General features: G+C 41.5%; 5 protein-coding genes across 5 annotated transcripts; 1 reads left to right on the top strand and 4 right to left on the bottom strand.

Annotated features, from left to right (window-relative positions):
• Positions 1-25,766: 25,766 nt before the first annotated feature.
• Positions 25,767-77,625, bottom strand: slc49a4 (solute carrier family 49 member 4). Its single transcript, XM_083996673.1, has 9 exons — positions 77,183-77,625; positions 73,492-73,585; positions 62,986-63,254; positions 62,078-62,207; positions 56,619-56,727; positions 49,495-49,562; positions 41,867-41,994; positions 37,482-37,664; positions 25,767-27,216 (listed from the first exon to the last, which is right to left on the bottom strand). Exons 1-9 carry the CDS (start codon positions 77,484-77,486, stop codon positions 27,101-27,103), a joined length of 1,401 nt encoding a protein of 466 aa, XP_083852799.1. The 5' UTR covers positions 77,487-77,625; the 3' UTR covers positions 25,767-27,100.
• Positions 77,626-77,875: 250 nt separating this feature from the next.
• hspbap1 (hspb associated protein 1) lies at positions 77,876-91,203 on the top strand. The gene is made up of 8 exons (XM_083997336.1): positions 77,876-77,902; positions 78,725-78,922; positions 80,387-80,571; positions 82,376-82,512; positions 84,317-84,488; positions 86,838-86,921; positions 87,380-87,490; positions 89,969-91,203. The coding sequence occupies exons 2-8, from the start codon at positions 78,730-78,732 to the stop codon at positions 90,584-90,586; spliced, it is 1,500 nt and encodes a 499-aa protein (XP_083853462.1). The 5' UTR covers positions 77,876-77,902; positions 78,725-78,729; the 3' UTR covers positions 90,587-91,203.
• Positions 91,204-91,311: 108 nt separating this feature from the next.
• On the bottom strand, positions 91,312-111,131 carry slc15a2 (solute carrier family 15 member 2). The gene is made up of 23 exons (XM_083997335.1): positions 111,037-111,131; positions 110,836-110,938; positions 108,274-108,361; positions 106,274-106,415; positions 105,802-105,894; positions 105,437-105,536; positions 104,377-104,467; positions 104,212-104,289; positions 102,509-102,591; positions 102,271-102,354; positions 102,078-102,167; positions 100,822-100,866; positions 100,542-100,577; positions 98,955-99,043; positions 98,303-98,384; positions 97,290-97,415; positions 96,325-96,489; positions 96,027-96,073; positions 95,807-95,914; positions 94,994-95,093; positions 94,752-94,895; positions 93,962-94,066; positions 91,312-92,988 (listed from the first exon to the last, which is right to left on the bottom strand). Exons 2-23 carry the CDS (start codon positions 110,842-110,844, stop codon positions 92,782-92,784), a joined length of 2,112 nt encoding a protein of 703 aa, XP_083853461.1. The 5' UTR covers positions 110,845-110,938; positions 111,037-111,131; the 3' UTR covers positions 91,312-92,781.
• Positions 111,132-114,835: 3,704 nt separating this feature from the next.
• On the bottom strand, positions 114,836-128,868 carry cyp27a3 (cytochrome P450 family 27 subfamily A member 3). Its single transcript, XM_083997020.1, has 9 exons — positions 128,400-128,868; positions 125,043-125,233; positions 123,541-123,740; positions 120,543-120,740; positions 119,345-119,508; positions 119,006-119,172; positions 118,376-118,457; positions 117,495-117,698; positions 114,836-116,643 (listed from the first exon to the last, which is right to left on the bottom strand). Exons 1-9 carry the CDS (start codon positions 128,679-128,681, stop codon positions 116,524-116,526), a joined length of 1,608 nt encoding a protein of 535 aa, XP_083853146.1. The 5' UTR covers positions 128,682-128,868; the 3' UTR covers positions 114,836-116,523.
• Positions 128,869-129,474: 606 nt separating this feature from the next.
• eaf2 (ELL associated factor 2) lies at positions 129,475-135,927 on the bottom strand. Its single transcript, XM_083996462.1, has 6 exons — positions 135,745-135,927; positions 135,197-135,291; positions 134,388-134,524; positions 133,474-133,661; positions 133,091-133,348; positions 129,475-131,359 (listed from the first exon to the last, which is right to left on the bottom strand). Exons 1-6 carry the CDS (start codon positions 135,845-135,847, stop codon positions 131,316-131,318), a joined length of 825 nt encoding a protein of 274 aa, XP_083852588.1. The 5' UTR covers positions 135,848-135,927; the 3' UTR covers positions 129,475-131,315.
• Between the last annotated feature and the right edge of the window lie 8,252 nt (positions 135,928-144,179).

The following is a 144,179-nucleotide window of genomic DNA, read 5'->3' as shown; positions in this document are numbered from 1 at the left end:
TCAGCTTTGCAGGAGTGAATAATAACAGTTTTAAGTCAATAGAGAGACACAGCTTCTCCCAACTCTCCTCTTTTAGTCATTACTCTATCTAAACTCTGCTCCCCTCTAATTAAAATTCAGAAGCTTTAAAAAAAAAAAAAAAAAAAGGTTCACTCCCTCCAGTCAGTGGGGCTATAACTCCACTCTTTTAAACACACAGGAGCCAATTACCTGCCTCAGTGTTTGGCTGTCAACCAGCTCCAGGCTCGTACTTTGGAAAGCGAAGGTCTAACAGTCGTGGACGGTGTCTCTGCTAATAACAGTATGTTGGAAGCTATTTGCAGAAGTAGCACTTTGGAAATTAATGATAAGGTTGTGTATTAACACTCCCCCCCTCCCCTGAAGAGACCAACACAGACATTTGGTTTTGTATCTGTGAGGTAGCTGCTGTAAGTATAGCTTCTGCCTTGGAGCCATGAACACAGCACAAAGGTATAAAGTAAACTTGGCTTCACAGTGATTCTACCTGCAGCTTGGTTGTGTTTTATAATGCAGTGCAGGCGGACATGTTTCTGTGTAGGAAACCTGTGTACCAGCTTGTCTTTGCTGCTTGAACAGCAAACAACAAGGTTTACTGGTTAGTCTGAGGCATGCAGATTTTATAAGAATTATTCCCACCTGTCTGGTTCAGCCAGCGAACCAATCATACTTTAGATTGATGTTCAGACCGCCTACCTAATTACCATACAGACACAGGAATAAATGAAAGCAGGAACATATATATAAATGGATAAATCAGTGTTTTTCAACCTTGGGGTCGGGACCCCACGTGGGGTCGCCTGGAATTCAAATGGGGTCGCCTGAAATGTCTAGTAATTGATAAAGAAAAATTACTGATTAAAATGTTTTTTTAACTGATTATTATTATTTATAAAATTATGATTAAAAACACCACACACAATCTTATTAAACAACAGTTTTTTATACTTTCACTTTAAAATGCAGCATATAAAAATATCAGAGCTGGTGCATCTTGACTGATGGTCACGATCACGTGCACTCACATGATCGTGGGGTCGCCAGAAATGCATTATGTCAAAATGGGGTCACAAGCCACAAAAGGTTGGGAACCACTGGGATAATTACATAAATACAGGGGGAAAAAGGTGTAAATAAATAATTTTGCATTTGTTTAGACCAAGTGGCGATCAACTGTGATTTTACTTTGTGAATGGGCTTTATGCACAGCTCCACTACTTCCTGAAACAAGCTCATTTATTTCCTTTATAGCTCCTTTATTTACTTCAGGAAGTAGTGGTGCTGTGCAGAAGTTTGAAATTAGGCCGTGTCGCCATCTTGATTTTTTGAAACCATTACCATATTTGGAGGAGGGGGTGGAGCTGATGACCTGAGCTAACAGCTACCTGTCACTGCACACTGTTGCAACCCGTCATGTAATGTTCTATTATTCATTTTTTTGTCCTTCAAACAAAAAGTACACAGTAAAAACAAGAGACTGAACCTTATTTGTAAGAAGCTACTTTGTCTATCGTGTGTTCGGTGTGGACACATTAGAGATGTGCCTCTACTAGTTCAGACACGTGTCTCTGAAGTGCATCTTCTCCCTTCATCCCCACAACAAATGATTGCGGCGCTGGAATCCTTCACTGTACGAGAAGAGGGGAGATGGATGGCACAAACGAGCCAAGTAGTCAGGGTGTGTCCAGCAGAGTGCCTGTGGATCACTGCTGGTGCCAGTGGCCGAGACACCGGCACTTTATCATGACACCACAATGATTCTGCTGCTGTGCAGAAAAACCAGGTTCAAAGCTGGAGAACAGCTACTCCCACACAGGACAGGAAAAGACACTCAATAAAATCATAAAACATTCTGTGTGCAGCCTCACATAAATAACTGAGAGTGGTTTGTATTTTACACTGGAGCAACTGTATCATTGGGCTGTCAGACGTGAGGGAGGCACACTCTTCATCCCACCAACAACACGCACACACACACACTCACATCACGTGCACGGACGCTCACAGATGATGCTCACGCACGCACGAGTTCACATGTTCCTCCCGTGTATGTCCTTCTCATTCAGCCCGAGCTGCACCTCTCAATTAGGGAGAGCAGCCTCTGTGCAGTTTTATTAATGGTCACAGTGAAAGCATTAATCAGTTGGTATTCTGCTGACAGACAGATGCAGTGATTGGCACCGTGGCAGGCAGCCAGGAGGAGGAGGAGGAGGAGGAGGAGGAGGAGGCTGTAGGGCCGGGGAGGAGGAGGCCGCTCAGATAAAACGGCAGAGGAGTCCGGGGCGGCAAAAGGACGCCACGCTCGATTTTTTAAATATAATTCACCCTCTGTGTGACAGTGAGGAATGAGAACAACGCCGAGAGAGGAGCAGAGGAAAACACCAGCTTTGGCTTTGTGATGTTCGCTGATATTAATGAGGAGATTTGTTAAAACAGAGATAGCAGTCATGTGAAAAATGAGTCGGCGTCCTCCACAAACAAGAGCACGGCGCCAAGAGTCGCAGTCATCATGAATTATCTTGGAAATTAATGGCTACCTGAAAAGCGCTGTTTACTAATTCGTTAACATTTAATGAAAGAAATAATCCCTTATCAAATTTAACTTCTAATATTTATCATGGCTCAGGAGCAAAAATGGTGGTAGCATTTTCCCCTAAGCAGTAATTACTAGAAATTGAATTGTTAATCATTATTTATGCTGATTAAATTAGTATTACTTTCTTTTATTTCCGCAGTTATGGAGAATGACTTTGGCATTTTCCACTAAAACATTGTTTTCATTTTTTCTAGTTCATTTAACTCTGTAAAAAAACAAACAAACAAAACATCAGCATGAACAATTTGTTTGCTTATATTTATGCAGATTTCTCAATTAGTTCATCATCCAGCAACACAAGCATCAACTTGACCAGGTTTGGTCTTCACCAACTTCTGAGACAAACATCTGACTCTTGAGCTGCTAGATGTCAAGTGCTGGCTTTGTCTGTCTGCTATTTGGTAACAAACTATTAAATAACTGATAAACAGCTGTTTACTGCCACTGCTGCTGGAATAAGGGGTAGATGTAAAGCTAAAGGTGTATGAAAAAGTATCAATAAAGGTTTAAACTACAGATATAACACCATTCTATATGTAGGCCCATGTAAGAACTTATTATAGAAAGACCGGCTAAAAGCACAGCTCTGCATTAAGAAATTATAATATAGTCCATGGTTGACAGCCACGCAGCAGCCCAGTGTTGGTTTGAGAAAACTCCAGCAAGCAGCACAGATCACAGTTGCATAATGCGACCATCTGATGTTTATTTCGCGTTGTCGTGTTTACAGAGCGAGCAGCCGGTTGTTTCTGATGTGTGTTGTGCGGCGTTCCCAGGAGGTGGCCGGCAGACAGACGTGTCTGTGTTCCTGTACAACCAGACAGGATGGGCAGATCACACGGCGTATGAAGTTGCAGCCAGGAAATGCTTCTCATCGTCTGCGGGGATTGAGAGTGTGTCGCCTCCTCCATCGCTGCTCTCCAACGACCTCCTCCACGGGAAAACTGGGTAATCGTTTGATATGATTCATCATCTTAGCATTAATCCACTGGACGGTTCTTCTGAGTGGGAGTTTAAGTGTGATCTGGGCAGAGCCGGCGCTGGAGAACTCCTCGGGAATTGGTTTTATTGGAAATGTGATCAAAGAAGTCGAGAAGCAAGAACCAAATGGCAATCTGGAGTAGAGCAACATCACAGACTCTATTCAGGTCTGTCCCTCTAACCTGACACTGCTGCATTCGCTGACCAACAAAACAATCACACACTCCAGCTCAGGTGCTACTCTAATGACACCCTTCAAGCCTTGGGGATGGTTTTACAAAGGAATGTGAGAAGACAGTCACAACTTAGCCAATACTGTGAGAGAAAATAGGACCAGAAGAAGAAGAAACTCAATAAACTCCATTCAATCCAGCAAAGTGTTTCCTGGAAGATCTGAGGAGTTAAAAGGATTTTTATCCAGTCATGAGTTTCTCAAAGGATTTCTGCAAAAGACTGTCGATGGTTCAATATCTTTAGCAAAGTACAACTTCTTAGGTGGCAACAGCTGCTTCTCAGGCGTTAAAGCCTTTATCTGAGTACAAATGTTGCATTGTTGTGTTTTCAATGTAAAGCAGTAGAGGTGTAGAAGGTCACTGAGGAGACACTGGAGGACACAAACAGACGAGGAGACAAACTGAAAGTGTTTCAGTTTGAGTCTGAGGGTTGTTTGTTTTGTCCACCAGTAGATGCCATAAGTCCAGTCGCTTTTCTGCTGTTTTGCTAACCCTCGTCCTGGCCATGTGCATTTGTTTACAACGAAGGCAACGAGAGAGCAATCAATAGAGCTGTAGATAACGTTATTTATCATATACGATGTTACAACGTTTATATTTGTGTAGTTTAATCTGTCATAAACAAGAGATTACGGGTTATGGGGCACGTTTGTGATGTGGTGCCGCAGAGACGAGAGCTGGGACACCAGGGCAGCGGCCACGATCTTGCAAAGTTGGTTTTCAGCCAAGAGACACAATAAGTGTCACGCACGTGGAAGGCAGAGAGCCTCCATTCTTCCCCGTAACAAGTTAAGCTATTTAATAAATCATCACAATTACTCCAAAGCTGTTTAATTAAGGTAAAAATATAGCATAGTTAAGATACAAATCCTGCATAGTTTATCTTTAATAATACAGCCATGATGTAATTGAATTGGCTGCAAAAAGAAAAAGCTGCAGCTCACATTTGCATTCAAAAATTCTAAACATTCAGCCTGATCTAAGAGCGAAGCTAACATTGTCTCAACCGTGTCCCAACTCAGCAGACTGATCTTGGTGATATCAGCCCACAGAGGTCACATGCAGGGTCATGTAGTTGAAGGAGAAGCTGGGGACGCTCTCCCTGTGTTTCCTTGTAAGGGGGGAAAAGGACGGGTTAATGGTGTCACAAGTTAACCTGGGCCGACAGAGAGAGATGAGCAGGAGAGACGGAGTCGGCAGTGATGGAGGGTCCTCTCCTCCTCCTAATAAAGCAGAGAGGGGAGACCAAACGATGTTAAATTACCTCCGACGCCTCCCTCTCCCACGGAGCCAAGCCACCACATCCAGTTGTTAAAGTAGCCGCTGCAAAAATGGGGTGAGAACGTTTCCAAGAAGCTCATTTGATGCACGTTGAGGTTTATGGAAGCTGTGCAGAGCATGAGCGAGCCATTTGCTTTTTATTCAATCTACTTAACCAGCTGACGGAGGCTGTAAAGGTTGGCAGCGGAGGCAATCCTGACGGCAGAGTCGTAAATAAAGCTGCTGATGCCACGGACATATTGATGGGGACACGGGTGTGAAGCAAGGTAACGTCACCTCGCTGCTCCTGCTGCAGGGAGGTGACAGACGCTGGCAGACTCATGGAAAGGAGCAGACCGCCCTTTTTACAGCTCCACACTGATACATCTAGTTGTTTTGTGTTTGTGCATATACAGTACACACACACACACACACACACACACAGATCAGCCACAACATTAAAAGCAATACGTGGCCTTAATATTGTGGCTGATTAGTGTACACACTATACATTTATGTACACATCACACATTAGAAGGTGAGTGTGTGTGTGTATGTGGCAGTGGTTTCTCATTGGGTAAGTGGTCTTTTGGACCCTGCTGCACTGTATGAGCTACAACACTGAACCCCCCCCCCCCCCCCCACACACACACACACACACACACACACACACACTGCACTGGTCATGGCATGTCCAGCTTGGAAGCCTTGTACAGGAAGATGCTACACATACTAAACCTCTGACACTACTACTACTACTGTATGCATTTTAGCCGAGTCAGACGTAACCTCTAATTTAGCAGAATATTAGGATTCTGGGACTGATATATGGTACAAGGAAGTCAGTGAATAAGTCCATGGGTCCAAATTTGGATTCTACATAGTGAAAAACGTATGATTTGACACCAATATCATTCAAATAGGACAAGTCTATGCTATTTTATTGCGAAATGCAATACTGTATATTCAATGGCGGCCATCTTGAATTTTTAGGTGGCTAACGGGTTTTATCAAAAGAGCAGTCCACAAGGAGTATGTGTGTGTTCCAGAAATGAACAATTCTCCTGTAATTTGCAGTTATCCACCCAACTACACCAGAATATCTCGCCCGAGGGATGGTCGTTTTCCTTACTCGTGTAAACTCGTGCGGAAACTCGTGACCTTGTTTTAAGGAAAATTACCCTGATAGCCCAGATTATTACAGTACTGTCAGATATCGCCCCCCCTCCTGGTTCAGGTACCATCTCATCGTAATCCAGGAGAAACCCTGGGTGGTAACAAGTTGTCCAACATGAATCATTTAGTAGCCCCAGCTTCATTTTTGTTTTTGTTCTAAGTTTGAGCTAATGTCTGTGTATAGGCCTGCATCAGAGACACAGGAATTTAAAAGTGCTTAAATAAACCCCCCAAAAAGGGGGAACATGGGTATTAAAGTTTCAAAAAATGAGAAAAGTGACAAAGTAATTGCAAATCGGTTTCAGGCCAAGCATTCGCCACACGCTCAGACAGGCTTTTAAGCAATTTCCCTGTCCTTGTGCTTGTTTGATGCTTTTTCCTGCAATGTCACCGAAACACAAGCACACATACATGGGCATCAAAGCCACTGTGTTCCATTAACTGACAATTTGTCTCAAAGAAAAGCAGCTATAAGAAGGTTGGAAAAGTTTTCTCTCCTCTCTGCCATCAGCAAACTCACAGACAACACGGCAGCAGACAACACATTTGAAACATACCGACTCTATACAAGGACAAAAACATATTAGTGTTTCATTCAGTGATGGGTGTTTACATAGAGAGCTGCACTGGCACTGACCCTCGATGGCTTACAGTATATATGAAGGTACACACCACTGCAGAGATAGACGGGGTAATGAATGAACCAGGAGGTAATTTTTTCCAACATCTCTTTCCTCCCAGCTTGGGGGCATTATTACTTCCAGTACTAATTTAGCTTTGCTCCCCCACCACCTCCCTCCACCAATAACTCAAATGTTAGGTGCAGTAATCAGTGGAAATGTGTCAGCGTGCATCTTGCACCTGCTGCAGAGCGCATAAGAGTGCATAAACCTACTTTTTTTTTCTTCTTCTTCATCTCGTTCATGAGTGCTCCTGTGAGATCAGCGCTGCGTGTGGGCATTGAAGCCAGGAATGCGAGGAATTACAGTCTGGCTGTGCACAGTTTTGCTCTGCATCCCAGTTGTGAAATCAGTCAATCCGGAAAATAGCTGCAAGCTTTTTGGGAGGAGGAGGAGGAGGATTGAGGAGGGTGGTTTGGGCATCACATGAAGATTTGCCAACAACTTTCATCTCTGCCCCCCCCCCCCCCAAACTTCCATCCCAGGTAAAGCCGTCCCTGAGCCCGTGCTGCTCGCGGCACAGACGAACCAGAGCTGCAGTTTGTTTACTCCAAACACTCATTGTTACAAGGTCTCTCGTCATGTTTCTGCTCTGCTCTTGTTGCCCGTTGCTGAGGGGATCAGGAGGTTTACGGCACCTTCAAACACCGCGGAGAAGACGCTGCACGGGCCGTGAAAACGAAAAGCTACATGACGGAAATGAATTCAGCTGGGAGTGCATCGTCTGCTCTGTGTGTGTTTGTGTGTGTGTTCTTGTGTTATCTCTTTCTGAGGACTGAATTCAAGTTATAGACTGAGCACACGTACATTTTTGAATCTTCAAAGTGTCCTTTTGAGGATTAAAAAAAAATCCGGTTAAGGACACACTTTTGTAATGATCATGTTAAGTATTGATTAATGCGCTGATTACTTTCTTATTTTCTGTTCTTCTCTTTCATAGACATGTCTTTGAGGTTCTGCACCAACTGTTGAAATAATTGCATCAGATCTTTGATGCAGTTTTGTCAGCTGCACGTTCACCAGGCCTCCAACTACGGTGGCCCTAAAGGGTCACACTACACTACAAATCAGGAAAAAACATGTCACAGGTCACAAATATGCTATAAATTAAATAAATATCTTCATTAATTTGACATTACATGCACTGCAAAACTCACAACACAGCGAAAGTGTCAAAAAGTTACGCACCCAGCTACAGACTGAAGCTAAGCTAACAGTATATATTTGCAAAATCATGTGATATCGATGTTATACAGTAGCCTAATAAACCAAAACAAAGACAGTTTATTTTCAAATACCACTAACAGATAGCCATCTTCATAACATGAGCAATAAACAAAAGTGTGTCCTGGGAACACTTCTGTTGTGTTGTGAGTTTTTGCAGTTTTTCTCATTTTCTGAATTTGTAGAGCATTTGCGTCTCTGCATGTGCTCTCTGAAATTGCAGTGTATTCTCTCTACTAGTGTCTACTGTATTCTAGTCTCAGGGCCACCGTATCCATCTTTTGTTCCCGTCTGGACGCTGGAGTTTCTGAAACCAGTCGGAGGCGACTCTTTGTTGTATTATGCTGCAGTCAGTGGCCATTAGAAGATGGTAAATTGTGACCAAAGGGAGGCACATGGTCAGTAACAACACTCAGACAGGCTGTGGCATTCAAATGATGATTGAGCGGCGTGATGGGAGCAGAGCGAGCCAAGAAAACATCCCCCCTCACCATTACATCAGCCTCAGCAGCCTGGGCTGTTGACACAAGGCAGGTTGGGTCCATGGATTCATGCTGCTGATGCCAAGCTCTGACTGGACCATCTGCTGCCTCAGCAGAAACCCAGATTCATCAGACCAGGCTGTGTTTTCCCAGGCTGCAACCGTGCAGTTGTGGTACGAGTTATGATACGATTTATTGTCCCGATGGGGGAAATCCGTCCTAGACTCTAGTCCTGCACACATACATGGTAATATAAAAGAAATAACAAAGGGGAAAACAAACCTCCACACTAATCAGCTCATACTGTAACAAATCACAGCCACATTACACATATATTACACATATATATTACACACGTTACACAAGAGGTTACCACACAACCCCTGCAGCATTAGGCTTCATTAAACTTTGAACAGAGGTACAACGCATCGATGAGGGTTGAAAACGTTAAGGTTGAGTTTACATAAGGTCTCTATATCGTCTGCCGAAGGGAAAAGCTCAAACTCGGCTCAGAGAACATGACACGGGTCGGATGAAATCCTCTGTGCTTATGGGGAGGAATCGACACCAGCCCCCTCGAGTCAATGTGGAGTCTGTTCTTACTGTACGTTCACACCAACAGCTTCAAAAGAGACAAAATATTTTTAGCCGTTTTGGTCGCTCTTCACCTGACTGACGTCGAAGTTTGATCGCGCTGGTCATTTGAAGGAGCAGGACACATGGAAGGACTTTTTTTTATTAGAAATGTCTCATTTACATTACTACCAATCCAATGTCACATTAAGAAAATTAACTGAATTTAAACAAGTATCTGTGCATTTACCTTTATTTTGGCGCTTTTTAGCCTATATGGTTCCAACATAATCTTTTTTGGAAAGTGACGGTATTTAGGAATCATGACGATTAATTAATTGTGGCGCTTAATACCGCGATTAATTGTGAAAACAAGTAATCATGACATCCCTAATTACCATAAAGGTAACCGAGACTCAACTTCTCGTCTGGTGACACTTTGGACGCTTTGGAAGCGCAGCTGACGCTTTGGTTGCTCAGGTCACCGGGCTCTTATTGAAAATGAATGACTTATTGTGTTTTTGAAACTTTGGAAGCTTTTGTTGTTAACGCACAGTAACCGATGTGGCATCATGTACCAGACGAGCAGGTTCAGATTCTCTCTCTGTATACAGTGGGGCTGCCACACCGTGCTGCTGACATCCCATACCTGACCCTGCTCTCTGATACGGCCTCCCTGGAATAAAAAAATCATAATCCCCTGGTCCACCACCACACACACCCTGAGCCGACCCAGGAATATAATCTCCGTTGTAAATGAGAACACAAACTTTCTACGCAGTCCTCTGAGCAAAGAGCCGTTGTCAAAGTGAGACCTGTGCTCTCGTAGGAGCAGATCTGATTGATCGGTTCATCGTGTATAACCAGTGGACTAAGAACCCCCAGTGACACAGGGTCCCAGAGTCGTGTCCTGAGTTTTTCCTCAGTTAAAATGAGATGTGCAGCATCACACCGCTGCACAAAACTCTGTTTCAGTGGAATAGGCTGAGGGATTTGTCATCTTGTGCAGCATCTGGAGTGAAAAAAACCTTTGATTCTGTTTTAAATCTTCATTTACAGAACCTAATATTGATTCATAAACTCTCTCTCTAATCTATGATCTTTTCAAATACAAAATATCATTAAAACACGTGGGAGGACTTATTGTTGAGGCTGATTGGTGTATGTGGCTTGTTTTAAGAGTTCATGCTGAATCATTGGAAATTTCATTTTGAAACTTAATTTTGCAGTGTTGATTGTTTTCCATGGTTCATGGCTCAAACTCAATCAAAGAGAAATACACAGATCTGTCACAATATTAAAACCAGTGGACTCCATTCATCTCATGCAACCAGATCTGTTAACGTGAGAGACAAAAACATGGTAGATGAGTCTCTGCACTGAACCTGCAGGTCTAAATGCAGATGTGCAGTTGCATTTCACATCCATTCATAATATTTTTAATAAAGCACCAGGTTGTGGTGCAATTTACATGATTAATTCCCTGAGAATATCACCCATAGCAAAATTGCCATTATATCTGAAAGTCAAAATTGGAGTTCATTCAGGAAATCAGTCACAATACGCAGCCCATACATTAATTTCTGTATTAATGTAGGAAGAAGTGATGAGATGAAACAACCCTGAGGGCATCTACAATGATTGATCTGAGCTCTGACAGGACGTCATTGACCCCCAGCATGTAGGTTTCAATTTGTCAAAAAGGAAAAATACCTCCTTCATTATAAAACAATCACCTGAAACATCTGTTTTAGATTGAGGACCAGCATGTGGAGGTGAAGCTTACAAAAAAGTAGAGCAAGATCCAACAAATACTGTAGCAGGCAGGCATGCAGTGCATTGGCCTCGGAGTCGTCTAAGTGCTAAATCTCCAAATGGGAGATACTGCTAATGGCGCGATCGGCCCATCATGCCTGTAGGCAAACTGGAACGGCTCCAGTGCTGAATCGAGTGCAGACACCATGTATTTTTCATGGCGTTTCATCACAATTAGAGTCCGAGCCACAGGTCTATAATCACTTGGTTTCTTTGCAGCTGGATCAATGATGGATTTTCTCCAGAGGGCAGGGACAAAGAGTCCAGAGTGGGTGAGCTCTTCTTCACCGGTCTCTGAGGGAGGAGCAGAGAAGGGATGCCTCCTGGGCCTGTGGATCTCTTTCTGCAGCCCTTTCTTTCTTATTCTGTTTTTTTTTTTTTTTTGCCTGTGGTTGAATTGTTCTCCAGCGCCGAACCGAATATAGAAACCATGAAGTTCATTTTTCTGCAAATCATCTTTAGCGATGTTCATATTGGTTATAGCTGTCATGGATTATCGAGCCTCTTAGAGTCTATATTGATATAAAATTCTGCTCTATAATCCTTATGTGTCGCTTCCCTGCACCGTCTGCCTATGATTAAGTTCTTCTGGCACCATTTTCAAACCCACTCCGTCTTAATGGGTTCAATCAATCAAACTTTATTTGTATAGGACTTTCCATATAGGTTAGTGCAGACCAGAGTGCCGCACGGATGACGGATGAGCTAAAAAGAGAAGGACATCTCAAGTAAGAAACCCGTCAATGACATACAATAAAGTAGATTTAAAAAGCTATAATCAGAGTTAAATTGACGGCCTCTTACTTCGCGCCAACAAAACCTACACACAGCAGTGAGGAAGAGCGACTTGTCAGAATAAAAGCTGCCAATTTCCAACACGACGTGAGGAGAACATTACTGCCTCCACAAAAGATAACGTGTGTCATCATGGTACATGTGTTTCCATTATATGATCCACCACCACCCTATGGATCTAATCCTTTAGCTTTACATTTCTAGAAGCACGGTGCTCGAATGGAAATGGGTTTTCATTCAGCGCTGGCACCAGAGGAAACAATTGAGAAATGAAAGGTAATTTCGTGCAGCCATTTCCTTCTTTCCAACAGAGGATTTAAGACCCAGTGGAGTTTGTTTTTTTTAAAGGGGGGGGTCTTGTCTGTAAATTGAACTTTAATTTTCCTTTTTTACCCACACACGTTTTAACACGTTTCTCACAAAAAGGCCTCACACATGTCTCTGCCGTCTCTCAGGTGGCTGGTCGGCATCTCTCTGATGCCACCACCTGGCAGCTGACATGATCAAACTCGGGCGCTGTTGGTGCTGCACCTCGGGAACAGGGACAGGTTGATGAAACTGCCAGCCCACAGCCCAGCCTGGACATCCATTGACAGTTTGTTGCACTTCCAATTTTCTGCCCAGCGGGGTCACACAACTCACAAGCCTCACGACAACCACAGAGAAGCCAAGATCACCTTTTATTGTTTTGTTTTGTTTTGTTTTGTTTTGTTTAATTTTCCTTTTAGCACAGAGACAGAGAATTATAACTCAGTCAGCCAACTCACATAGTGTGGACCATTATTACATTGACGGACTATTATTTGGTCTCCAGACACTGACTGCACACTTTTCACAACCGAGCTCATAACAGTGGAGATTGGGGAGTGACACTAATACCTCCCAATAACCATTTCAGATATAGAGCACAACAAAGGCCATTATGTAGAATCAACTATGTGTGGGCAGCAGCCTCAGCACCTGCCAAGTGGACACTTGCCCTGCAGGGAACAGGGACCACATCCCATCAGAGCCCCCCGCCTGCAGCCCAGCAGTCAGAAAACAATGGCTGCATCACAACACTACTACACACATACTTCTGTTGTAGCTACATAGAGTGAGCCAGAGAGAAAGTCTGTGAGCGCTCAGAGGCAGGACTGTATCTGTTTAGGCCCCAGGTTTGTGTAGCTCACTTCACTTTGTACCAGTTTGCACATTTAAAAAATAATAATTGCTATAATCCACAATCAAGTCAAGTCAGTTTTGTTTAAATAGCCCAAATATCACAAATTTGCCTGAGGGGGGCTTTACAATCTGTTCACCATACAACACCCACTGCCAAGCTGGATAAGGTGGATAAGCAATAACTCACAAAAAACAAAAAAACTTTAACAGGGGAAAAGTGGCTGACATCATTTATTTAGAGAGGATTATTTAGTTATAGCCCCATTGCATGTGCTTTAAAATAATGAAAGCAAAATACAAAAAAGCCAAAAAGGACTGAATAAATAGAGGGAACCTCTTTTCTCAATAGGTAATCCAACACCTAATGCTCATCTTCTGTACGTCTCTTTAGGCGATGCAGCTTATGTTGAATGTTACTACATAACTGCAATGGTGACAAATGAAATATGCATATACAGAAATATGTGTGTTGTTAATTTGATGATGGAGAATTGATTATACTTGATGTCTGTCATTTAAAAAAAAGAGCCACTGTGAGCTTAACTGCAGGCAGGACCTAGGAGCCACATCTCATTTCTTTATTTGAGAATGTGAGTAGAAAGAAACATGTTGGAGATTAAGCCTTTAAACACACTATTTTTAGGTTCTAATGTATTTTTGCACTCAGCTACTAAAAGTTTGTCGGACATGTGTTCATCATTTCAATGTTGGTTCACATACCACAAAAAGTTCAATTTTAACTGAGGTGCAGGGAAACAAACATCCCAAACCAAAACAAGAGCATCAAGCAAAACTAAATGTAACACAATACGCATTATAATGTCTTCAAACCTTCACTCTTTTGGTTTAAGATTGAATAACTCCTACCTCTGCAAAAGCTGCTCCCACTTCTGGTGGACGTCTGATATGGAGGCAGTAGTGTGTTGGTTTAAACATAAGCACAAGGCCATTTCCAAACTGTCTGCTCCACTGGAATCATCAAGTTTCCGACTGTCAGCGGAGAAACTCCCCCTACAACAAACAAAATGTCACATTTAAAGTTTGTGATTGCACCACATTTTGGCTTCATGTGAACACAGCAACAAGAAAATATCAATATTTTAGTTTTACCTTCACTTAATTAAGAGACATAAACATTTATATTCTGAACAAGACACTATTCAACACAAAATGTCAAATGCCATATGATATTTTGACATTTTATCTGCAAAAGGTCAAAAAGTCAGTGAGTGAAAAGATGATTCAAAGCCAACTCAGGAACGGGGAGTTTCTGACTGGTAGACAGATGGAGACAACCACCAAGGCCTTCACAGCTACTGTACAATTCCATCATGTGGTTAATTCTTTATAAACTGCTGATTTTTCACTGCATAGAAATTTCAATATCTCCAATACTTTTTCTTTCTTGCAACCAAGTTTTGACTCAGAAGAACTATATTACTACTACTGCTGCACTATCAGATCGAGAACCTATTTGGTCCTGCATAAACAAACCAGAGCGCCACAGATCTATTTTAAGATATTTTCACAATACATTTTCCCATGAAGGATTATTTCAATTTATTGAAACTCTTGTTGTTTGACTCAGTTTTTTTTAAGATTGGTATTTTTATATTTCTCACTGGCTGTTATATTACATTTGGTGGTTTTATTTCAGATATTTGTACTGTGTTGACTTCAAGGTTTTCTATCTCAGTGAGAGACCTACATTATAGAGCCAGCTTTTCATTGATTTCAGAGACAGCCTTTGTTGCACACTGCACACAATGGTATCTTTCTCTGTGTATCTGGGCAAAAAATATTAATCTTAGATCTTTTTGTAAAATACAACTACTTATTTACTTACTTTTTAATTTCAAGCTTTTATGAACTAATGATGATCAACTTGCTCATTGCTCTCAGGCGGCCAGGTGCGGAGGTAAAAGCTAGTAGCTGGTTTTACTGGCTCTGGGTAGGTTGTGACATAAAACATTTAATAGGATGGTCACAGCATTGCAGTGGTAGTAAATTTAGAGCATTAGCAATTTTGATTTATTACAGCAGTTATTGTCAAATTCATGGGGTTTTTGGTTTACAGAGGGGTTGAGACTTTAATTTGGCACCAGATGAGTGGTTAGAGAGATATCAATCTATTCATAATTGTCACCAGTATAACACTGTACTGAAGGAATTCATAAATGTCAACTCTTTTATTGAAATTTAGAGAGAAAAATAATTTAGGAGACGAATTTCTTGGATAAAACCCAATAGGAGTGAAAGATCCAGAACAGATATGTGGCGGTTGACAAGTTTCAACATCAGATCATCTCTTAAAAGACAATTGAAATTAGAATGAAACCAAAAAAATAATCCTGAATGATGAGAAGATTATGTTAAGGAAGTAAAACACCAACTTTTTACTCAAGAAATTAGTATTTTAAATTTAAGATCCACAAAATCTAATAAAACCAGATGTCACCTAAAAGAAAATGAAAAAGAAAACTAGTCACATGAATTAATGACTGCTGCAGATGTAGCCGATGTCGATCTGGCCCTCTGCGTTGTGTTTCTCACGGCCTGCCCTAGGTGGGGTTCGATCCCACGACCTCCCGCACCGGAGGCGACGATGCTAACCTCTTCGCCAAGAGGTTGACAACCACTTGGCGGGTTGGTTAGCACGTCTTTTATGGGTGGAGTGAGTGCACATCCGTTACACTCACCCCCACTGAACTCACTCCACCCAGGGCATCCGGGTCACGGCACCACTGTAGCCGATGTCGATCTGGCCCTCTGCGTTGTGTTTCTCACGGCCTGCCCTAGGTGGGGTTCGATCCCACGACCTCCCGCACCGGAGGCGACGATGCTAACCTCTTCGCCAAGAGGTTGACAACCACTTGGCGGGTTGGTTAGCACGTCTTTTATGGGTGGAGTGAGTGCACATCCGTTACACAGAGTTATCAGATGAAGACAATGCAAAGTTGTGTCTACAAAGTCTACAATCCAGATTAGATCATTTATCTCCAAAGGGCAAAAAGATCCAAATGGTAGATCCATAACTACAGGCATAAGAAAACATACATTTTTATTTTTATTTTTTATATTTCATTTAATTCCAACAGGCCACCAGAATAAAATACAAACCAACATCTGTCTGCCTTACCTGGGCTACCTGGCTGCTGATTTCTCCATACAGGTGGGATGATAATGACCAGGGCCAAGGTTCCTGCTTGTTTCCTTGTAGAGGTCTGAGTTTGTTCACAGTCCAGCGTGATGAGGAGAAAATCCAAGTTACAGCAGACTAGCCTTACAGAGCTAGAGACTATAGTGACCATCGACATATCGTGTACCTATGTCTACGAGCCTACTGACTACTGTCAAGTTCTTTGCTACTGTGACAAACCGCCGCCATTGTTGTTTTCTTCTTCTTCTTCTTCTTCTTCTTCTTCTTCTTCTTCTTCTTCTTCAGATTTGTGGCAGTTGATGTCGCATTACTGCCACCTACAGATTACTTTCATATTCGTCTTTTAAGTCCATTATTTCTTTTCCTGAACACTGTCTCCACATTTCATATAAGACTCAATGCCAAATGACTGTGTATGATACACACTAAAGATTTTGGACTTTGTTTGAAAAGTTTATACATGTCCTTTTATTTCCGTCAAGTATCTCAGTCTCATCTGTCAACAAGGCAGGTAGCCTACTGTAGTCATGTGACATGTCCCACTGCATTTCTCAGGGCTTTGTCTTACAAATCCAGTTTGATCACTACAGGGGTTTCTGATTATTAACCCATACACACATTATCAATACTCGATGTGATCAATGACTCTCTCAGTCTGTCATTTATAATATTAAACCCATTTTATGTGTAGCCTATTTTCAGTGACAGCAGTAGGGGTGGCCACTGCACTGATAAGTGAATATCACAATAACAGGATAAAGTAGTGCATCTCTTAGGGACTATCTACAGTCACAAATCAATACACATTTGATGGGTCATGACAGGTTTTAGACTATGGTAGAGAAAAATACACTTTTCCAAACATTTCTCTCCATAGATGAAAAGAAAAAACACATTATATTCCTAAATCTACACTTTAAAGCATGATGGCAGCATTGTAACTCACAATATACAGTGATATGATTTTTCAATGTGTGCATAGTGTTTAAGACCAACTAAAAATGCCTTCAAGTGTATTAACAATGAGCTTTGCAGCATGTCATGTCAGATTAGTCTTTATTTATAAAGTGAATGTGCGAAAGTACTTGATAACTTCACTTAGCCTAAACGTCTGCAGCTAATGTGGGCACAACGTCAGTGCCTTTTACCGCCACCTGACAAACTTGTGAGCCAGTTAATTAATTTGTCCTCTCAATGTGACACTTTGATGTCTGGAGACTTGGGTCACATTGCCATCACTCCTTTTCTGTTAAAAACTTTTTTTTGTGTTGCCTCATCTAGCTACTACGGTCGGGACAGTCGAGATCCATTTACAAAGACTGGGCTTGTGCTCTGATAGAAAGTTAATTGAGCTAACTCGGAGCTGTCGCAAAGCTTGAATGTGCCTCCGCTGGGCCCTGCTACTGAGACACACAGCGTCTAAATGGCCTTGAAAGGAAACATCACTCACCAGTCTGTCCCAAAACAAAAGCACCTTCACTCACCTCTGATGCGGAGGAGGTTCGGGTGGGGGGAGGAAATGATGTTTTAAGGAGTGAAGCTGCTGCATATCATGACAGAGGGGCCCACAGGAGCCTGCAGAGGAGCCTCACACTCCTTTTTAAGAGCCCATCTACATTAGCCAAGGATGGCGTCTGTAGTGGAGGTGAGCTGTGATTTAAATAGGCAGCCTGCTGCATCAAAGCCTGTCTCGCTGTTCTTCTGGCTACAGCCTTTCCGCTTGCATGGTTATCATAATTGCTCTTGCTCAGCGGACATGCTGCTTCCGTCAGGGCCACGTCCTCCTGCATTAGAGCTGAGGAGCCTCAGCCAAGCAGAACCCGGCTTTGCAGGTAGACATGTTTTTTTTTTTCATTCCTCCTCACCCTCCTCAGAACATCTCGGGAAGTTTGACACAGCTAGTTTTAGGAATAACAAGAAGCTACCTCCTCCTCTGTGACAGCATCATGGATAATCAGCTTCAGTGAGCTGACCTCTGACCTGACCTGACCTGTTTCCACTGGTCTTTGATAATACACTTAACTCTCACTACTTAAAGGGAAACTCAACTCAAGTCAATGTAATTAATATCAAACTCAGAACCCCGGAGACTTAAGTTTCCAAATCAATGGAGAGCAGAGGCTGAGGCCAGCTCGAGTCCTGCCAGTGGTCATTACACAGTGAAATGTGCCAAAAGTTGGACGAGTGTTACAGTGAAAGTCCAGTCCTGATGTTAAAGCAGAAGTAAGCGATCCGGTCGTTTTGGCTGACTATTTGTCAGCCGATGGAGTTAGCAGCCACCGCCCTCGTCATGGATCTATTGGTCCTCGTCCCTACGTCACCACATTCACGCGCATCCCTTGGCTGCACACACAGCCCTTCATGCCGTTCTCTCTCCTCATTGGATAAAGGTTGTAGGATACAAGGAAGTATACAGGAAGTTTTCTCCTCGGCTTACAGCAGAGCGGAGTGACTGACAGACCCGTGTTTCGGACCAAACACTCTATGTAAGTCATTGCTGATGATATAACTATTTAAGACTTATATTAACACAAACATTCCGCTTACTTCTGCTTTAAATGATGTGTATTGACCCATTATTACATCCTGCAGAGCGAGTCCATATAGCAACGTTTGAAACCTTGCCTCCTCCACCACAAACCACCCCTCTGCTGTCTGTCAATATATCTCAGTATATTCAAACCTGTCAGCTTCACAACATCATGGCTTAAATACGTTGCTTGTATTTGCCCTGTCGCTTCCCTTTAAGTGCTAAAGCTCCACTTGCAGCAGTCTGTTTAGCCATATGTTGTAGTGGTGAAACATCTGTATGCAGAAGTGGTTGGAGCAGTTTGTGTGGAAGCTTTTGATAAAAGATTTTTTCTGCTAGCCTATATGAAAAACTTCACCAGTGAAATCCATCTGGTTTTTCATTCTCTTATGTGAAAGCAGACTCTCTGCAGACACCTTTCAAGGCTTGATGTATGAATAGTTTTTTTTTTTTTTTTTAGTCTCTCTAAATAGACGGGCTCTTTGGTATAAAATTACATTTTTGTGTTTCCCTGGACAGTGTTTCATTGTTGAACTGAAGAGAACAGAGAGCAACAAAGGCAGGCTGTAACTTTGGAGGAGATCCACTTGGTTTGTCTGACTCAGATTCTCTGAAGCCTCATTCAGACAAAGTTTGGGACACTTTTTTGTTGTTGTTGCACAGAACAAGAACTGTGCATTTTTATCACAAGTCCTCCAGCCTGAAGAACCATAAAGGTTGTTCTTTTCAACCCTGGCCAGAGTGCCACTATAGCAGCAGTCCTTTGGTTGTCCTAGTTAGGCTACAATAATAAAAACACAGACTGTACAGACGACAGCATCCCTAACTTCATCACTACGTCATGGCTTGGCTCAGTTTAGGCTCTCAAACTGAGGAGAAGATCATGATTTGGGTTAAATACTGACAACATTACAAAAGTAACCATTGAAAGTCAAGGACAATAGAAGTGCTAATGTCATAAAGCATTGCTGTCACATGTTAAATCAGGCAAACACCATCTTTACTGTGTCTTATAGAAGTATTTTGTCTGTTGATCGATTCCTTCACTCTTTCCTCTGTCCAGACGCCGGCTTCAGGGGACACAACCATCCATCCACCCATCCATCCAAGGCTGCATTTGAAAACCGGCACTGAGAAGGAGCCATCTTGAAGGGTCCTTTGAATACGGCGGGGGATTGCAGGGTTTTCTTCTTCGCCAGCAAAGTATCTAACAGGTAAATCCACTGTGGCCCAGCCTGTCCCAAGATGCATTGTGCTGTGCACCAGTAATGAAAACAAACAATGGAGACAGAGAGCCTGAGGGTCACCCTTTAAAATGGAAGTACTGGGTTTCAGCTCAGGTCTACAGCTAACGGATCGACTGTTTTAGTTTTAGTTTTTTGGTAGATGACAGCCACAGTTTACAAATGTATTTTTTTAATGAGTATTGGAGCTGTGTTTTGTGGAATTTGAATGTGAGAATTATGGAGCTTGTTGTCGTGCAACATCTTATCTTACAAAGAGCCACATCTTCGTCATCCATGTCCTCCAAAGGATGTGGCTCCTGAATCATGATACAGCGATGTACTACAACACTAAACGCTAACTACTATGGTCACTAGGTGTCGCCTAACAACATAATGTAACTTCAGGAAAATAATTACCTGTTGCACACGATTTTTTACAGTCTATACTTTGTGTACATGCATGTGATGCTCACAAGCTGCAGGGAGTTTGATTTGTTGCTTGTGAGCCATGACTGACAGACGATCACTGTCACAGCCCATAAACCCATGACCTGAACCATCTGTTAGCACTCAATCAGCAGTGTGTTTGTTTGTGTGTGTGTGTGTGTTTGTCCCTTTCATCCTCTATAAGTCTGCCTTTTGGTTTTTGGAAACACTGGTGTTGCATTTATATCTTAATATAAGTTGTGTTTTTCCCACAGGAGCGGCCGAACACCACACATTCGCAGTGATGAATTGGCAAATTAGCGGCCAGCTGTCAAATGCCGGTAGCTTGGGCATTTGCAGCCCATCGCTCCTAATCAAGAGCACCTAGCCCTTTTTAATATGTTGAAGATAAAGTAACAGCCACTGTGATAGCGGTTCTGCTAAATGAGCCATTTGAAAGCACGGCTCATTTTTCATAATCCTGGAGAAGTCAATTAAGGGACTTGTGGAGCTGAGGGAGGCCCAAGGAGACACTGAGGTGCAGCAGTAGAAAAAAAAAGACACTTGGGTGAGTTTGAGTCACCAGAGGAAGAAAAACAAGCAGCGTCTCGGTGGGAACACCACAGGGAAATGTAAGGAACAGTATCTGACGGGAGGGAAAACAAAAGATGGGGTATAAAAATGTCAGACACGATGACAGCGACACCGGTTTTCACCAGCCAAACGCTTTCATTGCTGTGACTGGCCAATGCGACGAGAAACAAAATACCCAAACTGCTTGTCTGTAAAATGAAACGATAGTTTCCCTTTGTGCTCTCATGAGACCCTAAACAGCTACAACACCACACACCCTGCGCTGACAGCGAGCCAGACAAAGAAATTGGAGTTATACCCCTGTTGATAGGCTGTTAATAAACAGTTAGTGGTGTGTCCGTGAACAGTAGGAAATGTATGCATCATTACTTTATTGCCCTACGCCAAGAAACACACACTGTTTTGTCCGATGCTAGTCCAGCAAAGTGGAGTGTATTTGCATATACATAGGCTTCAATGTAAAAAGACAAGTGTTTTCTCCTTAATAAAACTTTTTTGTAGTAATTTTCACATCAGATATCTGGATTTAATCCAATTGTGCTGCTTCCCTTTTGTCTGACATGAAAAAAACATTAAAACCTCAACAGCTGAAAACTTGCTTTGGTCCTTTTGTAGCTCAGATACATTTCTAATGCAAAATGCAGTGTATTGTATTCAATTGTATATGATAAATGTATACAAGTGAATCATATTTGAATATGTTTGTGTTTCTACATGTCATGATTTTCTGTGGTCGGGACAGAACAAATCAACCGTGGTGAATTTTGTTGCGGAATATCGCGGTTGATTTATGAGGTTTTTTCTTTTTTTCTTTGTATTTATGACTCTAAATCCAGCCGGAGGGCTTTAAAATAATACCACAGCCATGGATATTTGGTCAATGCAGCCATTCCAAATTCATTATAAAGCTTCATTTAAACAACAATATATGTTTGTTTTTTTGTTTGTTTTTTACATAAACAACAAGTGCTTGGCTGACAGGCATTTGAAGCAACTTAAAATCCTTTCCCTGCCTTTTCCACTTCTGAGATTATATCTGCATAAACACACAAACACACCCACAATAAAATGTACCAGTTAATAAATAGGCGTACTCTGTTTACTCATACATTGTTTGCATTGTTCATTTCTGTGCAGCATTAGACTTGCTGGCGTCGTCATGGTGCACACACACACAGAGAGAGAGGTCTCTGTGGACGGAGGCAAACATTGAAACTGTGTCAACAAACTGAAGAGTCAAACCAAAGGATGCGTCGGTTCTCTGCAGGATTTGTGGCGGACGTGTGTGACAGCTCCTCCAGAACCAAACAGATGACCGTAAACCAACAGTGGATGAATCTGACATCCCTACAGGCCTGTTTGGTAAATTCCAGTGCAATCATTGGAGGCACACCCAACGTTAAATGCGTCCACTCTGGGCTTATGCAAGAGTCTAATTCATCTCCAGCAGCAATTCTCCACGTCATCTGTGAATTTCATTCCAGGAAAAAGAAGAGGAAGAAAAAAAAAGTCACAGGTCAGGAGTTTCCTGTCAGCTTGAGTGGTACCAGTTCAAAGGATCATGAACAGAATAATTTTACAGATGAGGTTAAATTAATCTTTTCATTCTCACACACACGCACACACACACACACAACCACCGATGCTAATTGGAACCAGACTGAAGTCTTCAGCCGTCTCCTGCATGAGGCCTCGCCCCAGAGGCCTTCGTTCTCACCACCAGCAGCAGCAGAGCATGAGCTCATCCCCATCTGCGCCACCAGGGGGAGGTGGGGATAGGGGGAGAGGGGGAGAGGGGGGGGGGGGGGGGGGGGGACTGAACATGCAGGCTCTTAAAAGGAAGGGTTTTTGAAAAACAGTGAGGTCATGTCCACAGGTCATATGTGCAGATGCTGATTTGTATTCAAAGGTGGGAGTACAAGAGGTAAAGGAAGGAGAATTTCCTAGAATGCAACAACGGTCCTCCGAGAGCTTCCTCTCCTCCTGCCTCGGGACGTGGTGCGAGAACATTTCTGTGCCGGCAAAATAACACAACAAATGAGTTCAAGCCCCACCAGAGCGTGATGTAATGTGCTCCTTAAAGGCACCGGGTGTGATCCAAATGTAAACAAAACAAAAAAACAAAACCCATGAGTGAAAAACTGGAAGGATCTGTCAGTCCTAATACACCAGCAGGTGTTTAATCATATTAAATTCATTCTTCAGCTATATACACTCAACAGCTATTTTATTAGGTTCACCCCTGGGGTTTAAAGAGAGAAAGTTCACAAAAGAATTAAATATCCATTGAGTGACATTTGGATGCTTGGGGAAACAAGATGAAAACACAGATCCATCCAGCCCTGTTGTACCAATTAAGCATTAATTTACCAGGATTGTTGTTGACCAATGTCCATCACTTTATGACCACAGAGTAGCGCCTTCTGACGGCTACATCCAGCAGGATAACACGTCATGTTATGAAGCTCAAATCATCTGGAACATGACAATCACCAGATCTGAGGCCAGTAGAGCTTTGACCTTTGGGATGTGGTGAAGCAGGAGATTTACATCACGGATGTGCATCCAACAGATCTGCAGCAGCTGTGTGATGCTATCAAGTCAAGAATTAAGCCAGTTCTTTAACGATAATACATAGATAGACATCTATAGAGACATCTGGGGCCCATTTCTGAAACAAATCAGGGATCTATAATCCAGGTCTAAAACTAATAACTTAATTTTTTAGTGAAAAATGACTTCTCAGTGCATTTTGTATGACTGACGGCTGAGGACAGGGTTTGGGGTGGGAGAAAAATAACACACAAAAAAATGTTGGGTTATTTCTGTAACCCAATTTCTGAGTTATTGGGTTGAGCAAGCGCTTTATATACGACCCATTAGTTGGGTTAAAAGTAACCCAACATTGTAGTTAGAATAACCCAACTCTTGGGGTGAATATTCAACCCAAAAGTTGGGTCAAAAAGAATAACCCAACCTGTTGGGTTAAAATTAACCCAAAAAAAGGGGTTCGTCCTTATCTGAACCAGCAGTTGGGTTAAAATTAGGTTATTTTTTAACCCAACTGTTTTTAGTGTGAAGGTTCCTTCTCAATCTTGATCATTTACTATCACATTTTCTTTTTCTACAGTTTACAGATGTGTGAAGACATGGGAGTATGTCTGTGTTTGTATAAATGTCTGGTGTCCATTTGTTTTCAATTCAAGGAATCAATAAAAAGCATGATGTCAAAAAAGCATGATGTGGCCAGTTAGTGTATCCGATGTGAAATAAATCTTTTAAATTGCAGCTTTTAAGAGTAATTCTGTTGAGTATTGCCACGGTTAGACCTAGTCAGATCTATGATGTCATCTGTAATTGGCTTTAAAAAGCTTTTGAAAAATCACCCAGCTGATATTATCAGGCTTATTCAAAGTGTTTCTGAAGTTTCCCCCATACAAGGAATTAAAAGTCAGGATCTCGGCTTCTGGCACCCTGAGCGTGACGATCCTTCTTTTAAATAAAAAAAACTGTCTTTCTTAAAGTTCAACAACTTGATGGGAGGTTGATGGAGGTCTCATAATCATACTTTGATGTATTAAACTGGTAATATTCTTCTATAAGGATGCAACTTTTCCGTGAACCTGAGCACAAGAGGTTGTAGCACGCACATTTCCAAAATGTCAGCGATACGTCGTGCGAGGGGACCTGCGTGTCAGGCAAGTTGATTGGTTGATTCATCTCTGGTTAGTAGGCAGGTCTCAGACGGAGATTTAAAAAAAGGAGGAAATGTTATACAAGTCGAACGCAACAGAACGACAGAGAAAAAAAAGCTTCTTTCTAGACCCTTGAACTTGTTCAACTGTCGTTGTGAAAAGACTCTGTCTTCAGTGAAGCATGGATGAAATTCTCAGCCACTGTGGCCTCTATAGAGAGCAAATAATGGCCCAAAATGAACTGCAGCTACAAGAAAGGCTGAGTTCTGAATAAGGAGCTCAGCTGTGATAATGGAAGCAAAATAATTAACTACCTCGCAGTCTGGTCGTATTTGGACTGTGAGCCATTTTCTGTCGTCTTGGCTCTGTACTCAAGCGCACCAGATGTGAAAAGAAAAAAAAAAGTGAGTGTTTGAGAGAGATGTGAAAATCCACACACACGCACACACACACACCGGGTGAATGATGTCGTCTACACCCACAGCTGAGCAAAGGCAACAAGTTAATGTCCCATATCGATCAGTCACTAACAGACCTGTGATGGAAACGTAGGAGATCATTAGTCCCCGAGAACAATCACGACAGGAGAAGACAGCAACTGTATTAATCTTAAAATGTTCATTTTAATAAGGTGCTGAAAATATTCAACAGTCACAATTTGCTCTTTTTCCTTTTCACAGAACAAGGACATTTATAACCCAAAGCCCAGAGAACCGCAGAGTGTAAGCTGCAGAGCATAGGAACATGACCTTTAAGTATATATACAGACAAAAAACAGTCACAGTGTGGAAGAGAGGGAGACTGAACACAATGCACTGGGCAATTAAGGCAACACGTCAGAAGGTAAAAGACAACCCTTTCTGTACAAGGAGAGTAAAAAAAAGACACACACACGTTGCAATAAAACACATTACAGAACCTCCCAAAATCCCACAGGAAGTCACATTAAAACACGTCTTATAGCTGCTGTGCAGGACAAAGACACGAGAAGAAGTCACACACAAGTTAGAGAAAAACTTTGTCTATCAGTGACAGATGTTGCATTTTGCTTTGATGTGGTTAAATCCCTCAAGAGTTCCAGTTGAAAAGTTTAGAAACCCATGAAAATGGCAACATCCTTTTCGCTTTTGCCTAAAGGTTGTTGTTTTTTTTCTTTTTTGGTCAAGTAGGCTCTCAGTAAGTTGGCGCAGAGACACCTGCTGGTGCTTTGGAGGAGGAGCAGCTTGGCAATTACAATGCAACGTAATCCTCATATGTGTGTGTGTGTGGGTGTGTGTGTGTAATAAAATAATCTCCCTCAGTGTGCCTCAGCTGCGGTCGAAATCATGACCAAACATCCTGTTTCTGTGAAACTGAGTGTTAACGGTGTTAGTGTTGAGACATTTCCAATAAATACTGGCAGGCTGCTGAGGACAACAAATGATTAAAAACTGTAAAAAAAAAACAAAAAAAAAACAAATAAGTCAGTTAGATTAAAATATAAATCTCCCAGAATTTGACACAGTTCTTCACAAGTTGGCTGAACGACTTCTGAAATGTGATGGTGATACAGTTCAGATCACTGAGCTTCTTTCTTCCACATGAACAGTTCACTAGTGTGCAGAGAAAACAAAAAACAAAAACAAAAAAGTGCAGGCTTATCCAATCCCAGGCCGCGACTCCCGCCGACATCAACCCTTCGCTCCACGTCATTTTTGCATAATATTTGTCTTGAGAGGGTCATAAAGCCTGATCGGTACCTGCCCCTCATCGACAGGCGATTATCACAGGTCCCTTCACAGTTGGGCCACTCGTACGGAGGTCGCTCGCCTGCTCATTCATTCGTTCGTTAGTCCGTCCCAGATTCAGCCCAGCCAGGCCTGCTGATTGGCTGACAAAAACTGTCCCTTTATCATCCTTCATTTTCTTGCGACGCCGATCTGGAGCCAGTGACGTCCCAGCTTGTGTTCAGTTCAGTTAAAATCTATACAGACTATCAGTATCAGAGAAGGTGAACAGAGCAGCCACAAGGGGGCGACACTGAGAAACAACTTTAAATATCATTATTATTATCATCATCATTTGTAAACAACGAGAACTAACAGTCCGTCATGCCGTGCCTGGTTAAAAAACAAAGATTTTACCGTTCACAAAACGTGTGTTTACATACAAACATAGACATAGACATATAAAAACAGGTAGTGATGTGTGAGACAGTCATATGGCATTGAGTCGATCACGTAGAAAGGGGTAAACCATGGGTGTAGAACTGCACTGTGGCTCCTCTCAGCAGCCATACAACAGTGATCCATCACCACCGTTAACAGTTTATATACACGTACATCCTTAAAATCTTACATCTTTAAAAAGAGTGTGGGGGCTTTTCCACTTTTTCCCTTCGTCTCCCTTTTCTCCTCTGCTTAATGTGCAAGAATAAATCGCGTTTAAGTCCCTTGTTACGAAGTGGTCTCATCTCTTCTGTCCTCCGCGGGGTCACACGGAGACGAAGACGTCCAGGTAGAGGCGGTCGTAAGACTCCCTGAAGAAGAGGATGAGGACGAGGCTGAAGAGACAGGAGCCTGTTAGACACCAGTTGAGCCACGACAGCTCTGGATGAAGAAGAGAGAGAGGGAGAGAGAGAGAGAGAGAAAGAGACAATGTTCGGGGTTAGTCTTAAAGCGATCTGTCTCAGCTTGTATCCAAACTGTGAGTCAGTGGCTGGGAAGGCAGATGACTGCTCAAAGTCACTGACTGTCACCATCCTGCACTTTGGTTTTAATTTTATTATTATTTATTATACACTTGTTTCTTCTCCTTTCAACCTTTTTTATTCCTATTTTTTCTTTTTCTTTGCTTCCAAATATAATGGTCTGGAGCTGTTCGAACTAAACCCCCTGGTTCCAATTAGGGCTCATCTTATCACTGACTATACTGCGCCTCCGATTTTGTGCTTGTGCCCTTTCTTGTTCCAGCCTGACCGCGATACTGAGCACAGAGTGCAGGCTCACTGAGTCGGGTCTTCCTTTTAGATGTGGACCCTCATCACCCCTTGCCCCTCCTGCAGGCCAGGTCTTACTGCCCCACATCAGTGTTGCCCCTCAGTGATGCTGCTTGGTTGAACGGCAGAAACCAGAGGAGCAGTGGCTGTGATTAATGCCCATACTGTATGAAATATCACATGTTCAATAACCACATGCAAAGGTGAACAAGATATAAGAAAATATATATGTATTCTATTTAATTTACAGGCCGCTAATTACGTGATAATGCCAAGAAATAGCCAAAAAATAACAAGTAACTGGGTCATAACGTCTAGAAATAGCCTAGAAATAATGGTCAATTTCACAGTAATGTCATAGTTTTCATAGTAAAGCCAAGAAATAACGAGTGATTGCGTATAAATAGCCCAGAAATAACGGTCAATTGCAAAGACTTGGTGGAGAAAAATTCTGGCCTTTCCCAAAAAATTCTGTGTAATCTTTTACCTTTATGAAAAAAATGACATTACTATGAAATTGACCGTTATTTCTGGGCTATTTCTTGACATTAACATGCAATTATCAAGTAATTAATGGCCTGTAAATTAAAGGGTTACCCAAGTCTTCTTCCTAGTACTTTCCATTCATGGAATGCGTGAATAATAATTTATTATTATGTTTATCACTAATGTATGAATTGAAAGTGAACTGTAGCTGCTAATTGCAAGTCTGTCTAAATCTCTCTGCCAGTGGTCATCGGCTCTTGGACGACTCTTCTTAGTTTTATTTTGACTCAGAAATCTTGTGAGGACCTGGTCGTGGCCAGTTTATGTTGAAATCATGTTCTTTTCAGTTCCGGAAAATGGCACTAACAGATAAAACGGTGCATTCAGACTCGTCTGTAACCGACGCCATCAGGATGTTCTGCAACATAAGTTTCTGAAGGTCTGGAGAAGCTCTTTGCTTTTCCCCATCATGAGATGCCTCTGGTGGTGTGACACCTTGGTGATGAGAAACCTTTTCATAGGCGTCAATTTGGACTAAAGCTGATATTACTTTGCACTGATAGGGGACAGGATTAAATACTGACAGACTCCAGCTGCTTTCTTGGCTTTCCATTCCTTTTTACACCTCCTTTTCTTCATGTGTTCAATACTTATTCCACATTACTTCATTTATAGACATAAATGATTGGATTTCTTTAAGTGTGTGCATTACTTGGGTTGTTGCCGACATCTGGTGAGAATTTCATGTCAATAGCTCTATTAGTTCAATACTTATTTTCCCCGCTGTAACTAAGAAAATAATTCAGCATATGAAATCTTGATTGTTAAATGTTAATGCATGCACATATAAACCATCATTTGGAAAAAAACAACAAAACAAAAAAGACTGGGTCTAAACCCGGAGAGAAAACGATCAGCAGCCTCAACTCTGCCTCAGCACCAAGCAACAGGCCACAACATGTGACCGTGTGCTCCTTCATAATGAAATATGACTCATCATCATACGTCCAGAAACCTAATGGGAGTTGGTATGAAGTGACATTGAATTATTTATAATCATATAGGACTAATGGCTAATCAATAGGAATTCCAGACATGGCGTAAAAGGAAATAAGGGCGGCCTCCAGAGCTGTCTTTCATGATGATTTTGAATAATTCAATGATACTGGCAGTGTTCCCCATTATCATTGACCTACACTTGAACCTAGACATGGTGCAGAATGAGGTGTTCTATTTTCTCAGCTCAGTTCAAGCTCCATTAACCACAGGAGAGGAGCTCTGGCTGTCTGCAATAATGCAGAGTGTGGAGGGGCAGACGGGAAGCTCGCAACCGCACCGAGCCGCTGGCATCTTGACTCATTAGCACACAGACAAGCTCTTCTTCTTCTTTTCAGCCCCTGTGATGCACACGCTCGAGACTCCCACAATCTAGCCTGCACACACACACACACACACACACACACACACACACACACACACACACACAAACACACATCTGCCCAACGCAATCCCACCTGAGTCTTGTTGATGCCCCCCATAAAAATCAATAAATCTCAGGTCTTTCAAATGCATGGAGCCGTCCCAGCGGTGAAGCCGGCCCTCTCTACAGCAAACAGGTGTTGGAGGTGTTTTATCGTGACAGAGACGTTAAGGAGAATCTATTTTGCGTGGTGAGGACCGACTACGTCTCGAGCGGGGACGGACGGACAGCGTGTTGGCAGCAGGCGACCGCTCGGCTCCTGATAACAAGCCTGAACCAAAATATAGAAGAGAAATCAGGTGGTATACGCGGCCGCGGCAGAGCCCCTGAGGGCCCGCCGGCGGCACAGTGTGTTTCAACTCTGTTTCAACTCCAAGTCTGCTGGGTTTTCATATCACCAATCATCTGCCCCGGCCCAAGGAGAGCACCAGATCAACGCACGAAGTCACCGTTGCTTTTTGGACAACACAACGGTAAATTATGACTTTTGGCTGTAAGGCACAAAACCTTTGTGTGCGTGATGCTTCACCTGCTCTATGAGGAGAAAGAACGTGGGGTGAAGAAGATGAAAGTCGTGGATAAATTGAGGTAAAAGAGGGGTAGATGAGGGGGCTGGAGAGCGAGGGGGGAGATGAGGGATTGGGTGAGGCTGTTTGCAGCGAGGTGTCGAGACTCCCGAAGCAGCCTCATTAATCAGCGGCGTGCGAGCCGGACAGGGGGAGACCCGGCGTGGAGGCGGGTTAATGGAGTTGTGTTTATCTGACCTAAAGTCTTCTCCGTCAAACTCTCTCATTTTCTCACATGTACGCAACAGACAAAGACTCGTCCACTTTAAATTGGATACACACAGTCTGTTTAGGTTTGTGTGTGTGTGTGCGTGTGTGTGTGTTTGGTTGTGCAGACTTCAAAGAATGCTAATGTGGCGCTGGGTAATTCAATCAGGTGATGTGGTGGGGGAAAAAAATGGACAGGCGGCTCAATCGCTCCCCTCTGATCTCTGAGGACACACAGGAAAGTTTGGAGGAAATACAGTTAAAGTTTGGCTGAATGGTAAACAGACAGGAGGGAGGAGGAGGGAGGAGGAGGAGGAGGAGGGGGTGGTGGGTGAAGGGAGAAGATTAGAGCAAATAAGATAAAAGAAAGAAGAAGAGAAGAGTGAAGTCACTTTGTTCTGTTCCTGGAGGCTCCTCAGCTCACCGGCTTGCTTTAAAGTTGATTATTAGATTTTAATGATCACAGCTTAGAGGACAGATATATCTGAGTCGAGCTGTGTCGCAGCTCCTTTAAACTTTCCAATAATAAAGCGAGCAGCCTCAGATTCCTGGGCTGAGCTCTGAAGGTGACTGCACTGGCTTTGAAACATGTGAGTAGATTACGGTAATAGAAGTCACTGGTATCTGTTAAGTCCCTCCTCACAATTGTCCCGCACTTTAATTCTTTAATTCGGATTCTTTCATCTCGTTTTTAATTCATTTGAGGATCAGTCTACACAATAGTGGCCGGTGGTTGTTGGAGCTATTTATGGGCTACTGGTTATTGAATTGGTTTTTCTATTCGATCGGATGGTGCCATGTTGTCGCTGTACATCATCTTCACCGTGACGAGTCCAACCCACCGGAGGCTGACTGTGCAACGCTTCATCGCCGCTGCTGATGCCGCTGCCGCCTCACACTCACTGACTCACTGTGGCTGCGTCGACGTTCACACCTTACTGAGCAGCTTGCTCATTAGAAAACACTGTAAATAAGCAGCAGGCAACACTGTCCAACACGGTGCTGAGTAACATTTCAGTTTTGTTTGTATCAGTGATGTTGAAAGTGAGGAACATGCATAAGTAATAGAGGTCAGGGGAACTTTAACAACAATCTCCACAGACTTCCAGCTGCAGAAGGTGAAAACTAAATAAACTTCCCGTCACACCACAGCATCATCTTTTCTCACTTTGTCAGGTTTTTGGCAAAATAGCTTATTACAAAGCCCAAAGTTAAAATTATTCAACTTTTAAATTCACTCACTTCTTTCAGCCCTGTGTCACCTGGAATCTCACAAGGCCTAAACTCGGACGACAAAGCAAACCTCACCTTGTGCTGCTACATGTTCAACGTTGTAGTCTCAGAATTTTGTTTTGTAAAAAATACTTTTTAAAAGTCAAAAGTCAAAAAACATACTAAGAAATTTGTCTATCAAGGTTTGCAGTTTTTTTTCTTGAGATAAATACACAGTTGCCCATAAAGTTGGAATAATTTAGTTTCAGACACATTTCTCTTCTTTTTAAAAAACATTTTTTTATTCCTATTATAAAGGTTAATTGTGGTTTAATTTTCACACTGATACGTTTGGAAGAGAAGAACATTGTCACAATCATTTCATGAGAGGAGGTAAAAAGACATTTTATTCCAACTTTATGGGCAACCATATACGTAGGTAAGATAAGTATGTTCAGGAAACAAACTACAAACACTCTCAAACTTGTATGTACAAGAGATGATGATTTAAAGGACACATATTATGCCCCCTTTCCACAAATTAAAATAGTTCCCAGGTGTCTTAAAGACATACTGTATCTGTGACATGCTTTGGTCAAAATACCCCAAGGATCAAACATCACAGCTCTTTTCATCCTCTCAAAACAGCGCTGCTTTGAATGGCTGGTTTCAGTGCCTGTCCCTTTAAATGCAAATGAACCACTGCTTGCCTTGCTTCCCTTCTACCGGTCCCAGGTAGGGGTGGGATTATGCAAATTTGAATCCTAGTTACATCACTGGAGACAACTGAGGGAACATCTCGTAAAATCACGTGGATTTCAACCTAGGGAGCCTGAACATTACAGATTTCTTTGTCAATTCTCACATTTTGGGGGCTGGAAGGCAAGACAAACACCCAAATATCTGTTAAAGAGCCTTCAAAAAGTGATATTTCCATAATATCACCTTTAAAAATCTCAACTGGCTTCTATATATTTTCACTTAACGTTATTAACAGTGTAATGCAGAAACCAACAACTGGCCTGATCTCTGCTGCTGCTGCTGTGAACTACAGAGCGAGATCACGATCAGAGGACATCAGCACCAACATCGGACAGTTCATCATATTAACAGTTTATTGCTGCATCAGTCAGTGTCAGCAGAGCGCTGCCACAGACGGGGGCAGAGCTGCTGGGGGGGGGGGGGGGGGGGGGGGGGTTGACGGGCGTCTTACGGCTTTAATCTGTCTTAATTGAGGTCAATCTAGTGTCATAATTAATGTGGCTCATTTCTCTTTTACCACCGCGCACGGCCTTTTGTTGGAGGAGATGTTGGAGCTCACACCTGAAGACACGTAGACGGAGCGCCGTGTTCAGAACAACACGATCCATCACAGTATGATGACTTCCTCATTATGATCCGTATGGAAATATTTACTGTAGACTTGCAAGTTAGTGCGTATAGCTGTAATAGACTGATTATTGGTAATGGCTGCCATGTGTGGATTTTTGTAAGAGAGTAATTACTGTTCATTCATTGTGTCAGTGTTGCGTCTCATCTCGTGATTCAAAAGCTGGAGACGGCTTTTATTCTCCAAGGACTGAATGACTATACGAAGACATGTTGTTAGTTTTGTTTTTACACACCTCCACAATCACTGCGAGGGTGGTGGTGGTGGTGGTGGTGGTGGGGGGTCCAAAAAGTTTGTCTCCAAAGTATTTTTTTTTTCACCTCAGATGAGAACACAAAGTTTAACGGAAAAGTTCCTGTGACTAAAGAGCTGCACCAATTATTTCTCTGTGCTGTATAATCTCAGCTTCCTCCAATGCATGAGAGACTAACAACTCACAGCTGAGCGGAAACTCAACGCTGCTGCCTCCGCCACCACCAACCCTCCTCCTCCTCCTCCTCTTCATCCTCCACAAAACCTTTGAGGCTCCTCTGCTCCACAATACCTATCTGCTGCTTTGCATTGCAGCCGATGCTCCACGCTAAATGACACAAACACACAGCGGGCGAAATTGAAAAAGAGCGACAAGCGTAGATATATGGGCCCGGAGGCTCCATTCATGCTTCTGAGTCACGTGGTTTCGGAGACAGCGGAGATTTTTAAAACATGAAAACAGAGTCAAGAGGCCAGACAGGGCTCACTGAACCAAGACCGGGCTCTCATGGATATTAAAACGGACAAGCAGTTTAATTCATGAATGTCTCTCCGCTCACAGGGAAAAGGAGCCATAATTCAGCATGCATAACAAGGCAATAGGCAGCCAAAAGGAAAAACCCTAAAATGAACTATAAACTGGAAATAGATGGGAATCTTTTTAAAAAGGCCAGAGTCGCCAATTTTCAATATCAAGACTTGAAAGGGTTTTGAAAAGACTGGTGGCTCATGCAGAATTTATCAGTTCTGAAGTCTGCATATTATTTGCCACATCCATTATGGGACAACAGAGAGGAAATTAGAGTAATGAAACAGCCCACTAGAATACCTCCGAGGGGAATTTACATAATAATCTAATTAATCTTCTCAGGAGCGATCTCTTCAGGAGAACAATACAGCAGATTCCCCAAACACGACAGGAAACATGCACTTCTTCAGTTCCCCTTGCTGCAGAGACTGGACCACATCAGTGTTTGAACATGTATCTTTGGCATATCTGCGATGTGCTTTTTCAAAAATCAAGTGGCACAAAGTATGCACCAGTGATGATCATTACTGGTATGTAAAAAAAAAACACACACACACACACACACACAGTTTGGTGTTGTATGAGTCAGTCAAAGGGGCTACAGCTAAGTTTTCTCCTCTGGGCAGCGCTCACACTTCAGAGCAGATTGGAGGCTGAAGTGAGTCACTGCTGCTAACGGGTTAGCATGCTAACTTCAGTAAAGGAAAAGACTTGATAGAAACAAAAGTTAACAGTGTTGCTTTAAAATAGTTCAAGTCTGTGCTGCACTTTCCTCTCCACTGGTGATTTGGCGATACTAACATTGGATACATAGCAAAAACAACTTTAAGTCCGTATAATTATATCACTTAACTATAACACAACACTGAAGAGATAGAAAAAAATAAATTGGTGATATTCATTAATTTTAATGTAAGCAAATCTGATGGCCAAAACCAACAATAAAGTGATCACAGTAACAAGTGTTGTCTGTGTGTAAACATCTTGACCCTTGGTGCCACTGAGCTCCATCGTTGTTCAATGAGCCACTTGGTGACCTGTTCCTTCATTACCATTAACACTCACACACTCCACAGGCTCTTGGGGCAGTGAATAATTACATCAAATATGTATTCATCCTCATCACCAAATAGCCTCAAACTTATCCAGTTTCCAGTTTTAGTGACACTGTTTTAAAACCTAAAGCAAAATAGAAAAAAAACAACAACTATACACTTGTCAACTGTTGTCCAGATCTTCATTAGGAATGAATGCACTTTGAAATTGAGTGCAGTCACAGGCAGTGTAGAGATCTTCTCACAACAATAAAGAAGATGAAGAATAATAATGCCAACCTTATTCATTAATATATGCAATTGTTACCATAATCAAATCCCTGAGGATACTGGATCTTACAGTACATCATAGTTTATCACCTGCTCTGCCAGCTCTGACCTGCAAACACTGGTTAAAGCTAAAGTGGAGCAGTAAAGTTCAACAACTTGTTACCTATAGATTAGAAACTTTATGCTCCTATATACTGTTGGAGAAGTACACTATGTGGCCAATCTAGCGCTTAGGTAGTTATCTGCGAGCTCACATGTACAATGTCTGCCTGGCCGCCTGGAGCGGTGTGAACTTTCTGACGAGAGCTTCGATCCATCACCGTCTATTAGACGACTTCAGGGTGGGAAGTGAAGAAAGGAGCAGCGAAAGCCTCCATCGCCTCAGCTTGATTCTCTCCAGCTGTCACAGGGAAGCTGTCAGGATCCATCTCAGAATATCAGATGCCTTCGGCTCACCCAAACACGTACAGCACACACACACACACACACACACACGCATGTCTGCGTCTCCGAAACAAGGACGTATTTATGTGCTCACAGAGGAGCAATAGCACACTGCAACAGCCATTATTCAGCATCAGAGAGAGAAGCGTCGAGCAGAGGATACCACATGTATTTTTTATGAGTGATACTCTTGTGATTGTGTGTGTGTAAGTGTGTGTAAGTGTGTATTCAGGTCCTGCAGCTGCTCTATCAACCCACAGCTCCATCTATCCACACCTGATACACTGCTGTCTAATCTGTGATTTATCGCCGTACCGACAAACTACTGATGCTGATCATTTAAATCCAAACACGTCACTTGTCATGTGGATCCCACTGTTTCACCCGTGTTCATGTTATCACTCAGCTGCTGTTGTTTTCACTCTGAATATCACTAAACTCAACTCCTCAGCAGGAGCGGCGGCATCCACCCAGGTTTATTCTAACAACCCGTCAGACTGTACCACATACTGAGCCATGACCTACTACAGTACACACAGGATGTTCTCTTCAGCTTCACTCTCACTCTAACTGTATGCAGAAATAAATGAACAATGAAATTAACTACAAGAAGTAACTAATCAATTTGTTAGTCAACAAATTTACAACATTTTGTTGTTATTCTCCAACCCCCCCGCCAGAAAAAGCAATTCAGGTGGGCCTTTTCATTATTTTCTGACATTTTGCAGGTCAAACTATTAATCATTTTATCATAAACGTGATCAACAGATTAGTCCAACCATGAAAATAATCATTAGTTGCCGCCTTGAAATCTTCCCGTGCTGCATGGGCTACAGGAAGTGCGGTGAATATTAGAGGCCTGATGTTCTTGACGAGGTAAGCTGCTTTCCAGCCCTGGCTGTCGGACTTGTTAGTTAGTGGGACCGCCGGGGACCCACGGCTGCTCAGGTCAAACAAGAATTATACCTAGAAGGCCGGATTGAGACGCAGTTGTCAGGCAGCAGCTGTCAGTAGCCTTGTAGCAATAGGAAGGATTTGGCAGAGGAGGATGGAGCTCATGAATATTGATGAGGTTCTGAAAATATTTTTCTTATTCACTCAAACAAACAGGGTAAAAGGAGAGAGAGTGTGTGTGTGTGTGTGTGTGTGTGTGTGTGTGTGTGTGTGTGTGTGTGTGTGTGTGTGTGTGTGTGTGTGTGTGTGTCTGTCTGTCAGAGATGGATCTGTCATTTCCAGCTGATTGGTGCCGTGATGTAGCCAGAGTTACAGGGGAGGGATAATGAAACTGACGACAGGTGAGCAAGGATCAGAGTGAAGCCGCACTCATGAAACATAACATGGTCCTGAGTACACACTAACACACACACACACACAAAGATGTACTCTCTCTCACACACACACACACACACACACACACACACACACACACGGCTGCTTAGATGGATGACTGAGCTCGGTTTACTTATGAATCCACTCTCTCACGAAAAAAGCCACAGAGGCAGAGGAGAGAAGCAGATGACACGCTGTCCTCTCCGCTGCAGCCGTAAATTATTATATCAAACTCTGTCGGACGGGCAGCCGCCTCAAAAAGATAAATCTGAGGCTAAATTACAATAGGAGGTTTTTTCTCTTTGTGCCGGATGTGTCAATTGCATTGGAACTCTAATTTTCCCACTGTCCGCCTTTTTTTATCGGCAGCATCTGATTCTGCAGGGCTTCGAATGGATCTTTGGAAACAATGGAGCCTGTGGCTTTTGGGAGGTGAGAGAAAACCTGCGGGGCACAGTCAGCTTCTGAATGGAGCTCATACTGACATTGACAAAAAATAAGAAATACAAGGGAAGCGTTAAAAGTGGTATTATTCTAAACCACATGACACTAATGGCTGCCGAAGATGACTGAAGGAACGAATGCGATATTAACAAGAATTTCACATCAATTCAATTGTTCCCCACATTTGCTGTCACTCACTCCCTGTGTCTTACCTGTACAGTAAAAGGTGAGAAAGAAGAGGAGCAGGCCGGTGACCAGGTTCCCCAGGAAGGTGACCACTCCGCAGGTGATGCCTTCAGGGACGGGGTACACCGTCTCGATGAAGAGCTCGAAGAATATCGGCACGCTGCTGTTGATAAAAATGCCCACCAGGATGCAGGACGTGTACAGGATGGCTGTGAGGCAGAAAGCAGCAGAGCAACAAGTTACAGTTAAACTCTGATGTAACTGAGCATCAAATCCCATCAGAGCAACTAAAGAAAAAAAAAAAAAAAGATGTCAGGCCAGTCAAGTTTATGGAGCAGCTGTGGTGATTTATGTGGAGCGGTACGGCTTCCCTGCTGCGCCATTTGTTCTCACCAGCGCAGAGATTTATGAAGAAAGCGGTATCCTAAAGCATTTCATTTACAATGCCATCCCTTAAGGCGGCAATTTACTGGAAACAAACCCAAAACACTGCAGGCGCTCTGATGGAAAATGGCCGGTTTGCAACCCAAACAATAACAACACATCTCCCCCATGTCCGCCATCGCCTTCACCTGGTCTGCAGTATCACATAATGAATCTAATTGGTGTGTTTGTTGTTTAGTTGTTTATATCACCCTCTTGTCTCGAGTGCTCAATTTTAGGAAAGATCGGTTTAAGGCTGCGAAACACTCTGACAGACTGAAGCATTTCTTTTCATAAAGGCTGTTTTTAATGTACCAAAAGAGGCCACACTTCCCAAATGTTACATCTTGTCTGAAAACAACCTGCTGTAAGAACATAACCGAGTCTGAAATTCAGAAAAGTCTATAATATTTGACTCAATATAATGTGTGAGATGTTTGACATCCAGTGTGGCATGAAGTGTCAGGAGAGTTTTGATGGCTCTGTGACAGCTATTCAATTTGAATTTCACTTTCTTTTGTAATGTATCGCTGCTATTAATTTTCTTGCACACTCAGCAGTAAGAGGCAACTCATTTCACGGATTCTACAATATATTAAAATGAAATTTCTTTTTCTTTTTTCCCCAAAAATGTGCAGCAGTCCACACAGTAAACATCTCGTCTCATTTGCTCCTGAGGCATGACAGGAATGTTGCTGCTTTAATTTATCTATATAGGCGTATTGCTACAGCGTACAGCATTTTAATGTCAGCTACATGCGTGTGTGTGTGTGTGTTTGCAGAGCAGTCAGAGAGCGCTGGGTGTGTTTGGCCATCTCAGGGTCTGGTCTCAGATGCAGTCCTCTGGCCGGGATCGAAAGTAAAACGTGTGAATGTGTATTAGAGTGGATGTGCGGTGAGATTAAGCCGTCACCTCTTGAGCATCACGGCACCCTCCGTCTCCCTTATCACGGCAGATTGGTCCAAATGAGTTCCCCATTAGCCGGCACGTCCCTTTAATCACAGCGCCTCCGAGGGCCCTCGCGTGCCCGACTGCCTGTGACAGGGAATCCAGGCGGCACTCATGCAGCCATCAAACGCAGCCTTCTCCCCTCTGCTTGTCTTTATTCAACCCTAATGAAGCACTGATATCAAACCCTTAGGAGCCCTTCAACCGCTGCACTTTCCCCTTCACGTTATTGAATTAGACTATCTGCCGCCAGCTCCCGCGTGGTAGCCGGAGATCTTGGAGGACGAAGACATGAGACAAGCGCGGCAGGAGAGGAACACAGGACGAACCTCACCGCCCTGAGGAGGACATATGTTTTGTTTTTTTTCCCCTGGAGATTATAGTGCGGGTCCTATTATGATCAACGATCATATTTATGCATTTCAATTTTAAAGGGATAGTTCAACATTTTGGCAAATTGGCCCATTGCCATAATCCCTATAGTCTTAGCTGTAGGTTCGTTACCTTTAATTGTCGGTGCAAGCTATTTTTAGAACAGCGGAACAGAGCCGCGAGCTGCACAGAGCTATGCTACGGAGGTTAATGGGATTTCTTGGTTTCCCTCATCAAACTCATCAAATACACAATCCAACAACTCGAGAGATAATAGCGGAACGGAACGAGACAGAGTTGTTTTAGAGGTAAATTCATGCAAAACCGCTGATGCGCGTTCCCGTCGGGGGCAGTTTTTCAGCAAGCAGTCTCTGTATTTGCCTCGAAAACAACTTTGCCAATATGTTGAACTATCCCTTTAAGGCTCTGACTGACATTAACGATAGTAAGATAAATCATCAGCATATTTACTACTAGTTATTATAATCTTATTGCTCAATTGTGGAAAAGTACCAATAAATAACTGCAACCGCCCCATCTACAGAGCTTTATTACATGTGATCCCCCCATCATCCTCATTTTATATCATCTCTCATTCTCTCTAAGGTCAGTTTTATAACAAAGACAAGAATAATGTGTGTTAACTTTATTAGTAGCTGCACTTGAAAAACAAGCTGGGTACATGAGAGTGATTATGCTGAATGGAAAGTGGCAGCAGAATCAATAATGTTCATTTATGTGACAAATGCCACAATAAAAATACCTCTAATATATCTGCCTCTTTTACATGGGCCAATATGTATTTGGTGTAAAACTTGTGTCAGCATTTGTTTGTTTTAAGGATGTAACGGATTGTAGATATGACACAGAACAGAAACACAGTCATGACTTCTATGCAAATAAATTACTCTTTCCCCCTAAAGACTGGTCAGTTGGTCACAGGGACCGCAGATTACACTGATCTGACTGTGGGCCACTGACCATCCCACACTGGGATAATAAGGGGTTTTGGCAGATTTAGTTGCAGTATCAGGCCACCCCCCGTGTATAACGTGCCAGGTGGATGAACAAGGTTGGAGCCTGGCTGCTGCAGATTGCCAGTGTCTCAGATAAGAGGACATGAGATAGAAAGAGAGCAATGCCAGGGCCTGGAGAATGATGATGGATGATGATGGGCTGGAATCAGTGGCTTTGAACGACATGCTGGTATGCTTATTGGTTTGGCTTAGGGAAGGGCAGTGAAGTCCACTAATGTCCCTAATGGCTTTATCGCTGACATCTGCTAATGGACTGGTTCTGCTGAATATGTACCAAATGTACAGTGCCATCTGTTAACATTTGGAAAGTGAGACTCGCTATTTTATTGTTTTGGCTCTGTGTTTTTTTTTTTTCTTTTACTACATGGTGGCGACTTCAAGCTCGAGTGTTTACATCCATATTGTGGGCGAGCGTATGAATCCTTCTACATGGTTACCCAGTTCTAGGACAATGCAGCGGGACAATGATCCAAACAGACGAGGCAGCAAATGAGTTTTTAAGGGCCAAACTGTGAAATGCTCTTGTGTGTCCAAGTTAGTCACATGACCTAGATCCATGCATTCTGTTCACCGAGGACCACACTGAGGGCCGCGAGGCTCCAAAACAAACAAACAAAACAAGCAAACAAACAAACAAACAAACAAACAAGTACAGCTGGCTGCACTACATCCAGTAGATATCGCCTTAGAAAGACAGAGGCCCCTTACATACAACATGATGACTGACTTTCTAGGAGGATAACGACTGAATCAGGTGCAATAATGCCACATATCTATTTATTTACCTGTTGTTGGTGGCTGTAGCTGTTCTATTTCAAGCATTAATTGATTTCTTTATATTCTGGAAAATTACAATAAATACTTTCTATTCGGCGAGCTGCTCAGAGCAGAGGTTTCCCTCATCAAACTCATCAAATACACAATCCAACAACTCCAAAACGCTCTCATGGACAAGTTGTGACCTGCACATTCACCACGCTATGAGATAATAACAGAACGTTACGAGACAGAGTTGTTTTAGAGGTAAATTCATGCAAAACAGCTGATGCATGTTGCCTTCAGGGACAGTTTTTCATCAAGCAGTCTCTGCATTTGCCTCTAAAACAACTCTGTCTCGTAACGTTCTGTTATTATCTCATAGCGTGGTGAATGTGCAGGTCACAACTTGTCCACTTGTGTTTTGGAGTTGTTGGATTGTGTATTTGATGAGTTTGATGAGGGAAACCAAGAAATCCCATGAGCCTCCGTAGCGTAGCTCTGAGCAGCTCACGGCTCTGCTCCGCCGTTCTAAAAAATGGCTTGCACCGACAAATAAAGGTAACAAACCTACTGTTATGACTATAGGGATTATGGCAATGGGCCAATTTGCCAAAAATGTTGAACTATTCCTTTAAATACTATTCAAGTCCAGAGACAACACAAACAAACTGTTTTGTCTGTATGTGCTGAGCTGGAATAGAGAGGACACACACCTGTGGTCTGGTTCACTGCAAATCCACATAATGATTCAGCGTGTGGATTGTCTCTGCCTTTGGCTAAATCTGTCTGAGCGCGAGCACTGAACCGACCACTGAATTCATTTTGGCTCTGGGCTGCATCAGAGAGCCGCCCAGTGTCACCTTGGACCCACCTGCAGTGGAGGGGAGGTGCGTGACCCTGCTCAGACAGGTGAGTGTGAACCAGGTGGAGGCGAGCGAGGCCCCTGCCAGCATCAGCACCAGGATCAGCTTCAGCATCCCGCGGATAGAGTCTGCAAACCTGAGGGCGGGTGAGAGAGGAGGAACGTCAATATAGTTTTAAAAAGAAAACATCCAGGCAAAGTGTTTCATATATATATTCAAGTAATGATCTGGGGGAAAAAACAGCATACACAAAAAGGCAGACATGATTACTGAAGTGAGTAAAGACAGCTGCTTCCAAGGCAAGAAGCGTCCTTCATAAACACAATGAGCAGCTATGCAATTTCTCAATGTCTGCTTCTTCTGTGACTTGTGTCATAATCTATTACTGGAGACAAGCATTGTTGCAGAGAGGAGCTAGATCATTTCCTTCTCCCACTTATTTCTGAGTACGTCAGTTGCACTTGTCATTACAAAAGCAGACACTATTCCAAGGGGTTGATTCAATTTGTCTCACCAGCTAAACAGACCGACTAGAGATGTGCGCCGTATTATACTGAGGAAGACGAGCCACATTTGGCCATTCGCAAACTCTCTTGAGCATTGTGGTTTTCTCTTTGTAGCCCTTTCTAAACCCCTCATAGTTCATTAACTCCTTCCCTGCTCCTCTGGGTATGCATATGTATGGCTGTGAGAAGATTAGATGGAGCTACAGAAGCCCGTAGCGAAGACAGGCGCTAATTACTTTTGTTTTGTTGCTTGCTGACGAGATGCTTGAGAAGAGAGAACCTGAACCTGACGATGATCTTGGCAATGCAGGAATAAAAAAAGAAAGTGTTGGTAATGGCTGATTAGTTCAGCTAGGTTGTGAAGTTCTGTCAGTGTGTTGAGGGGCTGCTGGGGGGATATGGGAAATCATCCTTTGGGCAGATAATGAGAACATCTCCGCTCACAACATTCCTGGATGGCATTTTCAGATGGCATTAATATCTCCTGGGATTTCGCGAGCTGTCATTCACAGCCTCGAGACGTTACCTCCATGTTCAGAGGACATCCTCTACTACACTCTGTATCCCTAACTCCGGACTTCAAAATCACTGGGAGAAAAAAAAAATTAGAGCAGGCTAAGGGGCATAACATGATTAATTCTGCCTCCTCTGATAAACAGATCTAAAGCTGTCATATTTCTGTTTTCAAGAAAGAGCCCATTGCGCTGCGAGAGGGAGTCTAGTGCGAGTGCCAAGCGCTCGCTACTACACAGAGATGTCTAGTTCCTCTGCCCACAGCTACACCCCTCAAATCTGCATCACCCATCTGCCACTGACTGGCTCGCATCCACAACCCTTCAACCTCCCCCCGGTGCCAGAGAGGGACGAAATCCTTAGCCCGGCGCACACCCAGCCAAACCCTCATCTCTTTGCATAGAGGATCACAGGCTACTCCGCTGTATCAATTCCAATCAATCCTCGAGGCAGAAACCACCATAAGAAGCTTATTTTGCGTACTCAACCTCCGATGGTCCCTGAGTCGAGTTGATAAAGAGCTCGGCCGCTGATTGCCAAGATAAGTCAGGTGTGAGACAGTCTGAATGAAACTGAGTGGAGTTTGGGTTTCAACGCCAGTGGCTTAAACTTGACCAGCAGCAAAGCTAAATATCCTACCATCAGAACAACTCCGTTTTTAAAGGGTAAGGTCACCAATATCCGTTCTTTAGAATAACCGACATTCAACGCAACTGTGTAGTCACACTCTGACACACAGTACTTTGTCCCTTGGTGTCTACTTTAGCCTAAAACTAATTCAAATGAGCTGCCCTGCTTCGTTGAGTAAAATGGTTTGTTAATTACCATCAACATGGCCAGTGTAGTTTATATTTGAGTCAATCACACATACACTTAAATTCCCAGTATGTAGGTTCTGCCTCTCAGGAGGCTCTCAATCCATACAACAGAAGACGGTGTTGAGTGACGTCATGACAACTGGCAAAGACGCAATCTGTCCCACAAACCTTTGTCTCAACTGTTTCTCTGATAACAAACCAGATGTTCAGGGTGTTTTTACCTCATCTTAATCAGAGTTGTCCTCCTTTCTATAACAAATGGACCGGGTAAAAAGTCTAAATAAAGAAGCTGCACTTTAAAAATCTGTGAGTCACCGCTGCTCTTTGTCTCAGAGCTCTGCCAGCTCTTGCATGCCTTTATTCTATGATAACTTGCGATTGTAGACATCCGATGACTAAAACCCTTATCTTTAGGCCTGGGACGATAATAAATTTTGCTGGACGATATATTGTCCCACAAATTATTGACGATAAACGATATTATTGACACATTTTTTTGAGAACAAATTAACCACTAATATAATAATAATATTTCATAATTATGCAAGTAGACCCTTTTAAATGCGATAAACTTTTATTTCTCATTAGTATTTTTTTTTTAACCATTGTAATTGGAATGACAAGAACATATAGCTACTATCCTAAATAAATAAAATAAACAGTGCAGTGCAGCTCTTCTGTCCAATAACATTATACCTGAAGCTCCACTTTTCATTCAAACAAACTAATGTGACTTCCACAGATGTAAGATTTCATCAATGAGACTAGCATTTATCTCCTATAAAGTATTAAACCAGCCGGCGGTAAACCTCTAAAAACCTGCTGATACGTTTACTTAGATCGTTTTCTCCCCCAATGACGGAGGTTGACCGGCCCGTGAGCTGCTGCAGACGGCTGCAGACTGTGGGAAGCCCCGCTCCTCCTGCTCGCTGCTACCACAGTAGCTCCAAAAACGTCGGAGGAAATCTCCTAACAGGCGATATGTGGATAAACTGACCACAGACTGGGATCTAAACTGTGACTTTCTGGCATGAAAAAATATTAAAACTTTAAAAAGTGACGTGTTAACAGCGCTGCAGCGAGAACAGCTGTTAGCTGCGTAGCTTTAGCTTTACAGCTAGCGCTGCCGGTTGCCACGACATGCATTCTGGGAAACAAAGATCCTGTATGACTGAAAGGGGGGTTCACTCCTTTCATTCTGCAAAACAAACGGCCCAGGTGCTGAGACCGATGCACAGAGTGAAGCCTCTTGTCATCCAGCCTGGTTGGAGGAAAACAAATGTGCGCATGTACATGGCGATTTATCGAGGCCGGAAAAACTATCGAATTCATTTTCATTTATCGTGCGATTAATTGATTTATTGATTATCGTCCCAGGCCTACTTATCTTGTTAAAAATGTTCTCTATACTTCATAGACCGAGGTCTAAAACATTTTAAAATGCGGCTGAGAACTGGATTAAAAGTAAAATGTAAGCTCCAGGAGGATAACCGCAACACTGACACATGCACACAGAGGATATGACGACATCGATGTGCAACCAAACCACAACGGATCATTACCATGATTGATATTACACATTTCTCGAGATTTGACAATCGTTAGAAACATCTGGGACAACAAGGTAAATACACAACTCATTTTAATGTGGAAAAGCTGCATCCTCTAACTTCCTCTAAGATGTATTGAGCTTAGTAGAAATACTGTAGAAGGCTTTGTTGCCACAAAACATGGTGTAGAAATGGGAAAGCACCAGAATATTTTATTGGTCTTGATTAGGGATGCATGATAACTATCAGTACAGATAATTATCGGCCCAATATTGGCTGATAATTATCGTCCAAAATACACAGATTAATGGCATGGTTTTTGTTATGATTACAGTCAGTTATATTATTTGGTTAAGTCAAAGGCAGAGCTATAATGTTAAACTTTACTCACCACATCTTAGCCTTTCTTAACCTCAGGTGTGTAAATATAAACCATTAAAAATGTTATTGGTATCGGCATTGGTTATGAGAAGCAGATAGTTATCATATCGGTGGGAAAAAAAAAGTTATCGTGCATCCCTATAGTCTTGATATTTTTGTGTTTTCTTGTTGTCAACATGACTAACAACACTTCTGCCCAGTCATGTAATTCAGACCTCCGTTACACTGCTCAGTGAGTAAAGAGGGTCATGTCATCTCATGAGGCAATGTCGGAATTAAAAGCCTATCTTTTACACTCCTCTAACAGGATTTATTGGCCATAAAGATAGCATCATTTAAGTCATGTAGAATCAGATTCCATTTTCTGCTCTCCTAGTGCCTGCGGGGGTATGATGAATATCATCAGTTTGGTATTATCATTTGGGCCTGTCGATGTTTTCAGTGAGGGACAGGCCATAAATAACCAAATAGCTGGAGACGGACTAAGATGACCCGCATGCAATCAGGGATTTGCAGGTAAAACAAATTAGGCAGTAGCTGATGAGTCATTTGTGTTTGCTCTATCTCAGCTCATTAACCTGGAGTATTGTCTGGCTCAGCCCTTTGTGATGTGAACGTGAATAACCCACTTCTGTTTTCCACCGCCTCCTCTCCCCCCCCCCCCCCCTCTCCCTTTGCCGATCTTTAACTGGGGCTACTAATGGGAAGATAATGAGGGACCCTTGTTAGTTATTCTTTCCCTCCTCGATCTGTGAGGAAAGTGTACAGCCAGCGAGCCACTGTTATCCAATCAGCTTCTGTCTGGGCCACGCAATTAAACTGTTGCCAAATTGTCTGTCAAATGTTTCCGTGACGGGTGCCACACCTTGGAGCGTCAGCCACCGCTAATTGAACCTGCTGCATTAAGCTCCCTGCCATTCAACTATCCAAAGGCGAGCCACAGGCAGGGAACTGTTTGCAAGCAGCCAGTGCTTCTTTTTTTTTTTTTTTTTTCTTTTGGCAAAGGGGCGATCACTGATCCCCTGAGAAATTTAGCTTTGCGAGGGTATAAGCCACTTAAAATGTGAAATTGCAACACAAAAAGCATTTTAAAAGGGGGGCCCCATTTTCTGCCCCCCCTGTGGCAAACTGTGCTCAGCATTGGCTTGGTACTGTGCTAGCTGGAGGGACGGGGACAGCTAGGGGTGTATAATAACTCGCATTTTGACATTAACATCTTCAGGGCAGCTAGGGGGGGGTGAGACGAGGGACAAAGATTGCTCTCTGCTCAGTTCATTACCACAGGCTTTACTGGGAATATATCTAATGATGCCACGTTCCAGCAGGATGGGAAAGAAGGAAGGAGCAGAGGAGGAGAGAGAGAGAGGGGGGGGGGGGGCACCATTTCGTTTTATAGGAGTAGAGAGAGAAAGAAGAAAGTAAAGATACAGTTTATTCTTTCTGTTTGTGCTATTTTAAAACATTGCTCTAATCAAAAGGAGCCCAGTCAGATTGCATCTAGGGGCTCGTTTCCCAACGGACATCATAATCATAGAGGAGATGCGTGGGGGAAAAAAAGCCATCAGCCTTTTGAATGATGATACTAAATGAGAGAATGTCTGCTTCCTGTTTTCCATTACCCAGGAGCTGCAGCCACACATCTCAAGATGATAATGTCTCAATTATGATATAGCTTAGCATGACGCATTATTACCCAGAGATGGGGGTAAAATATGCAGATGTATATTTGAAACAAATTATTGGACTTCTGAACTAGCAAAGATGAAACAATAAAGTTGTGTAACAAAAACAAAGCTTTTAAGTCAATAAATCTGAAAAGGTGTTTACACGTTTTTAGAGTGGGTTAGCAAATAATACCAATGTCAGGGAGCTCTGTGGCAGTCGTAATGTGAAAATAACAACTTTTTTGTAATGACAAAGAAAAGGAATTTGCTTTATTAAATATTAGTCGGATCAATATCTCAGTGCAACGGTGCAGGAAATACAGTTTTCCTAATGAACAGGTGGCGTTTCAGAGCGGCAATCCAGTCACTACACTGATGCTTGCTACAGGTTCACACCTGACCTCCACCAGGCCACGTTTCCTCAGCCGAACCACGGAGCAAATGACACGCGGCCAATTGTTGAAGCCGAATTTCATTTAACTATCAACAGTAGCAGCAAAAGAGAGAGTCTAATCAATCCACGTCCGTAGCCTCAGACTCCATGTAATCAACACCAATAACTCAACAGCTCTGTTTACATACACTCATCTCTTGCTGCAAACAACTTCATTGATTAACAGTGGGAGTTATGGGCTCATTTACGTGATTACAACTTAAAGAAAACAGTGGGCCTGCCTGGAAGTGCTGATTGGGCCTCAGCCCACGATAAACATATATCCGTCAGAGGCGGAATGAGTCCCCTTGCTTTTGCAGACTCCACACTTTGTCTTCACCGTGTGGCTCCCTATTCATCAGAGGAGGTGAAGTGGCAAATGCATTAGCATCTGCCCCCCCCCCCCCCCCCTCCTCCCCTCTATCACGCTGTCGCAGGATTCAGATCATATATTAAAAGAGAGTAGATTAGATGAGGAGAGCAAAAGAGAGACCCTCCTTTTTTAACTCAAGTCAACCCTCCACAAAAGAGTTAGTTATTAACGAGGTTATGAATAGCGCAGCCTCAATAGTGTCAGGGCAACAGACCGAACACAATATATATGTGTATACCAAGTGACAAGAGTCATCCCACTGTGAGCGAGATTCAAAAGGTACTATTTCCTAATCTACTTCTTCACACAAGGCTATCACACAGAGCTAGAGTTGAATAGTTGCAACAATTACAGGTTGTTCCATCTTTTTTGTTATGATATATACATCTGAGCTGGAACAGGTGGTTCTGACAGTGTGTCAACCATCCTGTTTGTATTGAAGTCACAGATGTGTTAGGATTGTGTTTTTACCATCTCTAATCATGATTTTCTCCCCATTTACCTGAATGGACTTTTTTTTAAAGGGGAATTGTCTGTTTGCAGCGAATGACAGGTTGCATGTATCTATGAATTAAAGTGCCTCTTTTATCCTCTCTGAATTTTCCATCAAGAGGCAAAAACTAGAACTACAATGGATGGAGCCGTATGTCATAGTTGGGCTGTCTTAAAACAACAAGACAAATATCTTTATTTGCATATATATAGAGCAGGGGAGTGATATCCAATCACAAGTGGCCACTTGAGACATCTGTGAGGAGGCAGCTGTGAACTGAATAGTATTTAGTGCTGTCCAATTGTGATAGGATCACAGGTCTGAACAGGACCTCTTAGTCCGACCACAAGTAAACACAGAAAGTATCCACACAGACCGGTCATTATGCCAGCTACATTGTAATCTACATCTGAGACGACTTGCTCAAATGTGTGATTTGCTCACCATCTTTGAGACAACTCTACATGGAGGGCTACGTGGGTTACACGGAGAAGGCCTGCAAATGTAAATGAGCAGTTACAGTAAAAGCCTGTTTTCTAATTTGATGCCTCGCTGGGTCCATCAAGTTTTCACTGAGCTGGGTGGCCAGATAATCAGACTGAATTACCATTTTCAGGGTTGGAGGGGTCCAAGGGTCTGGAACCAGGCAAGGTTGGCACTATGTTCTCCTTTGAAAGTTACATAATAACATGGATGAGAAGTCTGGATATAGGCTACTCAGGTCCATGGGAGTTTGTTTGTGGGAGATGTTAATTAGCAAGCCCATTCAAGGGAAGCTCCAGATACATATACACAGGTCTTAGTGAGCTAAACTTGCTTGTACAGTCTTTGTGTTCACCTTAAAACCAAACTCAGCGGTCACAAAGTGAACCAGTTACATCATAGACGGGGGATTTTGAGCTCACCTGGCCATTGCTACTCCGAACACACAGCCTCCAACAGTCGACCAGAAACCGATCCAACCTGCATCCACCTGTGTAGAAAATAAAGAAAACAGGATGGTGGGTTAAAATAAAGAAAAAGAAAAAAAGTAAGAGCGAGAGAGGAAAAAGGAGAAGAGAAGGGGAGAGAGTGGTGAAGCAAAGGGAAGGTTATTCAGTGTTCAACATGCAATCCATGACTGTGGGGACAGAGCTAAACGGAGAGCAAGAGCTAAATGTCTGAAGTCTGCTGAGGCCCGTCAGTCAGTGTGTCTGGTAAATTGCCAGGCAGCATTGCTATAGAAACAGCAGTGTGTGTATTTGTTTGTGGGATTGTGTGTGTGTGTGTGTGTGTCTGTGTGAGTGAGAGAGATGGTTGTCCTTTCTTATTTACCCTGACGAAGGCCAAACGCGTACGCTCGGCCATGAAGTCAGGAGAAACAACGGCACACTATGGCCAAGAGACTGCAGCAAGAATCAATATGAGGTAAAGTCTGACACATGCACACACGCTCGCACACACACACACAAAACCAATCAGCGCGTGGCACCCAGGCGAGAACGTCTCCGAGTGCCAATGAAGGTGTTTGGTTCCCATCCATCTCCCCGAGGCAATAACTCACATTCAACCAAATTCAACCAGATGGAAGATGAGATAGCAGGGGAGCAGAATCTAAAGTAGAATCTGATGCTTTTTGCTTAATCACAGTCTGCAACGACCTGTCAGGAAAGTCTATAATGAAGAAAAGTGGACTATCAAAGTTATTAAATGTAAAATGTATTCTGGCTGAGTAAGTGATGAATGCCAAAATGTTATTATATTTGATCTAAATTACACTCCTCAGAGTGTTGTGTGTGTGGGCCAGCCGTCTGTAATATGCTAAAACTCATCGGGCAGGCATGCATGGCTTGAGGTGAGGTGAAAATTCACCTCTCCAGTAAATGGCGCAGATTGAAATATTTGATTTACAAACATTTTAAAAACACCCACTACCCCCATTGGCCCCCTCTTTACTGCTGCTTATTATGTATGTAGGCTATGCAGCAGTGATGCAAGGGCTTCTAAGGCGTGTAATGCCACATTGGTTTGTGCAGCAATTTAGGGAGCTAAACACAAATTGCTTGCCAAGCCATTTCAATTCGGAGATGCAAATGACTATGTTTCATGTGCGGGTGGAGAGGTAATTAACCGCAGTATTCTTAGTAACTTGGAACCCTAAAAAAAGGGACAGATTTGAAGCTTAATCACGTCTGCTATATTGCGATTGTGTCAATAAGCTGGAGATGACTAGTGTTGGGGAAGGGGAAGCCAGGTCTTGAGGCTCTTGACACGTTAACGTGTTTGTGTTGCTTAATGTTTTTCCCTCCAAATCTCTTGTTATAAGCTACTTTAAGCCAATAATCAAAGACCTTATCCTTCGCTTTAGTTCAACATGGGATCCCTCCTTCAAGTCACTTCATGTAATCCCAGAAAATCCACAAAACAGGCTTCAGTGGAAAAAGCAAGTGTTCCGTCTGAAGGCAGAACATCCATTCTGCTAAAGTTAAATAGTGGTCTCCAACTTTGCAAGAGGGTTTAGAGAAAGAGGAAGAAAAACAGCAATAACACTAAAAAAGAAGCAGAACACGTCCGATCAGCCTTTGAGTTCTGTGCTTTCTAAATGGCTCGTCTCCATTAAGGGAACAATTACACATGACTGATGATCACAGTACAGTACCTGTTTCCTGACTCAGACTCATTATGGCGATGCTAATCTCCATGCTCAATGGTGCAGTGCGGTGTTTTTACTTGAGCCTTTACTACCCCCATTTCCTCATCAGACCCAAACCAATAATTATGCACATTGGCATTGTCAAACCAGCGAACCGCCCTTCTGTGATTCACTGGTTCTTGTCCTGGCCTCACCCTCATTTATACTTCCTCCTGCTTATATACAATTATAATCCTCCTACAATCTTGTTTCATTGACTGGATTCTCGGTTTGTTAACTCCAAACTCCAATTAGCATTTTGGGATTGCAAAAACAATACAACTACTTGTGTGTTATTAGTTAGAATATATTGTGTGTGATTATTGTTCTAACTCAAACTAAGTTGTGATCATAGGTTGCGCTCATAGATTCATACTGTTGATGCCAAATTCTGACCCTACCATCAGCTGCATCAGCAGAAATCCAGATTCATGAGACCAAAGTGCAATTCTACAGTCTATAACTGTCGCCCAGTGCAGCCGCAGATTACTGTTCTTGGCTGAAAGGAATAAAACATAATGTGGTTCAACGTGTTATGCATTATGAGCTGTTTTTCCTGCTCATCACAGTCATGAAGAGTGGTCATCTGCATAACTGCAGCTTTTCTATCAGGTCCAACCAGTCTGGCCATTCTCCTCCCATCTGCCATCAAAAACACATTTACATCCACAGAACTGCCACTCACCGGATGTTTTTATTTTTATTTTTGTGCCATTATGAAAACCATTGATCAGCAGTTTCAGCAATACTCCAACCAGCTCACCTGGCACCAACTATCATAGTTTGGTCAAAGTCACTGAGATCACAGTTTGGTGTAAACATTCATTCTAACTCATGACCTGTGTGTGCATGATTTAATGCATTGCACTGCTGCGCCATGATTGGCTGAGCAGATTATGAAACATTTGGCTTTAAAGGGATACTTCACCCAAAATCAATAATTCACCAATCATCTACTCACCGTCATGTCAAGGAAGGGTTTGGAGAACTTTCAGAGTCATCAAAACGCTTTTGGAGTTCCAGGGGGGGGGGATTTTCATATAATAGCGGCGGATAGAGTTCACTTTTGAATCGTCCAAAACACACAAGAAACATCCAAATACCTCCATACTGCTCATCCGTACTGACCCAAGTGTCCTGAAGCCGTGACATGAAAAAGTTGTTCAGAGAAAAAAAAATTGATCTCTGTTTTTAGCCTTGTTGTAGCAGTAGCTCCCAGTGGCTCTGTTGATGTTTGTGCGCATGCGTGAGATTGGCTGTGAGATGTTTTTCCGTGTTTACATCATAAATCCAATGGTTTACAACGACCAAAGATATTCAATAAATGGAAAGATACTCCATGAGAGGCTGCTCCAATGATAGAAATGGTATACACTTCCTGTCTCTCTAAATGGGCGTGGCCAACCGTCACCCCACCTCGTCTGTGAACGTGTGTGTGGATTTATACAATTTGTAGGTAGATGAAAGTGAGATATTTATATTTTCTTATGATAACATTAAATATTTACACTACTAACAGTAATATTTAGCATGACAAAAATAATTTAAATCATTTTCACGGGAGTTCGCAGCCGTTTGTTTGACGTTGCCTAGGAGATCTGTGCCAAATCTCGCGAGAGTGTGTCGTAGAGACAGAGACAGGTCGTGAACAAAGTGGATTTTCTCCTGATGTGTCCGTCTGAAAATTGCCATTTTCGTGTCAAAATGTTCAGAAGAGATGGGGCTTTTGAAAAATGAGTCTAAAATTTACTTCAGTGACTGTGGGGAGAAAGACTCGACCATAATCGGTGTTCCCGTTAAATTGTCCCATTGGAGTCAATACACTCCAGGCTGCCTGTGGTCTCCCTAAAGGGGCGTGGCCGTGCAGAAGCCCACGTGACATGCATACAGGAAGCTGACTCGTCATGGAAGGTTTTGGTTTATAAACCGTCTTTGCAACGACTAACGAACAGCTCGCAGCAAATCTTGCGATGTTTCATAGTGTGTGTTTTGGACGATTCAAAGTGAGCTCTATCCGCTGCTATTATATGTAAATCCGTTGCCAGCTGGACCCCCCCTGGAACTCCAAAAGAGTTGATGACTCCAAAAGTTCACCAAACCATTCCTTGGCATGACGGTAAGTAGAGAATTGGTGAATTATTGATTTTGGGTGAAGTATCCCTTTAAATACATGAAGTTACAAGCATGAAAACTTTGAAATCCATGTATCTTAAAGAAGCCAAACACAGTGTGCCCTCACCCTCTAGCTACTGCAATTTTAGCATCACTCAAAGTTAATTTTCCACAGCTAGTTTCAGTCGGATCACCACGTCCTGCTGAGCCATTTGCCAGCCGGCCCCATCCCTGCCCATCTCTGTCCCTCTGCCCTCCAGTTATTTAATCAATCTTTGGAAGTTGCTCTTCTGTCATATTTAGTCAATTTCTCTCCCCTGGTCACAGCTGAACATCTTTGACTAGAGACATGACTTGGAGCTGGATCAGTTTTTGTCATTTGTACTTTGTGTTTTTTTTTTTTTATTATCCTTTTTTTTATGGCTATGATAGTTTTAAAACCCTCTGCTGTGCAAGTTTGTTTTTCCAAATCGGTTTTAGAAAGTAGACAGCAGTATTTGTCTCATCCTGTGACAACTATTCCTGCTGCCTCACAGCAGCCCTGGCCACCTCTCAATCAGACTACATGGCTTGCCGAAAAGAAAAGAAAAAAAAAACAGATGACAGACACGTCTTTATCTGTGAGGAGGAACCCTGAAGAACGGCTCAAAGAAAAATGCTGTAAAGGGATGGAAGGGGAGGGCAGAGGAGAGGAGGGGGAAGATGAAGCGAGATCTGGAAACAGACTAAAGATAAATGACTACATGACGCAGAGGTGGTGCAAGGTTGTCAAATGTGTACACTTCAGAACAGTAAAAACTGCATTCTGTATTTGCAGCACAGCAGCCATTATTTGAAATGAGAGTGACAGCATGTAGCAGAGAGGAGAGGAGAAGAGATGGACGAGGAGGGAAGTGAAAGGAAAGAGAATCCAACACAGAGGACAGAGAGTGGAAATAAACCAAGATAGCTGGATGCTGGCATGTAGGTGGAGTGTGTTGCATCGGATCCATCCCAGTGTGGTCTGTGAGCATAAATGAGGGGGAGCACAACTGGATTTAAGTGAGAAACGAGCATCCCACCCATTTGGAGGAGCAGGGATCTGGTGTGTATAGATAGTGCTAAGTGGACGTGCACTGTCTCATAACAGACGGACACTGGCTTCACAATCAGAATGACCCCTGCTCCGATACAATGGAGCAATTACCGACAAAAGGAAAGGTGCACCGGGGGATATCTATTTGTGAGTGCACCTTCATGTAACCACCCACCTGCACCAAAAATGAGCAAATTATAGGAAAGCACGAGGAAATTAATAGAAAGTATGAAATTGCCCTCTTGCTATCATTTTTTCGTGCCTCGGCCCGAGGCTCTTACTGCATATTTTAAATTACCAGACAAACAGTCAGAGTCGGAAGCATTTTTCTGAGGATGAGAAGAAGCAGATAACGAAAAGGGAACAGAGCAAAGCAAAAATGTTTGTTCCGGTGCACATGCACAGGAGCTTAGGGATGGATACAGGTAAAAGGTCTACACACACATATCACATCTTTGGCAGAATCTCTCCGTACTCTTTCTGGATCCGACAAGAGTCAACAAAGCTTAGAGCAGATAGGAAGATAAAACCTGTGATTTGGATCTGCGGAGGCATGGTGATCTTTAAAAAGGGAGATGCAGTGTTTGCCTTTTCCTCTGTTTAATTTGACTTAAAGAGCAAACATCTACCACATTTGAAGAACAAAGACCATGTTCAGAACTCTTCTGATGCATTAACGCTCCTTTTAAACATCTCACCATGTTTAGATGCTTCACTGTACCATTGCATTTTCTTAAGCTCAGAGTTCTATACCCATGGGACATCCTGTAACGGAACTCACCTCGCTGCAACAGGCTTTTATTCGTAACACACTTTTATCTCCATAACTAGCATGGATAAAAGAAATGCGGAGGAGAGGAAGAAAAAAAATCTTTTGAGAACAAATGAAATCTGAGAACAATTTGGTATGCGCCCTGCTACCTCTTGACAGGGGTAGAAAGATAGAGGTGTGATGAGAAGTGTCTCTTCCTTGGCTCTCCTGTGTGTGATCTCCTGTCAAGCAGCACCTGTCTGATGATAACCTTGAAAAGATCCTCCCTTTGTCTTTTGACACACGATGCAAATGACACAGACCTTCTTCTTCTCAAACCTGCACCGCGCAACCTACTCAACGTGCCCTCCTCTTTTTTTGTGTGTGTTTCAAGCTGAAGATGGAAAGCTGGGATGCAAATGGAGAATCACAGTTGATTGGACCCCTTCACTAAAGACGGACAGAAGTGTTGAGCGTGATTAACAATCATTCGCCTCTTCTTTTTCCACCATTTTATACCTCTTTTATTTTTAGATTCCTGTAAATGCGGTTGAATCTGATTTTTTGGGGACGGTGAAGGACATCGTCTTTGAACTTTAAAGTGTATTCAGAGGAGAGTAAGAGCGAGTTAATAAAGCACTGCGGAAAAGTTCAGCTGTCAGGAGGCCTTCTACAGAAATACACTTGTCATTTTACAAGAGGAGCCTTGGGGTAAATTATCCCCCAGCATCCCTGCAGTATTTCACATCTGCTTTAAAATGCAACGCGTGCTTTCTGTGCGTCGACTTGAAGGAGAATCGACCGGACAAATAACAGGCATCACTCTAAGAAGGCATGACGACTTTCTTAAAGATGCAACCGCCAAGAGAAGCCTCGCCGCCTTATTATCCCATTGTTGTCCCATCTGAGTGGGCTGCGCTCAGATGAAAAGATCTGCAAACAGCTGGCGCAGTCGAGGTTTTTCAAAAATGGGAAAATCAAACCTGGCAAATGAAACGCCGAGCTACTCAGTGCGCTTCGTTTTCATGCAGAAATAAGCGATGGGTGTCTTTTCATTCTATTCTTGGTTGCAACTTATCCAAATAAAGGGTAAAAGTAGATCGAAATCTAAGTGTTGAGTCGAGTAAGTTCTGACCCAGTCTGCACGTTTTAACAAGAGGCAGCCAAAATAGCAGTATTGACTACGGATTGTACTTTTTTTTTTTTGTTGGAGTGCTGTTTGCAAAGCCTTCCCACACAAATGTTTCTTGGCATAGTGTGTACTGAGAAAAAAAAAAGAAAAAAGGCCCACTCATAGCTACTATATTCAGTGCTGTTAGTGACCTTGCTTTACTGATGTTCTTTTTATCCAAACCTAATACATTACCAAGATTAAAGGTGATATGTCATTCCGTTGAGAGTATGTGTGGTTGCTGCCTACCTGACTGACTTTGGCGGGTGTAAGGACCATGTCAAGGACTCCTGACCAGCCGGCAATCACTCCTGTGGGGACTGCGTAGGCCAGTGCTATCATCAGGAACCGCACGTTGCTAAAAAAAGAGGATAAAACCGCATTAGAGATTCAAGATTGCACTTGCAACAAAGTCCTGCAGCCCAGTTGTTTGTGCACTGGTAGGCCCATCATAGAAGTATGTGTTATCAAGCCGGAATAATTAGATTGGTATAATATGCATAACGTGTCATTAAATCTTCTTTATCCTCTGTAATCTTATACAGTATGCCGGACAACTTAACATCCAGTAAGAGGATAGTGGGTTACTATGCTAGCCTCTAGGTTGGTTTATTTTATTTTTATCAACTTCAGCCACTCACTTTTGTTCTGTAAAAACAGACTGTTAACATCAGGTACAGTCTACATCCTAACAGCTCTGGCCTGAGATGAAAGAGTGAAAGCAACATAATGAAATTCCTCATTCCCCTCCTGTTCACTGATGTTTGGAGGCCTGCCATCAGCCCCAGGTCTTTTTTTTTTTTTTTTTTACTAGTCTTCACAATAGTGTACATGCACACGAACACACACACACTAGCATACTCTGTCATGGCAAAAGATCTATCCTTATGCAGAGAGTAGTGACAGGCAGATAAGCAGCTACCTGCACAGAGTGGGCTGAGCTGCCAGCACAAAGCTGAAGTGTCACACAGGGCAACATCATGTAACCAAAAAGCTGAACAATACAATGCAGTGCTTTTCTTCTAGCTCCATGGCATGGTCCTGTGTTGTTCAACAGATGGAGAGAGACGTCTTCTGATTCATTTGCATTTGATTTCATTTGCGATGGAACTGATTATAAATTAGATATTATAAAAGAAATAACAGATTCAATTCACTCTGGTTTCAGCAGTGACCAATTAAACACTGAATCAAAACCTCCTGCTTCTACAAAGACTGAGAAGCTGAAAGTGGTGCCTTCAAAACCCCCTTTCAAATCACTACAACTACTGCAGCCAGCTGTCAGTGTGGATTCAGATTGGAGTTTTAAAAAGCCAAATTCTAGTTTGATAGCACTGTTTAATGTGATTTCATTTCATACAGTGAAAACAGGAGAGGGGGATTAAAGGTTTTCATCTTAATGAAGTGAAAATCCTTTACTATCATCTCTTGGATTGTTTATATTAGAGATACTATCTATCAATCATTTTTCCTATTAACTGATTAGACATTTAGTCTATAAAGCATTTGAGAAATACCCGCTCTAGACCCCAGATGACCTTCAAATGATCAACAATTTAAAACCCAAACATTCAATACACATCCAATATTCAAGTGCTCATGTTTGAGAAGCTAAAACCAGAGTTTACTTTGCATTTTGCTTGATAAATCACTTCATTATTGATCACCAACTAGTTTTTGATATCAGTTTACGGAGCTAAGCTTTGCCATAGGGTGGTCGCTAATCAAGTTATCAGCTGAAACCAAACTACTGCACAATAAGAGATGAAAACAAAGCCATTTCCCAGCTGTGATGAATGGCTTTAGGCTACAGATATTGTGCTGCAGGGTTCGTTACCAACTGTCTGCTAATATCTCATCAGCTTAGGGCAAACTGTGTACCACAGAGCAAGAGAGAGAGAGAGAGAGAGAGAGAGAGAGAGAAGAAAAAAGACACCTCCTTATACCTAATTGTGTATGCACATCATCCAGTGTACAAACAGAGAGCTCACCTCTTTAGGGTATATGGCCTCCCTCCAATCACATGCAACCCAATTACAATCACTTGGAACACCCACGCTAATCACCTTCGCCCAATGAGGTGGCTTGCTGATTTAAATCAGGAGCCACCTCCTCAACCCTAACAATGTGATTAGAATCACTGGGCGTCTGACAAATGAGGCCGAGCTGGCAGAGCAGGCAGCAGATTCATAGATTGTTTTGTTTTCCTGCTCTCTTCTATTTGGTTTATGGACACTGTTTAACATTTATTCTCCTCCTGCTTTTTGTTCATTATAATGCAGGCGGCGGCAGCAGCATCCTGAGCACTATCGCACAGGGACATCTGTAGAACACTTTTGGCCTCCCGCATCCCTTACTATGGCATCAAACGCTCAAACAACACAGACTGTTTAAAGTTCACACACACACACTTTCAAGTTAGTGTGTGTGTGTGTGTGTGGGGGGGGGGGGTTCTGTCCCATGATACAAAAGCTGTACAGCAAAAACACTGTTGCTGTAAACACATGCACACCCTTCCACTTCCCTGACACCGGCGCATTTCAGACAATGAATCACTTCTCTGTGCAGAGTGCTTCGACTCCATAGGAAAACAAACACAGCCTGCCTCTCCACTGCAGGCCTGTCTTGTCTTAAGCGGTATGAAGCCGCACGGCCTTGGAGGGAGTATGGAGGGACGATCATAAAAGCCCCATGATGGAGCACCCTCTCCGCTTTTCTCCCAGCACCCCCTTTCATTAACCTTGCCCACAACAGCAGGAAATCAATATCCATGCACCTTTTTTTCCCCCTCCGTCTGAGAGCTTATTTAGATAACCCAAACGTAAGCAAACAAGACGCTTTAGCTACTGGGTAAGAGACGGGGACATTTCTTCCCTTTCCTTTTTTCCCTGCTTGGTGATGAAATATTTCCTGAAGAAGTCTCAAAGCTGGCGGCGTCATCAGCTAAGTGCCATTTGTCCTTGGCAGACCCGGCTGGAGATCAATGCATCAAGATGACAACTTTCAAAGCCAAAATGAGTATGACCGGGGAGGGAGGGATCATCAATACTCCGGCTTCGGGGCTGTTTAGCATTCCCTCAGACTGTGATCAGAATACAATGATAACTTTACACCATGTGTGGAGAGAGAGTCGGGCTTCTAATTAGGCCGCTGCTGTGGAGGCAGATGTGAACAGCTGGAAGCTCTCATCAAGCCGAAGATCATTAAACAGTGCTCACTCCCTGACAGGCTAAATGGATGAACAGATACATCAATGGATAGGTATCGGGCGGGCTAACTGGCTGGGTGGCTGACACCTGCTGTCATTGTGGAGGGCACTAATTTTTGCCGTTTTGTCACTTTCTACAGAGGCAAACTTTGCCGAGAACACACTAATCAACAGTGATACGACTTTACTGAGCAGATTGTGTGTGATATATGCAAATAATCCACTTTAAACACAGTTCTTCCCCAGCGTCGTTATAAAATTACCTAATCGCATTAATTAGGTCACGTTCAACTTAGATTTTCATCTCATTGCCATCTCCAGCCTTATGTTACCCTCCATAAAAATGCTTCACATCCGCCAAACAGACACTTGGGAGGAGGCAGAGCTAGTTACATGCTCAGATGCTCTCAACTCATGGAGAGAGTTTAAGAGGAAACACTATAACTAGGTTTTTACAGAACACCACATATAACAGCTAGAATAAACCCCCTCTGCTTCAGGCGACTGGAGGAACCGTAGTGCACAGGTGGGCGACCATAGGCATACAAACTGGTCATGCCTACAACTGAAAAATTATTGCAAGCTATTAAGGAAACAATGGGTATTTACAACCCATTACTCATTACACCTAAGAGTCTCTCTTGGGAATCTCACCCAAAGGGATGGAGAGAAGGAGTTAAAAGTAATTACTCTAAGTTGTGTTTACAGTGCTGTTGAGTCGTATTACACTGAATTGGTCAAAGCCCAACCTCCCACCTACAGTTAATAGACACTAAAATTGCGAGACAGATATAAAATGTAACAAATTACTCATCATTGAGGCTTCAAAAACAGAAAATTTATGAAGAGATGGAGCCCAGCCATGACATTACTAATGCAATAAAATAAGCTTTCATCTTTATCACTTCACTTTTCCCACCAAGCTAATCATCTACTCTGATGTTTGGACTGGGCAAGTACAGGAAAGTGGGTTTATGAGGACATTTCACTTGAATACTGCTTCCTGTTAGCGCTGGAAACGCAGCCAATGAGAACGCACTGAGAATTAAACAGAGTGTGGATGTGCTGTAAAACCAAAAAAACGACGAGCTAAACTGGGCTAAAGAGCTTCAAAGAACTGCAGAGTTTTTACATTTGAATTTGTTTCCATTATTATGTTTACCTCCTGTTTGAGTACACATGTCACATGGACACAGAAACTTAAAAGTCACTTTTCCTGCTCCATGTCCAGTCCCTGCAGAGGAATTCTGAGGCTCCACACTGCTGGACCGAGATACTACACTCTGCCCAAACAGGTCGTTGGACGGCTGCCTATCAGAAGTGGAACAGAAACCCTCTTAGCTGGATGGCCTAGTTAAGTTGGCTACTCTGTATGTATGTGTATGTGTGTGTGTGCATCTGTCCAAAATTATGCATTAGGTTGATATCTGCTTGGTCCCTGTCATCTATCTGAGGGAGCCAGTTAAGCCTATATCAGACGCCTATATATGAACATCCTGGTGCAGTAGTGAGGCTGATTCTTACTAAAGGGGGGACCAAGTGTAGCCAACAAAGCTAAGGCCAACTCCCCGGCTGCTGTCGTCCAGCTCCCCTCTCCCGCTTTTCTACAGCCCTTTAATCCCTGGCCACTGCCATGGGCTTCATTCCTCCACAAGACCAACAAAAGTCAAGACAGTCGCTCCTCAGGCGAAGCTGCTTCCTTATGGCCCAGAGGATAAATATTTCCACAGTGGCAAGAGAGAGAGAAGGGGAGGGAGGGGGTAGTGTTGCAGGGTTGTAGTTAAGTGTGATTCAATCACTGTCTCCAGATTGCCTTTCCCATGGACAGAAAAAGATAAAGATGATTTAACATCAATAACTGCATTCCACAAAAACGTGTCATAATGCATCATCTCCCCATTTCTAGCAGCACATGGGAGCATCAGCGGTTGTTTTGAGCATCTATCAATAAGTGAACCTGATGGTATAGATGTAGAGGATGACGCTGTGACCAATATTTTATAGCTTAGTAATTAATCTGGAGGGAAGGCCGGGGTTTCTTTGATAGCGACCCAAGCAGATGGTGAGTGGCGGACCCCTTCATTAAGATTCCATATCCCTCTCCAGCACAAGACTCTGTCACTTTAACTTTCTAAGACAAGAAGCGTGCATCGCATCAGTAAACAAGAAGCCATACTAGACCTAATGCATTTGTGGACACAGCAGTTAGACAGCGGCGAAGTTGCCGCAGAAATCTGCTCCTGACTGCTGTCTCGGAGAGTGTGGCGCCGTAAAAAACATGACAGCACCTGAAACTAATTTAAAAATGCAGCGCTGAAGTTTCACTTGTTTTACACGTCTACAGCCAAATTGAATCAAGGACACATCAATTTAGGCATGCTGAATAATGTACCGGCCGCAAACCAACCGTGTCAGATGGCATTGGTCTTTCAGGTGACTTTGCCTTGTGTGTGTGTGTGTGTGTGTGTTGACATGTGTGTGCATGTGTGTTTGCTTTTACCTAAGAAGTCTGCAGATGCTGCTCCTGTAGCTGAGTCTCTGGCTGGCGGCGGCCACACTGGGAGGCATCGGTGGGCGTGATGGGAAATAGAGCAGGACTGCCGCGAAAAGCACAGCGATTGCAGTCAGCTCTGCCGGAGCCCAGCGCAGCGCAGGCACAGATAAAAAGAAGACAAACGTGTTATCTTCGCCGATAACAAAGTCAGAGCAATTTTGACATTTTTAAAAAAGGTCAGCGTGACATCTAAAAAGTCCTCGGAAAAAAAAAACAGCGCGAGACCAAACACAAAAGGCCTGCAAGACACAGCTGTAGACCGAATACATGTCCACGTCACGCAGCACTGGTTGAACACTCAGCTTGTTTCTCTTGACGAACCAGCGCATTTTACTGCTTTGTATCATTTATGTATGTATTTATGTGGTCAAGCAGCAGCTGGTTATTATTCCCTGATAAGAGTTAAGCTCCCTATCACAATAATCTATCAAATGGAGAGGAGCCTGGTTTCCTACTGTGCAGATTTTAACATGTTTCATGTGTCTGTCCTTTCATGACCTCCAAAACTTGTGGCTCACAAAGGGTGCCTGCTTTGTCCTTTAAAAATAAATAACAATGCTACCTTAGGTTAAACAAAAAGCCGCAGCCTCAATCTATTACAGCATGCTTGTTTCTCTTTTCAGCGTGCTTTTAATTTTCTGAATCAGTTAAGCATAACAGTCCCAGCAATCTATTTTTCAGAGGGGCGGTTATGAAGATTATAATTGGACTTTTTTTGGTGTTCCTGCAAATATCTTGGATCCCCTCCGCCTGATTGTGTTTGTGTCCCTTGACGGGGCTGACATGATGTTGGAAATTATGTGCTATCGATCCTCCCGTGCCCTCGGAGGGGTCTTGCTCGCTGCTTGGTATACCTGCATACATAACCAGCTGGATCCTGTCTCGGATGGAGCTGTCGGAAACCGCTGCCGCCGTGGTCGCCGCCAGGGTGTCGTTGGGGGCCGGCACCACCAGAGGTCCGACGATGAAGGAAGCTGCGCCACCCAGGTAGGAGAAGAGCGAGGCCACAGCTGTAGCGGTGGCTCTCTGGTCAGGAGCGAACCATGTAGTGGAGAGATAGGGGCCGGCGCTCATGATGGTTGGGCCGGCTAAACCGTTCAGAAACTGACCTCCGTGTATCAACCTGTAACAGAGAGAAGAATTTCAATTTTCCAAAGTACTACTACTTATTTAAATTTCATGTATTAGAATAATAATTGGGCTTTTAGATTCTAAGACTGACGCCAGCCTAAATTTATCTGGCTAATCTTCAGTTTGAACTTCAGCACTGTATGTATCTATAATCAGTAAAGTCATGACAATATGATCCCATGGTATGTTTAACTTTAAAGGGATAGTTCAACATTTTGGCAAATTGGCCTATTGCCATAATCACAATAGTTTTAGGAGTAGGTTTGTTACCTTTAATTGTCGGTGCAAGCTGTTTTTAGAACAGCAGAGCAGAGCCGTGAGCTGCTCAGAGCTACGCTACGGAGGCTAATGGGATTTCTTGGTTTCCCTCATCAAACTCATTAAATTAAATACACAATCCAACAACTAGAAAACGCTCTCGTGGACAAGCAGTGACCTGCACACTCACCACGTTATGAGATAAGAACGTTACGAGACGGAGTTGTTTTCGAGGTAAATGCAGAGACTGCTTGCTGAAAAACTGCCCCCAATGGGAACGTGCATCAGCAGTTTTGCATGAATTTCCCTCTAAAACAACTCTGTCTCGTAACGTTCTGTTATTATCTCATAGCGTGGTGAATGTGCAGGTCACAACTTGTCCACCAGAGCGTTTTGGAGTTGTTGGATTGTGTATTTAAAGAGTTTGATGAGGGAAACCAAGAAATCCCATGAGCCTCCGTAGCGTAGCTCTGAGCAGCTCGCGGCTCTGCTCCGCCGTTCTAAAAATAGCTTGCACCGACATTTAAAAGGTAGAACCTAGTCCTAAAACTATAGGGATTATGGAAATGGGCCAATTTGCCAAAATGTTGAACTATCCCTTCAAATTGTCCCTGACCAGATATGAGATTTCAGCTTCCAGCTGTAGCAGAGACATTGCAAAAAAAAAAAAAAAATCACAAAGTAGACTTTTAAATTCTCAGTAGGAAAACTGTACCGCAAACTTTAAAGTCTTCCAGGGTGTGTGTTTAACCTGTGAACCCTTTTTCGTGTGTGCAGCCTATTAATAATACACTGTATTGAATCTACCGCTGTTAAACAAAGATAACCAAAAATGACTGCAGCAGTGAGCCTCTCATCAGTGTATTCATTAAGTTAAAAATAAACATAGAGACATCAAGTAATTATGAAGCATTTCTTGTTAAAAAAAAAAAAATCTGATGGAGCAATGACAGGCGAAGGATGAAAACTCAGTGTAATATCTCCAGGGAGGTGAGTTAACAACCTGCTCCTGGGAGAGACCCAGTCATAGTCTCACTTTCAGACTTTGCCGTGTGAGACAGGTATACGCTGAGATGTCCCCTGGTGGTACCAGACCCCCACCACCACCACCACCTCCACCACCCGGCCCCCTCCCGCAGTGTCTAACCGAGACAGCCAGCCGCCAGAGACAGGGCATGGCTGATTGATTGTCTGTGAGCTCAGTAAAGACACCTTTCATTCAGAGCTGCTTGAGACAGCTCAGCGGGGGGAGGAGGAGAAACAGGAAGTGAGGAAGGAGGGAGGGAAAAGGCAGAGAGAGACAGAGAGAGAAAAGGACAAGGAGGACAGAGGACAAAGACAGATGGGCTAATTCTCAGTTTATGGTGTTGAAATTCATTCTGCGTATTTGTCTTCAGATTTTAAGATCTGCAATGTAGAGTTCCTGCTCATCCTTATACTCAGTATCTTTGTGTGCAGTCTGGTTGGAGGAAACTGGATGTCTACAAGTTTCATATTTTAAGATTTAAAACATTATTCGAGACCTTGGATTAAATAAGATGATTGATAGGACTGTTTCAGGATTCTCTGAGACCCTGAGAGACAAATAGCTGTCATGCTTTTGGCATCCATCACTGTCACTCGAAAATCATCAATATCACAATTTTTTTTCTTTTAGATTCACCTGTGTGGGAATGACAACTGCATTTAAACGCAACACAACACTACTGCTTATATGACACTAAGGTTTTTGCACTGATACCATAACTATACATTTTTTTGACACATACAAACATGTTTTTCTGCAAAGACCATTTAAGAGATCAGATGCAAACACAACCAGTCACACATGAGCTCATATTCATACAGTTTGACATCAGCAAAATAATGCTTTTTGAATCAGGAACTATCTGTTTAAAGAAAATGTCAACCAGATTAAAACACATGCATGCATCCAGTGCGATGGACGCGTTCTGCTGGCTCGCCCAAAACCTACATTTAGAAAAGCAAGTTTCTTCAGGCACATATTCGCTTGTTCACTCCTCAGTGTGCTTACACTTCTCTGCCCTCTAACTGTTTCTAACACTGCTGTCCACTGGGCTCCAGGGTTGACAGATAAATGTGTCATGGCAGAATACAAAGTACCGCGGTGGCTGACAGACTGATTGGAGGAATAGCTTGTTCACCCTATATCTCTCTTCCCACATCTCAGACCTGCTCGCATCCCTGCCTACACACCACCGGCACCCTCTGAAAATATTCCCTGACACTTACTTTTTATTCATCCCACTCCTTATTTTCTTTGTAGAGTTCTTTGAAAAGTTCTTCAAATTAACTGTTTCCAACTGGGTTACGCAGTATATGATAGATTGTCGTGGTCTTTTAATCTTGTTTGGGGAAACATAATTTGCACAGAACACAAAGATCGTCTGCTTATTCATTCAAACATAATTCTGCCATTATCAAAGTTTCCATCCGGTCACCTGTGTTGATGCTGTCGATGTCACTTGTCTTCTCGACCTGCAGCCTCTCTGTCATTTCTATATCAACTTGCAACCTGCATTCACCGCTATGCTATTTTCTTCTCCATCTCATTACAAGTGATGGAAGACAAGAGTGACAAGTGAGAAGATGTATCCTCCACATTATCGGTGCCACACTGTTATTTTCACTACAGCAAGTTATCATCATTACATCATTTGTCAGTATATATATACCACTTTGTCTCTCGCTTGAAGTTAGCTGAGATAGGCTCCAGCTCACCCATGACCCTAGTGCAGGATAAGCAGTCTAGAAAATGAATGAATGAATGAATGAATATAGCACTTTGTGATTTAGGTCAAAGATGCATCTGCTCACATGGGGGGAAAAAAACCATCAAACCTAACACATGCAACAATACCCCTGTCTCAATCAAGTTAGTGCTCTGTGGCATCTTCAATGTGCAAAGAACCTGCAGGTTTACAACAGGGTACATTAGTGTTTGACGCACCAAGAAAAACACATTGTGATTATTTTTGGTAGGGATTACAACTGTGATATAAGCGATTTCAGTCGGAGCAGTCATTTTTGTTTCATTTTCATAAAAAATATATGGAGGTAGGTTATATAAAATGATAATGAGATAATTGCTGGAGTGTCTCTTACAGTCCTTCACAATGCTTTGTTTATGGTATGTTATGACACATTTCTACCTTCATCTAAAAAAAAAAGAAAAACTATAGGAATATTTCATCACACTAATTAGGCTGCAAAGAAAGAAGCTGCTGTATTTTTGCTGCATGCTAAAATGTGTCCTGCAGATATAAGTGGATAAAATGAATGCATGGCTGAATAAATGTCTTTCATAGGGTTGTTGTTTATCGCATGACACATCCAGGTCATCTAAAAGCATCTTTCAACATCCAGTAACTGACAGGCCATGTGTTTGTTCCTGTAATCAATGGGTGATTGATTCCACAGCCGCACAGTTCCCATCAGATTCATTAGCTCTCCACCGGCCAAATGCACCTGATCCGGCTAATGAGCTGTAGGTGGAGAAAGGAAAATACAGAAATTAAGCAGTGTGGGGGAGCTCTGTCGTACCTAGAGTAAGCACCGCTGCTCTAACTGCTCGGCTGATTAAGAAGTTTTTTTTCTGTGGTCTGTCACACTGTGTTAAGTACAACACTTGGTATATCACTGTGGCTGCGCTCCATTTGGCTGGGCCACCGCCGTCGCCGCCGTGCCTCTTGTTTCGTAATGGGGAAGAGCGGAGGCATCGTGGAGCAGCAGGTAGGATACTGAATCTATCAGCTGATAATCAAACAGCAGCAGCAGGTGGTGGAGACGCCGTGGTGAAGCAATTTAATCTTTCCACAGCTTTTAACTGTTGGAGGAGCCGGTACAATACCTTTTCTATTTGGATTCAGCCACCCATCTGATATATGTGGATGTGTTTTTTTTACTCTGAAAAGCTGACGATACTGTTGATATACATGGTATCTTGTTAACCTGCAGCACACAGCCGCTGATTCAAGACGGCGTAGGCATCGTGTGCTGTTTTGTGCGCCGCACTCACTGTGTATAGGAGTGTGGACACACCACCACGCCCCAACCAGCACAGACCGGCTCTGTGCCAGTCAGGTGCTGGACTGCAATCACGCCTCTTGTGATTACAGTCTCATTTGGGGCCTGGGAAGCGTCCAGATATTAGACTGGTCCACCTGTTGTACTTCATCATGTCATTAGGCACAAATATTACTCTGCACCCAGGCCCCAGCACTCAAATCCAGTTTGTCCAAACACTGATTATCAAGGCAACTAAAACAATCTGTCTAATTTCAAACAATAACTCAACCAGAGCAAAAAACAAAACACTTATACTCATAATACCAACAAAACCATCTAAACATCAAAATCACATCAGTGTTTAACGCTGTCCCAATTATACTTAAAGCAGATATAACCAATAATATCTGACCCATTTTGGTGACAGCTTTCATTATTACACTTTTTTGAAACTTTGTGCTACAGTACATTTTAAAGTATTGAAGTTCATTATCCTGTCTGAGTGTCTATAGGATCTCATGATGGATGTGAGAAAGAGGAAAATTGCCTTTAATGTGACAGGATATGAGGACAGATGGTGACTAACATGAGGATGAGTGGTCACACGCAGCAGCCGCACTGTGGCGGGAGGAGGAGAGAGAGTGAAGGGGGGGGTGGAGTGGGGGGGCAGCTTCTATTTTTTTCAACAAGAGATTATTAAGTTAATCAGTATTGATGAACCCTGTCAGAGGGAATCTGATAGTGAATGAGACAAAGAAGGCAGCACTGTGCTGAAATGGACTTGACTGCTGCTGCTGGTCCGCCAGGAGCTGACAGACCCAATTCTGCCATCACAGAAAAGGCCAGACCAATTCAGTCTGGAAAATGGCACCACAGCAATTGTCACAGGAAGATGACAGCCTGCCGCAGCATCCTCAGCACGTTCTGATGGCCAGTAAGAACTAAGAAGACAGTGTGAGTGAGTCTGAGATGTCATGTCACTGGTAGACACTTACTAATCACATAGCTGGTATGTAGAGGGGGCAGACAGAGAAAGAGATTAAAGGGGCAAGAGAAAAGAATGAACGCTTGAAAACAAACGAGATTGAGTGAGGTAAAAAAAAAGTTGATGTGTTTGATTTGAGAGCGGCCTTTTGCACAGCGAGGTCTAATCAGTGATCATCACTGATGCAACAGTGCTTTTTTCTGTCCCCGTCTGAAACTCACAAAAACAAAACACGGTTCTTTCTCAAAAACACAACGACAGCAGCAGCTACACAGAAGATCCTGGTTGTAAAGGAGAGGAAGTTCCACTGCTCACATGTTGTTGTTTTTTCTTACGACTGCCTTTGATTCCTTTAAAAAAAACAACCTCAAAACTCAGGCTGTTTTACTTCCGTGAGAGGATAGCATGAAAAAAAAAAGAAACAAAAAGAAGTAAATCGCATTTCAAACATGAAACGGCATGTGGAACAAACAGATCTGCAGGGGGCTGTCAGGGGAACTTTGCTGTTTCTAAACCTGAATAACTGTCACGGTGTCACCACTTGTCTCCCGATGGGGGGGGGGGGGGGGGGGGGGGGGCAGGAAACTCAAGCGCTGCCGTTTGATCGCTTTGCAAAAAATGTCCTTGAACTCTGTCCATTCAAAATACTTGAAGGCCAGCTTCCTTTTCACCCAGGTCATCTGAAATCATCGTCTAAGCCTGTTCTGATATGGGAAAAAAAAAACATCTTGAGAGCCAGCAGCACAGGTCACTGAACAAAAGCTCTCACACACTTGATGTTCTTTAATCTCCAATACTGAAAAGCAAAGAGTGACATCTACTGGTGATCGGGGGAGCTGCACGATTCTATCAGCCTGTGCTCTTTACTGTGATAATCTACTATGTCATCCATTTAAATGCAGCTTCAAGAGCGATGACCTGCTACATTTAATATGCAAATTAAGCTGAACTGTGTCAGAACTAACATTTGCAGTATGATTCATGTTATCTTGGCTTTCACTGTGCGATCTTGTTTTCCACTTTGAATGCCGAATCCAAAAGAGCTGAAGGTCACGGTTGTGCAGGATTGCTCCCCATCATCCTCTGGGAAAAAACCGCCGGCAGCTGCTCTGACCCCCCCGGTCAACACACTTTGAACTTTGTACGTGTTTTGTCTTGAGCTCTGCAGACATGAGGACCTGACAGCTTCTGTTGTGTGGCTGGATGCAGGAGGAAGAAGATGTTTCTCTTTGCAGCCCTGTTTCTATTTGAGTCTACTTCCCTTTTACAGTAAAAGCCTCTGGGAGCTTTTTGCATCAGTGCACCAATATATAGATATGCATGCATGGGACGGATGAATGATTTAAGAGATATTTTAAGGAGCTTTGTTGGTTTTCAAACAAATTTGAATCATGCCCAAAAATTCAACAATTGCTGACAAAGCCAACACTGAAGAGCCAAAACTGCAGTTCTTCAAATGGCCACTTGAGGCTGAAAACACAAGTCAATCCTCACACACTCCTATGTTAAAATCAGAAGCATGCACCACAGTATTGGCTTCACACACCCTGCCCAAACTCTTTGCCCATTTTGGGATTATCCAGCAGTTCGATGGAGTCAGGTTCTGGCAATATGGGCAATGGCAGAACTGCCCAATCTGAGCTTCAAAACTGCTCTTCAGAAATTTAAGGCTGGCCTAACAGAGACAACATCTTTATTTATAGTCTATAATGATAATGTATCATTGTAGAGGAAGCTCAGCTTTGCTCAAAAATATATTTTTCTTGTAAAAACAGGTGCTAGGTGTTGTGTCTGGCTCATGGCCAACTAGAATGAGGCTAAATGACACCATCAGGGGTCGTTTTTCTCAATTTATCTCTCTTATAAATCAATCAACATTTGTTTATAATAAATACATATTAAGATGACTTGAAATAAACTATTTCTTAATCATGGCATGGTTATGGTTTGATTTTAATGATAAAATTCGAAACTTCAGCAACATACAGTACTTTCTAGAAGACCTCAAATGAAATCAAAATGACAAATTCCAGACATCGTCAAACTTGACACAGTCTCCAAGTTTCTGACTGAAATACAGATTTTCCTGGAGCCAGGAGCGCTGTATTGATGTGCAATGCAGTGACCTACACAAGGTCAACAGCCTGAGATCACAAGTCTGTACATGTACGACGACTGTTTACTCTACATGTTGCTGCACAGAAGAACATAGAGGTGGATGCCACTCTTGATTGAAATCACTCGAAAACACGAGCAAGCACAGGATGCTACAACCACACGAGGCGACGATAAACCCACATTGCAAACCTCGACACTTCACAGCAAATTGTAATTACTCATTCAACTTTGGCAGCATCACAGGGGAACTGTTATTCTACTGCCAAATATGTTTTAACAGCATCTATTATATCTTCCTTAGATCCAGCCTGTGTTACTATAACCTAAGCTTTTCAGTCCACTGATGAATGTCTCACTGCGGCCTCAAGAGACACAGGGAGAAGGAGACTGAGAGACAAAATTGATTTATTTGATCTCCGAAAGCCAAAATCATTTACAGCAATCCGTGGAGTGAAAAGCGATATGGGATGCTGAAAAACTATTTCCTCGATGTATTGATATTTTATGATATACTGCCTCATTGTGCAGCCCAATAGGAATCATTGGACAGATTACTGCTCAGAAATATTCAATGAAATTACACTTTTAAAAGGCACATTATTATATAATTGAAATGACCTTCTCTAAGCACTTGCACTCTCTCAAAAGAGGGACACTGGGCTCATAAGTAAAACTAAAAATTTAACACAAAGAATAATGGGAGTCCTTTTGTGTTGTCCAGCGATGGCCTGTCAGAGTGCTGTCTGATAAGGGAGGGAACTGGCAGCAAGGACACAGAGGAAGAAGTTACGGATGCACACAATATTGAAGTGTCGCTCAGACTACGGCTCTCTGTCAGCCAAATGCTCTCTGGCTGTCCCTCTACCCAGTCACAGGTCTGCGCTCCGGAGGAAAGGAAACAGGACCTGGGCTCAAATCAATACGGCTCAACACAGCACAGCAACCTGAGAAGCTGCAACAATGCATGTTGCACCGATGTTCATCCTGGTGCTTTGACTATTCCGCTTTTATCGGTCAGTCGCTCTGACTTCACCTCCTGGAAATAAGATTTCTATACAACTAAACTGACTGAATAATTCAAAGGAAATGTATTTTTTTGAATGAATGAAGCTTGGTGCATTCGTCAGCAGTCTTTGGGTGGTGGTAAGGGTGGATAGTATTCAATGTACAGAAGAACATCACACGAAGTTCCCATCCACAGCCTCGTCCATGTGGCTACGTTTAGGCAACAAAAGACCTTTAGGTAAAGTTGGGGGAAAGATGTAAATAAACATGTTGTGTCTGAGGCCTCTGTTAAATCCTGTCTGTATTAAACCAAAACACAATCTTTCTCTAACCTTTACCAAGGCTGCTGAGTGCCCGAGCACTTGTACGCCTCTGTCAACCTCTTAAGTTGCAGAAAATATAGTCACAATCTCGTCCTCTGTTGCTGAGTTACAGCGCTGAATAATGTGGAGTGAAGTTGACCTTTGAGCTTTGGATGCAACTTGTCATGACTTCATCGTTTCACTCTGTTTGACCAACCAAATCCAAATGACTTCATCCTCCGAGTCCGAGTGGATACAATGTGCCAGATGTAATGAATTTCCCTTGAGGCCTCCCTGGTGTACTGCACTCACAAGAAAAGGACGATGCAAAGTCAGGCTGACCTTGACCTCAAAAACCCTAATCAATTCATTCTTGAGTGCAACTTAATATTTGTGTCAAACAAACAACAAACAAAAAAAAGTCTCTCAAGGTGCTCCTGAGATATTACATTCACAAGGACAGGACAGGACAGGACGGACAGTCCAAAAACATAGTGCCTCCAGCTGGGGCGTCACAGAGTGTAATAATGCTGGAGACACTACAAGTGGATACTGAGATATTTTGCCAGGAAATAAAAATGTTGTCAGTGAACATTTTATCTTTTGACTCCACAAATACATAAATTATTGTCCTCACGACGCTGACAGAAACCTCAATGTGGTCTCAATCACATTTCCTGCACAACTGTAACAGCTAAGTTGTGTAGAGAAGTCATTTTAGGAAACAAGGCTGGTCACTCAGTCACTTGCTGCAGACCGAAATGGTTCAACAAATCTTGGATTGACTGCCGTTAAATTCTGTCCAGAGTAGACACTTGTGGTCCTATTGACTGACTGTTGCCCTGACTTTACCTCTACTGCCACTCTAAGGGTTGACATTTAGGATTCAGAGTGAAATGTCTTGACAGCTCCTGGATGGAATGACATTAACGATTCTCTCAAGATGAAGTAAGATCACTTCATTCTTCTCCAGTTCTTTTGTTTATGATCAAACATCTGCAAAACTGGACAATCGTTTTTGATATTAACACGAAAAAACTAGCAAGAAGAACCAGAGGTGACCTGTTTACTGCATCTTTTCCAGTTTTTGTATGATATATGAAGAAAACAAGCATTAAATCCTCCTGTTCCTCATCCGGCGAAGGTGTGACACTTTTACTTGAAAATGACCGAAACAATCCATCAGAAAAGTTGCTGATTAATTTTCTGTAGACCGACTAATCCATTAAATTCATAATCGTGTCAGCTCCATCGCAAATCATGGTGAACTCATTAGACAAGGAGATGTCCTAACTTTGGCAAGCGACTCAAACTATGTTCACAGTCGTTCCTGAACTGGGTGTGGCGGCCGGTTTAAAAAGTTTGCCGCATAAATCTGATTACGGTCGTTATGGAAGGCTTATGACTGCAATGAAGATCACGAGTCACTCTCTTGTCGCCGTTCCAAAACCCTTCAAAAGGATCGTCATCGTCACTGTGCTCGCCTCGCTTGAAACATCTGCTACCGTAGCGTTTACGGGGGGGCGTCTTACCATCGTCTGAGAGGCTGCTCCGTCAGCGGTACGCTCCTCAGAGCTGCTCCCAGCAGCATGAAGAAGGCTGAGAGGAGGAGGGAGGCCCGCAAACCTGGAAGACACAAGATATGGTCATGAAAGTGGATTAAAAAGAAAATAGTGCATTATTACTTCTCATGCTCTATGAATGTGTTGTTTGTTGTTCTTTATCTATGAAGACAACCTTCAAATCTTCAAGTTACAGAGGCTGCAGACATTTGGTATTTTCTATTTGGTGAATTGATTACATAATGCTACAGTCCTGCAATGACTCTGACCTTTGTGGAGGTTTGCAGAGTTTCACAGAGGTGTCGATTTCAACTGCAATCATCTCAGAGAAAGTAATGTGTGGTGCTGCTGAACTGTACTGATATGTGCTTCTGTAATTTAGAGGAAACCCAGCAGCAGAGAAACTAACATGGCCAATAATAACGCTGACTAAACACACAAGAGGAATCCCAACGCTTGTTCTTTAATATCACTTGTTATAGACAGACCTTTATCCGTCACTTCGGAAGTGTCTATTCTCAGTTTCATTCACATGATGTCCACGTAAGGATACTCTCTCCACTTCCCTGTTCTTCTTTTTTTCATGAGCTCTGTCATTTATTGAAGCTTTGACTACCAGGCGATAACCATCACACTTTATTGACCCCTAAATTGGAGAACTGGCCACATGGTGCATGTTAGGAACTTTGCATAATGTTCATTTCAGTTGAGTGTTAGGCTATATTATATTTGACACACGTCACTACTGCCAAAAAGTACTGACAGGGACTTGTCATTCAAATCCTCAGTGGATATTAGTTAATAAAACACTTCACACTTCGATGATGAAGCGATAATTAATGCCTATCAAGGCCTATTGTACAGGCAATAAAGAATTAGTTGCGCTGCTACATGAGGTTTCACAGTCAATGCAAACATACAGGGGAGTTTGTCAATTAATTAGAGGTGCAACAAAAAAACAACATCTAAGATTTAGCAGCAGTTTTGATAATTGATCACAATAATCATTTCAATCCATGTTAAACAATAATAGCAAACTTTTGCTTGTCTCAGGTACTCTAATGTGAGGAATGAATGCTTTTGTTGGTCATATAATAATAAACTGAAAACTTTGATACACCTCCGCTTTATGTTATAGGGCAGGCAAAAACTGAGGAGTTAATGTACAGATTAATAATAAAAATAAAATGCACTTAAGAGATGTTTTTAATGCTGTGGGCTGTTTTTACAATACAAAGGTAGCAGATACATGTATATAGGAGAACAAACTAAGTAGTACCATAGCCTCTCACTCTAAACAGTGTTCAGGGGTCCTTCAATTTTTAACACTTAATTTTCATTCTTTTACATAACTGTAAGTGTAAATTGAATATCTCTAAATTCAACCTTCGGCTCTAACCCGTGATTTTTTTTTAATTCATGACCTATAATTGATGGCTTATAAAATAACTTTTAATGTCATTCAATTCTTACAATTGATAGCAAACCCTTATTGGTTAGTCAAATTGTATTATTTTCAGCTTCCTGTTAAACTAATGCTGCAGAGATGGTTGTAGTTGTACTGCATCTGTACTTACACAAAAGCAATTACCATACATGAAAAGTCTGAAACCTGATGAGGGGCCCCTGGAGGGAATCTAAGCTGCTCCAAGCTGGAAATACAAGGTTTACCAGCTCACAGTGAAGTGGGAGGGTCAGCTCTGTCTGACACATTGTGAAGAATCTGCACAAATATGTATGTCATATCCTGAGCACATTATGAGTACGCTATGACCTCATCACATATGACTCGATTTTAAGACTCCAGCCTCTCTTGGATGGCAACCACCGTGTTGTTGATCATCCACAATTTCTGCCCTCAGGTGGAGGGAGGTCTCTGAGGAAAGCCCATGCAGCATTTTCCCCACTGACAAGTCTGAACAGAACCAAAGTGTGTATCATAGACAACAGTTTAGTCTTGTTGCTGCCTCTGGATGTCACGTAGATTTTTTAAGTAAGGTCACACCATGGCTTAACACAATTTGCGAGAGCTGAGAATGCACTGCCCTAATTCAATATATGACTCAGAGGCAGGCATAGCTGCAGGCCAGGTCTTAAGATGAGCAATAACTTTACGGGTCTGTTGGGGAATCTACCGCTGGATTATTTCACTTCATACAGTCTTGTCACTTCCTATCACTTACTGAGCAGCAGGTATGATGCGCCAACCTGTGTTTAAACTAAAACAAACAAAACACCCCCCTGACATTTAATTGCTGCTGAATCAGAATCACAAGATGAGTTATGTAATTTCTTTCTTCTTCTGTTTTTGTCACCTGACAGTTCAGACAGTGGGGCAGTAACTACGACGTGTCGGTCAGGTGATGTGGAGGAACTGGTTCAGTGAAAAGCGTCTGACTCAGTGGCTGAGGTCAGGACGGCTTTTTCAGGGTTTTTTTTGCCTCTACTCAAAGGCACTTTAAAAAATATTCTCTTGTCTTGTAAATTTGAGTCTTAAAAGCTCTTCAGAAGTTGCTCATCCCACATCAGCACTTTTTTTTAGCTCTCAAGTGGGTTTAACTCATCTACATGGAACACTGAACACAGGAAAACCCCTCTACACAGACTGATAATGATTAAATAACATTTAAGGCCTGTCACCTGTTTTTCTGCAAACATTTTACACGATGCAGTGGACTGATCCAATTGTCAACCGTCCCTTATAATGCAATAAAGCGATACGCCAATACACCTGCATGTGCACTACGTGAATCAAGAGATTAATTCACAGAATCTATCAACAACTCTTGTAATGTACTAAAAGTAATATAAGTAGGCTAACACTTACTGTAGCAGACTTAAAATACTTATTCTATAATTTGTGCAATCCTATTTAAGATATATTTCCAGACTAAAACATATCAATGTCAGACAAATTATTTGCGGAAATACCAAATAGCCTAACTACTTAATATCAGCAAACAAACAGGATAGTAGTTGAGGATGAACTGTAACTTTAGTTAATTTAAAAAGGGTTGATTAGTTTATCAGATATTGACATGTACACTGACAGACTTGATATCTACAATAGCAAATATTTGAATTGAAGTGGCCATATCTTAATGCAATGGTGTCAACATTTAGGATAATATTAACCATAATACATAGAGGGGTGAGAAAATGTTGAAACGTGGAGCACTTCCTGGACTCATTTATCAGTTAGAGGTGCTCTTTATACTGTAGGAGGAATAAAAACAGAGAAAAACTCCAAGGCACTCTCTGTAAATCAATAAAATGCCTTTATTTATCTGGCATTGTCACAATGACATATTAAAAATAACTTTAATATGTCATTGTGACAATGCCAGATAAAATAACAATAGAGAGAGTGCCTTGGAGTTTTTCCACACAGAGGGATACCACAATACTGGATAACATCCAGAGAAGCCTGTTCAGTGTAGTTGTAGTAGGACTCATAACATGTAGCCTAACTGCATCAGTCTTCTCACTCAGTGATAAAACAAAAAGATCAACATGTCATGTGTTATCTAAAGACATGAGGGTGATAATCAGAGGGGCAGGGGGTCAAAAACGACAGTAGGTCAGGAAAAGCAACCATGTGAAAGATAGGACACAGTGTACCAGTCACAGTCAGATTACAGCTCAACTCAGCTCAGCTCACCTTTTTTATCCATCAACCACATGAACAGCAGCCATGGGACGAAACCCACCGGGCCCCACAGCACCAGCACCGCGATGTCAGACTTGGCGAATCCGAACGCGTGAACGGCCGAGTTCTGGATGGGACCCCAGAAGTTCCACACCATCCCCTGCATCAAGGCCAGCAGGGAGAACAGTGTCAGCACCAGCCATCTTCTTCCATACACTCTGCTGTTTACTGGCTGAATGTTTGCTTCGGGATGAAGGGAAGGGGCGAGAAGAGGCTCCCGTTCCGCCGCCTCGGTGGTGCTCGAACCGGCACCCATAGTCGCTGCTTTTCTTGTCCGTTCGGTTTTTAAAACAAAAACAAAACAATTTTAACGTTAAATGTGTGCGAATGGGAAACGGACGCCTCTTCTCTTCGCCGGGGGCTTCAAGTCAGTCAACCAACCAAGCACCACACAAAACAAAAACAGCCGTTAGCTCCCCCCTTTCTGTCATTTTAACTTTACTGCGCATGTCCAAACGGAAACTGTTCGGAACGTTGAAACTGTCGCCACTGGGGCCGCCATCTTGGCTCGTCTGGAGCATTCGCTTGAGTGAGGCTGCTGCAGCGGTCGCGGAGCCCAAATGGAGCAGCTTCACAGTGAAAGCGCTCCAGATGTAAACAGAAACCGTACACCGCGGTCATGTGAGCTTTGTTTACTTCCGTCTGTACCCCCAGCTACACGTGTAGAGCAAGGTGAGTCCCCTGTGTATTTTTTTCACCCTTCTATTTCCGCGAAGCCGTGTTAGCTTTCTTGGGATATCTCTTCACAAACAATGGCTAGCTGATAGCATCGTCTCACTGTTTTGAACGGAGTTAACTGTTTTTTGTCGGGGATGTGTGATAAGTGTAAGTTAGCTGCTCACTCAAAACGATGAAACCAAGCTGCCCCCTTCCCTATAGTCAGCCACTTTATCTCAGTGTGTAATTACATCATCATTGCTTTATAATGTAGTGCTAACGAGCTAGGTGAGAAAAGTTACAGCTACATGTTGCTTTTTAAGGACGAGCTAAGAGCTAACGTTACTAAAATACCAGCTAAGTTATGCGAGTGTGTTAAAGAAAGCAAACTTAGCAACTAACAATGATATTCTTAAATCTGTTTTTTGATCAGCTAAAGTGTCGTTTTCATAGCTATTTAGCTTAATCCAAATGCAGTTGAAGGCGATACATAATGCTATCCTGCTGTGTTTTGGGACGTGCATAAATGACACATCTGTTTAAGTGTGATAAAGACCCATTGACGTGACAGGATGTGAATGAGCATGTGAATTTTGAGTGAGGAAATGACTGGGATAAAAACATGCTTGGGACATAGGCTACTGGAAACACAAATAAAAACAAACTTTTAAGATGAGAGGGAGGAACTCTTTTTTATTATTCAGTAGTTTTGTTTGTCACCTGAATCCATTGAGTTATCCATTTGTGCTCATCTGAATGGGGATGATAATATAACATCACAAATTAAATTCCATTTATTTATCAGCCAATTTCTGCATCCTCTGTGTCCTATCCTAGGTGCCATGGCTGCCAACCCCATTAAACCCTTCAGTGCAGAGGAGACCCAGAGGATTCTGGATCACCTGCAGCAGCCAGTGGTCTTCATGAACATGACCTGTGACTGGCCTGTTCTCAACTGGACTGCAGAACACCTGTCTGCCTGTCTCGGCGACAAACAGATCCGGTTCAGACTCGGGAGAAAAGAAGGGGCAAACAGTAAGCTGTACCGAAAATTGATCTCGACAGATGTGGGTTGAAGTGATTTCCTGTGTAATTAATCATGCTCAAATTGATTTGGTATTGCTAGGTGTAAGATAGATAGATAGGTAGAAGAAAATGATCACACTATATACGAGAAAACACTGAAAGAATGCAAAGTCATAGGATGCATAAAAGCCTTCATATTATTTTTGGGATATCTGACGGTCAGACCATCTCTATCTCATGACCACAATATCTCAAGGACATCTGGAATTAATTTCTGCAGATTTGGCACAAATGTTTACTTGGACTCACTGATTATCTGATTAGAATTTGGTTCGCAAACATGTTTTTGGCCCAAAGTCATGAATTCATCCGCCAATTATGAAACAATTTAACACAAATGTCTGATTGGATAACATATGTAGTAAAGGGTCAACTTCACTATGTCATGATGTTTTTGTAAAAACACTGCTGGCCATTGAACACTATAACTCAGGAACAGAAGAGGCAATTGACTCTATTGACTGTATTTCCTGCAGCCCGACTGCTTTGCAGAGACATACAACTGTGAGGTGGTAATTCTAGTCACTGTTTACTAGTGTCCCAACAATTTTGGAAGCTATAATTGAAAACATGTGTTTTAAAGACAAATTTAGTGCATCAGTGGTTTTCTTTAACCAAACTGTCCTCCCCACTTTCAGTTTCTCAGAGAGCCAAACTCTTTTACAGCCTGATCACCATGTAATTATACACATTCACACCTGGAAGCTGCCCAGTACAACCACCACAGTCTGACCTGCTGCCACTGAGCAGCCCAGATAGAGCAGTTAGTGGTTAAGCCCTTGCTCAAGGGCACCACAAAATACTTAACTCTGTAGTTTCACCCATAATAATTGTCTTCAGGCTTGTGTGGTTCACACTCTGACAGGAGATGATTTACAGAATAGAGTGTAGTTCGCAGAACCTTTTCAAAGTCTGTTTTTAATGTTCAGATTTGAAATGTCACATGAGCAAAATACAAAGCAATTAGGATTTTTTTGCCTTGCTTTGAGCATCTGGTGTGTTTTGCCCTCAGTGTGACTCCAAAACAGCCACAATAATGAGTCCCCCTGTGATAAATAACAGTGAGCGTGTCCTCTAATAAAAGCTAGCTAATTAGATTTCTAAATCATCTTTTTCGGCTGCAACAGCTGACAGGCTGACAGGCAGGCATCGCTCATTATAAGTGTCATCACTCAGCCATCAACACACATTGTTTACTAAAACAAAAGCAAAAAATAAATCACTGCAGCTGTGATTTATTTTTCTCATAAAAGTGAGTAAAACAAAATTTCATGCCTCTGTGACGACGCATGATGAAGTGATTCTGGTAAATAAATTGTGTTTATTTTAGTGTAGATAAAGCTTATTGTACTGAAAGTTTATTATGATTTCCCAGTGATTATTCTTTCTTCCTCTTTTCTCCCGTTGCTATAGCACCTCTGTTTGAAACCCAGTGTTCCTATGTGGAGGCCAACCTGGCACACTTCCTCAGCTGGACCCGGGGCCAGTCTGGGACAGATGTTGGGCCTTTCTCTGAATTCTCCTCCTCAGAGTATTGGGCTTACGCAGACTATAAATACATCGCCAAGGTGTTTCAAGATCAGCCTTCCATGTTTGAGGTAATCAGATTGCTGCACACATACAACCTTTTACAGGACATCTGTGAGGCACTTTGACTTTAGTGGAGCTACTCCTTGTGTGTTTTGGTCTGTGCTGTACTTGGACTTCAAGCTGCCTATTACACATTCTTTGAAAGCTCTAGGTTTTTTGAGTTCTGACAATTTAGGCCTGTCTCTGGCATGTGGTCAACTTACAGTAGCACATTCTTTATGACAACAGGGTCTCTGGTGTTAGGAAAGGATAAATTCATCCCAGCGGTGTTGCCTGTGAGGGCTTGTTAAGTCAGTCCAAGTCAAACTATGTCAACCATTTCTTTTTTTAAACTTGCTTTGTGTATGAGGGTATTGTGTTGATGTACTAGGAAAGGGCCTTTATTGGAAGCACACCCTTATCTAAAATAGCATTAAGATTCCCCTCAACCTGAATAAAGAGAGCATGAATAACAATGAAGAAGGCAGCAGAACAAAAAAAAGTACACAGGGACTGGTGGCTGTGCACGTTGGTGTAGGGACGGGGCATGGGCCGGGGAAGAACTCATTAAATTTTGGAGCAGAGTTGGGTCATTAAGCCCGAATTTGAATTGAATTTGAATTCTGTCTGAAATAAGGTGCGTAATGTTTGACATTGGCCTTGGTGTAGGGCTGCGCTCTTTGAAAGCCTTTCAAGCATGACAGTCATGCTTAGATCATTCAATTTTTAATAATAGCTCTACATTTTAAATAAGGAATGACTTCATCTGACTAGATTCAGATATTCTGACAAATTGAAACAAATGAAAGAGAATTCAGGGTCACCATAAACTCCTTTTTTTAATCATTGCTTTAATTACATAAATATGTCCATGTGTGTCAACATTTTAATTGTTTGTGTTCTCAGAATGAATAAACACATTAGTGTCCTTGGTGGAGCTGGTTATTCATGACTTGAATACCAAATTTTATTTAAGATGACAAATAAACGCAATTAAAAGTTGTTCAACCTTAATTTAAGAAAATATTAGTCACATTATTCCCTTCTAATCTAGTTGCAACAGCTTCCACTTATCAACACATAAAAAATTAAGTGGAAAAAAAATGAAGGGGCCAAAATAGTGTCTTTTTTTTTCTCTCAGAATATTCAGTGTTGTTTTGACATTTTCAATTAAAATGTTAAGCTTTCCCTCCAACGACTTTATTATTAGCTGCTATTCTTGTCCTCCCGTAAGTAAAGGCATAAAAGTGCCATCCGTTCTCGAGCTACTGCCACACATTCGCTTCATTTTATCTCAGTGATAAATTTTTATTGGGCATCCACCTGCAATTATTACCTGCTGACATTCATGCCTTTGAGACAGCCAGACGTGGACCTTTTACAGGATAAATGGTGGCGGGGAAAAAGCTGCCTGAAGGCTAGATTGACCAAGCTGTCATTTACAGCTGTCTGCATTCATGGTAATGACTTCATTATTTGGGATATTGGTGTGATTGCTGGACCTTTGTGCTTTGACAGGACTTGATTGACAGGTTAGTTTTTTTTTCTTTCTTTTTTTTTTTAAAGATGACAAATATTGCACGTTGGATTCTCTGCACATAGACCTCCATTAGTCACCTTTAATAGGTCTTGTCAAAACAGCTGATGAGGTGGGGTTACATCTGGGAGCTCATGTGTTGTGACAATTGTGAAAATTTGAGTCATGACCCCGTGTGATGTCTTTGTCATAAACAAAAACAAAAAACGTGTCATGTAATATAAAAATCAGTTGTTGATGTTTTCTCATTACTTTAGATTGACGACTGTCGTTTCAATGTGGTGTGTGCGTTGCAGGATGTAAAGTGGTCCGACTTTGGTTTTGAGGGACGTAATGGGAGAGAGAGCACATTATGGATCGGCACAGAGGGCGCCAACACACCGTGCCACCTGGACGCTTATGGCTGTAACCTGGTACTGCAGGTGCAAGGACGGTGAGAAAGAATTAGCTGTTTTTAATGTCCCAAAGTTGCCAGATTATAAATAATTTGTAGTTGTAGTTGTATTTTCTACAACATATAATGTTAGGATCACACCCAGACCATGGAGCAATGCAATAAGGTGGCCTGCCCTGGTCTGATGGACAGCGAGATGATGTAATCTCTTTAACCAGGGAAGAGATGCACTCTGGGAAGACGGTCAGCCAGTCAGCAGAGGCAGGATGTGAGTCTCATTATTCATGTGGATGTTACTTTTAAATGTACCACATACTTAGACATCATTGCAGACCAAGGTGCAACCCTTAAAGGGATAGTTCAACATTTTGGTAAATTGGCCCATTGCCCTAATCTCTATAGTTTTAGGAGTAGGTTTGTGAAGAAATCCCAATAGCCTCTGTAGCTTAGCTCTGAGCAGCTCTCCACTCTTCTCCGCCATTCTAAAAATAGCTTGCACCGACAATTAAAGGTAACGAACCTAGTGCTAAAACTATAGGGGTTATGGCAATTGGCCAATTTGCCAAAATGTTGAACTATCCCTTTAACGGCGCTGGTATTCCCAGAATTGAAAGGATCTGCTGCTAATATATTGGTTCCTGATAAGACGGGAAACATTCAGAGGTCTTGTTGAGTCCGTCTATCAACACCTCACTCTGTGGCTGTTGGGTGTCTCCCCACTGAGAGGCAGAGACCACAAACTAACACGGCTCTCATACCTGTGATAAAAACTCTCTGCATCTAACAAGAGAGGAGTTGTAACTGAGCCAAAAGAGGGTTCAGGACTCCATACAACCACAGCGGTGGAGGTGTTTTATGCCTGTTAACCACCTAGCTGTTCAGTAACACTAAAGTATGTAGGGTAGTGTAACTGCTGACACAGAGTGTGATCTGTCCTCTGCCCCCTGGAAGAGACTTCATTTGTCGCCGAGCTCACCACAGCAGTAGGGAAATGGAGATAGAGGGAGAGATGGTATATGGGGCAGTGTGAGTCAATAAACAAAAAGAGGAAAGGTCTTTGTGTATCTTATCTCACTGCACCGTTCTTCCAGGGAGCAACAGTTTTATCTCACCCCTTGTAATTGGGTCTCAGATTCTTTTATTCGGTATTGATCTCAGAGGGGAATGAAATTTAGCTCGAGCAGTTCTGTGACACTCCTGATCCATGAAAACACAACAGTGCTGATTGATTCCATGACATTTGCAGGAAAAACAATAACAACTATGGCAGTTTTGTTTTTATAAAACAACCAAACTATTCAGACTCAGTGTGACGTGACTGTCAGGTCAGAGAGAACTGGATTCTCTTACACTGATTAATTTTCATTGGCCATGGCAGTTTTTATGATCTCACAGAATGACATAATACATCTTGAAATTGATTAAAAATGCCTCTTGGACTGTGCCAAGAAAAAAACGAAACAATTTTATTCTTGTTGTTATTGATCGTCCACTGTAGTAGACAGTTATAAACGAATATATGATGCCTTTAATGCATTCGAGTTATTCATAATAACAACATTGCTTCCTCTCTCTATGATTCCTATATTTTGTGATGTATCATTTGAGCCCATCACAGCTGAAGCTGTTTATATACTGTCCAGTATTTACCAGGCTCCATCAGAGTGCAATACAAGTTTTGTTTGCAGAATTGGAAAGCTGTATTCTTGGCACAACCCATTCATCCTAAATTTATGGCTGACTTGTTCACCTCAGTGTCTGACCAAACAGTTGAATTGATTACTAAACACCCGCCTTTGCCTGCTCTTTAGTCTGAAGTCCTGTCAATTATTCTTCTTTGTAGGAAACGCTGGCACCTCTTTCCCCCAGAGGACACGTCGAAACTCTACCCGACCAGGATCCCGTACGAGGAGTCCAGTGTCTTCAGCCAGGTGGATGTGCTCCATCCAGACCTGAGGAGGTTTCCTGACTTCCAGAGAGCCAAAGTCCACACTGTCACTCTGCAGCCAGGACAGGTGGGAAATCTGCACATAGGATTTTTCAACAAAAAGCATCACAAAAACCATATTATTGGCTAAATTTGGTTAAATTTGGCAAAAGGGGAACATGTTTTAATTTATGCTGAATGTCAGGGGATGCAATTAAATTAAGACTAATCTCTTACTGATGTTATAGACATGGTGATTTCTTTGAATCAACATGGAAATATAAAAATCCGCTTTCTTCAAGATGGTAATTTCCATTTGATGACAAATAAGAGCAATGTCATTAAAATAAAATTCAGATATTTATTCCAGTCTTATTGTTTAGACATGGTGAATAAATCACTCACCTAGGCATTACACCTTTTTAATTAATAAGAAACTATTAGTATTTATCTATGTTTACATTCACACAGTGATGATGAATGTTTACATCAATTTTGTCTAAGTGAAAATGTCAAATGAAAGTTTTCCTAAAGTCTTATAAGATATTGCCTAACATAAACATAAATTCACATAGTTAAGATTTTCTGGCATTTTGTACACTAAAAAATATATTTTAGTGTGTGAGTAAATGTAAATATAGTTTTATGCACCTCCTGAATGAAAAGCAAGTCTTCCACTGTTTATCTTCAGTCAAACATTTTGCAGCTGTATTGAACTGTGAGCCGTGGGTCATGTCACCAGTGGGGTTACACCTCTAAGACAAAACATGTTTTCATTTTGTATCAAATATTGAACAAAATTACATTTAACACATCTTCTTTAATGAATGTTTTTCTTTCAGGCATTGGAAATCTACCAAGAGTGATTTACTGAGGTCTGGTGTTATGCAATACTGTAGCTCTACATTTATATGATGAACTGCTCATGACACAGAAGCAATAACCGTAAAATACAGCTTTATGGGTCCTTAAGCTCCGAACATGTAAAAGTAGACTCAACACTGAGATTTATTTGTCGTGGTGTCCTCCATAAAAGTGTGAAGCAAGGCAACGGTCGTGACTTGTGTTCCAATTAAATCCCAGCCGGCTCAGTTATAGGGTTTCACCTTCAGCAGAATGGAGTTTTTATATCAAAGAAAGTGGAAGGTTAAGCTACATTAAAGTCAGCTTCGTCATCACTCTTGATGGCTTGTCCAGCAGAGACGTTACAGGATCACGTCAGGGCCTGTAAATCATCCAGCAAATCAGTCAGGCTCCTATATTCTGCTTTGCTTTTATAAGTGGGGGAGTTCAGAGTCTGAAGCTGCCCTAATTTTCAGACACCACGTTTGAAATAGTTTTTTTATCTTCATCTCTGAGTCACTGTAGAAGTCCTGGGAGTATTTCCTCTACTTTGCCTTGTTTCAGATTCCGGCTGCATTGTCTTTCAAGCTCCACAATGGTGTCAGAGTAATTAGCCATCTGTCTGTTTTCACTGTCTGCTCGTGCTGGAGCTCCTGCAATATATCAAATATCTTCCTATCGGCTATCAAGTAACTGTGGAAGTTGATGGTGGAGCAGTGTGTAGACCAGGGTCACCATTGATGACATCACAGGCTAGTTATGCATATTCTGTTTCATGCAAAGACAAAGTAAAATGCCATAACTCTACTTATTACCAGTTTCGACTTTTTTGCTTTAGAGATTTTGCTTCAGACTTAAGTTCAGTTGAGCCCGAATGCTTATTCCTTAACCTCTGGGCTTCATCTTTGGCCTGTATATGGTGATACCATCTAATCATGAGGAAGGAAGGAAGGAAGAAAGGTCAGTTTCCTGGCTTGCACAGCTATCGACACTCACCTCGCAGTCTTGGCAAATGAATCAGGCTCAGATGTTATCACATGACCTCAAATTGGTCCTATAGTTATACAATGACACGACGATCCTTCTGGGGATGGCCATGGCCCACAGATCAATGATGGTGAACTCCTCCGGTCAATGGTACGGCCCGATCTTGCATTTTTAAACAGTTGAAGGAGCTACAAGTGGACTTTTGTGCTTAGATTTTTGTCAACATGAAAATACAGCTGTTGACACAGAGTGGATAGTTATGGCATCTACAGCAATCTCCTGCAAGATGGCTCCACCTCTGCAAATCAAATGAAAGGACAGATCATCCCTCTTGTCTTGTCAGACCACAGGCCCTGGATGAATCAGGACTGCTGAGGAGGCAGGGAATCAATAAGGCTGGCCCATTTTAATAGAGTCACTTGAGTGAGTGAACCGCTGACAGTCAGGGTGGGAAGAGGTGCATGCTGCCATCTAGTGGCTGATAAGTATAGTTATGTATTGACGTAATATTTATCACAAGACAAAAAACAAAAGGGAGTGGGTGGGTGATGTCTCCAAAGTGTTTATCCATTTGAGCTTCTAATGATGTTTTATCTTCTGTGTTCAGGTCCTTTATGTTCCCAGACACTGGTGGCATTATGTGGAGTCAGTGGATCCCATCACTGTCAGCATCAACTCTTGGATCGAGCTGGTAAGTAGCCCAATTTCATCTCTTCCCTCATCCTGAACTTTTCAACTGCAAACCATAAAATAATAAAAAATAAAAAAGACGCTCAATGACTTTTGGATCTGAAATAAATTTGAGGCACGTTGTCTCCCCTCGTTCTCACCCCAAAGAGCCCCTGCACTCAGATGAAGGCCCCTCTCGGCTTTGAGTAATGAACAGGTCTGGCAGTAAAAGATTCCCTGTCATTATGATGAGTGTATGTGGACAGCAAGGAGCGTGTGTGCCGCATGAAAAGGGCTCCCCGCTGCCAGACAAATGTTTATTCAACCAGCGGGTCCCTCTCCAGCTTTTTCCTGCAAGGTCACAGACACAACAAACTGCCTGCAGCATCTTCCGAGACCACGTCTTTGTGATTCTGTGTAATTATCTTGATATGCGGTGCTCATACTTGTGTGTTGCTTGGCTTCTCTGTTCCTGCACAGGAAGCGGATGATGTGGCAAGAGTTAGCGAAGCTGTGACCAAGGCTGTTGTGAGCGCTATTAAAAGTGCCCCAAGTGACGACAACACTGACGACTGGCTCAATCCCACTGAGGTAGCGAATAAATACTTCCTCCAATCAATATCCTCCCTAATTACTGCTTCTTGCCTTGTACTGGTGTTGCTAAGAAGTGAAAACAAACAGAGTCTCACGCTTTTGTTAAAGATTAGCAGTTTCACCATTTCCAACTCCAACACTTTTTTTTTCCTTATCTGGTCATTGCACAATCCAGCAGTGGTCTGTATCAGGCCTGAGAATAGTATCAGTGTTAAACTGACATCACGATGACGCAAACTCCTATTCATAATAATAATAATAATAGTTCAAAATTGTGGTTCAAATGAATGTTTGACCAAATTTTATCACTGGTTAAAAACAAAACGTACCAAATCAGGTTTATGTTTAGCTTGTGTGAAAACCTTTATCACGTGCTTCACTTTGAAATACTGCAAAAAAAAAAAAAAAAAATCAGTATCCTCATTAAAGGACATAGCCAACATTAGCTTCTCAGCTGCTTACTTACCAGTCGTGCTAACAGCTTCAGCCCTCATCACATTTACAGTACAATAGGTTATGATTGGCCCCATGAGCAAAAGTTACTTTGCTGTAGCTGCCCTGACTGTAGCATCCGCCTGACTAGCTCGTACCCTGATAATAAATGACTCTGGCCAACCAGCCCGATGCTACTGTAGCCAGTCAGCATGCTAACTTCATCAGTGGAAAGAAAGAGATAGAAATTTAAAGCAGAGAATTACTTGCATTGTTGCAATAGCAAATCTTACACAGAGTTCCTTTAATCCACTTGAACATTTTACATTATTCAAACATTGAGAGTCCTTTCATGCAGGTTATCAATAACTCAACCTTCAAAATGGGCTAATTACATGGATCTTATATAAAGAGTAGTGAATTAGTGATTTAACATGATACAACATGCCAGGGGCTCACCAGCTCAATAAACCCCCAAACTTTCTCCTTATACCTTGTTTAATCAGGTATAAGTGGCCCTTCATTGTGCATCACTGCTGTGAAATACAGTTTAACAGATGATGTGTGACCTGCCTGTGACAGATTACCAACCACTGCACTGTACCTCCCACACCTTCCTGTATATCAGTCAGCACAGCCGGGCAGCCTCCACCACTCTGAGATATATTTATCCCACCTGCAGGAGGTCATTTACTGTGTAGTCACAGTATGTGCTGCTGTATAGACATCACAGATGTTAGGGAGAGAGACTACAGCTCCAGGGTAGCTTCCTGTAACTGTAAAGAGAGAAAGAGTGGGCTTGAACTTTAAACACTCATTTTACAAGCAGTTTTTTTTTTTTTGCCAAACTAACATCCAACATATGTTGCGCTTATACTGGAGCTTTAAATCAGGCAGGATACATCTGAATATTATATTAAAGCAGAAGTAAGCGGAATGTTTGTGTTAATATAAGTCTTAAATAGTTATATCTTCCGACGGGAATCACTTATATAGAGTGTTTGGTCTGAAACACGGGTCTGTCAGTCACTCTGCTCTGCTGTAAGCCGAGGAGAAAACTTTCCTTGTATCCTACAACCTTTATCCAATGAGGAGAGAGAACGGCATAAAGGGGCGGTCCTCTCTGTGTGTGGAGCCAAGGGATGCGCGTGAATGTGGTGACGTAGGGACGAGGGTGGGGGCTGCTAACTCCATCGGCTGACAGGAAGTTAGCCAAAACCACCGGATCGCTTACTTCTGCTTTAATCAAAGTTAGAGAAAACTCATACATTTAGAAAATGAATACAAACTTAATAGATAAAGTCTTTTCAAAATAATAAATATTCAAGACATAATTAATACAGACATTAATAAAAGCTTGCCCAAAAATTTTAGTAACCAGCTGCTACAGTGAGAAAAAAATGTTGCTAGTGATAAACCAGTAAGTGAGCTCCAATGCCCGTGTGTGTAGAATATTTATGTGCTTCTTACTCTGATACAAACAGAAAACTGTGTGTAGTGTACCTGTTACTTTGACCCCATTTACTTATCTGATTATGGGGTGAATCTGTGGGGGAATGAGTCAGATATATTGGTATTGCTTTATATCATATTACTATATATGTGGTGAATAGATAATATGCTATACATTTTAAAACACATCAACACAGATGCAAAATCCACAACTTTAATGCTTTTGTATACCTTTTGGCTTTTGCCTTCTACCCATCTGGGCCACTGTAGTTTTCCATGTGATGCATCCAGATGAATCAGACGTGAGATGCCGGAGATGTGAGGAAAACAAACATGTTGCAGGTCTTTTTTGGACATTCAGCGTGATAGATGTTTGTGCACCTTTCCTCTCATCTTCAGGTTCTTGATACATCTAAGATAGAAAACCAAGTAGAAATGTTAACAACATAAAAAGCCTAACGTTAGATTCAAACCTCCAAATCAAATGTAAGTTTGACATTTGGATGTAACGGTAGCACAGCAGCACATCAAGTGAAAGGTGGCAGCTCATACTCTGTGTCACATTTGATCTGTGTTATGTTTCTACTACAGGAAGGAGTAGCATCCCATAATGAGAACATGCAGTACGTGAACCTGGCCGTTCAGGCTTGCGCTCAAAGACAGAAGGCCGTCAGACGCAGCAAACCGACCGGGGCCCCGGGGGACACCTGTCCGGCTAAACGGGACCACAGAGGACAAATTAGGAAGGCGGGTGATTCGATGAGGGATCCTGCGCCCTTTAGCGTTCCCTTCGGGCCACATCTCATCTCTGTGCGCTGTCAGCAAGAGGACTCGCCACAAACACCAGAGGTGACCCCGAAAGATCTGGAGTTCAAATCCTCCAGGAACGGCGCAGGCACATTCGAGGACGGCGGCACTGTCAGCTCGGAGACAGCGCAGAGGACCGAGGCTGCACCTCCTGTCAGACTCCAGCAGGAGAAACATGAATGTGGCCTTGACTTCACCCAGTGTAGGGCATGTGATCGTGCAGATGAGACACCAGAGAACTCTTTAGAGGATTATGAGGAATCCAGACATGCAATAATAACCACTAATGACTTGTTAGACTGCCTGGTGCATCCTGATATCATCACCCGAGTGACTGAGCTCCTGCTAGAAAGACACGCGGGGAATCACAGGACTCCGACTACTGCACCATCTCAGTTTTAATATTCGCCTGCCGTACAAAATATACAAGTCTCACTGGAGCTCACAGAGCTGTAAAAAGTTAGGGATCTTTTGCTGCAGCCATTCATCCTCAAAGTAACCGGTTATGCTTTGCGAGAGAGGAGAGATGAAGATTAACGCAGAGTTTCACCCTACTTCTCTTTCTCCTCTCATCTGTCAAGGTCCCCCCCTTGAGATTAACCCCGGATGCAAGATGTCACAACCAAAACTAATTGCAATGCGATGAGTGACGCCAGCGAGTGGCTCTAACGTTTCCTGGTTTCGCTGTCCTGCACATACTAATACTGTTTGGTTCTTCCAGAGCAAGAAAAATGACCACTTAAATCAATTCAGTATGCTAATGAGCCAAACAATGCAAGATGATATTCCAGGGATGTGAACATTTGTTCTCCGCATAATGTCCCTCTTGTCGTTTAGCGATGAGAATTGTCATTGAACAGTCGCAGAGCGCTGATCGTAATGGTTTGATGATTAATGAGAGCCTGTGAGAGGAGCTCTGAATGAAACGGGTCTGTTTGAATAAAGCCATGCCGCCAGGTCGCACTTCACAGAAGAGGAGGAGGCGGGCATCTGCAGATGTAATAAAACTCATCTTTTATTTGCTAAATGTCACATCCTGTCCTTTGTTGTTCCCCTGACATCAATTGTATCGTACACAGATGACCAGTGAGAGGTTTTTTACAAACAATAATATAGTATATTAAAAAAAAGAACAAGGACGCACATTTTAATCTTCATTTAAAATTTCCAGCAGCACAGAAAAAAAAAAAGAAGTTGCAGCATCACAACGATGTATTTACAGACGTTCATAGGCAGCAGCATAATTTACATATTTGATTTCCCATAGTGGGAAAAGCTGAAAAGAAACCAAGGTGTCACGAACGTTAAGAATGTATTCAAGTGTCTCAGTGAAGTAATGTCAGTGTCACAGTGAAACCTGCATAAACAACACCAGGACCCTGAAACTGGAGCATCTGGTTGTTTTATTTATACCAACCCCTTTTCTTACTGTGACTTGTAAAAAACAATGTATTCTGTGAAAAAGTTATGCATTTTATACCTGTCATTATTGAAAAAAATATATAATACTGAATATTTTCTATTTTTTTATGGTTTTCCACCTGCAGGGCAATGACTAGTTTCAATTCAACTTTCAAAGACATGAAACTTTCTGTTACTATTTTTTAAACTACTGTATGGCTGTCTCAAAAACCGTAGGCACTGTGTTTCTTGGTTGGTGATGTATTGATGTAACTTTTGGATTTTCTTTTTTATACCAATCCCTACACGTTACTGACAGACCAACAGACTAAATCGCAATAGAAAAAAATGCATGGTGTGCTATGGCAAATTGCTACATAAGCTGAATTTTTAAATATTGGCTTATAATGTGAAAAACCACTAATAACTATTGTCCTTTAATATTTTTGTTATAGGTACACAATGTAAACTTAACCACTTCTCCAGCTTGTGCTGCCAGACAGTATAGGTTGTAATAACGAACATGTGGCTGGTGTTTTCTGTGTGTGTGTGTGTGTGTGTGTGTTTGTGTGTTTGTGTGTGTTTGGCAGTTGGTGCTGTAGCTTATCAACCATGAAAGATCACAAAACGTTACAGATGTGTAGTTAAGATCAATGAATGAATCAGTGATGGTGGTGTCGCAGCTGGTGTGAGCTCATACACGATGATGGTCTCCTCTTATATTATTCAGCGTTACAGCAAATAAACACATTGACATGCAGTTAATATGCAGCAGATATAATAAACAGAATAATAACATCTGACATTCATTTGTAATAACACTTGATCATGCTGTGGGAAGTCGCACAATATTGTGCCTGTCTTGAACACTATGTCACATATTCAGTTTTTTATAGGAAATTAATTCCTGTGCTCTGCATTCATGAATCTTGAAGCGACTGGGGTGCTGATGGTTTTAGAGAAAAACACAAAATGACGTCGTAAACAAATACTGGACTTCCAGACACAAAAAAAGGTCCAATAATCACATCTCAGTGCTTCATTTTTTTTTAACAAACAGTACCTTGAAACAAAAACATGAAAAAAAAAAAAAAAACAGTACCGTCATAGGACACGTCTCTAACCGATCCAGTACTTCACCCTGTGTAGCCAAAGTGAATCAGCTACAGTGACGGCGGTGTTGGTGGTGTAATTAATTACAATCTGGTGCTCTTCCCCCTTTTGTTCATTTGCATCCCATCATTAGATTTTTTCTTCATGTCGTCGTCCTCCTCCTTCCCTGAACTCTCCGCATGAGTCTTGTCCAGCTCATCGGGGTCGACGTAAGTGTAGAAGCAGGACATGATGGAGAAGATGATGCAGACGCACAACAGCAGGCCGGCGAACAGCAGGAACTCTTTCCACTGCGACCACAAAGAGAGTTTGCATAGGAAAAAGGTGAGAGTTGTAACACAAAATAACACTGAAAAGAAAAAACAAGACTAGGCCAACATCTAATATCTGGCTATTGTCAAATTCTGGTTTTATAATCACAATGTCGTCAGATAAAATCACCAAATTTACAAATTAAAGAAAAAGACTGTGTTCAGCTATATTTACTTGTAGATGATCTCTCAGGGGGGAAGTCTATAACATCTTTTATTTTGTCTAATACAGCATTAACACATTAGATATAGAACTGCACAGTTTAAAAACAGTCTCATACCTTCAGCCATCACAGTACCAAAACAGTATTCAACATTATGTGAATGAAAACCAATTGCTATGGTCTGTTAATCTGTAATTGTTAAAGTGAATGATATGTGTTTTTGAATGTTGTCCAGTGTCACTGTCGTTGTCATTGTATGTAGGGTGCTTCATACATACATGTATGTGTACAGAATCTGTGATAATGAATTTCCCAAAAGGGACAATAAACTATCTAACAATATAAACTCAACACTTCCTGTAAGCATTTTAAATTAAAAGGGCAATTAAAGAAAAAATCTCAATTCCCCTTAGAAGGATATAAATACAGTTTTTTTTTATTTATACAGTTTATTTGCTGTAGCTATTTAATATTGGCATTTAGAAAATTTAGGAAGTATTTCCAGAGCCAACACATTTAATCAAATCATATGCAGTTTTACAATGTAGTGAATGTCCAGAAGAAAGCTGTATACCACTGGAGAAATGTGAGAAATTAGACTTCGTTTTAGAGTAACTGACACAGTTACTGTTTGACAAGTCGTAATATTTCATACCAAAGGTCAGTTGCTTGTGGTCTGAAGATATCTACCCTCCTTTATTCTGTACTTTTCCTTTTGTTTTTTGTTGTTGTTGTTGTTTTTTTTGAAGGGTTTAATGTTTCCCCACCAAACCCGATGAAGTCATTACCTGCTCCAGTCCTGCGCCCTCTGCCACAATCAGCACGATCACGTTCCCAAATGCGACAGTGAGCAGCCAGCCCGCCTGCAGGACGGACTTCATGTTGGCTGGAGCCTGGAGGGAACATGGAGTCAGTGTTAGTCAAGAGTCAAGATATCAGGTCAGGTAAACTTGTTGTACACTTACAAAATCAATTAAGTGGAAATACTGTGTCCTAAATGTGACAGAAAATATTTCTTATTAGGTAACTTATTTTTGACAAATAAACAAGTTATTTAAGTTTAAGCTCAGAATTTAAGCCTAGAACAAGTTTTTTTTTTTTGTGAAAATGATACATATTCATTCAACTTGAGTGATTTCAATATTTTTTATATATTTACCTTCTGGAAAAAGGGTTAAATCTCAGTCATGTCACACTCACATTTAGTCAGGATTTCAGATTTTTTTATAATGGACTCCTTTCCAAAGACAAGTACTAAAATGCCCATAGAAACTTTATAGACATGCTGCTGTCCTCTTCTGTCCATTTGTATGCTCAGTGAGTTTTAAACAGTCATTTTATTGATGTTTTGAAACCTCTTTGCTGAGACATTGGGTTGCTGCTGGAATTTATTATATATATATACAGTATATATATATATATAAAAAAAAAAGCTTTGCCCAGCAGCACTGATCCAGGACAGGAAACATACAGACATGCTATCAGAGCTCCAGAGAGTGATATTGATTTTCACAAGCAGCAGAGCGAAGACAATGAAGTCATCATCAGCACATTTCAAGATGAAGCCTAACGACAAACCTGAGAGTAGGAGAACTCCAGGCCTGTTATGGAGAACATGACCTCTCCAATTGTTATGAGGACGTACTGGGGGACCTGCCAGGCGATCTGCACGTTGTTGGCTTTTACATCCTCCTGCACGTGCGTCGCAATTTTACCCGATTCCTGCCAAATCACACAGATGGTGTCATCCTGAGAGACCACTTTTCAAAAAAAAAAAAAAATCTTTGTATAAAATGTTGTGCATGTGACTCGATCCTGACCTCGGTGAGGATGACGGTGTAGGAGGCTCCAAAGTCCAGCAGGCCCAGATCAAGACTGGAGCACTTCTCTGTCTGTGGGCTGCAGTGGACATCTGGGTATCTACAGGACGGCAGCAATTAGAAAGGAACAGAAACACATGATTTGAGCAGAAGCACATATAGAAATTATTTAACTGAGGCTGATTAGGGTTTTACTTTACGTGCTGTAATGTTACTGCTGGCACCTGTACTTTTTAAAGTAAAAGTCTTGTTTATGTTCTATAATTAAGGACACCTGTCTCATTCAAAATTACTCTGACATTTGTATTGATGAAACAGCAGCAGAGTCAGGTAGCATCTGCAAGTTCATCAACACTAACAACCTCAGTGACATGCATGTACTAGTTTGATTCATTTGTTGTTAGGAAATTAAATAGATTCCTGAACCCCTGATGTTTCCACTTGAAGATTAAGGATATACTTTACTGGTCCCAGGCTAGGAAATTGCTGTATTACAGCAGTACAGATAACATATAACAAAAAATAGAGAAAGAAACAAAATAGAAACAGATTGAAAAATAAAATAAGAAAAAGTAATGGTATGTATACCTGACTATGGAGTAAAGAGTACTATGTGCAAGTGATAAGTGTAATATGTTATGTACACTACACAGTGGTGAGACGGCATCCACTGTTGAGTCTGGATTAAATCAATCAATAAATAAAGGTGCTACAAGAATACAGGTGCACATAATGTAAAGTTGAGTTGACAGTTTCTCTCATGAGCCTTAAACCATCATGCAGACAAACTGAGCAGCTTCTAGTCGGACTCACTTTCCCCGCTCCACAGTCTCGTTGGGACTCATGCTGTAACCAGGGGTCAGGTGGAAAGGCACATCTCCCACTGTTAGATTCAGTGTTTCTGGCTGTGTGTTGAGGAACCTGTGGAATTTTTAGTTATAAGAAATCATGATCAATCTGACTGTGATCACGTTGGTCAGGTTGACCTACAGGAAAACTTTTCATCATGACTTTAAAATATTAAATATTTTACCTCAGTAGAGGATTTCCATCTGTGTTTTTCATTATGTAGTCTGTCACCTGGATGATGAATAAAACACACACTCATTTCAGCTCCTGTTCTCTTATTATCAATATTTATGAACTTCTTTGAATTTCAAAATTGCAGTTCTTGCTCGGTCACAAACATGCAACTCATTGCTCAGATGGTTTAATATTATTAATAATAGCAATTCCCATTAAAGGCTGCCAAATCAAACCGAATTGAATCTCAACCAAATAGATGCAACACGTGGATTGATGATTTGGAGCCATTTTTCAAAGACACTCACAAGTTCACACTGGGTTCCAGTATCTCCGGGGTAGAGGATGAGACTGTAGGTCGTCTCTTGTTCAAACGTCTGGTTACACGCTACAGTTTTTCCATTGTGAGTGACTTGGATGTTCAGTTGCTTGCTGGATGCCCCCAGTGGAAGTGTTTCATATTGGGGAGGGTCCTGACACAGAGAGGAAATCAATGTCCAGGTTCATTAAAAGGCTTTACTGTTATATGATCTCTAAAAAAAGAGAGATTACAGACAAATGTATTGGTATTGTTTAGAAAACAGAGCCATAGAAGTCATTTTTAGATATTTCCTAAAATGAAGTTGCAGAAGAGGAAATGTTCCCATAAGACAGCTAGAGGCTCTGACAGTAGCTGGTAAACAACTTGAGCTGAGTGCGTTCATTAAAATGTAAATGCAAACTGTTAAGACAGACAAAACACGTTTAAAATGTCTCAAGGGTTTTTGCTAAAGACAAACACAGACTGCACATTCACCATGAGCCAACAGGCTTTTATGTACTTCCTTAATTGCAGTGCTTTTTTTTCTGTGTGTGTATGTTTTAACACACCGGGAGCTTTTTAATGTACATCTTCTTATTTAATATGACAAATATGCACTAATGTATCTTGCAGCCTCTGTTCAATGTCCTGTGACTGTCTCGGCAACACATGGTTCGTCTCAGTGGTTAAATAAAGTTCATATTATTGAATAGAGACGGTGACGAACCCTGCACACACCCACAAGACAAACACACTCTCACATTCTCCGACACAGGTAAATTCAGAGTCTAGACTTGTGTTTGCAGTTCAGAAGAAAACAGAAAAGTGGAGATAGATACATATGAATTTTGTAAAAAAAAAAAAAAAAAAAAAAAAAAAAAGGCACACCGGTCACACTGAGATATTTTTTACCACTCTGAGTCCACACTGATAGAAAGACTGTTTCCCCCCTTCACCTGTCTGTATGATTACCTGAAGGTACGGGATCGGCTCTACAAACAGGTCGCTGTCGGGGATCTTCACGCTGACGTTACCTCTCTCCAGGTTAAACACCTGCAGGAGACAGTTCCCCTGAGGTGCAGGATTCACAACCGTTTTCTAGCAGATAGAAAAAGGAAATTAGAGCAGCATACTGATGAGTAACACACAGCAAAGTCTGGAAATGAGAAATCACTCTAATATTATTATACCACAAAGACTTATATATCATTTTTATGGTTCACAGAGCTCCCACTTATTTGATACATTGAAATATTACAGTGGGATTTAAATAGAAGAAATAAAGGAAAACTCAAAATATATTCATGAATTTGTAAAGTATGCATAGTTGTCAAGATGTGCAGATGCTAATGCATTTTATTTTTCAGTGTTTTATGGGTGAATACATTTGTGTTGTTGCCTATATATTTAGTGTTTTTCTTATATGTACACTGTTGCCCATAAAGTTGGAATAAAATATTTTTTACCTCCTCTCATGAAATGATTGTGACAATGTGATTTTTACCTGATAGATGAAGTGTACATCTTCTCAAAACTTTATTGATACATCTCTTCTTAACATATCACAGTGAAAATTAAACCACAATTAACCTTTATAATAAGAATAAAAAGAGGAATGTGTGTGAAAACAAAATTATTATTCCATTTTTCCTCTTGTTTTACTATTTTTATCTGAATTCTAACATTACAGTACATGTCATGTGGTCTGGGCTCTATAATGAGGGACACCACACATTTCTGTACATGGAAACAACACCGACTGCCTAAAAAGACATATGCCTGAGCTGTTATTGAACATTTGACTGATATTATTTGTTGGACTGAAATATGATGATGATAATGATTTTTTTTTTTTTAAGTAGTTGTTGATATATTTAAGCAAAAAACAAATAAAGACTAATGAGCTTAAAGGAAAAATGTGTGTGAGTGAGAAAGACTGTTCGGTGAAAGTCTCTTTTCATTTCACAGTTGCTGCTGATACGCACCACGACGTTGAGCTCCACCACCGTGGCTGCACAGAAGGCCAGCGCTGCAAAAATCATCCCCATGGCCATTTTCCTCAGAGGCCTGAGAGCAGAGAGAGAGAGAGAGAGTCAACACTCTTATATCCCCTCCATGACTACAGGTCCAGTGTGGATGTTTGCTCTTGTTTGGAGAGTCAGGCTTTATCACTTTATAAATCAGAGGAGTGATTTCCACATCAGTGTCCTCACTGATCTGCCTGATAAGACTCCACCTCATCACTTGTTTTGACTTAATGCCATCTGTTGCCAATGTTTCCTTTACAGCCTGAGCTATTCTATAAAAAACATGAATTATATATTTTAAAAAAAACTCTATTTGTGATTCTGAAACCACATTTAAGTTCCTTTTTCCTGAGAAATAAAAACTGATCCATTGACTCTATCTCCAATAAACTGTGACGGTCACTAGATAATAAAGTGTTGAGTGCTCGGTAATTCATGAATCAGCCGCTCAATGGATTTACAATAGTAAATGTACAATATGTTTGTGTACGTGAAGCGTTTAAATGAAAGGTCACATGGATCATTTCCCAGTTTTAAGAGGCTTCTTAAACGCTCATGTCTGCAATAAAAGGTGGACGTATCCAAAACAACGAGAATACAAACCACTCACGTGATTTTGATTCTGCAGAGGCCGACCAGCGGATATATGATGAGGTCAAAGATGGGCACGAAGAGGAGAATCAGCAGAGCGTTCAGCATCTAAAACACCAGGGAAAGAGGTGGGGGGAGAAAACTCGCAGTTAAACGACGCCATAAAAAGCTCAGGAAAACTCATAAAATCATAAAGGCTGAAGTTACACAACAATAGAGCGACTAACTCAGGCTCTAATTTGATATGAGCAGTAAAGAGATGGTCGTGATAAACAGCTGTATAAGTGACAGCAAACTGACTCATCGAATCAAACATCAGTCATCGCTAGTGCATTATGGGAGATGTACTGATATGAATGTTGTTGATAGCAAGAACATGAATACAAAAAAAATACATGGTTCAATATCAGGTTTCTCATTTTGAATAAAACTCAGTTATATATAATACAGCAGTATCTGGACAGTGACACATTATTGTGTTGTTCTGTAGCGCAGTAAATCTGAGGGGGTTCCTGAGGGTCCACAGGAAATATTTTACTATAATTACATCTTTAAGTAACACAATGACAGAATGTATCACTATTTTGTTCATGGGTTTCTGTAATTAAACATCTAAAAGCAAAAATATGATCAAATCCTAGAGCAAAATCTTGTGAAACAACGACTATGAGACAACAGCTTTGACTTTGACTTGTGTTTACATCCACACTAACACAACTGGACTCTTTCCTTTTTGTCAAATCCCTCCAATACTAACCTACAGAAAAGGCAAAGAGGGCTGCAGAGAGAGTTTGTGAGTGGAGGACGTCTACTGACACTGACACCAACAATAACACATGGTGCTTTGTCTATTTGAACTTGTCCAATTCATTTTGGAGTGTGTATAAACATGGCTGATGTGGATGTTAGTTTAAGCTCCAACTCAACTTTTCTTCTAATCTTTTGAAACAGTCTCTGTCATCTTGTGTGTTATTTTTCCTTTAGCATTTGCAAAAAAAAAAAAAAATGCACAGCTTGGTTGAGAACACTGTTGGATTTTCAGTCTATATTTTGTTCACTTTTGTGCTGAGCTTTCATGTTTTCTTTAATTCTACATTCCAGGAAAATGAATCACTGCCACAATATTTACCGAGTGCAAACAAAGTGCAAACAAAACAGGTGAACCAATCAAAGTATGAGAGTTTAAGTAAATTCACACTTCATCATGACCTCTTTGTTTTCTGTGAGATATGATGGGACATGTGAACTTCCCCTAAGAGACAAATATACTGTATATATATTAATATCAATTAATTATCACTGTAGATTTGCACTCTGGGTTTTTTAAGTAATAAAAAATATGCTCAGAAGATATTGAGATACACACTTTCAATTAAGTGATATCTTACCGTTTTGAAATTCTATCATTAAAAGCAACAAAACAGCTCTTAAAATCACTTTTCAAGATGGAGGATGAACTTTGAACCTCATCATGAAGCTTCAATGAAGAGTTTAAATCAAGTTTTTGTCAGAGAGGAGCTGGGTGTTAAATCCCACGTGTTGTTTTGGGACATTTTTATCATGTACTGTTGGTTATATGGACACAAACGTGAGCAGCTGCACCTACCTGTATCTGGTCCGGTTTAATATTGAAGGAATCTCCCTGTAATAAAAGAACAAGATTTCATCTAACCAGTCACTTAAACTTTAACTCCAAACCTGATGAGTGCGTGATTTATCGAGGCTGTAAAAAGGAAGCATTTACTGAAATAAAGTGACAAATTGTGACAGAGGGAGGATCCATCCGTTTTACTATCTGATATCAAAGTGCGATGATAAAAAGATGTTATCAGACAATCATTTTGTGAAATTTTGACGAGTGTTGTTTCAAGGGAGGAAACTCTTACAAAAGCCATGTTCATCCTGGTGGCCTGAAGCGTCCAACGGGAACCCTGCAACACAGAACCACACGGATTGTGGAATTGATTGTGAACGTATTTTCAGGCAACAGTTTGTGAGTGAGTTTAAACATCATGAACCGACTGACCGTGTTTGTTTTCCTAAAGGAAGATGTGGGTTTGTTTGATTTGTTTAATTTAATCTGTCATTTTAAATGAAAAATGAACTCAGGAAGAATGAAATTCAGGAACCATGCTTGTGGCTTTGAGGTTCTCCATAATTATATTTGTGTTGAATGCCGGCCAGAAGGTGATAACAGATACTTATGGGATTGAATCAGAGAGATGACACCAGACCTTGACCTTGTGCTGGCTGAGACAACCTGACACGTATGTACGACCGACCAGAGCTTGATCTAACCCTAAATCCCTTTTACATGGTAGTTAAACATTTCCTACAAGGACATACAATACGCTTAGAACAACTACATCAAGTCCCATCTACAATTTCTATATGGTTATAGCATCAGAGGCATAAACTGCTCTGGTGAAAAGTGATAGAATTAATACATTGATTTTAGCACTTTGTTTATAAAATAAATGTGTTTTATCTCATGTCAGCCAGCAGCTTGTTATCTTACTTTAGCACAAAGGCAGGAAACAACCTGCAGGTACATAAATCTGTCCACCAGCTTTTCCAAACTTCAGCAATTTAAAGGTTGTTTCTTGAGATGGGAAACACCCGAGGCTCCACAATGCAATATAAACACAATAGTTGATATCCTGATTCAGCAGTTTCAAACATTTTTGTGAGTATTGCAATTTGATACATTGCGATGTATTACCTTTTTGCAGCTGCAAATTATGTCCCAAGAGGAAAACTTGGTCAGCATCAGTTTTATTTAAGTTCTCCATCTGTTCATCTCACTTCCATCAATATTTTTATTCGTGCTAAATGTGATTGTCAAGACAGAGTCAAAAAAATTACTCTACTTTCCTACTACAAAAACTTAAACTCGTGTTTCTAATAAGATCATTACTTTTTTTCATTAGTTTTGCACAGTGGTGCAGTGGTAAGGCCACCTGTCCAGGGTGTACCCCTCCCTCACCCTATTCAGCCAATGAATTAATGGATAGTTTTGTAGGTTGATTGATAGGTGTGTTGTTATTGTTGTTGAGATATTTGAGCCTGGACCATCAGCACACAGTGTTTGAACCATGGCGAGTTAAAAAAAAAGATGAGTTCATGAGTCGTCTTCACGTACCTGCTGATCGAACAGAGCCCAGAACATCGGCAGTGGGATGTAGAGCACCAAGACCCGCAGCACCATCTTAATCTCCTGGATCAGACGTTTCTGTTAACACACCGGACGGATTATTGATCCACTGAAAACAAAAATGCAGCAGATGCTCTCTTTTTTTACCTTTTTTCAAAGCAATTCTTGTTAAAGTTCATACCGAGTAGTTGTCCTCGGCCCAGTCCAACCAGTGCTTCCTCTGGGGCTCATACTTTGACCTCCTCCAGCGGTTTTTGATGGCGAACTGGAGACCAGAGCAAATACCAGAAATGAAAACAGACCCCGCAGGAAGAAGCAGAAGCAGGAACGGTATTTAAAATGCATGCCATTATTACAGCACAAAATCATTTCTCATTGTAAACACGTTAGTAAATCATGTGATACAGGAGATAACTCACTCCAATGCAATTGCAGACTTCCAACAGGATGTTTCCCTGGGGAGGGTTCCTCTTGTACAGCCCGCTGCCGGCTATGAACACGACTGCACGAGATGGATGAAGAGTTAGACTGGGGAGGAAAGCTATTTATGTTGGAAATGGCTCAGCTGTTGCGCAAACAATGTCTCAATTTGCCTGATATCACAGCAGCAAGTAGTAATAAATCCACAGATTAAGATTAGGTACAGTGAAGACAAAAAGAGCAGAATCTGGCTGTACTTTGCCTTCTAAGGAAGTTTTTTGCCAATTTTCCAGCAGCTTGAGAAACGGTTAACAGATTGTAACACGCTGTAAACACACGCCAGGCCTCTAACCCTGAAGCCCCTCTCTCACTCACACACCCTTGTTGCTGTGATATGCGCTCTCTGCCTCTCCAGTAGTAAAAGCACTGTTTGTTTTCACAGCGAGCGAGCAGGCCGAGCATGAATCACACAAGGATCAAGGGTGACGGGGGGATTTCGGAGGCAGAGACAACCGACTGTCAGGACGTATGCCGAGGGGCTTTAATCAACAGGAAGCCCGGCCTGTCAAAAAGCCGGACTCCATCCTATATAAACATGTTCTCAAACATGCAGATCGCAACCTGAACTCAGCTCTTCTTAGACTCTGAAACGTGACAGCTTAGTTAGACATTGATGGAAAAATAAAAGCAGATTTGCATTTCTCATCCACACACAGCTTGTATTCATTCACAGTAACTACAGTAGTTAAACCAGTGAAACTGATTCATTCCTTGACACCGATGGGAAAGCACCAATATAATCAATGACCAGACATCATCAGCTGATACTAATACATCTATATGATGTCATCGATGTGATGCGCAAATAAGCAAAAGAAACCAATTGTGCAAATTTGACTTTCATGACTTTTTTTTGCGAGCACTCAACATAAATCCACCATTGGCCGCCAATGTGTTGTCTATTTTACTTAATGGTGTAATATTCTGGCTGAGGATGTTGTGTTATCACTGATATTTTATGAGATGATGTGAGGTAGTTTAACAAAAAATGTTTGTTGTTGATGCAAGCCCTAAAGCCACTCCTCGGCAAAACACAAAGTACAGCTTAGGCTGATGGGAAAACCCATTTGAGTGGTATAATAATAAGAGATAACTTATATTTATATAGCACTTTTCTCAACACAAAACAAAGTTACAAATTGCTTCACAAGAAAAATAAAAACTGAGATAAGAGAAAGGAAAAATTTAAGTGAGCATCATAAAAGTGTATAGGGCAGCATAAAAATCTCAAATCAGCATTAAGTCAAAGGTTGTGACAGCAATAGATAAAAACAATGACAGGGATAAAACAATAAAAATAGAAAAAACACAATTCAGACACTACCCAAGGTAGTTACCGAGTTACAGTGTCTGATTTGGGTTGGGAGGGAGTTTCAGAGTAGTAGAGCTGGTCACCCTTAGTCAATTGGGAAACGGATAAAGCTTTAAAAATCACTAATAACCTTTTAAAATCAATGCAAATGGAAGGATAAGAGCATCAGAGTTATGTGATTGAGCCTGTTTGTTTGTGTATCATACAAACAGCAGCACTTTGCATGAGTTAAAGACAGCGGATACAGTGTAATATAGTCAGTGACTGTCCAAACGTTCCCCTCTATGCCGATGACATGTGATTGGATGTTGCAGGTGGATGAAGACTCACATAAAGCCACGACCATCAGAGCTGCAGGAACACCGAAGGCCAGAGCGTAGCAGTCATCGCCGAAACACTGCACATCACCTGCAGGTGCAAATTAGCAGCGTTAGCGGCACCAGCTTATGGTGAATGGACCTCAATATCATCAATATCAAGACTTTATACGCTCACTTCTCAGAATGGGTGTGATCACAGTGGACAGGAGACTCCCAGCGTTGATTGACATGTAGAAAATGGAGAAGAATTTCTGTCTCTCACTGCCCTGAAGGGAACAAACAAGATTTTTGGAAAATGCTCTATTTTATTTTTAACATTTAAGTTCGAATGAAGATTTCATAATGGTTTTGAATTAATATTGTAAAAGTTGTGAATCTGTACAAGCAACTCTGGTCTCAGGACTTTTGTGTAATCTATTTTTAACCCGTTTTCTTCAATGTTTCTTCAATTTGAACTCTAGGAGGCAGAAAAGCAGAGATGTGTATCTGACATTTAAGTTGTTGGATATAATCAGACTTTTTCATAAACTCTGTTGATGGACAAGGTTGTGTGCGACAGCTTGTTTGAAAACTGCTCTTTGCTGCTGAGAGATCTGTAATTATAATTTAAATTTCTTTGTGTTTTAACCATTTGTGATGTCTAGATCTCCTGTTTTCCCACCAAGATGTCAAGTCTCTTTGTGTTTTAACCATTTGTGATGTCTACACCTCTCAATTTCCCACCAAGATACAAAGCCCTGTATACAAAGGGGTGACAAAAGGCAACAAGATCAAAGACCCTTTCTGATGACTCCTCATGGACGTTTCTCAGGTATAAATGTTTACGTCTCCCTATCTTTCTCCATTCTGACCGCTCGTGTGTTGATTGACCCTTTCTTTGCAAAGAAAATAAAAACCATGTCGGCCAGCAGAAGCCTCTATTTCATTCTTCACCAGCAGCAGAGAATTTCCACAACACATCAAAAGCTCAAAGTGCTGTGAAACCAAAACAACTGACCTAAAACAAGCTGAGAAGCTCTTTGTAATAACCAGTCTTCACATTTAAACCCCTTGTTTTGTTCATTTTACAGATAATAAATACAGAAATAATATCATTTCTACTTTTTTTAAACTTGAAGAATCTCTACAACTAAACACCTAAACTGATCTGGCTCCAGAGTGAATTACAGGAAGGGTGTTTTTTTATTGAATTAAATGAAAACAATAAAAGCTGCAAAGGACGTGCGGTGTCTTACATGCTCCTCGTCAAACTGGTCCCCTCCGAACGCTGCCACACAAGGTTTGATTCCTCCGGTGCCAAAGGCGATGAATATCAAACCGACCATGGACAGAGCACTGCAACACACAAATATGGCTCATACAAGTGTGATCTATTCACTTTAGTGGTGAAAAACAAGTCAACCAATTGACAATCTGGTGATTCAAATGATTGGATACATCACTTAAGATGCAGAAATTAGCTGATGTCACTTTTTCTATTTTAATCTTATTAGGTTTTGGACTATTCATTGAGCCCCGGGTCACTGAACCTGATTCACATCATGACGAACACCTCTAACATCACTGTGTCTGATTGTGACTGTGGCTGCAGTTAACTCACATGTGCATGGTGCTGTCTCCCACAGTGGGAATGGCTCCAACCGACTTGACCACATGGCCGATCACATAGACAATGGAGAGGTAGATGATGGTCCTGTGGGGAGCAAAAACTGTGATTACTGTATGTACACTCAGAGCTGCACTGTTGTTATTATACAAGAGTGTGTGTGTGTGTGTGTGTGTGTGTGTGTGTGTGTGTGTGTGTGTGTGTGTGTGTGTGTGTGTGTGTGTGTGTGTGTGTGTGTGTGTGTGTGTACGTTTGGTCAGAGTGATTCATCTCCACTAAGAGCTGCTGCTGTTTAGACAAAGCTCCCAGGTTGCATGACGTATCGCAAACAGGCGCAAATCACAAAACCCCTGCTTATGAACTGATTTTGAGTGCAGTTCAGTTTATTTAGTCCATGCTGTAACACCATTGGGACAATAAAGATTTACTTTTCTTTATTCAGGGATGAAGGAGACGGGGGACTCACTTGAATTTTCCAAGCCAGGAGTCAGCGATGAGAGCTCCCAGTATGGGGGTGAAATAGCAGAGGCTGCTGAAGGCATGGTAGACGGCGGTGGAGAGGTCCTTGTCCCAGTGAAGGTAGGAGACGAAGTAGAGCGTCAGCACCGCTGGAAACACACACACACACACACACACACACACACACACACACAGGTGTCAGCTGTGAGCCAGTGCAGGGGACCGATAATATCAGAAAGACTACTCACTCATCACATGTCCTTGAAGATTGTGAATCAAAGCACCCAGTTATCCCATCATGCATCATATATGGGCCAAATGATTATTATTCAATACTTTGTTGATTCATGAAGTTATTTGTGTTCAAGTTTTATCACATGAACTTGATGAATGCTGAAGCTACAGAAAGTCTATGAAAGAGGGCAGACACGTCGAAGAGTTCATCTTTACACTCTTTAACCTTATTTGAGGGCTGTCAATCGATTCAAATATTTGATTACCATCCGGCAAACGCTACCGCAGCCTGCGGTGCAAGACAACCAGACTCAGCAACAGCTTCTTTCCATGGGCCATCAGACTACTCAATTCACTCAAGGACATACACATACACATATGAACATACACATACATAACATATGGACCTGTTTCTGCTGCTCTGCACTTTGCACTTTTCATATTGCACTTTATTACCTCCCCACAACATCATAGGCCTCTGTCAGTATATTTGTGCTTTTATGTCATGTATGTGTGGTATGATGATGTTGACATTTTTTAATGTTTTAATGTTTTTAAATTGCACATTTGGAGTTTGGGGAAACGTAATTTCGATCCCCTGTGTAACTGTCAGTTACATTGTGTGATTGACAATAAAGTTTACTGAACTGAACTGAACTGAACTGAGTGCAACCATAAACCATCAAATATTAACAAAAACAGTTACTAATATTGTCCAGAAACTCTCCAATCAAACCCTCCATCTGTCTGTAGATATTTCCAAGGGAGTTTCAAATGTTTCCAAATACAAAATTAATCAGGTTAGATTTTAGGGAAATGTCCGTAAAAGGATACATGAATGATCCTAGAATAAATCTATTTATAGAAATATTGCTATTACAAATGTACATGGAGACTGTGGGTTGAGTATTTCACTAATGACACATTTTTCCAACTGTAAAGATGTTTCACAGGAAATCCAAAGAGCTGAGGCTGCTCTTTGCTGTTGACACACGTTTAATCACTGAACAAGTCAAATGACCTTGTTTACTGCTGTATTGATTCTGAAATGAATATTCAATCAATTAATTACAATATTTGAGTAATTTATCAAGAAGAAAAACGATGAAACATCTTCCGGGTGCAGCTCCTCACAGAAGATGCTGTCTATCTTTGTTTTTTTTATTTTAATTTCACTGGAAATTTAATATGTTTGGGTTTCTGATCCTGGACTCTAGGAAACATCGATCCACAATCTTTTTTTCTTTTTAGTTTTTTTTTTTACACACAATGCAATTAATCAATCCACTGATCATGCATAAGTTTGATCATAAATTTGTTGAACCTTTGTTTAAAGTTCAATCAGCCACTTACACAAGCGCTTTACAGGAAGGAAGGAAGGTTCAGTAACTTACTCATAAAATCATTTCAAGAGATAAATTGATAATTACAATAATTTGTTACTGATTGAATATTTCTCATGACTAAATTTCAAATTACTGAGGGAAATGCAATTCATCTGGGACCAATATGATTTAACCCCAGAACAGGACTTTGTGTTTCTTTGTGTGTGTGATAGTGTGTGTAAAGCAACTGAAGCAATGTGACAGACATGTGAGAATGAGTGAGATCATGTGAGGAGAAGATCTTTATCTTCTGTCCCATCTCTCCGTCAATGCCTCACATCCTGTTCACCACTTTAACAAGCTGAGCATCGTCAATACAGACACACACTCCTGCTCCTCGGGTCAAGTCGACCTCAGCATGGTCTGCACAGAGAGTGTTTCTTCATACCTTTCATGCCATAGTAGGAGAAGCGTTCACAGAACTCATTCACCACTATGAAGCAGATGCTGGTTGGGTAGTTGGTCCCACATAGTTTCTAGAAGAAAGAAAGTTTATTTATTTATTGACTGGATTAGAAGCAGCGACAACAGCAACAACATGTGACATTAATGAAACAGCCGTTCCAACAGTAAATCCACCGTCCATCATCTTATCTCTCCTCTCTTTGTCAAATAAAAACACAATCCTGCAGCTTCAGTCGGTGTTTTCACCATCTGCCCCACAGTCGATCACTATTTTACAGTGGAACGACAGGAATGCAGCAGATACATACAAACCTCCTGTTAGTCTGTCACTCATAAAAGACTTGAGTTAATCTTTACACAGACATAGAGGTTACACTCTGATATGATCATGCTCTGACACAGTGATAAAGAAAAGTTCAGTCTATTCTCATAATTCTGGGAGAGAAACAGGAAACTGCGACTTGATGCAAGAGAGATGATGAGTTTTCATCCGTTGCACTTGCAATGCATCTGTTTCCTGGTTGCAACAGTGCATTTAATTAGTAAAAAAAAAATCAAGTGTTTACCGTCAACTTGCAACATCTCTGCAGATAACAATTTTACAGCTGAATGCTAATGCTAAAAAAAAGTTCATGTGATGCTTTACTAAACAACCTGCAGTGATCTAAAACAAGAGGCTTCCTTGTTCAGTAGTAAATAATTAAGTGTAAAACTGTGGAGCAGCCTGGCTGGAAAATGCTGATCAAATGTACAGTGATTTTCTGTTTTAAATGTGCACAAGATTATTTGTAGTACAACTGACACTTTGTAAAATATTGATTGTGAATTGAAAACTTTCCAAAAAAGATTTTTTTTTAAATAATGATGATGATAATCATAAAGATATGTCAAAGGTGAAAATCAGTTGTTCACCATCAGATGAAAATCTTCAACTAAACCAATCATTTGTTAGCGTGCACCACTTTTGTATATCACACTTTTAATAACAACAATTACCAGATTATACACTGAGGGAAAAAAATATGCTGAAATAGATTCAAACTTTTAGGGAGAAATGTTGTAGTGTCACTTTTAAAACTTGCTGCTTTTACAAATTGCTGCTGAAATTTTAAATCTGTGATTCAAGTTTGAAAAATAAAGGAGAGAGATCTGCCATTAGTACCGAGAATACACCAGGACAGTGTCATAATAAAAATTATTCTTCATTTAATCATTTAACCACTCAAACATAAGGTTCAGCCCCAGCTTATAATACAGTATATTATACGATATAAAATCAAGTCTAGTGAGCTACAGTCAGTGAAAAACAATGATTTCACTGAAGATCACAACAGAAAACAGCACTTGAGCGCTTATAGCACTTTTATCATCATATTAATAGTCACCTGGTATGTGTTTTTTGTGTTACATATCATTGTTTTGTTTTTTTTGTTTTTTGTATATATGTTTCAAAAGGATTTCATTATCTGATCATCTGACTGCAAAACAAATCTACCTACAGGTACAATAAAAGGTCTGTGTATGACCTGAACCTGAACCTGAAGCTTTAAACAAGTTGGATCTGTGCATCTTTACTTGTTATTAGTTTTATATTGTGCAATAGCTGCTAAACTAATCCCACATCCCTCTAGTGGCAAAAGTCACGGTCTCGTGCAAATCTTTGGCTCAGTAACATCTGCCTTGGAGCTGTGTGTGTGTGTGTGTGTGTGTGTGTGTGTGTGTGTGTGTGTGTGTGTGTGTGTGTGTGTGTGTGTGTGTGTGTGTGTGTGTGTCTGCCTGCAGCTCCTCCACAGCTACACTGTGGAGCTGGATGGAAAACACACTCCTCAGTGGGTTTCTCCACTAACGACCCGTCAAATATGGAGAAAAAGTGACACTAAGGACGCTGCGAGCAAACATCGTTTTCTGATATGATATAATATGATATAATCACAGCTGCTAAATGGAGCGTGAAGTTTTCTCCTGTCACAAAAAAAACACCAACCCATGTGTGTGGACAAATCAAAACGAGAAGTGCGCGCACAGATTCTGCATAGCTTCCTCTAGGGATGATGAGAGCAATCAGAGTCAGAGTCTCTGTGTCTTCTTATTTTTGGAGGTGAAATTACGCGTGAAAACATTTTGCTGTGCCCCTCTGGCCTCTGGCTGCACCAAGTTTCATCAGGATGAAAACCAGTGGCACCAACAACATCCCCTCTTCGGCTGCAGCAGCCGCTTTTTTTTCTGACACATTTTACATGATGCGCCTGTTGCATCATCTCGCCTCCAGTTTAATGTGAAGCTTTAGTGAGAACTGCAGAAGTGCCTCACACACTAAGCCACGCAGCACTTGCACTTTAAGAAAAAACACTTGTATAAATCAGCTCCAGTTTGTGTCCACGCGTCTCTTCCAGCCAAACTCGGTGCGTTTTTTCATTTCTTTTTCTTTTTTTAAACGGTGGATTAGAAATGATTGTTTTTAAAAACTTTCCAACAACCAAAAACACAACTCAAACAACCCGAACAACTAAGTTTGTGCGCCACAAAAACTTTTGCATATATTTACCTTGCCCATGTTGCTTTACTTGCTGGAGAGATTGTGGATGTTTACTGCTGCATCGGCAGCTCCTGACTCGTATCCAAGTCCGTCCCACTCCTGCTACTCCGCTCTGCGAACCGAGGGCACCAAGTGTAAAAAAGACCTCGCTCACTTGAGCTTTTAAAGCGGACTTAAAAGTTAATATTCCACCATAAAACCTCGGCTCACCTCTCCAGGAACTGCAGCGCGCCTGCAACACACCTCACGCCCTGTGGGAAACAAGTCCAAGTCCAACCAAGACCCAAAAGCTCAAGAGATCTCTCATCCAGAGGAGAGTTTTTTGCATCTGAAAAGCGCCGGAGTTGGAGTGAAGCTCTGCCTCTGTGAGGAGCAGGAGGTCCGTTAGTTGTAGCTGCAGTGAAGCAGCAGCTTCTCTGCTTGTACAATAGAGTCGTTGTTAAACCTGACTGTGGGATGAAGGGTCAGAGTGGCCTGTGACTGTTCGCCAAGCCGCACATTTTCCCCGGGAGGATGACCATGAAAGCATCACAGGATGCCTTTTAATTCACCACAGGCAACGTGCATTAGTGCCTATAGTGCGTGAGTGCGTGCGTGTGTCACCTCTTATTCATTAACCTTTATTATATCACCTCTTATTTCACATTCTTTTTTTATATATATATCTCTTCTGTTTAGTGAACAACACACAGTTTTCCAGTGAAGAAGATTACACATGGTCACACTGTGTTGAGATGACTTCACTGCGTTCAGAGTCAACTTTGATCATTTTGACTATGACGTTAGTATTTAATCATCACTTGGTGGTGGTCATAATTTGAAGATAAAATTAACATAGAGCAAGGGGAAGATGTTATAATGGAGTTAGTAATACTTTGTTTGTACAGCACTTTTCTTTAGAAAGTTACCAAGAATTTCACAAGAAAAGTAAAATCATATAAAAAAAAAAAAAGTATCCATAGTGCACATTTTAACAAGTGTTTAAAGGCAGAATAATATTAATAACATCAACAGAGCTACAATAAAGAAAAGAGCTGTAAATCAATAACATGTATTAAATATTATATAAAGCCAAAGCATTTCCAGGTTCAAATAGTTACAGCATCTGAATTTAAGCACAGTGAATGTCATGTCCTCCATGTGTTCCCAGGTTGAGTTCAAGTTTTTCCTGTTTTATTTTGAAATATTCCTTTGTCTTCTTTCTGCCCTCTTGTGTTTCCCCCCTTTATCAGCACCTGCTCTGTTTCCTTTGTCTATACTCACTTTTTTTTTTACCCCCCCTGAACTGTTGAACCCACCTTTTCATTTGAACTTTGATTTTTGAGCTTGTCTAGGACTTAAGCCTGTTGCTTTTAGCTGTTACTTTGTGTTTTTCTTACATTAGACATACCTTTTTTGTGTTTTACCTTGTTTAATAATGACCCTTTTTGTTGCCCATCACTTTGTGTTTTTGTGTCTGCATTTGGGTCCTAAACCTGGTCTCCCTAAACCCGACAGTAAAGGCATCATTTCAGCGTGTGATGGACTAAATGATGATAACAATGATGATGAACTGTAGAGAAGCGCTGAAGCAAGTACTCAGATATATTACGTGTGTAGGCTACTGATCATAAAGGTCTAAAACAATAGCCTACAGGGCCTGAATATTAGCAGTGTTTACGTTATACAGTAAATAGTAGCTGAGTAAAGAGTGGATTGGAGTGGGAGAATAAAGTGACAGGAGATATAAATACTTAAAGTAGAAGTCGTCCCATATCAAGTCAACTATACGTGTGACTTTTAAAGACCAGCTCTAAAAAATGTGTTTTAATTCTGTCTTCCCTTCAAACCTTCATCATCTGAAACAATGTTATTTAATTAAAACATTACATATCTCTGTAAATCAATCGTATTTTCAAGAGGTTTCACCTTTATCAAAAGGTGGAGATTTCTCAGATGTCATGGCAACATCTATGGGATGTCCCTCCAAGTGGTTACATACAGGTTGGACGGTTGTGGCGTGTGGTGTGTGTACTTGAGTTTAAATGCAGCACCTGCAGGAAACGCTGCATGAACAAAAGACTGAAAATAACATTAACCGTCACTCTCAGCTGTGTGTTAAAGCACCAACGTAAAGCAACTCACTGTCTGCAGCCCAGCAACCAATAGGAAGGAGGTCTAAGGTCATCGCTCAGCAGTCAGCTGACAGCACCAACGACCGGGGTCAGTGGTCGCCTAGAGTCAACTCATCCAAGCATAAGAAACACTGTTATTTATTCATTTAGCTTTTGTAGTGTATTATCCACCTGAACTTTTTGCTCTAATATCTTACATGGGGGCGGGACTAGATAAGCTTTTGCTTCTCCCGCTTTCCCTTTCGGCCATGTGTATTGTATTACTTGAACTAAGATGAAGTGTGATGATGATGATTTAAATTGACATGCCCGAAATAAACAAATTGATTGATTGATTACATCATCACCATGTATGTATTATAGATATATAAAGATGTTCCATAAGGTGTTTTAGTAACAGTGATAGATGAGACAGAGAAGAGTCACCCTTGTGAAATGTATCTTGGGAAAATGTGTGTTCTGTTAATCACATGTTTCCTGTGAGAGTCTTAACTAAGTTGATTAGCCTCATCTGGAAGATGATGCAAAGTCGTAAAAATTACATAGGTTAGATCCTGCCTCATGTTCATGAATGTGGAACATGAACTGTGTACGTTCTCTTTTCAACTTGCTGCTCACAAGGTTTTTTCTTTTCTGCACAACGATCCTGCAAACTGCCAACTCATCGCTTCTGGTTTAAAATAGTCCAGAGAGGATCTGTGATAATAACCTGAAACATCATTGCTGTCATATTGTTTTGCTTTTTGCCCATAAAATCTTAATCAGCAAAGTTACCAGTGAAAGCAGTTCCTAAATTAACAGAGCTGCACTAAAATGTATACTGTCTAAAAGAATGCCTGAATCATCCTTTATGAGCTAAAATGTCTAATTCATGTGTATGGTTAAGTTCCTGTCAGATACTGGGGTCAAAATCCATCCTTGTGACTGAATGTCCCCCTCTTAGGTCATGTGACGGTAACTTAGAAAACTTTATCTGCTGGTGGAAACTGGGAAATGTGATTTGAAAGGAGGAGTCGACTCTGGTGGTGGAGATCCTGTTACTCACTTCTCAAAAGAACATGATACGTGTTTTTGTTTGTTTCCCCCTACCATGACTCAGACATGTTTCTTGGACTTGACTCAGAAAACCAAGATTAATGTGCAAGTTTCGAATTCATATCGCGTGACGCAAAATCCCCCAACTTCAACACACGGCTGATAAAGTTAACACTGAGATTATGAAGACACTAAAACCTCTGAACCGTCACCGGAGGGACGGTGAAGGTGTTGGCAGCGTTTGGATGGAGAAAACAGATGCTGATGAGGTGAATTCAGGTAAAAGCCGCAGTGAGTTACTGCTTTTCTTTATTACATCCATCCCAATTACATGGGATGAGGTAGAGAAAATGAGCAGTTGATGATGATTTCTATGCGGAGCGACAGAAATATGGATCGTACAAATGGAGATGAAACTCACATTATGGCTCATAAAGATTCCTGGAAAATGGAGCTTTATCTAATTCTGCAACCTGGAATGAAATAAATCTCTCAGGCCATAATCCTGCAACAAGCCGTGGAATAAATCATCTGTACTTTGTGTGTGTGAGCCAGACATTGAATCCAGCAGCACACACACACACACACACACACACGTACACCAGGCGATCTCAGGGTGACCGTCATATCTGACCAGGAAATCTGACACATTTACACCGAGGTGCTCTTTTCTGTTCCATTTATAGAAATAAGCAAATGAATAAGGCTTAAATTAGCACATTGGAAAAAAGCTGCAGTTCTGTCCCAGTCCACAAGAGTTCAGCATTTCACCACCACTGTCTCCATTTATCAGCAGAGATGCTTTTAAATACACATTTTTACAAGTTTTAACGAGTTATTTGTATTAAATTAATAAAGACAAAAATCATTTTTGTTTGTAGTTTAGTGTTTATAGTGTTTTCTGACAGGACCTTGTGGTCATTATTACATTCGTGACACAAAGAAAACAAAAGTCTTTACACTGATACTTGTATTGTGAGAGAACACGTTTTGAAACATGACAATAAAAACATTTTTGTTTCTGTATTATTGTGTGTTTTCCGAGGTGATTGTAGAGTCAAAAGTTTGTATTTTTGACAGAGAAGATGAAAAAGTAATTTGATTACTGGCTTCACAACAACACTGTGTTTGATTGCTATGATATTTATAAAAACTCTCTTTTCTTTTAACCTGTTAAAAGTGGTTTTAATATACTGCATCACAGAAAACTGTAAGAACACTCATATACTTTATAAAACAGGAAGTGAAACCTGTAACATCACTGGTTCTGCCAATTAAATGTAATGACAGAAAACACCTACAAATAGTAAATAGTTTTTCAAAAGAATAATGACTTGTTTCTTTATTTCAACACTTTACTCTGTCTGGATCTGTGTCATCACCATCGTCACTATTGTCTTGTAGGACAATAGAGACAACAGTGTACAGTCAACAATGAGTAGCACACTAACTAACAAATGAGGTGTTTATGAGTCTGTATACTGACTGGTTTAAGATTGTTTCAGTCTTCCACTGAGAAAACTTTCATCATTTGGATGAAGCCACAGACAGATGTGGACACATGTGGTGGTGACGGACGTTACTGACATGATCAGACAAGAGTCTTTAACCTCTTTAAAAAGCTACACTTCATAATATATCGGCCTGTGCAAATAACAAATAAGGAATCTTAATTATAAAACAAATCAAAACTATAAACATGGTTAAATCTAAAAATACATCTCTGTATGTACAAGATAAATTTAACTACAAATACAGAATAAAAACCATGTATGTGTGGTCCCCAACTCACTGTGAATGATTTGTTTTTTTTTATTATAGTTTCCTACACACTGGGAGATTGGATATTTGTAATATGTACAAAAAATATAGTTTTTCTTATTGATTAAAAGGTAAATAAAAGTTCTTGAGTTGGTGATGCAGAGTTTTATCATCTTAAGGGATAAAACATTCTGTATTCTTTTTTAATGTAAATCTATCTATCTATCTATCTATCTATCTATCTATCTATCTATCTATCTATCTATCTATCTATCTATCTATCTATCTATCTATCTATCTATCTATCTATCTATAAAAGCTGTATAAAGTGTATATATTATGTCTCATTTAGGGGAAACTAAAGGAAACACTGGTATGCGAGATTGAGGCTCAGTTCAGGTTTGGACACAGGAAACTTCCTGCTACGAGGCAACAGCTGAGGAGGAATTGGATAAAAACAAAGCTGTGGCATTTACGGATGTGGGATTAAACAAATCCCTTGAGAAAAACTCCTTATAGTAGTGTTTTTTTTGGTTAAAGGATTCGTATTTACATCAATACAGTTTTCTTTAAATTCTATGCACACTGCTTTGTCTTTCGTAGAGTAAAACCTACGACTGCCTCGATCACAGTTGAAGTGCATTCCTCTCCCAGCCTGTTCTCATGATGTGAACACTGGGTAAACAAGTGCAGTGGCTGGTGACAGGAAACAACACGGTGTGAATACTAAAACAGCTCACACAGAAACTCCTCCTGCTGCTGCTGCTGCTCCTGCTGCTGCCGTCCGCTATGCCGCTCTGTCCACAAACTGCAGGTTGATCTCTGTGGCCGGGCAGAGCAGCGTCCTGGTGATCGGCTTCACGTCGGCGCCCGCAGGATCCGGCCTCACCTCGTAGTGCTTGATCACCTTTACAAAAAACAAAACAACAACAAAAAGAGAGAAGTTATAGGCTATTTATGGCAGGGTATTTATATACATTGTGAGCCACAGCAGTGCAGACAATCCAGTTAATGATCACCACCACGCTGTCCCACAGCCGAATCAGTCCAAAGTCGGTCCACAGGTGATTGATTCGTGCGTGTGTGTCTGTGTGTGTGAGTTTGTTACTACAGGCCAGTGCTGTTTCTGCATGCAGCTATACAATAACTCATTTCCTGGGAGGTGTGGTGTTTAACTTGTTCACGTCTTGAGGGTGAACCCTGTTAGTTTGGATGCTGCTGAAGTAAAAATAAATAGTGTCAAAGAAACAAAAGAAAATGAAAAAAATGTTAGAAAGTTAAAATTTTAGTCTTTAAAGAGGAGGAGAGCGCACACCTGTATTGATGAGGTGCTCACAAACGGAAAATAACAGAGGAAAGAAAGGGATGTGGCACACTCACAGCCTCAGATGCAAAAATATTTATTCAAGCTGTGTTAAAAACCAACGTTTCGAACAAAATAAGGTCTCTGTCTTATTTTGGTTAAAACGTTGTTTTTTAACACAGCTTGAATAAATATTTTTGCATCTGAGGCTATGAGTGTGCCACATCCCTTTCCTTCCTCTAGAAAGTTAAAATTGAACAGTAAAAATTAAACTATAAATTTCGGACCTGTTGAAGTAGATTGATGGTTGTTACAGTAGAAAATATCTCCATGAACTAAGGTATTTCAAAGTTTTATATTACTATATATTGTATTACAATTCTGTTTGTAATTTATTATGTATTTATTGTCTCATCCACACATCCAACAGACATTTCAGTGCTTCATGTTCTCACCCTGGACAGGAGAAGATACATCTCCAGCTCAGCCACCCGTCGGCCCAGACACGCCCGGATCCCAAAACCGAACGGCACCGAGCCGAACGGGTGCCTGGACTTCTCCTCGGCCCCTCGGAGCCACCGCTGCGGCAGGAAGGTGTGGGGGTTGTCGAAGATCCTCTCATCGTAGGACACGGCGTAGTGGCACAGGTGGAACAGCGTCTGTGAGACAAGAGATCCCTGTTAAACTCCTTAAGCTTCATCATCATTAGGAGGAGAAGGGGAGGAATTAGAAATCAGTGCACTTCATGATACACAACTGATCTCATGAACATGAAAGACGTGAACAGACAAGGTTTATTTGCACATTTCACACAAAACAGCATAAAAAATATTAATGAAAAGAGGAGGGAAAAAATAGAACAGAGACATAAATACAGATGCTTCATAAGTATTAAAGTTCAGTATCAAACACTGGTTAATGTGTTCATGGCAGTAACAGGTCAGGGCCACTAGAGGGAGCAACTCTTCTGCAGCCCAGTCTTTATTATAGTCTGATAACTGAACCGTATTTATAAAACATTATTATAAAAGCACACACACTGGTTGTCCTGCACGATGCTGCTCTGATCCCTGGAGCTGTTAGGGACATAAACATAAACCTTCCACCAGCTGAGCCACAGATTGTTTTTGCATTTAAAGTACAATGTTTTTCACAGTTCAAACACTTCCTGCAGAGCCGCCTGCAACACCGCTGCAACTCCAAGTTCAATTTCCATTTCACAAAGAAAAAGCAAAAATTATTTTGGTACATTTAATACTGTTTTGGTTTTCTGAGATGTTCAAGTCAACACCTCAGGATGTTATTTTAATCGCCACATGGGAGCTTTGAGTCTCACCCTTTTAGGGAAGATGTGATCTCCCACCACGATCTCGTTCTCCACTGTGAGGCGGGCGTTTCCTGGGACCACTGGATAAAGCCTGGTGGCCACAGAGCAGAGAGAGAGTCAGTTACTTCCCTTAGTTACTTAGTTACTGCAACTTGTTTATGTGTCTAACTGGGTTTTAGATCCCAGCTGAGAAAAAAGCTGAGTCCCAGTACGCACAAACTTTAACTTTTGAAAGAAAACGATTTAGAGGTTCCCTTATGAGTTTAATAAATGTACTTTTTCCTTTTCTTTTTTTTTATGGATTGATGCAATATAATCTTTACCCTGAAGAGTGTCCAGATTACAAACCACCAAAGATTAAACATAATTCAAAAGTGCCGGTACGAATAAATACATCACCCTGAGCTATGGCAAATCCTAACAGATATTTTTCTTTTAAATAACATTTTAAAGACTCTCTAAGAAAAACAACCTACTCCTTTATCAGCAATAAAAACGTTTGATGTTAGTTGCAGCACTGGTTTTTAATATTCTGTCCTTTCAGCCTGAGCAAACGTCCTTTAATCAAAAAACAAACAAACCACTGAATGACTTATTGATAAGACGTATAATTGATAACAAAGGGATAATCTCTCGGACCGTAGCGTCTCTCTGATGATGGCCTTGAGGTACGGCATCTGAGTGATGTCATCACTGGTCGGCGTCTTGTCTCCGGGGCAAACTCCGATCACTTCCTGGTACAGCTGCTCCTGGATCTCTGGCTCTTTGGCCAAGTGGTACAGGCACCAGGAGATGGTGTTGGAGGTCTGCGACGGAGACAAACACACATATTTATACATTTTAATGGTTATAACTGAGTGCTTATTTTAATACAGTTACAATGAATTCAAAGCTGACAGAAACATATGTTCTTCTTGTAGCCAATAACCTGACATAACCATCCTTACGCCCTCCTTCCCACACACACTGTGCACTCACTGTGTCGACTCCTGCCAGCAGGAGTTCGGTCATGCTGCCCAGAATCTCAGTGACCGTCATCTGGTCGCTGAGCAACAGGTGTGTCAGGTACGCTCCCTCCACGTTCTCGTCCAGGTGCACCTTCTCCTGGATCTCCTCCATCTTTTTCTGCACCAACTCTTCAGCTACAAGTCACAAGAGAAAGTAAAATTTACACTTTTCCCCCACTAGATGGCGGTAAACAAACACACCGTGAGGGACAGGGTTCAGACAGACGCTGACGTACAGGACAGAACAGAACGGCAGACGAGGGTTGGACTTTGTCCTCCGAGGGAGTTACTAGAGTTTAATGTCCTTGAATTTATTTGATAATGCAACAGGCCCAGGAGGAATGAATCCTAGTAACCTTTTGGGACAACAAGCATGGACGTGGACAGACAGAGAAAGCTCTGAGTGACTCATTACAGCAACACAACCAGGCAGAGTGAACTGAGGGATGAAGCATCTCAGCTGGGCCAAAAATAACACTTCAACAACTCCTGAAAACAATAAAGTTTAAAGTTGTTTCAAACAAATGATATGTGATGTTAATTACATAACACAAGGTGTATGGGGTGAGGGTATTATCTGCGTTCTTATACCAGTTTATCATGCTTTTTCTTGTATCTTTATGCTTCTTTTATTTTTTTATGCACTTTGAATGGCCTCTATGTGTGATCATGCACTTTGATCACCTGATTAGTAATTTTATTTATCTAAAATTATTCAACAGCCATATAATAAAACAAAGCACCACTGCGTCCATAGATCTGTGTGAAATGTCAAGTGCTGAAAAGTCTGCACTGTCAGACTCTTAATCTTGTTTACTTAGAACTGGGTTAGTAGGTTTTTGCTCCAAAATATGTCTATTAACCATGCGTGTAAAGTCACTCTGCATGAACAAACCCTGATGCACTAGAGATGGCATGTGGAGAAACAACTTTTACTATTATGTGGGGGATAATCCATGAGAAGATTTGAACCGGATGGAAAGATGAAGATGTGCAAATACAAAAAAGTACAGACTGTGAACTTGTGAAGAGAGAATCCAGATTAAATGAGTTAATACTGAACAGGAAAATGAATCATCCACTTATCATTTTAAACATCGCTTGGTAAACATTAAATAGCAGCTGTCTCCAAACAGGCTGATCTTGTGGTTGAAGTGAATGTTGCTCACCGACTTTGAAGAGATGATCCCAGGTCGCCACAAACTTTTTCCAGAGCGGTAAGTAGGGCCACGTGGACTGGGGGAAGAGGACAACGATCATGGAGAGACGAAACATCTCCCCCACAGACACGATGAACTTCTGGGTTTCCTCAGGCACCACTTCGTTCATGCAGCCCATACGTGCCTCAAACAGCACAGAGCAGATACCTGCATTTAAATATAGGATACAATGGAATTAAGAGAAAACTGCAAACACACTTGCAGAGATCGGTGTTAATCAAATGATTTTATTTTTATTGTTGTTGTCTTCTTGTCTGTTGTTGTTATTTGTATTCTTTCTATTTCAATCTTTGCTGTGTAACAATTATTATGATTATGGACCCCGAGGTTGATTAGACATCAGCTACTGGGGATTCATGTAATGAATAAACACCTCTGTGTGTAACCATCCAATGACAGAGGACGGGGATCTGAAAAGGGACTACGAGGAGTTCTGGAAAGCAAAGTGTTTTCACACTACATTTCCCATGAGCCTCCGTGCACGCGGTTAAATTCTTGGACGAAAGTGAAAACATTTGCCAAGGATGTTTTCATTAATCAAGAACGAAAGTCGGAGGTTTGAAGACGATCAGATACCGTCGTAGCTCCGACCATAAACGATGCCTACTAGTGATCCGGCGGCGTTATTCCCACGACCCGCCGGGAAGCGTCCTGGAAACCGAAACTAGGAAATGCTGGGCGAGTCGACCACTAAATAATAATATCAAAATAACTATAAAGACGAAATGATATATTTATGGAAAATACACCCATTAACAAGTGTGGGTAATGTAGATTCATCCACATTAATATGAGACTCTTTTATAACCAAAAGCAAACTCCTCTGCTCTGTGTCTCTTTAACATACAGACTAGGCCAAAAGTGTGTGAACACAAACTGTACATGTCATTGCTGTTGTTTTAACCAGATTTTGAACCTATAGCTGCAGGGAGCGGCTCCTGGTTGACAGCCTCCACCTGAGCCAAGGCGAGGTCTGAGGTACCGGACACAGTCTGCATCACAGTTCACCTCTGACATGTTAGGGGAACTTCGTGGAGCACGCCCAGGCAACAGAGGGTATTCCCTGAGAGTCAGCAGCCCAGACAAGCCCTGGACCAAAAATACACCAGGGTATTCGGAGCAGGTGTAACCAAATACCGTCTATAGATGTGTCATTTTGTGAGTTGACACCACCTCTGAACAAACTCGCTGCTGGTGTTTAAAGAAGTAGTAACAGTCTGTGAAGTGTGTGTGCACTCACACTGTCGCTCCAGGACTCTGGTAAGAGGATGAGTCCTTGTATCATATCTTATGGAGCCATAGAGGCAGGGTCTCTGCAACACGGTTTGTGTGCAGATCAAATAGGGAGGAGGCTTTTTCGCTGTTTGCACGTTTTGACTAGGATTACACCTTAAAGGGACAGTTCAACATTTTGGCAAATATGCCCATTGCCCTAATCCCTATAGTTTTAGGAGTAGGTACGTTACCTTTAGTTGTCGGTGCAAGCATTTCTGCGAGCTGCTCAGAGCTACGCTACGGAGGCTAATGGGATTTCTTGGTTTCCCGCATCAAACTCATCAAATACACAATCCAACAACTCCAAAATGCTCTGGTGGACAAGTTGTGACCTGCACATTCACCACGCAATTATATAATAACGGAACGTTACGAGACAGAGTTGTTTTGGAGGTAAATTCATGCAAAACCACTGATGCATGTTCCTGTTGGGGGTAGTTTTTTGGGCAAGCAGTCTCTGCATTTGCCTCGAAAACATCTCTGTCTTGTAACGTAGTGAATGTGCAGGTCACAACTTGACCACAAGAGCGTTTTGGAGTTGTTGGATTGTGTATTTGATGAGTTTGATGAGGGAAACCAAGAAATCCCATGAGCCTCCGTAGCGTAGCTCTGAGCAGCTCGCCGCTCTGCTCCGCCATTCTAAAAATAGCTTGCACCGACAATTAAAGGTCGGAACGAAACAAACCTACTCCTAAGACTACTGTATAGGCAATGGCAATGGGCCAATTTACCAAAATGTTGAACTATCCCTTTAAAATGAAAATGAGTATCCACACGCTCTTGTAGGATCTTGTGTCAGATCTGCATAGGAAATATGTCTAAATGTCAAGTGAACTCCAAATGGGCCTCCCGGCAGCAGGTACTAGGATCAAACTCAGTGTTTATCTAATCAACTGTCAAGGCCAAAACTCAGCAACTGTGTCAAAGTCAACGCCCTGAATGACAGGTGACTAATCCTCTGCTGCAGTCACAGCTCATTTCTGACACACTTACAGCTGTAGCACGTATATACTGTATCATTATCATTACGCGCATCATCATTAATATCATTATCACCATTATTATACTATCAACCTTTATTAGAACGCTCTTTCATATGCACACACACTTTAACTCTCATATACTGTCCACTTTTAGGGTTGTAATGTCTTTATCTATGTCACTTTTAATAAAATAAAGGAGAGCTGTGAGATCTCCACCCACCTCTGAGCAGAGAGTGAGCTCAGGTCTGCAGGAGTCAAGGGTCAAGGACAAGTGCGGCAGGGCTGATAGTTCCCATGGTGCTACACAACAACAGCTAAAGTTTAAAGTCAAAATTCAAGGTTGTAAGAAGAATCAATAATAAACAGAACGGGCTGCACCTTTTTTTAAAGAAAGGGTAAAATAAACCTAACTATAACTTATTTATTGGAAACTGCACTAGTTATTCATGTGAAATGTTTTTAGTCTTGTTGTTATCTGTGTTTTTGGAATTGGCTTTTGAAATAGAAATGATTAACAAGTGTCTTTGCAGAGAACTTCATTATAACCGTGTGCACTTTCTTTCATTCATATGACTTCTTAAAGTGAAATGCATCTTCTGTCTAGCTAAGTTTGTGAGGGAAATTATGATTATGGAATGATTAAATTAAAAAAAAAGAAAAAGGAAAGACTTTATTTGTTCTCTGCCAACCTTCAAAAGCGAACTTGTAGAGCTCCCCGGTCAGGTCGTTGACCATCACACCGTTGCCGTTGGTCTTCCTGAGCCAGGCCACTCTGTGGATGAAGTCCGTCACCACCTCGTTGATGGTGTTTGAGTAGGAGGAGACGTGTTTGGGCTTCAACATCCGTGGGTTGAGGATGCTACGGATGCGCTGCCACTTGGCCCCCATCCTAAGAAAGACAAAAAATAAAAAGATGATTAATGATAAAGATACAGTTAATTAATAGCTCTAAGGTAAGACTAGAGAGACAGACCACCATCAGACCATTTCGCTGAAGTTATGTCAGTTTTCTGCGGATGTTTTTTTTTCAGTGAGTCACATTCACACTGTCAGAGACTCACAGTACAGACCTGTCACATACTTCGCCAGCTCCGCAGTGTCTGCCACAACAAGTTCGACACGACCGACTGAATACCAGTGAGGAAAAGCTGCCATGAGTCAAGAAAGCAAACTGAGCCCTTTGTGCCTGAATGGGTCTCACTGAAGAAGAACAAAACGTCCCTGTATGTACATGTCTCTACATTTGCTCAGTAATTAATCAAAACTCTTTTTGATAAGACTTTTTTTCTTAGACAGATAAGACATTGTGTTCTTCTGTGTTCTTCAGTCAACCCACAATAATGTCTTGTCTGTCTAAGAAAAAAGTCTTATTAAAAAGAGTTACTAATGATTAATTACTGAGCAGATGTAAAGACATTCACTTTAAATGTGTTTTCAAGTGTGTGTGTTTGGTTGTATTTTTCAACAAATACAAAAAAAAAATGTCCTGATGAAATATCTGTGTCCACTTTTGGAAGAGAAACAAACATAATAGCTTCTTTTAGCTCGTATATTTTGCAGTGAAGTTGATAAGGTGGATGGATACTGGTTTATGCAGACATCAGATTACAATCAGAGCTGTGTTTGAGCCCATGTTGATGAATGTAAACACAGTATTCACTTAATTCACAGCAAATCCTGTTCAATATAAAATACTGCTGCTGCTGCTGTTAACTCTGTGTTGTTTGGTGCTGAGTAGGTGGTGTGCAATTTGTCATTAGAGCCTTTTTAAATGTCTACTGCACGTGAATGACGCCATGAAAATAGTGCATGAACCAGATTAGTAAGGCATGGAGCCAGAAAAACATCAATGAGCTGAGAGACACCAATGCAGAAGTGCAGATTCGGGTCATGAATCTTTGGTGAATCATCATTTCTAGAAAGCCCATTCACATTTAAAGTAGTCATGTGATACTATTGTTATCAAACATTGATTAGAGCTGCTTTGAAGTCCAGAAAAACAAATATTTCTCCTTGTTTGACTACTTGGCTCCATGTTACATATTAAAAAACAAAAATGCAGCCTCATCATTTTAGCTGCTTTTGTGGATTTGCAGATAAATCAGGAAGCACGACTGTCTGTCAGAAAACAAGTGTCATTTCTAGGCTTTTTAACCCCTCTGTCATAGAAGTTATAGGAGGTTTGACTCACTCTGTCAGCGGGCCTTGGGCCTGGTTCCTCATCTCCCTGTAGCCCCTCCAGTGGGGCATGTCGGTCCGGACCGGGTGTCGCCCCTCCTGCCTCAAAACCTGCTCTATCAGCTCGGCGCTGGCCACGTTCACCACCACCAGAGGCCCGTAGGTCGACTTCCACAGAGGACCGTAGATCTTGCTGTGCTCGATCTTTGACCAAATAAGAGTTGAATTGAGTTAGATGATGTTTAAAGAGGTGGGGAAAAAATAACTAACACAGTTCAAATAAATGGTTAAAAATTGCACAAACTTATCATTTTGGGCAGCAAGTGCCAAAATAATTGGAAATGAGTGACTCATTTGTGCAGTAATAGAAGCCATTTGTGCAGCGTCTTTGTTCAAACCTCTTTTTTTGTACTACTTTTTTATTAATTCCTTGAGTTGACCGATACATGTCAGATTTTTATACACAAGAGCACAAACACAGACTTCCATGTGTTATCAGTTTATCACATCTCTGAAAAAGAAAAAAAGACTGTAGGCCTACTAGTAAAGGAACAAGAAAGGAACCTTATTTTTCTCCCACCCCAAACTCTGTCCCCGGCCGCCAGTTGAACAAAATGCACTCAGAAGCAATTTTTACTAAACTGTAACAAGATTTTAGTTTTTAGTCAAGGATTACAAATCAATGAGTTGTCTTAGAAATGGGTCCAAGATATCTATATAGGTGTCCATCTTACCATTTATTTTATGATTTAACTCTACACACTCTTTACTGGGACAAGGACCAGAACTGGAACCACGTAGGGAAACAGAACCGGGACCAGGACAAACATGAAAACAGCTTCATCAGTCCGACAACATACTGTATGAGCTGCAAAAACTCCCAACACAACCGGAAGTGTTCCTGACCTGGGGACACAATAAAGTGACGGACCAGGCTGGGGCGCTTTAGGGCCCAAGTCCATTCTGTCCCTTAAATACTCAGGACCTGAACCCGCACTGACTTAAATGATGTCGGCTGTAAGTGAGAGTCTGTGAGTCTTTAACGGCTCCAGATGCTGTGATAGGAATGGAACAGTACTTATCCCCCTTACTGTAACCGTAACCAGGACCAGGACCACCAGAAATGGGACCGGGGCCAGGACTAAGACCAGAACCGAGAATTGGGACAATCCAGTATTATTATCTGTTTATTCATCATGTTAAACCATGTTTTAGGCTATTCCTGTGTAATTACACCTCCTGATCGAAAGTCAACAACATAACCCACAGCACTATCCAGCTGAATGTTTTCATCTCACCTCCATCACTCTATCATTTGCCACTTCAGCCTGAACACCTGGGAGGAGGCAGCCCTCAAGACAGATAAGTGGAGCAGGATGGTCCATGAGGCTACAGCATTGTTAGAAAAGGACCTCCAAAACTGCTCCACAAACCCAAACTACAATGACCATGACAACCACTTACTGTATGCTACCATTGCAATAGAGACTGTGGATCAAGGATCGGCCTCTACAGCCACCTGAAGACCCACAGAGGACCAGACCCACCAACAGGAGGTCAATCGTACTCGTGTCAAGTGATCGCCAATGATGATGATGATTTGACATCACACTCCGTGATAACACTTACTTACTAATCCTTTGTGTGATTATAAATACTTTTCACGTCTATTCCATATAAGACGACATGCTGTTCTTCTACAGTTGTTGTTGATCAAACAGTTGGATTTGAACAATGTGTTGATCAGAGACTCCTCTGACTCTCCACACTCACTAACACAAATGCACAGTCAAATAACAGCTCTTTCATGTCAGTGAGAGAGCGAGGAGACCATGTGTCTGTTTAGCTCTGTACAACGTGTGACTCCTGAATGTCACAGGTTCAATTCCAGTGTTGACAGAGATCATACCAATGGCATTCTCAAAATGTTCTACTTTGTAACACAATGCATTTGGAGGATGAAAGCACCAGTGGCATAGCCTACATGAAACCTGCAATCTCTGTGTTTATTTCTTAAACCTTTTATAGATAGATAGATAGATAGATAGATAGATAGATAGATAGATAGATAGATAGATAGATAGATAGATAGATAGATAGATAGATAGATAGATAGATAGATAGATAGATAGATAGAAAGAAAGAAAGAAAGAAAGAAAGAAAGAAAAAGTTTTTAAGTGCCTGAAACCACTAAGTTTTATATTTCAGGCAAAACGTAACCATATTTTCAGGAGAAAACCACAGGTGTTCAACTTCCTATTTAAATGTTCTGGGAGAGACCAAGTGGTAGAACAGTGGGGGGAATTATCTGAACTTATGGCAGATTTTAGATTTGTATTTTCTGTTCTAATATGCACAACAACTTTTTGGTAAATCAATAATTGTTGCCCTATAATGTCAACATTGAGTTTGTGTGTGTATTTGTTGGTTTAAAGCTAAGGTGAGGGATGGACTCCCCTGTATTATGGTAGAGTCCAGAGTTTGTTTTGCTAGAATGTAAAATACTAATTTAAGTTGATTTATATTTATATCATTATTGTCCTTCATAAACAGAGACATCGGTGTTGGTGAAATACTTCTCATTTTGGTCTGAACTGTCTGAACCATCTGCCTCTAACCCAGCACATTGTGAAGGAAATTTAGGTTTGGTCCACTTGAACTTTCAGATAAACTGATTAGAGTTATCTGATCAATGCATGTTTTTGACCTCTTGAATGTGATATCTCAGGATCACCCTTAGGTTGATCCAGATTTGCCTCATTCACTTGATGATCTGGGTAGAGTTTAAGGAGGCAACTCAAGATGCTGTTGTAATAGTGCTATATCAGGAACAACAAGAGGTAATGACTTTATATACAGTAGCATATAATCTATGTGCTGCAAAAACACTCCCAGTCATTGTTCAGTGCTGTTTGTTACTCAGGAAGAGGAGATTGTGGTTTCCTCTTGTAACTATAACTTGGTTGGCAGATGCATGCAACCTGAGGAAGTGCTTGAAGTTTTTTTTTTTTTTTTCCCCAATGAAGGAGCTGAATCAAATTGAGAAAATGCCAAGTTAAACTGCTGAAGCTGCAAATCCAATCCACGTGCACTGTAGTTATTTGGGTCAAAGAATAAATCTCCCTTGCAAAATCAATGCACATTCACCTAAAACATGGATTACCCCACTCTCACATATGGATATCATTAATTTGGGGGGTGGGTTTATTCAGTACTTTAACTTCTCTTTAAAGTGCATTAAATGCTAAATTCAAGGTGAAAGCATATAAGTGCTGTGCACCGTGCATGGCAGCAGCAAGTGAAAAACAAACAGCACACAAACAGGCTCTCATGTCTGCACATGCACTCGTCGTTTCGTTGTTCTACTTACTTGCAATTGCTGCGTGGTTTGGAAATAACCCTTCACAAAGAGCCAGTACAAGGTTGTCATGAAGCTCGGTCCGCCCAGTTCGTCCATAGTTTTCAGTTTGTTGCTGGTTCCCATCACGGTGGTGTTACTGGAGGTGGAGGTGGTGGTCGTTGTGGACGCGCCGCGGTGCCGGGTGTCCCCACGGCTCAGCCCCGCCGCCGCCGCCGCTGCTCTCTGGAGCCCGGTCTGCTGCTGTCGGTTGAGTCGCAGCCCGACGTTCATCATCAGACATTTCCTCAACATTGTAGCCACATAAAGCGTCAGTGTCCCGCGGTGAGAGAAGGTCCAGTGACAGTTGGTGCCGGCCTGTGTCTGATGTGCAGCCTGTTGACACTGACTGGCTCCTTATCTGGACTGACAGAGCAGCAGCAGCAGCAGCAACAGCAGCAGTAGCAGAGCCCCGGGACAACTGTGGACCTTGACACTGTCATAAAGTGTGTGTGCTCAGAGATTCACAGACCTGCTGTTGCTGCTGCTGGGATGGGTTTACCTAGAAAGATAATATGCACATGAGTTAAATACTAGATTTCCACGCAGATTCTTTGTTTTTCAAGGGTGGGGTGGGGCTGGGGGTTGGTATACTTACAGTGTGTTAAGTCAGGACTGTAACCTGTCAAGGTAAAGTGGACACCTGACCTTCCTGGCATGACCTTGACCCTTTGTGTCACAGATGTGGTGCAGATGTTGTATAGATTGCATTACAACATACAACACTTAGAAACCAAAAAAAAAAGGCAGGAAGACACCAGTGCCCAGGATTCCCAGCTGTCACCCTGAGGAGACCCTCAGGGACCTTTTATGTATAGAAACTGAAAATCTCATTGTAGCACCTGGTATCTCACTGGGGCCTGCTGGTTAGTTTCTTTCTTTCTTTTCTTTTTTTTTTTTGCAAACTGTACAAAATGTACTGAATCACAATCCAGATGTTGAAATCCTCCACAGGCTTTCTTTTGAGATGAAAAAAAAAAGACGCAAAAACTCAAAAACAATTAAAATCTTTATTCTTCTACAAAGAAATTATTCTCAAATAGTTTACAAATGATGCTCAGAGGCCGCCGCTCTCTGTAAGGCTAAACATAAACATCGTCTCTCTCTTTCTCTTTCTCTCTCTCACTGTGTCTGGGATGCCAAAGACATGCTGGAACGTAAACAGCAGCTTCCTGTGTGCTGAGACAGCTCAGCAGTGATATGGGGCTCATGACAACACAAGAGTACATATATGTTATAACTGGCAAAGGTAAATAACAGAAGGCACATGAAGTTCTGTAAGACTCACATTGGGGTGCAGTATCAAAGCATCTGGCTTGTTTCGCAGCATAGTCCGTACGAACCTGTACTTCCAATTGCTTGGCTATTAAAATATATATAAAATATATTAAGCAATTCACTGTTGGTCGAGTATATTTTGAAATATAAATAATTAGATTCAAGTATTGCAGGTTTAAAGCTACAAAGCATGACCCTAACTGAGTCGACTGAGCACTAGTGCACTACTTCGCAATAAATCAGAACCACTTATATACTGAAACATCAGATAGACATCTTAATTCTTACAGCTGCATTAATTAATATCTTTACACAGTGATAAAATGGGTAGGTGCAAAGCAGAAAGAGTCTCCTGTAATGATGAAGCTACAGATAATCATCACAGGGTGTTGACATTGAGCTCCACGGAGCATGCAACCATACTCAGTTGTTTTGGTTTTCTGGGCAATGAACTCTGTTCTCATCATCCCTGTGTTGAGTCACAGCAGCAGGCAGCTGCTCTGTGTCAAAAAGCTCTCAGACTCAATGTGCATGGGCTGCCTGGTGTCAAACAGCATTGTCAGGAGGATAGTGGAGCATCTAGCAGCTAGAGAAGAAGACATATTTCTAAGTTGAGACTAAAACTCAAAGAACTCAAAGGGAAGTGAATGTTGTACATCTATTGTTAAGGTTGCAAGAAACATGACTACAAATTAAAGCTAAAGTTGATCTGTGCATAAAGACGTATAAATAAGCAACTCCATTTTTGCAATTACAATTTTTTTTTCCCAAGGTGATAATAAATCCCTGTTTATGTTTTCAGCCTGTTCCACTGCCTGCAAAGCGGCCATAATGATACTAATATAAATGCTGCTAATCCTAAAAATAATTAATTAATGCAGCTTTAAATTAAAAAAAGAAAAGAAAAGAAAAGGTTGTCCTGCAGCTGGGTTTCGGTAATCCAAAGCAAAAAGGCACAACAGCTAACTTTACAATAAGACAAAAAGCAGAGGTCTGTCATATCAGTGTGGCTCATCCTAAAACATCAATCACTGTTATGACAGTTTCATGTCTCTGCCAGTCAAAAAAAACAAAAAACAAAACAAAAAAAACATAGACATCTGACCTAGGCACAATAGAAGTCCATAATATTGCTAAGGGTAAAGTACAGAAACTCCAGTGATGGTTTAAGACAAATAATTTGATGGCCAGAATCATCAGTCAACACAACATGGACGTTGCTGTCATTCTGCCTCTGATCTGCTTTTGGCCAGTTTTACCACACGTCTGCATCCACTGAGATGATGAAACATTATGCATAGTTTACTGCTTCTCTTCCACCGACCGCATCACGTCTCTCTGAACTAAGGCATGTCTTTAACATACAATCTGTAACGCACGAAAACATACACACCGTGAAGACATGAATCATATGACATAAAATTTGAAGTGTGTCGACACTAGAGAAGCAACCAATTATAATTTGCGAGCAGAATTGTGGATATGTAGAGAAGACAGTGCCACGTTAAAAGGAAGCCGCACACCGACTGATAGGTCTGCGCCCGGGGTCCTTTCCTTCCTCACTGATAATCCTCCGGCTGTCCACAGGTCGGCAGACGTTCCTCCTGTCGCTCAGTCACTTTCACTGCCCGATTCACTCAGCTGGAGGTCGTTCTCTGCAAAACAAGTGACAAAATAAACAATGTTTGTTTTAGGAAATTCTGAAGTTAAAGGTTGACTATGTAGAATTACAAGAAAAACAACAGAAAAAGAATTCCAGCAGTCGATTGCCAGACCGTTGCTAGGTAAAACGGGCCGTTGCTAGGGACTCCGCTCTGATCAGAGGACAGCTGCAGAGGAGGACTAACAGGATATTTACCTTATGTTTCATTTTTACCGTCATTAAGAGCATAATAAATGACTTGTAGCGTGTTACAGGGACAGTGGAGGCTCTCTGCCTTCCACACCGCTGCTGCTCAGAGCCTCAGAGCCTCCGCTGTCACTGCTCTCCTCAAGTTGGAAAAAAAAAAAAAAAGGAGCTCCGTGGCACCGAAAGTCCGCGACGATAAACGTGTTTATGACAGATAAGACTACACAAATACACCCATCCTAACAAGTATATGATAATCCATTGATCCACCGATTGATTATTAAAAAGGCTTGTTTGGAAACAAACGCATAGGACCGGGAGGAGGCAGGAAAACAGCGGAGAACTGAGCCACATGTCGGCTACAGGCAGGTACGAATGTAAACAGAACGTTGACAGAAAGTCATTGTCGAGCCCGTCAAAAAAATTAAAAATAATAATTCAGACTAAAAAAAATTTTTTTATGGAAAAGCAATACTTTCATTCTGTACCCCTCTAAAGGCCCCATGGATGTATTATTTTTGAAAAAATATAGCTTTTAATAAATATTCTACATATTCAACCTTTAATTTATTACCTAAAAATCAATTATGTAAAATTGTGTTTTATATCTACCCAGTTAACTGTAACATAAGAAGCATTGATTATTTGTAGATATACTGTAGGCCCACTGTTGGCCAAAAGAGTCATTGCAATTGCTTGGAAAGAGGTGGATAGACCGAGGATAGGTAAATGGCTTTTAGAATAAACAGCAACTCTTCCCTTGGAAAAGATCACACATGCAATCAGGGGTAAGCAACCAATTTTTGATAACATCTGGGGCCCCTTTAGAAATTTTCTTGCAAATAAAGACTTGTCTCGTGTGGTGGAAACACCTGGGGATGACCCATAAGTGGCCCTTTGCAGTTCATTTGGAGAAAATGTTTACTGTTTGGTGTTGAATGCCTACCATCTACATGCGAGTATGAGCAGGGTACAATTAGTTTTGTGTATACTTATCCCCCCCTTTTTACTTATGTATTTATTGTATTATTATTTTATTGTGTATGTATTGAAGTTTTTTTTTCTCCTTTTCTTTTTTCTTTAGTTATTTATATCTATTCACTTATGTATCTGTTTTGTTGTTACGTCTTAATCGTAGTTTGGTGGACATGTGGTCTGCATGGTTTGGGGCAGGAGTATTAAGTCCCAGTGGTTATATATAGTGTATGTTAATATGTTTGGAAATAAACAAAGATATTGTTGTCTTTAATCTCTCAGGAATAATTTAACATGCTTTGATTGAGTAAATACTGTGACATTTTAAATGTTTGAGGAAAGCAACTTTTAAATGTCATGTCATATCGACCTCTGTTTAATATTTAGCTGTGGACATTAGAGTGTGTGGTTTAGTTAAGAGTTGTGCTGATACCGTCAGACTCCTGGCTCATCTTTAACCTAGGTAAAACTGACTGATATCAACTTTTTCTAAAAATAACAAAATATGGAGAAGGTCCTCTTATATAAAACCAGCTGGAGCCAACATGGCTGCTCTACTCACTGAGCGTGTTCATGAGTCCCCCAGTCTCCTGGTGGCGACTGCTGCTGCTGCTGCTGCTGCTGGTGTTGATGATAGGCATGCTGTGGTTGACCGGGGCGGGGGCCGAGGGCGGGGGCAGGGGCGGGGCAGAGGTCCGCTCATCCTCCGAGTCGCTGCTGCTGGAGCTGCCGTCGCTGCTGGAGGACGAGGAGCTGTTGGAGTCCGAGGAGCTGTCGCCGCTGCTCAGCTGGTCCATGATCTGCGCCTCGGCCATCAGCTCTGCACACACAGCGGCGTAAACACAAACAGGGATGAAGGAATGTGTGATAATCAAAAAAAAGAGTGCAATATAAGCCAATAAACTGACAGTACAGACGAGGATACTGAGACCGACACCGTGTTACCTCTCTCAATGTCATCCATGGGGGATGCCGGGGACGTCTTCTCTTTAGGAGGAGAACTCTTGGAGCCAGCTGAGGTCTTGTTACTGCTACTGCTGCTGCCGCCGCTGTTGTTGTTGCTCCTCATCTGCTGGCTCAGCCGACTGGTCTGCTGCTCCATACGAGAGTGGATCTTGCTGCTGCCCTCGGCTCTAAAAGCACAAACACAAATATTAAGCGTGTTTCTATTAAAACGTTCACTAATTTCTCCAAATATGAAGCGGTGCATGTTTCTATCAACATGATGTCTTTAACAGGGTTCCTAACAGGGTTCCTACAGCTTAAGCCAAGTTAAATTTAAGACTTTTAAAGACATTTTTAAAGCCACTTGAAATGACATTTAAGATCAACTTCACAATAAACACAAACGCAAAAAAAAAGTGACTGCTATGAACTGCTACATTGAATTGGGAGCTGGTGGCAGTGAGAAATTTAGAGGTGACGGCCGCCACTAACTTCTCTATGTCGGAATGTTACCAATTATTTTGAGATTGGAGACTAATTACAATCATAAAATCCCACGTACCAAGTGTTAACATTTTTAAGATGTTTGAAAAATGGATTTAAGACATTTTAATGCCAATTAAGGCCTTGTTTTAAGATTAATGAATTCAATGCCTTTTAAGACTTTTTAAGGATCCGTAAGAACCCTGTTTAAAGAGGGATGACAAGATTACACGGAATAATCCAGCATCAGAAACTCTCATTCATTAGTTTTTCCTCCCCCCCCCAACATGTTGACAGGCAACCTTAATAACTGTGTTTGTGTTTGGCTTTTGATCTAGTTTGTTGCACTGCAACAGGGTCAGTGATGTTAAAATTTATTGCAGGCACATGGAATTTGAAAAACAACATTTGTTAGCAGTGTCTCTATGCACCTGGTTTTCTTCACAGCGATGTTGCTGTTGAGTTTTTCCAGTCTGTACTCTCCCGTGTCATGGTTCACAATCAGGATGCACTCTTTCATGTACGGCCTCTTGGATCCCTTGAAGACCGTTACCGGAGCACTTGAACCCTAAACAAGAGAAGCAACACAAACAAGGCTAAGTCCAGTCAGTCATGTTTCCGAGTCCTTTTTTTCGTCCATAAACTCAAGAAGACCACACACACACACACACACCGGTTTAAATTTGGATTTTGCTTTAAGGGCGTCTGTTTTTCTGGGAGCAAAACTTTGCCTCCTCCTTTTATATTTAAAAACATCTGTAATATGTGAATTTACACCCACCTGGAACATAAATAGTAGAATTTACACAAATAATCTATATATTAAAAAGGGCATATTGGAATCAACTGATCAAAAGTACTGTATCATTCATTGGTGATGAGAGAAAATCCCATTATAATGCCCTGAAATGCAAGTAAGCTCAATTTAATTGCTCCATTGTGTCTATCCAACACTCAAACCTAAAATATGTTGCAATAATACTAGCAAATACTCAACTATAAGATGTTGCTGCAAGCTTCTTCTTTTTTTTCTATCTTTCTTTTCAGATTCAATTATGAAACATGCCATTTCCTCCGATTTTCAGTCTGACTAATCACTGCTTGGTTTCTGGTTGCATAAGTTTAAAAAAAAATCATATTGTCATGTACAGCAAATTTGAATAGGCAGGGACTCATCCAAAAAAAAGAAAAAGGGAGGAGCTCAATAGTTGAGTTAAGTTGTGAAGCATCAAACACTGACCTCTAAATTGGGTAAAGTGATGGTGACTTGTTCTCCTTTGCCCACTTCAAGCTCCCCTTCACATGTTGTATCGATGGAGGCTGGTTTAAAGTCATCTGTGAAGAAAACAACACAAGACAATGAAACATATTATACCCGAATTTATATTCAATATTAATCGCAGTATTGCTGATATATATATTTGTAAATTCAACGCAAACAAAACAGCTGCTGTGTTGGTGCGTCAGTGCATGTGCAACGAGCTGCCGGTTCCACTAGATGGCGGAAGTGCACAGACTGAAGCGAGGTTAGCATTAGCTACCATTTTTGACAGCTGAGGTATCAATATGTTGTAATAGTTAAGAGGTAAATAATTCACGAAAACAACAATGAATACAGAGAATTGTCATTTAACTAAAGGTTGACAATGACAGGCCGGTATTAAAGGAGTTTCCACGCGGCTAAACAGCTGCCTTCGGATATTTAGCTGGGCAGCTAACTAGCATGCTACTGTTAGCTTCAGTAAAAAAAAAAAAAAAAAAACCAGACTGATTCAAAATGCCACTTACATCGGACTGTGTGAAAGGCACTTTTGGAGTGTTTCTCGAAGGTCTCTCCCAGTTTCAGGACATGTTCTTGATTGTCAAAGTTGGAGTAAGCTGTCCCATTCATCCTGAGACTTTCATGAGCTTTAAACTTTCTGCTCTTCTTCTTTTTTATCCGATAACCATTTACGGCAGAGCACTGACCACCTCATTGGCACCGCGAAGTCCCGCCCCCTCCGCGCATATGATTGGTCAATCGGACCGGTCTCTTTTTTGATTGGTTCAGCGGCTGTCAGTCAAGGCTTTGTAATGACAGGGCAGCTTCGGGGCAAATGTCACATGGTTTCTGGTTACTTTTTCGAATAAAAAAGTTAAATAAAATAATAGGCTAAAGCATGATATAGAAGGAACTGTCTGGATTGTTTTAAAGCAGAGATCTGTTAAACATTTCTGCTACACTTACAGCCCCAAAAGCTTTAATTTAAATGGGATAAATAGGGAACAGTCATGACTCTACCTGGAGCTGGCCACCCAGACAAATTAATATTTGGGGGTCTGAGAGTCCTAAAGATGCCTCGTTGAAAATATACAAAGATATATGATATATTAGCCTAATATGTGTCACCTATCTGTAAAAACTGACATGATTTTTTCCCCCTCTCTTGCAAAAGTTTAAATTTCTTTGTTTCAGAAGCTATTTTTGCCCATATTCTGAAAGGAGAGTGGAAAATAACATGAAAGGTGGGGATGACACACAACACAAACATTGTTTGGCACTATATTATCTATTCTAAACGTCTGTTTTTGTGTGATTTGTTTTCACCCACTAAACTTTATAAATAACCAAAGAGGATAAATTAAAAATGGATGTCAGTATCCAGAGCAAATATTAGTATCTCAGCCCACAGGCCCCCAACAGTGACGAACTACCTTTTACACTAAATTAGCAGCATCACTGGGCCGAGCTGTGAACCTAATTACTGAATTAGCTAGAAGAGCTCAAACACACTGGAGGTCCTGAGGATCTGGCAATGAGAGACTAATGAACTGCTGCAGTAACACTTAGTGACTGTACTCTCAAGCTCCACAGGCTGCAGGGGCTCTGAGCTCTGTGAGCCTTGTGGCAGTGACAATAATCTCTTTTCCTTTCTTTAAACTGTTAATGATTCCTAAGCCTTAAATTCCCTGTCCATGTCTGCACTTTACTGAGGCCATATGCTCGGCTGCCTTCAAACATTAAAGGATCAACATCTGAAACAAGTGGAATGACAAGATTACACAAGCGTGTAATCACCAGCATGGTCCACAACATGGTCCACTCCTCCTGCCTTCTGCACAACATGAGTTGATGCTGAGCATTTGCAGGAAGCGGTCAGGTGTGGGAGCAGCTGGGAATGATCTGACATGGGAAAGAACAATAGTGAGGAAATGGTGATATTGAACTGACCTCATCAGCTCTGTAACCTTTGACCTCTGGGCTATAGGATAAGTATCAGAGTAAAGTTCATATCAGGATGAAAAGTACAAGTAACAAGGATGTATGAAATATTATTTGGGGTATTCTTTGTGAGTCCAATTTTTAAAGATGCCAGTGCTGTGTTTGAAAAATGACCAAGATGTATTGCAGAGGGACATGAATCCTGTTTCACTGTGAGTGTACAATACATCCCATATGAAAAGGAAACCAGCAGGGGTCTGTTTCCATGGATGGAGGTAAACACTGGCTGTCCTCTTGTGATATCAGTTACTGTGGGGGTTGCCCTTGGACTGTGGGAGGTAAGGTTTACTGTTTCCAAGCAACTATCCAGAAATTCACAATACTGTGGTCACAACACAATAGAGAGCCCCCACCACCACCACCCCACCCCGGTTATAAGCCAGCGGTGCAGCGGTGACGGGGATGATAGCAGCATGCTGCAGGGGAAAAGTACACACTCAGCCAAAGTACACTAAGCAGCTTTCACAGTGGTGCCAATTTATATGACTTTAGTGTTATAGACTCCAGAATACATATTGCATTTTGATTTCTGTGGCCTAATTTCAGGAATCCATCTGGTTTGTTTTTGTCAAGAAGAAAACTGGGGGAAAAACACCATGAAATCTGAAATATGTGTGAAGAAGAACTTGACATTTACAAAAGTTAATTCAAGTCAATTCCTATTGGTAGATTCTCTACTTTTTTTTTCTTGTCTAACGCAAAACACTAGTGAGAAAACCCACAGAGTGATCTGGATCTGGTCTAAATGATGGAGAGTGAACATCTCCATGAGTCTCTGTGCCTTTTGAGCCTTGGTTTGGGGGGTGGGTGGGGGGTGGAGTTGGTAATAGGGTGGGGTGGGTGGGGTATGGTGAAGTCTAGGGGACATATGGGCCGAGTGTGGCCACAGCCAGATTTTTTTCATCTGGACCAATCAGGAGCGGAGCGAGAGCGTTGGTCCTATGGCTAGTGATATCTTCAGGTGCTGTCGGAAATATCAGAGCCACAACATGAAATGTCCCATGAACACCCACCATTCACTCCCCGCATAAACTCGACCTGTCGCTACAAAACACCAGTAATATTTGACTATGTTGTAAATGCATTGATTATATGATCTGATTAGTTGCTAGTGGTCAAATATAGAAAAAGTTGCAGACCTGCATTTGTGCTTATCATATGACTATTTGTTTAGTATTCTCAAAAATGATATATATTTTTATGATGCATTAAACTAATTTGTGTTAATTTGTCTCCTTGATGAACTTGTAGCCGCTGGTTCTAAAAAAAAGAAAAAAGAAAAAGTAATCTTTTATAAATAATATTTATTTTAAATAGCATGTAGATCCTTAGGTTATTCATATGTTTTATTATAGGAGCATGTCGAAACTTATTGTATAGGCTATTATTTTGGACATTCTGGGCCATCTGTTGTTGTTTTTCTATTGTGTTAATCAGATGACTTGCTAATTAAAAGTGAACTAACCTAATTAACATGAGGAAATAAGGTGTTTTTTCTTTTCTTTATCTATTTGTTTGTATTTCTAACTATTTAAATCGCAGAAGTGCAACGTCAGTCAGCAGGGCAAAACTGTGAGGAATGAAGACATGGGTTGGCTATTCTGGTGATTCAAAAATGTGATTATCGATTTTCCGAGTGGGACTTGAAGGCAGCACAGTTCCCAAGGAGAAACCCGCACAGGAACGAGGTCGTGTATCCGGGAGCCTCCGGTAAAAACCCCCTCAAAACAGCACGAGGGGAGGGCGGACGGTGAATAGATGAGCGACCGGCGGCTCGTGGTTTCATGGCAGTGCGGTTCCGGGTCCAGCTGCATGCGCTCGCCTCGGATCCCGGTCTGAGGAGCTGCCAGGAGGAGCCGGGTTCAACCTCCTGCGATCTGGATCAGAAACGGGACTTGGCCGCGTCTGACTGAGATGTGATGATGATGATGATGGAGGTGGTCGCGGTGGTGGCGGCGCCCTGAAAGTGACCCTGAGTGAGTAGTCTGCACGAAACCACTGACACTATACTAATGATGTTTTTTGTTATAAAATCTGAATAGAAGTGAGTGATGTGTGATTGATGCTGCAGAGCCAGTGTTTCTGCTCCAACCAATCAACGCTATGAGTCACCTGAAGTGTTTCTCTGTGTGTGTGTTTGTGGCTTGTGGTCCTCAACCGTGATTTTACACCATCACTCCATGCAACGCTGATTTCTCTGTAAAGACGACTTTCTTTTCACATTTCCACCGTGATTGACCATATTGTGTGTGTTTACTCTGCACCTCTCAGACATTATGTGGTCTTAATCTGAGCTGTAAATGCTGTTTTTACTAGCAGCCCATTAAAAAACCCAATTATCAATCAAATTAAGGACTAAAATACTCACCACAACTTGAGGAAACTCAAAGTGGCTTCTTCAAAGTTCTTATTTGGTCTTATTGGAAGAAGATCAAATATTGCATAGATATTGTCCACTATTGTACATTAAATAATAAAATAATAGAGACTGAATGCTTTTTTCTTTTTTTTTTGAAGCCCATGAATGAACTTTCACTGAACTTTTAAGTCTACAGGGGAAAATAAGTCTTTTTAAAGTGAGGAGGAAAATGGGAACTTGAACACTGACAGCGGCGCCTGTATAACTGACAGCACTGGAGATAAACTGACAGTGGTGTGAAATGACAGCCTGGTTTTGGAGACTCTTCTGATGAGAAGAACATATTTGGTCTTAGATTATCCTAACATCTCCTCCTTTGTTTTTTAAATTAAATTAATTTTAATCCACTAATCAAGCAAATTAGATCTGGTCTTAATTGGGGCTTTCTGTTGTGCAGAGCTCAGGCTGCAGCACAAATTGATGCTGTGGCTCCTGCACCAAAGAACTTAATGTCATTACCTGAATGAAAAGAAGGAAACAGCTGCCGGGCTGAGATGTCCTCACCTTCAGGAACTCCCCCGACAGCTGCCAGACACACTGCCCTCAGTGTCCGTCGTCGTGACGCTCCTATAGACTCAGGTGGTGTCTTGGTTTTTTTAATGTGTAGGAATCTCTGGAGCGAAACCAGCTGAAGAGATTTTTGTCAGTCTGTTTGATTGATACCCAAGATGGGAGAGTGTAACAACACCACGCTGCATTAGGACGATGACTGTATTTGTCTTCATTTTCTGTTCCCTCTGTGTGATGCTATTTAGTAAATGAAATGGTGTGGCAGTGCGGTTATTCCTTATTTCCCTGGGGGAGTCCCTTGAGTCTCTGGGACACTCTTGGGAGTCCTTTCAGTGCAACATTTTGGGCCTGAGAAAGCAGGTGCATCCAAAGCCTTGACTGGAAATGCCTCTAGGGCTGATGGGAAAAAGCTGGCGGATTTCCAGACTGCAATCAGATGATGTTAATGAATACAGTATAAGCGCTATTTGTGCTCGCAGCAATTTTGTTGTTTTCATAGAAATGGAAAATTGTGTATAATGGACCTCAGGCTCGTTCTCACATGAATAGTTAATGAAAACGGACTTAGTCGGAGCGAACTGGTCACATGACTGGAAAACCATTTAAACCGCCATGGGCGCTCTCACGCAGGCACACGAACGACACGTATTACAGCTTGGTGTGCACGCTGTTTGATGTGTCTGGTTTGAAGCAGAAATGATTGGCTCATTAAGAAGAGTCAAATTCTTCAGTCATGGATTAGTTTTGCTTGGAAACACTAATTGTGAGTGTCTTTTCCTTTTCCTGCTCCAGCATGTGTAGAGGAGTTAAACTACCACGGCCTGTTTCTTGTGTGGTAATTTTACACGAACCAATGAGTGCACTGGGATTCAGGGGATTTAAAAGGCGACTGTTACTATCAGGAATATTTTTGGTGTTTAGTTAAAGGCGTCTGTCGTGTTCCCGGGATCCAGGAAGTTCATAAATCCATCACTGAGTTGAAGTGTGAAGACTTTCTCAAGTTCCCCTGAGCTCTTGTCAAACTTGTGATAGTTGTGGATGTAGTGGGTTAAAACTGAAGAAATGCCTTCACTCTTTTGCATTAGCATGGCATGCTAATATGAGCTTTGTCAATGTCAACTGCATGGTGTAAGCGATTAGAAACATCTAATCTTAACGTTTGTGGTGCAACGTGGTTTTCATTGGGTGACTTATCCGAGTTGAAAGACGTGATGCATGTCTGATGTTTGCAGAAATGTGCCATCATCAGACGTGCGTTGCATCATCTCGCTCTCTCTCGGGGCCTTTTTCTTCTCACTTTTGTGACAGACGAGTGTTTAACATGCTGTGTCGCCTCGTAGATTTCCCTGCACACACTCAGCTTCTCTGCTGCTCCCTACCTGAACTCTACATGGATTTAATCAGCGAGGTGAGGTGATAAAAGGTCAAGTCAGTCGACCTGCGGACTCCTACAGCTTCCTGAGACACACACACACACACACACACACACACACACACACACACACACACACACACACACACACACACACACACACACACACACACACACACACACATGCATATGAGCTAAACACGGAGTCAATAAGACTGGATTTAATGAGACGGGTCGATCCGTCAGGCTAAGCCAGCAGAAATACACGGGAGGTATGCTAAGGGCCCCGGGGCCCCTCCTCTGCTAATGTATCCACTTGAGACAGTCTTTGTAATGCACTGGTTTTGTTTTTGGAGGCTGATCAGCTCGGCTGGACAGAGTATAATTACCTTCCATTAACTTATTGGCAGAGTTCAGGTGTTTTTTTAGTCCATTGACTTCCAATTACTTAGATGCTCAGTAGCCTAATAGTCATTATTATTATTACTGCGGTCGTTAGAGGATTAAGGTTCTATGTTATGAGCTGCTATTTGCACTGTACTAGAAAATTTAAATAGATTACAGTGCAGATTTATTGTTATTATTAGTGTAGTATGGATCGCATGGATTTGGATTCTTGCACTTACTAATGATGTAGCATAATGTATTCTTGTTCGACGCTGTTCAACAAACTGATCATAAAACACACACATGCATGGGCCAAGTTCTTTAAGATGATCACTATAATATCGTATTCTAATGGATCATTTGTCCAAATTAGTGATTTTATGCAATTACCAAAATTAGTTTTTGTGTTTCAGTGGGCTAGAGCTAATTGTATTTAATCAATTTGATTATGTCACATGATTTTTAATACATTTACCATATTCTTGTTTATTAAAGATTATTGTGATTATATGGGCAGATATTGTGAATTCGATTGTGATTTCAGGGTGAATCATGATTTTTGTTTTTCATTTTCACTTAAAAAATATAAAATTGATGATGTTCCTTTATGTCTTATATACAGTGCTTATCAAAACAACAAAACTGCAGCACCAGCAAATTTCAATATCGATTACATTATGATTAACTGTGCAGCTTTTCTCCTATAATCTGAAGCTTCCAACTGCACCTCACAGTCTTTGTGTTGCCCAGTCAGTGTTGTTATTATTGTTGTGACTGTATGATCCAGGTATGGGACTGTGGTTACATAATGGTAATTGGATTATCTCACTCATCTATAGTGGATTATTTTAGTGTTGAACTCACCCTCAACCATGCGTTATCATGTTAATGCAGTTTTTACCTCTGAGTGAATCTGGGCGTGAGAGTGATTGTCCATGTCAGTCCTATGATGCACTGACTCGCACCTATTTTAAGGCTGGATAGGCTTCACAGCCCCTGACCTTTCACAGGATAAACAGATAGGCTGTACTGTACTGTATGGATGGATGATTTCCATCTCATCATCACCATCCACACTATAACCACCTTCCTGCAGTTTCTGTTGACTGGAGTCTTCTGAGGTGTAAATCCCATCTTGGCTTTGAGTTGGTTACATAACTTTTTTTTTTTTTTTTTAAATATTAAAACAAACAAACAAAAAGAATAGTGTCTAGACTCTAGACAGACTGAGGCTCTTCTTTGCCGTTGACCTCAGACAGGAGACACTCAGCCTCCGTGAGAGGAATGCCACCTTGATTCAAGAGCGCAGTGATTGCATCTTCATTAAAAAAAACAAAAAAACATGAGGAAGATTTCCAAAAATCCAGCCCAGATGAGTCACCATGAAGCGGAGATGTCTGGCTTCTCGTTTTTTTTTTTTTTTTAGACTTTTTGTTTTGGTATTTGAGGCAAAAACAGTAAAATATACAAAACAACATCAACAATGGGAGTGTGTGTGTGTGTGTGTGTGTGTATGCGTGTGTTTCAGGCATATAAACATCTTCAATGCTCATCCACCGAACCCCGTCGTCCCCTGAGAACCTCCTTTGTTCTCGTGTCCTGCCTGCAGGATAAACTGTAACTCATCCCCTCGTGTCCTGTTAGAACATCAGTCACAGCTGCATGGACGGCCACATGAAGGCAGCATGGCTGATGGTGTGTGTCTGCTGTGTGCATGTGTGTGTGCATGTGTGTGTCATCCATCCTCCCTCCCCCCCTTTTTTTTAGTTTTTTTTTTACCAGAAAGACAATCAACAAAGGGCACTGTGGGTGGATAACGGTCTAGAGTCCCTATCCCGGTTATGGACAACCACTAATTACCAGTGGAGTAATTAAGAAGCAGGCAGCTGAGGCAACATTAAACTGCCTCAGAGAGACCACACTGCTGCTGCTGCTGCTGCTGGGGGTGAAAGAGTTAATTATACCATTGCATGCTGCATGTGAACATCATGATAATATGGCCGTGTGGTCTACAGACTAGTGAACCATCCCAGTTGGGGCCGTGCAGAGCTGCTGACTGTCTCTGGCCTCAGAAAAGAAAAGAAAACAGTTTTTTTTTACAGAGACAGACTGGAGAGCAGGAAGGTCACTTGATAAAATGCTAATACAAGCGTTAAGCATCCATGGTCCGTCAGTCTGACGAGGCTGCTGAGCTGAGAGGTCTCTTCAAATAGACACACACACACACACACACACACACACACACACACACACACACACACACACACACACAC

The sequence above is a fragment of the Trachurus trachurus genome, assembly GCF_905171665.1.
Source record: "Trachurus trachurus genome assembly, chromosome: 21".
NCBI lineage: Eukaryota > Metazoa > Chordata > Actinopteri > Carangiformes > Carangidae > Trachurus > Trachurus trachurus.
The sequence above is the reverse complement of the archived record's forward strand: the minus strand, read 5'-3'. Positions and strand labels throughout refer to the sequence as shown.

Bases quoted from the DNA above. Each gene is read 5' to 3' on its own strand.
- slc49a4 (XM_083996673.1), bottom strand. From the start codon at position 77,486: ATGGGTGCCGGTTCGAGCACCACCGAGGCGGCGGAACGGGAGCCTCTT. The intron at 56,728-62,077 runs GTAAAAGCAAAC...CTCTTTTTTTAG, and splicing joins AGCATCTGCAGACTTCTTAG to CAACGTGCGGTTCCTGATGA. The intron at 49,563-56,618 runs GTAGGCAGCAAC...TTTTCTACACAG, and splicing joins CACCCGCCAAAGTCAGTCAG to GTGGATGCAGGTTGGATCGG.
- hspbap1 (XM_083997336.1), top strand. From the start codon at position 78,730: ATGGCTGCCAACCCCATTAAACCCTTCAGTGCAGAGGAGACCCAGAGG. The intron at 80,572-82,375 runs GTAATCAGATTG...TGTGCGTTGCAG, and splicing joins ATCAGCCTTCCATGTTTGAG to GATGTAAAGTGGTCCGACTT. The intron at 86,922-87,379 runs GTAAGTAGCCCA...GTTCCTGCACAG, and splicing joins TCAACTCTTGGATCGAGCTG to GAAGCGGATGATGTGGCAAG.
- cyp27a3 (XM_083997020.1), bottom strand. From the start codon at position 128,681: ATGTTGAGGAAATGTCTGATGATGAACGTCGGGCTGCGACTCAACCGA. The intron at 120,741-123,540 runs GTTGGCAGAGAA...ATTTAAATGCAG, and splicing joins CTACAAGTTCGCTTTTGAAG to GTATCTGCTCTGTGCTGTTT. The intron at 116,644-117,494 runs GTGAGAACATGA...TTTTTTGTAAAG, and splicing joins TGTATCTTCTCCTGTCCAGG to GTGATCAAGCACTACGAGGT.
- eaf2 (XM_083996462.1), bottom strand. From the start codon at position 135,847: ATGAATGGGACAGCTTACTCCAACTTTGACAATCAAGAACATGTCCTG. The intron at 135,292-135,744 runs GTAAGTGGCATT...TTTTCTTCACAG, and splicing joins TGCCTTTCACACAGTCCGAT to ATGACTTTAAACCAGCCTCC. The intron at 133,349-133,473 runs GTAACACGGTGT...CTGTGTGTGCAG, and splicing joins CATGGATGACATTGAGAGAG to AGCTGATGGCCGAGGCGCAG.
- slc15a2 (XM_083997335.1), bottom strand. The intron at 102,168-102,270 runs GTATGAACTTTA...GTGTGTTAACAG, and splicing joins GGGCCGAGGACAACTACTCG to AAACGTCTGATCCAGGAGAT. The intron at 97,416-98,302 runs GTGCGTATCAGC...TCTATCTGCTAG, and splicing joins TGGTGGAGCTCAACGTCGTG to AAAACGGTTGTGAATCCTGC.